Raw genomic sequence first — 141,998 nt, 5'->3', positions numbered from 1 at the left:
GGGGGGAGGGAGAGGGGGAGGGGGAGAGAGGGAGAGGGAGAGGGGGGAGAGAGGGGGGGAGGGGAGGGGGAGAGAGGGAGAGGGGGGAGGGGGAGAGAGAGAGGGGGGAGGGGGAGAGAGAGAGGGGGGAGGGGGGAGAGAGAGGGGGAGGGGGAGAGAGAGGGGGAGGGGGAGAGAGAGGGGGGAGAGGGAGAGAGGGGGGAGGGGGGAGAGAGAGGGGGGAGAGAGAGGGAGAGGGGGGAGAGAGGGGGAGGGGAGAGAGGGGGGAGAGAGAGGGGGAGGGGGAGAGAGAGGGAGAGGGGGGAGAGAGGGGGAGGGGAGAGAGGGGGGAGAGAGAGGGGGAGGGGAGAGAGAGGGAGAGGGGGGAGAGAGGGGGAGGGGAGAGAGAGGGAGAGGGGGGAGAGAGGGGGAGGGGAGAGAGAGGGGGAGGGGGAGAGAGAGGGAGAGGGGGAGAGAGGGGAGGGGAGAGGGGGGGAGGGGGAAGGGAGAGGGGAGGGGGAGAGAGAGGGAGAGAGAACAAGCCAGGGAGTGAGCTTTTGTTGGGGAACAAAAAAATTCAAGGGAAAATTCCATCCAATGAAGGTCGAGGTGGGCAACATTCCAAGGTCAGGGTCAGTGATTGGTCTTCAGGTCAGTGGTCAGGCACAACCCCACACGGACAAGCCCTGGCACCTGAGACAGGGTGGGGAAGGCTCTTAACACAGCTGTGTTTGAGCGCCTCTCACACAGCCAGGGAGGTAACTCAAATGAGAATGGCTTCCCACAAGACTGGAAACAATCCAGATGCTCATTAACAGCAAAATGGATAAACAAATTGTTATGTATTCATACAATGGATACTACTCAGCAATAAAACAGGAAAGATGAATCTCAAAAACATTAGACTTGAAAGAAAGTAGTCATATATAAAATAAATGGTTCAATTAATATAAAATTCTACAATAGGCAAAACTGTAGGATGTTCCAGAAAAAGGAAAGCTAATGTTGCCAATTGTGGAAGAGAGCGAGAGCGTGGGGAGAATTTCATGGGGTGATGGAGATGTTCTCTCTCCTTTATTTTTTGTACTGGGAACTGAATTTAGGATCACTTTAGCAATAAGCTACGTTGTCAGCCCCTTTAACTCTTTATTTGAGACAGGGTCACTCTAAGCTGCATAGGACCTCACTAAGTTGCTGAGGCTAGCCTTGAATTTGCAATCTTCCTGCCTCAGCCTCCCCAGTTGCTGAGATTACAGCCATGAGCCACTGCACCCAGGGCAGATGTTCTCTCTTGATAAAGGAATCAGGAACACTGGTGCATTCACTGATTAAAATTCTTTTATATTTAACACTTAAGATCTGTGCACTTCCCTTATGTAAATGACACCTCAATAAAAATCGATAATAGCTGGGTGAGGTGATGAACACCTATATCCCAGGGATCAGAAGCCTGAGGCAGTAGGGTCAAGAGTTCAAAGCCAGCCTCAGCAATTTAGCTAGGCCCTGAGCAATTAGTGAGATCCTGCCTCAAAATAAAAAGTAAAAATGGGTGGGGGATGTGGCTCAGTGGTTGAGCACCCCTGGTTCAATATTTGATATCCTCCACCCCAAAATTAATGAACTGCTAGCCAAAATTCTCTTCTACATGTGGAAACGTAAAATAGTCTATAATAGACTGCTTGAAATTGACACTAATCAGGGATGGGATCATGGCTCAGCAGTAGAGTGCTTGCCTAGCAGATTCGAGGCCCTGGGTTCAATCCTCAGCACCACGTAAAAATAAAATAAAGGTATTGTGTCCTACTACAACAAAAGAATAAACTTTTTTTTAAAGTACTACTAATCAGATTTTTTGGGGGGGGAGGGGGTAAACAGGGATTGAACCCAGGAGTTCTTAACCATTAAGCCATATCCCCAGCATTTTCAAAATTTTTCAAAATTTTCAAAATTTTTTTGAGACAGGGTCTGGATAACTTGCTCAGTGTGGCTTAGAACTCAACATTCATCTGCCTCAGCCTCCTAAACCCCTGGGATTACTGGTTTGTGCTGCTGAGCTCACCCTACTCATCAGAATTTAAGGAAAGCAGACAAAGTATTGTTTAAAATGAAATGTTTAATCTTAAGTGCACATACAAGAGCATATGAAAGGCTGGAAATTAATTAGCTCAAGGGTCACTTGTAGATATTTGAAAAAGAACATTAAATTCCTTTATTACTTCATTTAAAAAGCATGTAAAAAACTCTCTTAGCCAGTTATATAAAGTTATCCTAAAAAAAATTTTTTTTAACCCTAGCAAACATTATATTGAATGCTTAAACTTCAAAACTACTCCCTTTAAACTTAGAAAGTAAAAAAGGATGTTGGTTATGATAAATGCTATTAGTCTGTGTTTGAGGATCTAACTAATGCAAAAACACAAGGACAAAATTGTAAAAATAACAGGAAGCAAAAAACACAATGGGCCAGGCATGATAGCACATGCCTATAATCCCAGCAACTTCTGAGTCTGAAGCAGAAGGACCACAAGTTTGAGGCAAGCCTAAACAACTTAGCAAATCCTTAAGCAAATTAGCAAGATCCTGTCTCAAAATTTAAAAAGATAAAAAGAACTGGGTGGGCTGGTGTTGTGGCTCAGTGGTAGAATGCTTGACTAGCACATGTGGGGCACTGTGTTCAATCCTCAGCACCACATACAAATAAATAAATAAAGGTATTGTTTTCATCTACAACTAAAAACATTAAAAAAAGAAAAAAAGAAAAAGAAAAAAGAACTGGGGGTGTATCTCGGTGGTAAACTGCTTCTGGATTCAATCCCCTGTACCCAAAAAAAAAAGAAAGAAAGAAAGAAAGCTTGCTGATCTCAGATAACCCAGGATTAGCCCTATAAAATATATAAACTGTTAGCACTAATAGGAAAATTCAACAGTGTTAAGGGCCAGGCTAAATGGGGAATGACCAAACAGACTCCCTTTTGCCCTGAGACTCCATGTCACATAAGAAATACTTCTCCAATGGGAACACCCCCCTTTATACCCATCAATAATTGCTTAGCATAGCATGTTTGTCAACACAAAATGGCAATTCTTAGACACCGTAAAAATTGTTCTCTCTTTGGTTCCCATTTTTCTTGGACAATGTACCCTATCAGAGATTGACTGTCTAGGTGTTAGTGACCATTCTTTAACTTGTACTCAACTAGGGTCGCTTTGATCCACTCCCCCTCTGCTTATGATTTTAGATCTCATAACATTTGTTTGTGGTTTTGAATCATAGCAACAGCTTATGATTAATATGGTTTTGGACCATAAAGGTTGTACTCAAACCCCAGGAGGGGGTTTAAGGGTATAGACTTGCAACCTGCCCCTTCTCCCACCATCTGGTGGATCTGGATGGCCAACTGGTGAATAAAATTTCCATCTCCTGCTTTAAGATCAACTGGGTGATTTATTACAATCTTGCCATAACATTTTTGGGGCCCCAGAGAGATGATCACTGCAGTCAAGGCTGTGGCTGGTGTCACACAGGAGTCCTGGATCCTCTGAAGCAGCAGAGAGAGGCGCCCTCCCTCTCTAGTTGTAGGAGCTCTCTGGTTTGCAAGGGTCTGGCCCTCCTGTGGTGACCAATTTGAGCCTGCCCGGGAAAGCTCTGGTGTGTCTCACATCTGTAAATCCAGAGACTTTGAAGAAGGATGGAACTGCATGTGTTGGGAGGTACCTCATTTGTTCTCTCCATTTGACTTGATTGTAAAGCCTTAGAGCATTTGATTATCAGGGGCTCTCCTGTGGGGGCGTTAACAAGCGCTTGACAGTATCAAGTGCTTGATTGTAATTCCCAAGGCATATTAAGTGACCTTGAGCCTGAGGGTTAGGCCTCTTGGTCAAGGCCCAAAGAACTCCACTAAATAGATGGTGATGGCGGTCTGGAGACTGGGGTCCAGTAGAGGAAGGAGAGAGTGTCTGTCTTGGGTTTTTGTCTTGTCTAGATTGTTGTTTGTTATTGTTTGTGTCCACTTTTTTTTGTGTGTTAATTTCTACCTCAGTTTGTTTCTAATGTTATTTTAACTGTTTGCCCTAGTGAGACATGTTCTTTTTATTTTGACTGGCCTGACCCATCAGGGACTAGCAGACCCAGCACCTTTGGATTTGAGTCACACTCAGTGCCTTGTTAAATTCTTGTCTTTCACCTTCCTTTTATTTGTGCCTATTGTTTTAATTGTTAGCCTTGTGGTGGGAAACCTAATCCAAACCAACCTGGAAAAAAACAGAAAGATTTTAATTGTGCTCACTAAAGCTTGCATTGAAATGTAAATGGCTGCCATCAGGTGTAGAAAGTAACAGTTAAGGTAAAAAAGAAGGGGCTGGGGATGTGGCTCAAGCAGTAGCGCATTTGCCTGGCATGTGTATGGCCCAGGTTCCATCCTCAGCACCACATACAAAAACAAAAATGTTGTGTCTGCCAAAAAACTAAAAAAAATAAATATTAAAATTCTCTCTCTCTCTCTCTCTCTCTCTTTAAAAAAAAAAAAGGTAAAAAAGAAAAGCTTTCTACAGATTGCCTTCATTTAGGAACTGGGCCAAGTGTCCAGCCCAGTAGACCATATCAGTTCCTATAGAGTGCAGATTAGAACTAGAGTTTTAGAGGATTATTATTTCTAAGATAGTAAGAGCATCATTTTGTTTAGGAAATTTGGCTTTTGTCTCTCAATCAGCCCTAGATATTCACAGAAAACTCCAAAAACTTAAAGGGTTTTGAGAATAACTTCCAACTATTGGAGGTGACCCAAAGATTTTTTTAACTGTGACAGTCCAGCTGATAAACGTTTTTCAAAATGCCAGGCTAAGATTTTGGTGGCTACCATCCAAGAGACCAAAAAAATCGGTTTAGAACAGGACCCCAACCTGAGGGGGCTCTCCCAAGGAGAAGCAGGCTCCCTTGCTGCCTTCAGAGAGGAATAAGGACCCGGCCTTTGTCTACTACATGTTGGAATGGCTCCAAAATAGGCCAGACTCCAGTTCATTTAAAGTTGAATTCTAAAGATTGATTTTATTATAAAGATTACTGTGATCTCAAATAGGGGATATGATGTATGACTCAGCCAAATTCAAGATAGCTATTACACAAACTAAATATGTTTTTAGTCTTGTTAATTTCATCTTAAATTTTCCTTGTAAACTTAAACTACTACTGTTAATGCCTTATAATAACCTAATTTGAGATATTAAGCCATCATCTTTAGATAAATAGTAAATAAAGGAGGTAAAAATAACTGTGAAGTTATAAACATTAAAGTTAAAGCCCAGTAAAACTGACTTGCTGCATGTTTAAGGTCAAGGCTTAAAGATTAAGGTTTGGGCTGGGGATGTGGCTCAAGCGGTAGCGCGCTCGCCTGGCATGCGTGCGGCCCGGGTTCGATCCTCAACACCACATACCAACAAAGATGTTGTGTCCGCCGAGAACTTAAAAAATAAATATTAAAAATTTAAAAAAAAATAAAGATTAAGGTTAAAATAAAGGAGCCTTGGGCTGGGGATGTGGCTGAAGCGGTAGTGCGCTCGCCTGGCATGTGTGCGGCCCAGGTTCGAGCCTCAGCACCACGTACAAACAAAGATGTTGTGTCCACCGAGAACTAAAAAAATAAATATTAAAAGATTCTCTCTCTCTATCTCTCTTTTAAATAAATAAATTAATTAAATTAAATAAAGGGGCCAAGGAAACCAATATTGGTTCTTGCCCTCTGACTCAGCATGAATCCAGGGAACAAGGGGAAGAGCTTTGCAACTCTGGGCCATATAACCTCCCAATCAGGGAGACCACTGGAGAAAAGGAAGCCAATCAGTGTGCATGCTACAAAAGAGAAAGGTCATTGGAAAGGGGAGACATCTTGATGCTTCTGAGGGAAACCACATGGTCAGCGAGACATCGACCTCTCCTAGCACAGATGGCACTAGCGGAACTAGAAGGCTGTTCACAAGTTCCCCAAGAGAGTCCCCCAAGGGAACTCAGCTGACTCTTAATAATAGCTAGAAACAAGGTCCATTTGACCATCTTGGTCTTAAACACCCAGAAAAAAAAAAAAAAAAAGTTAAAACCAAACACAACCATTCCTGGGCATTTAAAAGAAGAAACAATAGTTATTTTAGTGTAACTTAAGATGTGCATTTGTGTTAGCCCCTCCAAGAATAAGTAAGACTGTAGGAGAAAAAAGAGAGATTCTTAGGCAAAAGTGCCTGATAACTATCAAGAGAAACTGCCAGAATCTCAAGTTTTGAGTCAGATAAGTCCTATAGATCTTCCTATGGGGGACAACTTCTCAGTTCTTACGCCTCTTGGTGAGAGATTACTGGTATCTATCATCTTCATGATATTCACTGACATGTTCAGATGCTGCAACATTTAATCTCATTTTAGTGCTCATGTCTTTTTGTTTCTCTCATAGAAGCACCCAACTCCAAGTGACTTTACAACCTGTTCTTCCTGAGCCAGAACTTACCATGGACCCCTCGATTGACCAGAGAGGAGAGAGAGAGAATTTTTTAATATTTATTTTTTAGTTCTCGGCAGACACAACATCTTCGTTTGTATGTGGTGCTGAGGATCGAACCCGGGCCACACGCATGCCAGGCAAGCGAGCTACCGCTTGAGCCACATCCCCAGCCCCAATTGACCAGATTTCTAAAAACAGATTCCAAACTGCTTGTCCCACCACCCCCCCTCAGCTCAAAGCAGCAAGAGCAGTGGTTGTCCTTTTCCTTGTGGCGGTAGGAGGTCCCCAAAATTAGAGGGGAAATTAAAGACAGACAGTATAGATAGATAATCAGGTCAAATCACAAAATGGAGGACAGTTTGGGTCCAAAAATGTTAATCCTATTTTTCCTTTTGCTCAGATTATGTTATAAGGCCCCAGGTGCTAAAACAACGTATTTCCTTAGTCAAGTTAATATATATGCATGGCCATTACAACCCCTTACCTAATTTATCAAAGGTTTGATTATTTCTAGAAAAGGGGGAATGTTATGGGCCAGGCTATATGGGCAATTACCAAACAGACTCCATTTTGCCCTGAGACTCCATATCATATAAGAAATGATTCTCCCATGGGAACATCCCCCTCTGTACCCATCAACAATTCTTAGCATAGCATGTTTGGCAACACAAAATGGCAATTCTTAGACAATGTAAAAATTGTTCTCTTGAGAATTACAGCCTTTGGGACAGGAGTCTCCTGTGTTTCTCCTTTGCTAGCAAAGCAATAAACCTTCTTTTTCCTTTTTCTCAAAACTGTGTTCTTACTATTGGATTGGCATTGGGAACAAGGAACCAGCTTTCAGCAACGAATTTGGCACCCTAGATGGGACCTGAGAGCAGTCCCTGCTCCAGCTTTCTTGGGCAGGCCCGACTCTCCAAGGAACCCTACTTCCATGCTGAGGATGCAAGGTGGCTGGTGAAATTGCTGAGAGCCAACTGTAGGAGAGTTAGGAGAGGTGCAGGTTGCTCCACCATGGTTCACTTTGAGAAAAAGAAAACTGAACTCAGTAAAATTGTGACACCCTTGGCCATTTGCAGGATCCCTGCCCTATGTATACCTTGTCCAATCACCTGCCATCTGTCACTGTGGACCTCTGGATTGCTCTGATGCTGAATGCCCCTAACTGTCCACCCCTCACCTGATACAGAATATGGACTTTGGGTTGTTATCCCCAACTTTCCCACCCCTTTCATCAGGAAGCAGTTTGGAGATGCCATCACCTATTTTTCCATAGAAATAGACTGTAGAAATTGACAGTGGGGAGCTGTAATGGTGTCCACTTTATGCTTTGAACATAACCCTTGCTGCTCTGCCACTGCCACATTTTTTTTTTAAGAGAGAGAGAGAGAGAATTTTATTTATTTTTTAGTTTTTTCAGCGGACACAACATCTTTGTCTGTTTGTGGTGCTGAGGATAGAACCCGGGCTGCACGCATGCCAGACTAGCGCGCTACTGCTTGAGCCACATCCCCAGCCCATCTCCTGTTATTTGTAGATAAACAACTCATCAGGGTGAGTATGTGCCTAGGAGTGCTCTGTGGGTCTTTCCAAGGACAAGGGTCACTCCCCCTTCCTTGGACAGGCTTTGCTCTGAGGTAGTGGCTGGTTTCTCAAAAACTTCATGGCAAGATATAAAGATCTAAAGAAATGAGGTAGAATTTATCCATAGATAGGAAGCTTCGATATATTAAAAATATCAATTGTTGGAGGCTAAAGCAGGTGGATCTCAAGTTCAAAGCCAGCCTCAGCAACTTATCAAAGCCCTAAGCAACTTAGGGAGACCCTGTCTTAAAATAAAGATAAAAAAAAGGGCTGGGGCTCAGCAGTAGCGCACTTGCCTAGCATGTGTGAGGAACTGGGTTCAATTCTCAGCACCATGTATAAATAAACAAAATAGGGGCTGGGAATGTGGCTCAGGCGGTAGCGCGCTCGCCTGGCATGTGTGCGGCCAGGGTTAAATCCTCAGCACCACATACCAACAAAGATGTTGTGTCTGCTGAGAACTAAAAATAAATAAATAAATAAATATTAAAAATTCTCTCTCTCTCTTTTTTTTTTATATATATTTTTTAGTTCTCGGCGGACACAACATCTTTGTTGGTAAGTGGTGCTGAGGATCGAACCCGGGCCGCACGCATGCCAGGCGAGCATGCTAACGCTTGAGCCACATCCCCAGCCCCTCTCTCTCTCTCTCTCTCTTTCTGTCTCTCTCTCTCTCTCCTCTCTCACTCTCTCTTTAAAAAATAAATAAATAAATTAACAAAATAAAGGTCTATCAACAACTAAAAAATAAAAAATAAAAGAGCTAGAGATGTGGCTCAGTAGTTAAGTGCTCTGGGTTCAATCCCTGGTACCAAGAAAAAAAAATGTCAATTGTCCCCATTGTATAAAATTAATGCAATTTCAGTAGAAAAAAAATCTCATCAGGAAACTTCCAAGCTAATTCTAAATTCATAACAAAGAGTAAGTAATCAAGATTATTCAATGTAATTTGAAAAAAAAAAGATAAGGGGAATTTTCTCTACCAGATATCAGAAATTATTAAGCTTAATATTTAAAACAGGCAGAATTGAGATATATAAGAACAGATAAATAAGGATACATAGACATATGTTTTTAAAAGAACAGAACAGTGATCCCAGAGCAGATCCATGTATTTTGGGTAACTTGTATATAACCAGATGGCATTTCAGTTTCACTGGGAAACAGTACCGGATACACATAGATTGGCTGGTAGATTGGAAACAGTACTGGATACACGTAGATACACTGGCTATCCAGAAATATAGAAATTAGACCCATATTGTATGCTCAACACAGTTTCAGTTGGGCTATATATCTAATGTGAAAAGCTCAACTATAGAACTTTCAGTGAAAATAGCTTTATGACAACAGAGCAGGAAAGCAGTTTTTGTTCCATTCTTGCCTTGTTTTAGATCACCCAGCACCGGGAATGGAACCCAGAGCCTTGTACATGCTAGGCATGTGCTCTACCGTCCCCAGCCCTGGGCTATCTTTTATTCTACTTCCCCCTCTGTCTCCATTCTTCTGGAATTTACTCTGGAGATGCTTTCTTTTATGGTTACTCAAGTAACTACTACATGCAATTTTATTTGTCAAGGTCTAAAATTCATCAATACTCTTGACCCTTCTTAACCAGAATTCAACAAACTTTTTTGTAAAGGGCCAAATAGTATTTTTGGCTTTCCAGGCAACACTGCCTCTGTCACAGTCATTCAGCCCTTGCCCTTGTAGAGGGGAAAAAAGCCAGAGATGGTCTGTAAGAGAACAGTTGTAGCTGTGTTTCAATGAAGTTTTATTTCCAATAGGAGGGAGCCATATTTGGCCCATGGGCTATAGTGTGTCAACTTCTGTCCTGGACCATAAATATACTCTGTCTTCTTTCATTTCTACTTGTGATATTTTATCATATATTTAAATTATATCTTTATTTTATACAGGTATAAAATATGTATAATACACAAAATAAAATATATTACATAATGCACCTTACCACTGAGCTATAACCCTAAGCTTTTTTTTTAAACTTTTAATTTTAAAGATTTTGTTAAATTGCTAAGGCAGGCCTCAAATTTATGATTCTCCTGCTTTGACTTTCCAAATTGCTGGGATTACAGAACTGTGCCACCATTTGCAGCTATTTATATAATTTTTTTTTAGTTGTAGATAGACCTGATATCTTTATTTTTATGTGGTGCTGAAGATCAAACCCAGTGCCTCACACATGGAAGGCAAGCTCTCTACCACTGAGCTACAGCCCCAGCCCAATATATATTGAAAAAATCCACAAGAGATTTTATTAATTTGATTTGAGACTTATCTACCCATTTACTACTTTCTGCATTCAAAATTTTTTTTTCTTCATTTAAGACCACCTACCTAGAATTGTTTTCTCTCTTTTTGGTTCTGGGAATTGAACTCAAGGGCATTCAACCACTAGCCACATCCCCAGCCTGTTTTGTATTTTATTTACAGACAGGGTCTCACTGAGTTGCTTAGTGACTCGCTTTTGCTGAGGTTGGCTTTGAACTCACAATCCTCCTGCCTCAGCCTCCCAAACCTCTGGGATTATTAGCATGTGCCACTGTGCTCGGCTGAATTGCTTTATTTCTAAATAAAATCTATTCATCTTTTAGAATCTCCTTTAGTCAGGTTTTTGCCAATGGCTAACTACCATGATCCTTTTTGATTTTCTGAAAATATTTTTATCTCACCCTTGTTCTTGAAAGATTCTTTTGTTGGGTATAGGGTTCTAGCTGTCAGTTTTCCTTTCCCCTCGTAAAAGATAAAATTCCTGCCTTCTGGCTTCCACTATGGCTACTGAGAAATTAATGCCAGCTGTCAGTAGTCTATTGCTTCTTTGAAATAATTGTCCTTGTTCCTATGGTGGCTTTCAAAATACTCTCTGATTGGGTGTGGTGGTACACACCTGTACATCCCAGCGACTAAGGGGGCTGAGACAGGAGGATCACAAGTTCAAGGATGGCCTCAGAAACTTCCTAAGCCCCAATCTCAAAATAAAAAATAAGAAGTTCTGGGGATGCAGCTCAAATTTCAGTACTATGGATTATATAGCAGTGCCACACACACACAAAAGACACTCTCTGACTGTTGTTCTTCAATTTCACCAGGTTGTTTCTGGTGAAAGACAATTTATTAAGTAGCAATTTACATTTCTTTATTCTATTGAGGATTACTAATCTTATCAGTTCTGCAAAATTCTCAGCCAAGTTCTTCAAATATTGTCTCTTCTTCATTCTTCTTTTGTCTGCAACTGTTAGATACGTGAGATGTTCTTTTTTCATATATATAATTTTAAGTTGTAGTTGGACAAAATTTTAAAAATAAAATACTTATTTATTTTTATGTGGTGCTGAGGATCCAACCCAGCGCCTTGCACATGCTAGGCGAGAGTTCTACTGCTGAGCCCCAACCCCAGCCCAAGAAGTTCTTTCTTTCTTTTTTTTTTTTTTAAAGAGAGAGTGAGAGAGGGAGAAGGGGGGGGGGAGAGAGAGAGAGAGAGAGAGAGAGAGAGAGAGAGAGAGAGAGAGAGAGAGAGAGAATTTTTTTAATATTTATTTTTTAGTTCTCGGCGGACACAACATCTTTGTTTGTATGTGGTGCTGAGGATCGAACCCGGGCCACACGCATGCCAGGCGAGCGCGCTACCCCTTGAGCCACATCCCAGCCCAAGATGTTCTTTCTTATTCATCCATATCATCTGTTTTATGTTTTGTCATTATAGCTCAGTTTAATGCATCCAATCTCCTGCTGGTGGACATGTGGGTGTTCTCTTGTTTTCCACTGCTGTTTGAACTCCTGCTGCTGTGAAGTTTACTGAGCACATCTCCAGGGCCAACATGTGAGCTTTGGTAGCAATCTTCAAATTGGTGAGAATTTAATAGATGAAAAAATTTCTAAAACTTGTAATAGGAAAGGTTCTCCTTTTTTCCCCACCCTTGTCAAACTTTGCTAAATGGTATAACTTTCACTTTCCTAAACCTTGCTGGAGTGACTGTCCTTACTCAAGTACCTAAACTAGGTACAAACACCTCTGGCTTCAAATATAGGGACACCTAGGAATACTGGTGTTAAGTATTGAGAAGGTGAATGGCTCTAACGTTTATATGGCATACACTTTGGCAAATAAGGTCATTTTCATTTCTTGACTTTGAAATTTAAACTTATGTTCACCCAGGCTGGCTAATGTCCTCAGTGCTTATTTTCCTTAGGTTTTATGTAGGTTTGTATTTTTGTGGGGTTGAAGATCAAACCCAAAGCATCACAGAAGCCGGGCAAGTGCTCTACTACCGAGCTCACTCCCAGCCCTATCTTTTACATTTTATACTAGTAATATTTTGTCATCTTGTCAGCTGTTCATTGATTTGTTTTCTCTTCCTTCCTTCCTTTGGAGATTGAGCCCTGGGGTGCTCTACCACCGAACTGTGCCCAGCCCTTTTTATTTTTTACTTTGACACAGGGTCTTCCTATGTTGCCCAAATTGCCTTGAATTTGTGATCCTCGTGCCTCAGCCTCCCAAGTCACTGGGATTACAAGTATATGCCACCATGCCCAGCTCTTCATTGATTTTAATGTCTTCTACATTTTATCCAGCATTTTGATTGTTTTCTGCAGAAGAAGTGGTCCAAATAATCCATCTACTCCTAGGCTCAAAACAGGGAGGCACGCAGCATGCAAATAATAAAGAAAAATACTGATACCTGGGCTGGGGCTCAGCATCAGCGACTTGCCTGGCATGTGTGAGGCACTGGGTTTGATTCTCAGCACCACATAAATAAATGAAAATAAAGGTCTATCAACAACTAAAAAATTTTTTTTTAAATACTGATACTTTTTTAATCCTTTTTTGTATTTTTTTTATACTTTTTTAGTAATTGTTTTTTACAGGGCTGAGGACCGAACCCAGGGCCTTACACATGCTAGGCAAGCGCTCTGCCACTGGGCTAAATCCCCAACCCCTAAATACTGATACTTTTAAGTATTGACAATTTGCTAACACATCATGACAAAATGGTGACAGATGCCATGAATAAGGTGAGATCAGCCCACACCGGAAGAATATATTTCTAACACATATGACAGATTTGAAGGGTAGAAGCTAGATTTATAAAGAATTCATACATTTCAATATGAAAAAGGTGAACCATCCAAAAGAAGTAAAGGGTATGTATGGATAATTCACTGAAAGGGAAATCTTTTTTTGGTACCAGGGATTGAACTCAGGGGCACTCAACCACTGATCCACATCCCCAGCCCTATTTTGTATTTTTTTAACAGACAGGGTCTCATTGAGCTGCTAAGCACCTCACCCTTGCTGAGGCTGGCTTTGAACTGGCGATCCTCCTTCCTCAGCCTCCCCATCTGCCATGCCCAGCTGAAAAGGAAATCTGAGTGGCCAATGAGCTTAACAGTAAGATTAGGAATAGAAACATTTGTTGTCATTTTTTGGCCATTCGGCAGCTGGTTCTATTTGAGGAGGCCTCTTAGTTGGAGGGAGATTCTCTTCCCACTCACCCACGGTCACCTGGAGGCACAGGGGCCTCTGGTGTGGCTGAAGCTCAGCATCTAAGGGGCAGAGTCTTACCAGCACCCAGGGTCGGTCCCAGAAACACTAGGCACTCTACAGCGGGACAGTGTCCTCATTGCTGCTGACTTGGTGGCATGACAGCACACCTCAGAGAGCCTGGCTTTCTAGCTTTCCTGGATATTACAGATACTTTTATTAATTTCATTGCTTACATTGGACATCTACTTACATCAGAGAGATGCAAATTCAAACAACTATTAGACACCCTTTCAGGCACACAAGATAAGGAGAAATAGGAACGCTCTGACACTGCTGGAGGGAATGGAAACCAGTAGAGACATTTTGTAGAACAATTTATTAATGTCTAATAAATTGGAATGAAGATATTTTATGACCCAGAAATTCCATTTCTAGTCATGTTCTCTAAACCATAGCTCATAGAGACAAACACAAGGCTTTTCACTGTACTACTATTTATAACACACACACACACACACAAAAAAAAAAACCCTGATTTTTATGGCAGTGTGAAATGAATAATAAATTGTGGTTTATTCATTCAGTGTATAAACTAGAACAGCACGTACCAGGATTTATGGATTTCTTTCTTTCTTTCTGTTTTTGTAGTGCTGGGCATGATACATTCTGAGCAAGAATTCAACCACAAAGGTACACTCCCATTCCTGATCATTTTTCTTTTTCGGCCGAACTGAGGATTGAACCTAGGGCTAGGCAACTGCTATACCCCCAGTCCTTTTTATTTTGAGATAGAGTCTCAAAGCTAACTTGCCCAGACTGGCCTCAAACTTTCAATCCTCCTACCTTGGTCTCCTGAGTAGCTGGGATTACAGGCATGGGCCACCTCGCCCCACTCTGGATGGATAGATCTTGAAAATAGAATTTTAGGTGAAAAAGAAAACTGCAGAAGGATGTGTATACCACACTGTGTACATTTAAAGACATCACACAATACAAATGAGGACAAGGAGGACTGAGGGAACCCGAGCCAAACAGTGGATTATATCCTTGTCAACATGCTGGTTGTGATGTACCACAGAAATGACCCGCATGGTGACAAAATGGGACAAAGTGTGTTATTTCTTAGTGCCGGATGTGAAACTTCTGTTAGGTAGTAATTAGTAACGAGCAGTGAAATGCAGACAAATAACATGGCAAGGCCACAGGTTTTCTTTAAGTTAATTTTGAAGTTTTCTTCAAATTACTTTCAAGGCAAATCAGTAAATAATTTGTAGCAAATAATTTATAGAAAACTACCAGGTACACAAACCTTGAGAGTGAACACACCTCAGAGAGCCCAGTTTTCCAGCTCTCCTGGACATTATAGATGCTTTTATTAATTAACACAATCAGAAGGACCATTCAGGAACTATGACAGGAAAGATTAAGGCGGGCAGTGGTTGTGTGCTTGCCTGTTGTGTGCGAGGCACTGAGCTTAATCCTCAGCACCATGTTAAAAAAAATAAAATAAAAAAGTATTGTGTCTACCTACAACTAAAATTTTTTTTTTCAAAAAAAGAAAGACAGGGTATACTGGGGTCATCATAAAGCCAGGATTTATGCCCATAGGCTTCTCAATGTATCTCAGAAAAGAGGTTTCTTTAGTAGCACAGGTGTACTACGGTAAATTCTGACCCCAATAACCACATTAACAGAAATGACTTGTAGCTTAAGCCCCCATGAATAAGGTGGCCACCATGACATTTCCAGAGAGGACCAACTAAGGTAAAAAACTCCAGTGCCCATGTGAAGGAGGAGTTAAATACCTGATCAGCAAGGAGTACAGAAGGGGAACCCAGTTCCCAAGGAAACCGTAAGACAGCAATAAATTTGGAGACAGGACAGTTTCCTTCACTTTTCTTTGCTCAGAGAGGACCCACTGCCTCGCTTGAGAGTGCTCTCTGCTTGAGCTTTCCTTTACTTTCACTTATAATAAAGTTCTCTTGCATAGCTTTTGGTGTCTGACTTTATTTACTTATTTTTTGTTGGAACACAAGAACTAAAATTTGGAGCTTCAGTTCCTCATTCTCCTGTGGCACTTCTATAAAGCAATAAAAATCTTAATTAAAAATACCAAACAAACCAGGTGCAGTGGCACACACCTGTAATCCCAGCAGTTTGGAAGGCTGAGGCTGGAGGATCCCAAGTTCAAAGTCAGCCTCAGCAACGTAGTAAGGCCCTAAGCAATTTAGTGAGACCCTGTCTCAAAATAAAAATTAAAAAGGGCTAAGGAAGGTGTGAGCATCAACACAGAGAAAGCCAAGGACCCCAGAGATGGAGCTGAGGGCAGGAAGGACCGGGCAGGGAGGGCAGTCTGGTTAAAGGTGGGGAGAGAAGTTGGCGAGATACAGTTGACCCTTCGGATTCATCCATCCCTCTTTGCTCCTCTACTTGCTCTGAGAGCTTAAAGACAGACCCAGTCACATAAAAAATCCTGGAGAAATCATTGACAAACTCCCCTGAAATCAAACTGCTCCTGGACATCCTAGGATGTTAGAAATTAAGAAAGAGTTGAAAAACACTCTGCCTTCTGCACTGGGAAGGCAGCCTCAGCTGGGCCAAGATCGCCATCTGTAGGTGAGCTGTTTCTGCTGCTTCCCCTCGTCCCAGTTTCGAACACCCCATTCAGCCCACACAGGGCACCCAGGAAAAGACCTGCCTGTTTAAGATTACCAGTGAGTTAGCAAGAAAATTAACACCAGAATTGCTGGGGAGATATCTCAGTGATTGCTTTTGATATTTTTTTTCCTAAAAAATTATTGGGATAATGGATATGCAACATAATATTAACCATTCTCAAGCTGGGGTGGGGGTTGTAACTCAGTGGAAAAACACATGCTTAGCATATATAAAACCCTGGGTTCTATCCTCAGCACTGCCAAAAAACCCCGAAAAACCAGATAAAAAGCCATCCTAGGCCCAGTGTGGTGGCATGGCTATATTCCCAGCAGCTCTGGAGGGTGAGGCAGGAGGATCAGGAGTTCAAAGCCAGCCTCAGCAACGGTGAGGTGCAAAGCAACTCAGTGAGACCCTGTCTCTAAATAAAATATAAAACAGGGCAGGGAATGTGGCTCAGTGGTCGAGTGCCCCCAAGTTCAATCCCTGCTACCCCCCTCCCCAAAAAAGCCATCCTAACTACTCCTTTTTTTTGGGGGGGGTACCTACAGTAGTTGTCTTTTTTTATATATATTATATATACATTTTTTGGGGGGGCTGGGGATGTGGCTTAAGTGGTAGCGCGCTATCCTGGCATGCGTGCAGCCCGGGTTCGATCCTCAGCACCACATACAAAGATGTTGTGGACGCCGAAAACTAAAAAAAAATATTAAAATTCTCTCTTTTTTAAAAAAAATATACATTTTTTTTTGAGAGAGAATTTTTTTTTGTAGATGGGCAAAATACAATGTCTTTTTTTTTTTTTTTTTAATGTGGTGCTGAAAATTGAACCCGGTCTCGCCTGTGCTAGGCGAGTGCTCTATTGCTGAGCCACAATCCCAGCCCCAGTTCTTGTCTTTTTGTGACTGGATTATTTGAGTATGCATCTTCAAAGATCATATATATATACATATGTGTGTGTATTTGGCATGTGTCAGTTTGTGTGTGTGAGGAGGATACTGATAGTTGAACCCAGGGCCTCACATATGCTAGGCAAGCACTCTTCCACTGACCTATATCCCCAGCTGTTTTTATTTTGGGGGATGGGGTCTTGATTGCCTAAGCTAGCCTCAAATATGCAATCCTCCTACCTCAACCTCTCCACTCACTGGGATAAAGCACCACTATGTAGGCAGAATTCCCTTCCCTTTTAAGGCTGAATAATATTACCTTGTATGCAAATTCCACATTTTGTGTAGTCACTCATCTCTCCATGGACACCTGCATTGCTCCCCTTTCTGACTACGTGAACAGTGCAACTCTGAAAATTGGTGCACAAATGTTTTTTTTTTTTTTTTCTTTTTGGTAAGAGGGTTCACTGGGAATTAAGCCCAGGGGTGTTTTACCACTGAGCTACATCCCCAGTTCCTTTCATTTTTTACTTTGATATAGGGATTCACTGAACTGGTCAGGCTGTCCTTGAACTCATGATCCTTCTGCCTCAGCATCCCCAGTCACTGGGATTATAGGCACACCCATCATGTCTAAATCAATAATACATTTTTTTTTTTTTTGTATAGGGGATTGAACCCAGGAGCACTTAACCTCTGAGAGCCACATCCCCAGCCCCCCCACCCCTTTTTTTGAGACAGGGTCTTGCTAAGTTGCTTAGGACCTCCCTAAATTGCTAAAGCTGGATTTGAACTTGAGATCCTCCTGCCTCAGCCTTCTGAGCTGCTGGGATTACAGGTGTGTGCCACCTTGTTTGGCTTCAATAGTGTCTTAAACAAACTTGCTACTTTGAGGTTTATGGCAATGTTGCAAAGACAGCAGGTCACTGTCACACTGCAGGGGAGAAACAAGCTGTGTCTTTGGACAGTTCATTCAAAAGTTGCACTCAACTCTTACTGGTTTTAAGAAACTGGGGGGCTGGGGATGTGGCTCAAGCGGTAGTGCGCTTGCCTGGCATGCGTGCGGCCCAGGTTCGATCCTCAGCACCACATATAAACAAAGATGTTGTGTGCGCTGAAAACTAAAAAAGTAAAATAAAATATTTTTAAAAGCCTACCTTTTAAAAAAAAATTCTTAAAAAAAAAAAAAGAAACTAGGGACATGAATATAAGAATTAATCACACTGCAGAGGGCCTCAACACTATGAGACATCGTCTGGTAGTCCTTTTTCTTTTTCTTTTTTTAAAGAGAGAGTGAGAGAGGAGATAATTTTTTTTTAAAAATATTTATTTTTTAGTTCTCGGCGGACACAACATCTTTGTTGGTATGTGGTGCTGAGGATCGAACCCGGGCCGCACGCATACCAGGCGAGCGCGCTACCGCTTGAGCCACATCCCCAGCTCTCCTTTTTCTTTTTTAAAAATATTTTTTCAGTTATAGATGGACACAATATCTTTAATTTTTTTTTTTTTTATGGTGCTGAGGATCAAACCTAGTGCACCACACATGTAAGCCAAGTGCTCTACCATTGAACTACAGCCCCAGCCCCAGGGTAGTCCATTTTCAAAATATAATATTTAGCTTTAGTTGGGATATAAGATCCAATTGTAGTCATTTAAGCTATAGTCCTTCCCTTGATAAAACAGGCAGACTGCCCACCCAAGTGTGCTTGCTTGCCAGACTTTGTTTGGTTACATCCCCTTCTGCAGAAGTCAAGTTTGCCTTGCCAAGCTACTTCTGAGCAAGGGTTTGATTCCTTGTGGCGCTCAGCTATTTCAAACACTGCACACCCTAGTTCTGCCAGGACTGCTAATGTCACAGACTTTCAATGCCAAGGCCCTGCTGCTCTGGAGTACAAGGCAACTTGAGCAAGGACCCAAGTGTAGAGCAGCAGCTGCCTGAGACTAACCACAGATCCCCTTGTGGAGTCTACTTTTTTGGGAGAAGCCTGCTCCAGAAATCAGATCTACAAGGGGCCACTCCAGCAGCCCTATGGCCTACCTGCCAGACTTCTCAAAAAAGTTCTGAGGTCCCATGACAGAGGTCAGGAAATAAAATAGTAGCTAGAAAGGTATGGAAAAGCATTTCTCTTGACTTGTGTTCATTTTCCATTTTTTAATTTGCTTTTGATGATTCTGAAAGGAACTGATACTTGTTGTAAAAAAATTCAAAAACTTGGGCTGGGATTGTGGCTCAGTGGTAGAGCACTCGCCTCGCACGTGCAAGACCCTGGGTTTGATCCGCAGCATCACATTAAAAAAATAAATAATAAAATAAAGGTATTGCGTCAGACTACAACTAAAATTTTTTTTTTTTTAAATTAAAAACTATAGAAAAACAACTCTTCCCTAATACTTTCACTGAAAGCAAACCTCACTTCTGCAAGGACCTAGGGTTTCTGGTCCCACCCCTCTGAGAGGTCAGTCCCCACTACCCCTTTCCCTCTTTGTGCCCCAAGAAAGGCCTTTTTTCTTTATCATATTCCTCTCCTATGGCCTCAGGACCTTTGCACTTCCCATTCCCCTTGTAGAAAGCCTGCTCCAGCTCTGTGACACTCTTCTTAAGCCAACCATCCCCTTTCTGGTTTTTCCTTAGCATTTCACTCTCAGCTGGAATGCGCTTCTGAGAGAAGCCTTCTGATCATCAGTGCTACCTCCATGACTTTCAGGTATTACAGAAACAGTCTGTATCTCATCAACTGTCCTACTGAAGTAGTTGTCACATTTACCTGTTTACTCTCTGTCTCCTGGACCAGAGTGGCAGCTCTGGCCCACAAACACCCTAACTCAGAGAAGTCCAAGAAATGTGACCCCAAATATGCTTCTTTGGCCTGCTGGTCACTTTGAGATGAAGACAAGTTAAAGACAACAAATGCTGGTCTTCTGGTTCCAAAACTTCCTTTCTGTTTCAGAATAGAAGAATTGGATGGCCACTAATGCCCTCCAGGGAGTTTCATCAACCCTGGGAAGATTAAGCATCACAGAAGGGGAGGAAGAGAACTCTAAACCCATGCAAACTTTGTCATGAAACATCCCTCATTTTTCTAAGGTCCATTAGTCTTTGCCCCACATCATTCTCTCTCCTGAGTTGCCTCCCTAGAAGAGAGCACATAAGCTCCTAGACCTTACTGTTTGTTTGCATATTCACTCTTCTTCGTGTAATGCCCATCATAAGCCTATCTACATTTCTTCCTCTGTACCTGCCAGTCAAGTGGTTTCATAGATTCAATCATGGAACCCTCAGAGGGCAAAGGGAAGCTCTTCCCTCCCCTTTACTTGACACATAGACAAACTTCCTTCCCTACGAATACTGGCTGAATCGGAAGAATAAAATTTGGTATGGATTCATCGGTATTCATTTTAATTATTTTTGGTGCTGGGGATAAACCCAGGGGCGCTCTACCACTGCGGTACATCCCCAGGCCTTCTTATTTTTGAGACAAGGTCTCCCTAAGTGGCTGAGGTTCAGTTAGAATTTATGTTCCAGCCTAAGTCTCCCCAGCAGCTTGTATGACAGGCATGCACCACCACATCCAGTCCACCTCCATTCTAACCACTCTCAAACGTGCGGAGCCGTGAGGCACGTTCACTGCGGTGCGGATCAACCCCTGGGCCTCCTCCAAACTCACATCTTCCTAGGCAGAAACTCGGTGCCCCATAAGCACCAACTATTCCCAACTAGCCCTGGGCAGCCGCCTGGTCCTTTTTAAGGATAAACACATTACACAAGAAGCAAGTGCCCTCCAGCCTAGCTAAAAAGATACAGACGCAAACACCTAACAACCTGTGGAGGTACCAACCACACTCCAAGGCATCCGCCTGGCCGTGCGCGGCCAAAGGGACCGGCCACGCCTACCACGTGACCACGCTCGCTTGCGTGCGAGGGCGGCGGTCTCCCGCGGACTGAACCATAGAGCTAGTCAGAACCCGGGGAAGGTCCAGCTACGGCCGCGGGGGCAGGGGAGGGCGTAAATGACTACCTCCACTGTCATACGTTTTTGTATCGCGCCAGACAGAAGTCGTCTTAGTAGTTGTGGCCTTCCGTGGTTTCACGCGAATTCTTCGTGTATTTTGGAATCGTCCGTTCTTTTGCCCCTGTCAGTGGACGAGTCTAAAACACAGACACGAGGGGGGGGGGTTTGAGTCATGTAAGCTTAACAATTTGCCTGTCAAAAGACGAAACTAGCACAAGGAGAATCGTTTGTTAAGCCTAAAGTTTTCTGTGGTACTGATTTTCGAGTTACATCATATTTTCGTACAACTCTGCATATTAAAGAGATTTCCCGATTCTGCCTTCGGCGCCTCAAATTGTTCAATCTTCCCCCCGCAGCGCCGGATGGGAGAAGGAAGGGAGCGGCTGCCATTTTGGGCGAAACCATCAGCTCTCACGAATGGGATGGTTGTGGATTTCGGCGAGTGTGAGGACTGCTGGATGCAGCCGTGTTGCTTGGGATCGAGCACGTTGTCGTCACGGATGCCGCACTACTCTCGTTTCTGAACACTTTCTCGGGTAACTGCGTTCCTCTGGGCTCGACACGAGGAACCACAGCGCGGGAGCCCCTCCGCTGTAGCTTGGTTGGGCCCCTGTCGTACGCACGTGGCTGGGCCCTAGCGGGCGCGCGGGGCGGCCTGGGAGTCGGAAGCGCGGCGCGGAGCCGGGAGAGGAGCAGCGCGGGCCCATGCAGGACGCGGAGAACGTGGCGGCGCCCGAGGCGGCCGAAGAGCGGGCCGAGCCCGCGCGGCAGCAGCCGGCCGCCGAGCCGCCGCCGGAGGAAGAGCCGGCGGGGCCCGGCGCGCCCGAGGCGGCGCGGGTCGAGGACGCCGAGGAGGAGGCGGCGGCCGGGCCAGAGCCCGAGCTGAAGGCCCAGGCGGAGGAGGTGGTCCCCGGCCCGGCCGCGTCTCCGCCGCCCTCCCAGGAGCCCGCGCCGCAGGCCGAGCTTCCCGCCCCCGCGCAGGGCTCTGCCTTGGCGGAGCAGGCCAGCGACCCGCCTGCCGATGGCCCGGCTCATGCGTCGGCAGAGGATACTGGCGGACCCGAGGGCAGCGCGGCCGAGGCCGAGCCGCGCGTGGTGGAGAACGGCGAGGCGGATGAGCCCTCCTTCAGCGACCCCGAGGACTTCGTGGACGACGTGAGCGAGGAAGGTGAGGCGCGTGAGCATGGCGGAACCTTCTGGCTGGTTCCCCTGCCTGGGCACAAATCCGGTGAGGGTGTGCGCGAAATTCAGCCAGGCCGGGAAGGGTGCCCGCCTGCAGCTGCTGTCGCTGCGTGCAGCGGGTGTCCGGACCCTGCTCTCTCCTCTCCAGACGGGGGTCGGAGAGCTCTTAGGAGCTCGGTGTGTATGAGTAGTACCAGCTGGGGGGCAGAGCCTAGCAGAATGCACCCATTTCCGGGCCCAGGACCCCGGAGCTGACCAACCAGATCTGAGCCGGCCGAAACGAAGGGATAGGTGCTGCAGAACTTGGTGCAGTGTTGTTCTACTAATTTCTTAATAGAACAGTGCCAGGCAGAACCTGCCAAGTTCTCATCTTTTTTTAAGTCTATAGAGCAGACCATTACTTTTTCAGATTTAATGGCATTTAAATATTTTTAAGCGGCTCCCAGTTACTGTCATCATTGTTTTACAGTTTTTTGATATAAAAATATTTTAGCGTGGGTTGGGGATGTGGCTCAAGCGGTAGCGCGCTCACCTGGCATGCGTGCGGCCCGGGTTCGATCCTCAGCACCACATACCAACAAAGATGTTGTGTCCGCCGAGAACTAAAAAATAAATATTAAAAATTCTCTCTCTCTCTCTCTCTCTCTCCTCTCTCACTCTCTCTTTAAAAAAAAACAAAAAAATAAAAATATTTTAGCGTGAGGAGCAGAGTAAACACCATGATATAAAGACTGAGCATCTATTCTGCCACTTTTCCCTGAGGAAGTGTGTCCCTTCAGGTAAACTAGGTTACTAGGATTAATTATAACCGGACTCTTTGTCCAGACCTGTGATTTCTTTAACACACCAACCCCCCCCCCAATATTCTTATTTATTATGTGGTGTTGAGGATCAAACCCATTGCCATCAAGCGTGGGAGCTCCACCTCTAAGCTACAACTCCAGCCTCTAACACACCAGTTTTGTGTTCTAATTTTTCTTAGTTATACATGGAAACAATATCTTTATTTTGTTTATTTTATGTAGTGCTGAGGATTGAACCCAGTGCCTCACATGGGCAAGGCAAATGCTAGGCCACTGAGCCACAATCCTAGCCCTGTTTTGTTTTTTAATCTAACTTTTGTTTATAGGCTCATTTTGAACCCTTGGTTATTTATTTTGCAGTTGAGTTTAAAAAAAAAATCATTCTTTAAGACCACCACTCACAGATTGGAGGGGTGTGTGTGTGTGTGTGGGCTTGCGCCCTCTAACATCATAAGGTCAACCAGGCTGGGTAAAATCCTAGTGGGTTTTTGGGAGCCTGTATGATCCTGATGTTGCAATATGGTCCATAGGGAAGGGAGGCTGCTTGGTCCTGAGGAGCTATGTATTTTTTAGTGTATGTGTTCTTTAAAAAAAAAAAAATATATGTGTGTGTGTGTGTGTGTGTGTGTGTGTATATCTGTACATGTATATATATGTGTGTGGTATTGGTGCTATACCATTGAGCCACCCCCCTCCCCCAGTCTTAAGGCCGTAGACTGGGAAGGTAAGACCATAGAAGCGTCTCCCTTTAAAAAAAATGGATTGTTTTTAGGAGGAGTAGTGCAGAGTCTGCCTTGCCCTGTTCTTTTTCTTTTTGAGACAGGGTCTCCTAAGTTGCCCAGACTGCCCTTGAATTTGGGATCCTCCTGCTTCTGCCTCCTGGATAGCTGGAATGACAGGCCTGTGCCTCAGCTGCACCACTGTTCCACAGTCACATTTTAATCTTTTTTAAAAATTAATTTTTTTATTTATGTTTTGGTGTTGAGGATTAAACCCAGGGGTGCTCAACCACTGAGTCATATCGCCAGCCCTTTTTCACTCTATAGAGACAGGGTCTCACTAAGTCACTTGCCAAGCTGGCTTTGAACTTGGGGTCCTTCCGAGCCACTGGGATTATAGGCATGTGCCATCACACCTGGCTCATTCTTTAATTTTCATCTTCCGTTCTGGCTAAAATTTGAGCTGCCTCTAGAGTTTGGCCATACAAAAATGTGAACAAAATCTCTTTTAACTTCTAATGACATCTTCTTTGGTTCATGAAATATTATTTACCTGTATATTTGCTATTTAGTTTTGAAAATTGTTTCTTTTTTTCTGGAGCCAGATGGGGAATCCAAGAGCCAGGAGTAACCCAACAGTGATCAAGATAGGTCTCCCATTGTGTAGTTACTGCATTTATTCCCTTCCTAAATACGGGCAGATTCTTATAGACTAGTTAGATGCTTTGAGCTTGTGGGAAGGAGGCATAGTTTGTAAAAGCTGAGGTTTTTATTATAAGCCTTGTAAGTTCAGATCCGGCTTAACAGGCCTCCTAATTGTATGGTGAGCATTGCTTTAAAAATAACCCAGAGATTTTACTACAGTGTCTTTTTTTTTTTTTTTTAAATTATTGCCATTTTAGGGCTGGAGCTGTGGCTCAGTTGGTAGAGTGCTTGCCTGGCATGTGTGAGGCCCTTGATTCAATCCTCAGCACTGCATTTAAATAAATAAATAGATGAATGATAAAAGATCCATTGACAACTGAAAAATATTTTTTAAATTATTGCCATTTTTATATTTATTCTCAGTGGTCTTTTTAATTCTGTTTTGAAACCATGATTGTGCTTGGTTCCACTACAGTTTCTATAGTGAAGATTTCTGAGATTGCTGTTTCTCTGAGCTGCCTCTTTTCAGCTTTCTTCCTTTTTGACTAGTCTTCATTTTTGAAATTCAGGTGGTGGTTAGTTTTGGGCCAGGGGTTGGTGGGAGGATACTGGGAATTGAACCTGGGTCCTGTGTGTGCTCTCACTGAGCTTCACACCCCCCATCAATTACTTTAACTTTTTTTGTGGAAAATTTAAAACATATACAGAAGCTGAGAGAATTCACCTTTAGCTTTTGAGAATAGAATGGAATATTTTATGACATCTGTCACGTTTAGCATGTTGAAATTCTTTTTCTGTGGGGTTACCAGGAATTGAACTCAGGGGCATTCAACCACTACACCACATCCCCAGCCCTATTTTATATTTTTTAAATTTAGAGACAGGGTCTCATTGAGTTGCTAAGTGCCTCACTTTTGCTCAGGCTGCTTTTTGAACCTCAGCCTCCTGAGCTGCTGGGATTATAGGTGTGCACCACTGCACCTAACTAGCATGTTGAGATTGAATTAGGGTATAGTGTTCAAACAACTGGAAATATGTATAAGAAGCCATTCTTCAATAATGTTTAAGATTACCTGGTAACCTCATTTTGACTGTATTTGCTGATGTGGTTTCATGTGATGAGTATGCTTTGATAGCAGCTTTAAAAGGTATCTTTATTTTCTAGCTCTTAGTAATTTACTGCTTTCTAGGCACTCTACCTAGGTTTAGTGCTTATATAGAATGCATATTAAAAATATAGAATTTGGGCTGGGGATATAGCTCAGTGGTAGAGCCCTTGCCTTCGGTTCAATCCCTAGGACCACAAAAAATAAATTTAAAAAATATGGGATTTACTTTATTCCATCTGATACTCAGTTTTACTTCCCTTGTGCCCATCTCCAGCTGGAGGTCAGATATTTTTATTGATGCTGGAGCTTTATGGTCCAAAGGGCTCAGGACCAGAGACAAGAATCACACAAAATAACAGTTGGCAGTGCCCCAGGGTCATTGTGTGACCCACCAGTATGTGGGCTCCAGGCTGCTTTCTGGGACCTGTTTATTTCTCTCCTTGTTTTTTACACTCATTTTCTCTTCGATTTCTTTTATTCTAGCTGGCCTTTTTATGGAATGAATCAGTTCTTCAGCAGAAGTTTGAGAACTGAAGTTTTGGGGTTTAAATGCCTGTCTGCCTTAGTACTGTCTTCCAAGAGCCTATTGAGATATTGAAATAATAGGAAGTAGCATTTACTTTTACTCTCTGCCCTTGGTTCCTGGCATACAACTCTTAATAACCTTGGGATTGCCAATATATTTTTTGTATGCTATTAGGTGACTACTGGCTGGAGATTCCTGAGTAGCTTTGAGGTGAGGGTGCTGGTTGCTAGAGGAACAAACTATGTAATCGTAGGGAGAAGGGCTGAAGGTTGAGTCCATTACTAGTGGCCAGTGACTTAAATCAGTCATGCAACATAAAGTGTTTTTTGGATTCTATGAGCATGCTAGAGTGCCTGGTGGTGGGCTCTGACTGGAGAGGCAAGATAGGCTTATCGAAACAGTCCCTGGCCTGTCTCCTTTTTGGATTCCCTGGTCTAAGGCTGGATAGCTCACCTGCACAGGATAGTAGGCGCTGGTCTGGAACTGTAGGGTGGGAGGAAAGTGTGTGTTCTCCACACATTTATTTCTCTTTTTAATTATTCTCTTAGTTCACTAAAAAGATATTTCTTCCTCCCTAAATTTTCTAGTAATTTGTATTCACTAAAACAAAAGTATTGTGAATATTTCTAGCACCTCAATATTTGCATATTTGTTAAACTCTAACATGAAAAACTTACTTTACTGTCCTGCGTTGTTGACATTGTCATGGAATTTGCCCAGTTATTGCTAGAAACCTTTTGAAATCTAGGGATCTAGTATTTGGTCTTCAAGTTTTCTGCCTTGTTTGCATTTTGCATTATTAAAAAATTTTTAGGGCTGGGGATGTGGCTCAAGCGGTAGTGTGCTCACCTGGCATGCGTGCGGCCCGGGTTCGATCCTCAGCACCACATACAAACAAAGATGTTGTGTCCGCTGAAAACTGAAAAATAAATATTAAAAAAATTAAAAAAAATTATTAAAAAAAAATTTTTAAATTACTTTCAGGTCTTCATTATTGCCAGAATCAGAGGATAGATCTTGACTGTTTATAGTATGTACAGTTTTCTTGATTCTTCCATGTTTAAGCTTTTTTTTTTTTTGGTACCAGAGATTCAACACAGGGGTGCTCGACCACTGAGCCACATCCCTAGCCCTATTTTGCATTTTATTTAGAGACAGGGTCTCAAGAGTTGCTTAGTGCCTGGCTTTTTGCTGAGGCTGGCTTTAAACTCTCCATCCTCCTGTCTCAGCCTTCTGAGCTGCTGGGATTATAGACATGAGCCACCAGGACTGGCTCATGTTTAAATCTTGAAATGAACTGGGTCATGATTTCTTGTGTCATAGTAAAAGCATTTAAATTAGATCATTGATCCCCCTCCCCAAACTTGGCAGTCTTTTTAGTAAGCTAATGTATTTTTTGGTTTCAGAAAGTCGTTTGACAATTCTTTTACTCACACAGAATTACTTGGCGATGTACTCAAAGATCGTCCCCAGGAAGCAGATGGAATCGATTCGGTGATTGTAGTGGACAATGTTCCTCAGGTGGGGCCTGACCGTCTTGAGAAGCTAAAAAATGTCATCCACAAGATCTTTTCCAAGTTTGGGAAAATCACAAATGATTATTATCCTGAAGAGGATGGAAAGACAAAAGGGTAAGTCTGCACTCCTATCATTGAAATGCCATGTGTGTATTTTGGCGTCCACATGATTATAACCTGTTATGGGAACTCACCGTGAATGCATGCTGCAATAGTGGGCATTCATTTATTTAGGCCACCCCCAGTTGGAAACTCTCAGAAGCTGGATTTTGGTCCTGGGGTCATCATGGAGGTAGAATGAACAAGGTGTCTGTTGTGTTGGCTGCTGACTTGGGAAGAGTCAGAGTCTGATGAGCTTGAAATTGTCCCCCACAGTAGTAACAGGGATAAGGGTTTGGCTGATCTGGATGCTGGCAGAGTGTCAAGAAAATTTTACATGTGGAGTTTTGTGCTGATATCCTTTTATCCTCATTTTAATTTTTTTAAAGTTTTAGATGGACACAATACCTTCATTTATTTTTATGTGGTGCTGAGGATCGAACCCAGTGCCTCATGTGCCAGGCAAGTGCTCTGGCACTGAGCTACAACCCCAGCCTCTTATTCCACATTTAACATCTCTGAAATGGGGTGCTTCTTGCAATCTAGGTGAAATTGTTGCGTCTCTGCTTAATTAGCATTTATTAGTGTTACCAAAAAGAGTGGTATTTTTTTTTTAAATAACGGTAGTGCAATTGCTTTTTCTGTTCAGAAGTAGATCTTTCATGTTGATAAGTTATATTCTGATTCTTTTATGTTGTTTTTTATGGTGATAGGGCTAGAACCCAAGCCTTAAAGCACATTAGGTTAACCCTGTGCGACTGACCTAGTCCTCCATATTGGCAAATTTTAAACACTGTGATACTGTTTTCTATTATGACTTTTCCTGTTTTTTTAACACAATGTTTTACCATTATAAAAGTCCCCTGCCTGTAAAATGTGCAAGTGTGTGCCTCTCTGTTATACCCAGGAGTCAAGATTGTTGAGCTGTGCAGAGTGCCTGCCCATGGTGCACTGGGTGATGTGCTGTGTATGGTCCAGTGTCTGCTGCCAACAGTTTTGGGTAGTTTGTTTACTGCCTCCCAGTCTTGTCAGAGCTTCTCCGTTAGTCTTTCATGTAAATGCCAGCTTTTGAGAGCACAGTCATCTCATGGGAATGAGAAGATGATAAAGTTGTTTTTAAGTAAAGTTTTGAAGTTTTTAAAACTACCTAGGATAGTTTGTTTCTGGAAAAAATATCAAGTAGAGGTGGTGCTGCTGACGTTTTACATTTTGGGAAGTAGGTTGAAGGATGACTTTTTTGACCAGGAGTTGCTGTGCTACAAGTTTTCTTAAAATGAACATCCTCTGAGGTCCTTTGTAACTTTGCATTTCATACATAATAGTAGACTTTAAAAAAAATTGTAGTTGTAGATGGACAGACTGCCTTTATTTTTTTTGTGTGTGTGGTGCTGAGGATCAAACCCAGTGCCTCACGCACGCTAGGCAAGTGCTCTGCCACTGAGCTACAGCCCCAGCCTAATAGTAGACTTTTTTAACAGCTTTACTGAGATAGTTTATATCTAGTAAACCTACATCATTTTAAAGTATAAGATTTGGTAAGTTTTGACATAGCTGTACACATCTTGACATCACCAAATGTTTCCTATATTCTTATTATCTTGTCTATAGCTTATAACCCCTAAAGTAGAAACTTTGAATCCTCTAGTTAGGATTTTTTCATTCTTCTTTGGGAAACTACTTGGCCTGTCAGTTGTACTTGGTTCTTGTTTGACTGCCTAGTGTTTTTTTATTTTTTAATTTTTTTTTTGTACTGGGAATTGAATCCAGGGATGCTTTACCACTGAGCTACATCCCCAGCTCTTTTTATTTTTTCAGTTTTAAACAGGGTCTTGCTAAGTTACTGAGGGCCTCGCTAAGTTGCTGCCTTCAAACTTGTGATCTTCCTGCTTTAGTCTTCCTAGTTGCTTGTGCCACAGTGTATAACTATAAAAGAGTGCACAAACTGAAATTGCTCTCTTTCACTCTTCAGGTATATCTTCCTGGAATATGCGTCTCCTGCCCATGCTGTGGATGCTGTAAAAAACGCTGATGGTTATAAGCTCGATAAGCAGCACACATTCCGGGTTAACCTCTTCACCGATTTTGACAAGTAAGTTTAGACTTGACTGGGGGACATGGACATTGATATGTGCGAGTGTGTGAGTGGTTACCCTTCCTCAGTGGGTGGTGCTACTGCCTTTCAGACCATAGATGTCTTGTTAGTCAAACAAAATGACAGTCATGAGTCTCGGCCCCATGCTCTTGTCCAGCAGCTCCCCTAACCAGTCCTAATGCTAGCAGACACTTAATTCCTTCCCTACCTCTGGTGTGGGTTGGGAGGGGTGCAGCACTGCCTGGGCTTGCACTGTGTTCTCTAACCCTACCCAGTTGTCAGTGTGTGCTGCTCAGCAGTGTCTGTTCTCCAGGTATATGACGATCAGTGATGAATGGGATATTCCAGAGAAACAGCCTTTCAAAGACCTGGTAAGTTGTATAAAACCCATATCTAAATAGTTAAAAGGAATGCTGGATATTTTGATTTGAAGTTAGTTATTCCTTGGCAGTTAAAGATGTTCACAGAGTTTGTTCTCTCTCTAGGAGTTAGAGTTATAAATGATATTTTTTCTTTGATTAAAAGTAATGTACCAGGGGTTGGGGTTGTGGCCCAATTCTCAGCACTGCATATAAACAAATAAATAAATAAAGGTCCATCAATAACTAATAAAACATTTAAAAAAAGTAACGCACTGTTATTAAATCCCTCCTTTTTTTTTTTTTAAGGGAAACTTACGTTACTGGCTGGAAGAGGCAGAATGTAGAGATCAATACAGTGTGATTTTTGAGAGTGGAGACCGGACTTCAATATTCTGGAATGATGTGAAGGACCCTGTCTCAATTGAAGAAAGAGCGGTGTGTATTTGCAGCCCATGGGTCGGTAGTTATTTTGCGATTCCTTAACAAAGTAGAACTTTGTTTCCATTAGAAAGTAACAAAAGAGCTAGGTGCAGTGGAGTACATCGGTAATCTCAGGAGGCTCAAGAGACTGAAGCAGGAGGATCACAAATTCAAAGCCACCCTCAGCAACCTAGGGAGACACTTTCTTTAAAAAAAAAAAAAATGAAAAAAAGAGCTAGGGATGTGGCTCAGTTGTTGAGCACCCCTGAGTTCAATTCCCAGTAACAAAAAAAAAAAAAAAAGAAAAATTAACAGAAAAGCAGGTGTGGTTTTTTTTTCCTTTGAGATAACTCTTTTGAGTACAGCTTCTTTTATTCTTCCAGCTTTGAAATGAGTCCTGAGAAGTATATGGTAGATTCACTGACCCTACCTTTTTCCACAGAGATGGACAGAGACATATGTGCGTTGGTCTCCAAAGGGCACCTACCTGGCAACCTTTCATCAGAGAGGCATTGCTCTTTGGGGTGGAGAGAAATTCAAGCAAATCCAGAGATTCAGTCATCCAGGGGTTCAGCTCATTGACTTCTCACCTTGTGAAAGGTAAGCTGGTAGCCTAGTTAGCAGCCTTCTATGGTTAATTTTTTTTTGTACCTGGAATTGAACCCAGTGGTGCTTAACCACTGAGCCACATCCCTATTCCTTTTTATTTTGATAGGATCTCACTAAGTTGCTTGCTAAGTTGTGTGGCTAGCCTTGAATTTGTAATCCTCTTGCCTCAGCCTTCTGATTTGCTGGGATTAAAGGCATGAACCACCATGCCAATCTCTAGGGATAATTTTTTTGCAGGGGGCTGGGGTTTACCAGGGATTGAACTCAGGGGCGCTCAACCATTGAGCCCCATCCCTAGCCTTATTTTGTATTTTATTTAGAGTCAGGGTCTCACTGAGTTGCTTAGTGCCTTGCCGTTGCTGAGGCTGGCTTTGAACTCGAGATTCTCCTGTCTCAGCCTCCCAAGCTGCTGGGATTACAGGTGTCTGCCAATGCACTCTGCTCTAGAGATAATTTTTAAAACCTTTTTATCTTGTGGTAATTTCAAACTTAAAAGGAAAATTGTGGGAAGAATACAAAGAACTTCCATGAACTTTTTCTACTGAAATTCTTTTTTTTTTTTTTATTTTTTTTAAAGAGAGTGAGAGAGGAGAGAGAGTGAGAGAGGAGAGAGAGAGAGAGAGAGAATTTTTAATATTTATTTTTTAGTTCTCGGCGGACACAACATCTTTGTTGGTATGTGGTGCTGAGGATCGAACCCGGGCCACACGCATGCCAGGCGAGCGCGCTACCGCTTGAGCCACATCCCCAGCCCTCTACTGAAATTCTTTAGTTAGCGTTCTGTTACTATTGCTTTGTCATTTTCTCTGTGTGTGTGTGTAAAACTTTTTTTACTTGAGCTTTTTGGGAACATAGCAGTGTGTGTAGTTTAACATTATGTAGTTTCCCCTTAAATGTAGTTTCACATTATTACAGTTTTATTTTATTTTCTTGTTACTGTCTTATTTATAAATTAAACTTATCATAGATATGTGGCATAGAAAAGATAAACAAGTATATGTGGTTTGGTATGAGGCTTTAGACATAGTTGCAAACTCTGTACCTAGGCCTGGTTAAGGTGTAAATGTTGTGTATGGTAGTTGTGTCTCTGAAGACATCTTTCCCTGTCTTTTGATTTTCATATTGACTTGTTAAGACAGAATCAGATATCCTCAAAACTTTTTTTTTTTGAGAGAGAGAATTTTAATATTTATTTTTTAGTTTTTGGCGGACACAACATCTTTGTATGTGGTGCTGAGGATCGAACCCGGGCCACACGCATGCCAGGCGAGTGTGCTACTGCTTGAGCCACATCCCCAGCCCCCTAAAAACTCTTTATGTTCTGGATCAGTCTGATTACTTGAGGCATCATTTAACTTATTTAGTCTTATGGTTTTTGTAAGCTAAATTCTGGTGGATATTTCTTAAAATTGATATAATAGTTTTTATGTAGTGTATTTGGAGCACCCAATTAATTCCTAACCATTTTATTTATGTCTGGTACAAAGTAATTGATGTGTCTCATTTCAGCAGCAGTATGTTAAAACTCATAGAGACACTTAGCCTGAGACATACAGGCATACCAGGCTTTATCTACTGTGAAGCCTTTCTCAGTTCCTTCAGGCAGCTAGTTCCACCTGTATTCCTGTAACTTGCCACATTAAGTTATAATTGATTTGTTTACACATTTGTCTAGATCTGCTTGAACAGAGTCTGGGATTTCTCATTCATTATTGGTGAAATGCTTGGATGGTTAGATTCTTTGATTATATAAATTGCAGTGGGAAAAGTCTATTTTTAGTTAAGGGCTTCATCAGTTGCTGGAATTTAAGGACAGTCTGAAGGATCCAAATAGGGAATTCTATACCTGGTGGTAAAGGTGACTCAAGCTGTGATTTTTAAAATTTTTATTTATTTTAAATTTTTTTAGTTGTAAATAGACACAGTATCTTTATTTTATTTATTTGTATGTGGTGCTGAGGATCGAACCCAGTGCATCATTCTTGTGTGGCAAGCACTCTACCACTGAGCTACAACCACAACCCTCAAGCTGTCATTTTTAATTTGGCTGATTAATCTGGTGTCAGAGCCACACCAGGAAAAGATGCAGTCATTGAAAGTCCTGAAGAAACTGTTTGCCCTGCCTTTCTCAGTCTGCTTGCTTCTGCTTTTCTGCTGCACATTGTGAAGAGGGGGCAGTCTGGTTAGGAAATCTGCATTATGTGTGAACAGGGACCAGGTGTTAGGTAAATAGTCGATGTTTCCCTTTGGAGGTATACTTGATTTCCTTTGTAGGTATATTTGATTTTTGGATCCTTTGTCCATCTGTTCTGCTTAACAGTGGTAAAGATGCTGTGAGAATCGCCCACTGCTCCTTCCTCTGGGCCAACCTACTCATGCAGACTCTCATTTGGCGTGTGTGTAGTCTACCCTGTGCTGATCTTGGTGGAGACCCCATTCTTGGGGACTCTTGCAGCACCCTGGTACTGAGAGTGGATGAATGCCTCATACCTGCGCAGGCTGGCTTCTCTCCCTCCTTTGAGAATGCTTTTTGAGGGATCAGAGAGCATTCTAGGGGAACATGGTGTGTGGGAACAATGCTGATCAAGTCTTGACTGCTTGTTCTGGGTGTTCTATGCCTGTGACTTCCTATAGCTGTCTGTGCTGGAGCTCAGCCTTCAGCCCCCACCAAGGGGAATCACACTCATTGTACACCAAGTCACAACTTCACTGTCTCCTTCTCTTTCAGATACCTGGTGACTTTTAGCCCGCTTATGGACACTCAGGATGACCCTCAGGCCATAATTATCTGGGACATCCTTACTGGGCACAAAAAAAGAGGATTTCACTGTGAAAGCTCAGCCCATTGGCCTATTTTTAAGTGAGTAGATCAGAGCAGTAAACTGTGTGTAGCTGTTTCTTTTTTCATTAAGGTAGCCTGGCACTTCTTTTTTCTTCTTAGGTGGAGCCATGATGGTAAATTCTTTGCAAGAATGACGCTCGATACCCTTAGCATCTATGAAACTCCTGTGAGTGATTTTAAGGATCTCAAAGACAGACTAAGGTGTCTGTTGCTTATAGTTGTCAGTACTCTTGCTCAAGGATATAATGCTTTTCCTTAATCTGGTGTAGTGAAGGAAAGGTGGGGCTCGACACACACCGGGTGCAGGTGCTGTACTCTCCCAGTTTCTCATGTTCTGGGTGGAGCTCTTGAATGTTTTCTGCCTTGAATTGTGTGCTTTAGGCAGTGGCTTTGGAAGTGTGTGTTTCGCTTTTGGGTAGGGGGGAGGTGGTTTTGCCCTCCTTGCCTATTATCCTTGGTGCTTATACTGTTCCCCAGGTAGACTCAGTGGGTACTTGTTCCCTTTTTAAATAATTACATGTACTATTGAGACATTGGCATGATCTAACTCAATTGTAATCCTCATTGGTTTTTTTTTTTTTTTTTGGCAGTCAATGGGTCTTTTGGACAAGAAGAGTTTGAAGATTTCTGGAATAAAGTAAGTAAAAATTTCTGTTAGATTGGTATAAATGTGCTCTGGCTGCTCTAATAAAACATCATAGAGTAGGTGACTTCAACAGAACTGTATTTTTCTCAGTTCTGGAGTCTGAGATAAGGGACCTACAGATTTGGTGTTGGTGAGGGCTTCCTCAAAGGTGAATGTCTACTCCCTAACCTTGCATTGTGAAAGGGTACTAAGCTAATTCACTAGGGCCCCAGCCTAATAGTCTTGGGCTGTACCTGTGTTTGAACTGGAGACTCTTCAGGTACAGAGGCTTCAGCTTCTTACAGATGAGCATTGGATGAAAGATCTTCCCTATTGGTCCAGTGATCTGGGAAGTGGGAGTGGTTAGGCACCAGTGAACCACAGCATGTTCTCATTGTCATGGACAAGCATTTATGTTTTTATTCATCCCAATGCTCTTGCCGCTGTAAACTACCCCTAGTCCAAGGATGTTGATATATCTTACTCCTTTTGTGTTTCCATTCTTTGGTATAATTTGGGCTTATAATTAATAATGAAATCAGGACCTGGCTCCCAATAAATATAAAACACGATTTTGCACATAAAAAGATGTTCTTCAATATAGGGGAACTCACAGATTGTTTGTTAAAAATAGCCACTTTATGGGGAAATTTATAGGGTAGAGGGATTTACGCCAATTATTCAAGTTTTGACTTGGGTGCTTTCCCCTTCTGCACCTTAATTAACCTTTAAATTTCATGTAGCTAGATCCATTAGCCTAAAATTAATTTTACTTGCCTTGTAGCAGCAGTACTTGGTGGCTAAGAGTGTGGGAGTCAAGCTCCTATGTGACAATGAGTAGGATTAGTAGCATCTGTTTTTCTTACAGTCAAAATGAGTGTAACAAAGCCTCAGGGTTATAAGGACAGCTAGACTTCACACAGAGTACCTGCAACAGTCTGGAATGTGCTGTGTGTGGTGAACTAGGTATCATTAGATTAGTGTTAGCTGGTCCATATGCTAGTGTAGCTTTTACAGAGTGAGTTCTGTTCTTTCCTTTTTCAGTTTTATAATAATTTAGTTTTTGTATAACATTTTATTTTCTTTGTCCTGTAGAGACTTTTCTTGGTCTCCTGGTGGTAACATAATAGCCTTTTGGGTCCCTGAAGACAAAGACATTCCAGCCAGGGTAACCCTGATGCAGCTTCCTACCAGACAAGAGATCCGAGTTAGGAATTTGTTTAATGTTGTGGACTGCAAGCTGCATTGGCAAAAAAATGGAGATTATTTGTGTGTTAAAGTAGATAGAACTCCAAAAGGAACCCAGGTAAGTGGACATCAGAGGGAATAGGTTGTTCCTTGTCCTTGGTTGTAAACTAGTTGGTCTTTTTTTTTGGAGGATGTTAGCGGAATTTTTTATTGTTTAGATTTTGGGATTATTTTCAGCCCCACTTCATACTGAAAGTAGTTAGCTGACATACTTTAGTAAGAACTCTTTGACACAGTCTACCTGAGAAATATAACTTCTTTTCTCCATGAAATAACTTTCTGGTCTGTATTTATTGTCTTTGACATGGAAACTCTGAGGAGATGGAGGTTTTAGTGTTTTGGTTTTTTGTATCAGGGATTGAACCCAGGGATACTTAACCACTGAGCCACCTCTCTTGTCAACCCTTTTTAAATTGTATTTTGAGACAGCGTCTCATTAAATTACTTAGGGCCTTGCTAATTGCTGAGACTGGCTTTGAACTCATGATTCACCTGCCCTCAGCCTCTCAAGTTGCTGACATTACTGGCATGTGCCACTGTGCCCAGCGAGGCTTTATTCTTTTAAGCCAGTTCTGTTTTATTTTTAAATACAGAAAACATTTTCTTTACATAGTTCCATACCCAGATTTTTTATTTGTACCATTTTATTATTTGCCTTATCAAATAAATTACCTGAATTTTCCTTTTAGTGGAATTATTCACCTTCCCTTTCCATTAATTTCCCCCTTTTAATTTTATTAGTAGTTGAATAACTATTTACAACATTGTATTGCTTATTTTATTGTTTTGAGGGCAACATTTGTTTTCATGAATCATGTAATCAATATTCGAGGTAGTTCTCCTTTATTGAGACATAGAATCTTATCCTCATATAAGATAAGATTGGCTAGGCATGCCTGAGTAACTGTAATTCAGGAGAGTATCAGATTTCTAGGAAGGACAATAATGGAATTAGAAAAGAGTTCACAAAATGTCAGTAATGATAATGTCTTGGAGAAGGTTGTATATGAGATGTGAATTAGGAAAAAATAATTTCTTTGATATACAAGAAACAAATTTGATAAAACCATCTGGATTACAGGAAAGTTGAATGTAGCTTTTTTATTCATTATTACCCATATGATAGTAAAGGGGGGGGTAGTTGTAAGTTAGTTAGAATGAGGAAATATTTAGTACACATCTGGAACTTCTTTGCCTGAGAGAGTGTACTGTCTGAAAGTATAAAAGAGGATCAACAAAAGCTTGAATAAATCCATGAATGACAGACATGGTTGGGTATGAAGGCCAAGTTCAGGGCGTGCTCCTCATCTCTGAGCCTTGAAGTAGCAAAAGGTCACTATCAAAGTCATTAATTTTTTTTTTCTTAAGGTGCAGTTAACACGATACATGATAAAACTCACCTTTTAGTGGTAAGCCAGTTCAGTGGCTTTTAGTGTATTTACAAGGTCATATAGCCACCACTGTTAATTCTAGACCATTTTCTTCACTCAGAAGAGAAACTCTGTACCCATTAGCAGTTACCTTCCATATCCCTCCTCACTCAGGACATCTGGTAATCTACCTTCTGGCTCTATGGATTTTCCTATTTTGGATACTTTCCACAGTCTGTTATTCTGTGTCACATCTTTTATTTCACATCTTCACAGTTCATCCATTTTGGCATGGATGAGAATATGTAAACATCCATTCTTGTTTATGACTGAATAATACTTCATTCATGTACACTTTTGGATGTTGGCTGTGGTGAGTAGTGTAGTGCCCTGCTTTTGGACATACTGCTGCTTAAAGATCACGGTGCAGATTGTTCCACTGTATCAATGTAATTTGGTCTCTGTTAATGGACCTTAAAGGGCACTTGGGAACTTCTTTAAACAAGCCACAGTGAGTATACCCTCAGGGTAGTTAGAGTCAGCACAGGTCTCCACTGTTCTCTGCTGCATTTGTGCCAATTTATACTCGTAAGCATCAGGCACCCTTCTTCATGGGAGAATTTTAATCCCATCAGTTGTTTGGGAGTGGTTTACTAGTTGTAAGAATTCTTTTATTAAATTCTTTAAGTCTTTTTCTCCTGCTTTCAATTTCCAGAATGTCACCCCTCCCTTTTTTTTTTTTTTTAAATCAGGGTGTTGTCACAAATTTTGAAATCTTCCGAATGAGAGAGAAACAGGTACCAGTGGATGTGGTTGAGATGAAGGGTAAGCTTCATTTTATTGTCTTGTGGTGGGATGGGCCTCCTGTACTGTTTTGCTCTTGACTTCTGCAGCGTTCAGCTGACTCCCTAAGCAATTGTAAAGGGTGTACTTGCTCTGTGAACAGCAATCTCTAGACCTGAGCACGTGGAATTGCAGTGGCTTTTGTCCTTTTCAACAAAAAAACAGCCTTTTGGTTTTATAAATGCTGGTTAAAGTTGCCCCACTTTTTCCCCCCACACCTCTATGATCTGTAGCACAGGAGCCAGGAGGTATAGTTGTTTTCATACTTAGAAGAGAACGTGTGAAGAATGGGTTTTCATTCTACATTTAAGACGAATCACAAGTGGTGTCTCAGAAAATAAAAGTAGTTCTTGATCTAACAAGAGGCAAGCTTTTTTTTGTTTTTGTTTTTTGTAACCTTAAAGAATATATATGTATCTGATTTCTTGAATGAGTTTCCTTTTTACTTTTTGGTATAAAAAGGCTCACTTTACCATGGAGTTATACCTCCAGTCTTCTGTTTTTATTTTTACTTTTTTTATGTGGTGGTGCTGGGGATTAAACCTAGGGCCTTGTTTATGCGAGGCAAGCACTCTACCAATTGAGCTTATCCCCAGCCCTATTTTTAATTTTGAAACAGGGTCTCACTAAGTTTCTGAGGCTGTTCTTGAACTTGTGATATTTACAAAGCTAACTTTATTTCCCTTGCTTAAGATTTGACATTTGAGGGCTGGAGTTGTGGCTCAGTGGTAAAGCACTTGCCTTGCACGAGCAAGGCCCTGGGTTCAATCCTCAGCACCACATAAAAATAAATAAATAAAGATATTGTGTTCATCTACAACTAAAAAATATTAAAAAAAAAGATTAGACATTTGACTCATGTGTGTATCTTTGTGTGTATACTGTGGTCTCTGAGGTTGCGAGCAGCAATAGTCAAAATAAGGAATCTAACATGAATTCCCACTGTGTATGTTCCCAGTGAATAATTATCCATGTTTCACTGTTAATGAAAACCTGGCTTGTAATAGGGTTCCTTACTGTCACGAACAGTGCTGTTTTTGCCTTTATCTGGGAAATTACTATGTGTTCTGTTTTGTTGTTGTTGTTATGGAAGAAAAGGAGAAAATACAGAAATGAGAAAATGGTGAAATGTGGCCATTGTGTCAGGGCAGAAAAGTCAAAAGATTCTGCTGCAGGGGACTGGAGTTGTAGTTCAGTGGTAGATCACTTACCTTACATGCATGAGGCACTGGGTTTGAATCTCGCCACATAAAAATTAATAAATAAAGATATTGTTTCTATCTACAACTAAAAAAAAAAATGATTCTGCTGCAGGTCTAGCATTGAGTATAGGAAGGGGGTGCCCTCAGGCCCACCAGACATTGGCCAGACCCGCTGTGGGTGTGACTCTTAGGAAAGCAAGAGCTTCTGGGATGGAAGATGAGTTTCACCTAAAGCATCTCATGCAAATTAGATCAGCTTCTTGTGTCGCTTATGATGAAGTCTTGTGTTGCCCAGGGTGGCCTGGAACTCCTGGGCTCAAGTGACCTTTCTGCCTCAGCCTTAGAGTGCTGGGCTCCAGGCATGCATCACTGGGTTCAGCTAAGTCTGTTGCTTTCAGCTTCTGTAATAGTTGCCTTTTCTTGCTGTCACTTGTTCCGTGGGCCTTTTAGTAAATTTTAAGAACTTTGGGGGCTTTTAATCTGGTTGAATAGTGAAGATCTTAACTGATTAGAATGTTCTCGAAAATGATCACAAAGGATGCTAACTTTTTTATTGATTATAGAAACCATCATAGCCTTTGCCTGGGAACCTAATGGCAGCAAGTTTGCTGTGTTACATGGAGAAGCTCCACGGATATCTGTCTCTTTCTACCATGTGAAGAGCAATGGGAAGATTGAGCTCATCAGTAAGTGGCCTGGCCCATCTTGGGCCTCCTTTCCTTGACAGATGAGCGTAGGTGATAGGATTTGGTTTTTGCCAAGAGTGAGTGGTGTACTGAACTGGACACACTTCTGAGCAGGCCTGAGTTTGGTGTAAATAAGGCAGCCATGGTTCAGGTGATGTGCATTTATTAGTAAGGCTGAGAGTCTTCATGGGAGGGAACTTCATGACCACAGAGCCTAAGCTTCTGTGACCCTGGCTTTTTTTATAACTTGGGTTTTCTCAGACCCCATCTTCTTTCATTGGTCTGAGTGAAGTTATATTTTGTCCTTTTATAGCTGGGTGTTTGGGGGGGGGGGTCACTTGATTGCATACATGTGCATGTCACTTGGCCTTCGGGGTCCTTCTGACCCAAGGCCTGTCATGTCTCTGATCACCTGATGGATACCATGAGCCGGAATGATGAACATTTTCAATAAGGGCTATTTTTTGTCGAATTGCCTTCTGAAATTAAAAAAAAAAATTTACACATATATAATTTTTATATATGTATATAATGTTCTATGTATAATGTTCTACACCCAAAAAGAACTCTTGTGCTCTTTTTCTTCTTCTTTTTTTTTTTTAAAGTATAGATCGCATCTTAGATGCACCTAAATGGTGGATTTTCTAAAATTGTTTTTCAGAGATGACCAAATGGTATGATGTGTGTGTGAATTCTGTATGAGTCCGTTTTTATCAGATCTAGCCTAGAGCAGTAACGATGTATCTGGGCTGTAGAACCATGCATAGGCTCCTCATAGGCACCTCCTTTCCTTTCAGAAGTGTTCGACAAACAGCAGGCAAACACGATCTTCTGGAGCCCCCAGGGGCAGTTCGTTGTGCTGGCTGGTCTGAGGAGGTGGGTCCAGCAGTCCTGGTTTTGTATCTGCACCCTGACCCAGGTCTGTGGGTTGTAGCAGGCTCTATGTCCCTTGTCTCTTGCTTAAGAGATGAAATGCTATCGTTGAATTGTGTCACTGTCCCAAACTTGGGTGAGATCAGGCAGATTTTATGGATGGGTATGAACATCCTTCTGTGATTGAGCAAGGGACCTTCCCAGCAATCCAGTTACCCTCATGTGAAGTCCCACATCTTCTAGCATGACTGCTATTTAATTAGATAGCTGTGAGATTATCTTTTAGCAATGAGAACTTTTCAATGTCTCTTTTCCCTCACTACCCTACCATACCAGTTGAATATTTAGAAATAGTAAAGACATTTAGCATTTTACACCTCAGTTAAAAGAACATCAGTTTGTTGCTTAATTCCTTTGCTATTGCAAAGAGGAGTTGTTACTCCACTTTGGGAGGTGTGGTTAACCTTGGTGCACTTTTTTTCAGAAACAGTAGCATAATGCCCCACAACCAGCAGTGGTCAGTTGGCTTCTGGTCTCTGCATACCTGGCCCTCATGCCCCTCAGAGCAAGAAAGTGGCAATGAATATATGGAGCCTGACTGCTGTGTGTTGTCTCTGCAGTATGAATGGTGCCTTAGCATTTGTCGACACTTCGGACTGTACTGTCATGAACATTGCAGAGCACTACATGGCCTCTGACGTTGAGTGGGATCCAACTGGGCGCTATGTGGTCACTTCTGTGTCCTGGTGGAGCCATAAGGTAGGGGCTGTGAAGCCTCAGCAGGAGAACCAAACTGATTGACTGGGGACCTTAAGAAAAAAGAGCATTGTGCCTTTCCCGTCCCATCAGAGAACATTGGCATTCTTATTTTTAATTTTTTTTTTAATGTTCTTTATAGTTGTATATGGACACAATACCTTTATTTTTTGTTTATTTATATGTGGTGCTGAGGATCGAACCCAGGGCCTCAGATGTGTGAGGCAAGCACTCTACCACTGAGCCACAACCCCAGTCCCTTCTGTTCTGTCTTTGACAAAAGAGCTAAGGTTGGTGTCAGTGAAAGGAGGATTCAGGGATTGTAGAAAAGGTGGAGCCTGGCTCAGGAGCAGCATCTGGGGAGAGTCATATCCTAGGCCTGGGATTCTGGAGAAGGGTGAGATTGTGTTACTCACATGCCTTTTGGGGGAGAGTAGTATGGAGGTACATCCCAGCTGAGCAGTTTCCTCTGGAGTCTCACAAAAGATTCATAACCTGAGGACTTTTCAAGGGAGTGTTTCTCCCTGCAGGGCCAGTCTGCAAGAGTTCAAGTACATCTCCCCACCTCAAGTTCATTGTGCCAGGTCTTCCAAGAACTCCTCTTTGTATTTAATGAGTCTCTTGTTGGTGTATGAACATCTGACCTGATCGTCGCAGATGGAACCTTTGTGATCAAATGGGGTGATTCTGTTTAGTGAGGCAACAAACTGGTAGGAACACCAACTTCCCAGATCTCTCTGGGAACAGTGTCTTGAGTCACAGTCTCTGTGTTTAGATTAGAGTGCCTGGTCAAGGCCCATGTCCAGACCTGTTCAGCTGTCACCACAATAAGGCCTACTTTCACACCTACTTAAGATCCTTATAAACTGCTGGCCACTGTTCTAGATAACTCACTTAGCTAAAGAGTAATGAGGCAGTGAGGAGTCATACCAACACATGAGCTAAGGCACTGCATCCTGCATTAAGGAATGAAAAAACAATGTGGCTGGTGGTAGGTGACTTGCATTCTGGGGCAAGTTCCTTATTGCATTAGGAATAAACAGGCTTATACTTTCCTAAGTACTCTATAAGCTGTGTTCTGCAGTTCATCTGTCTCGTTTGTTCACTGTCTTGTTTACCCCTGCTGAGGGGCTCTTGTTTTTTTCCCTATTGGATCTCAGATACCCAGAATGTCATTGTGCAGCTGCCAAGGTTGCTATTATGTGCAGTGAAGGTTCCAGGGTCTTTTGTCTCCCTGCTGGAGCAGTGACTCACAGCACACACTGTGTTGTAGGTGGACAACGCTTACTGGCTGTGGACATTCCAAGGACGCCTTCTGCAGAAGAATAATAAAGATCGCTTCTGCCAGCTGCTGTGGAGACCACGGCCCCCCACACTTCTCAGCCAGGAACAGATAAAGGTGTGGGGTCTCTTGAACTTCAGTGGAAGCAGTGTGGCCCTGTTTTTTCCCCATGATTGTGGAGGTGGTGGTGGAGGGTAGAAACAGGATATTTCTGGACAGGCCTTTGAAGAGATTTAAGAACAGTGGGGACTAAATGGAAAAGAATAGTTTCAGGATTCTCAACATAAATTTTCGGGTTGTTTAAGGAAATTCCGCATTAACTGGAAGGGGTGAACAGAAATGCTAGGAGCTGTTAACAATCTGTGTGGGATTAGGAGAAACACATCTGGGATTTACATAATTGTTACATAGGTCAGTGGTATTAGACCAACACTAAAGAGAATAGAAATCCCAGGAAAAAGTCACTCAGAATGAAGTAAAAGGGAAACCATGGTGTTCCTCATTGCCCCAGGTGACTCGCTGTAAAATCGCTGAGCGTTGTTTCATGTTGGCAAATTTGAAGGCTACGTTTGTGGTTCTTGCTTTAAATGTTAAACCCTGAGTGAATTGTTTTTGTTTCAGCAAATTAAAAAGGATCTGAAAAAATACTCCAAGATCTTTGAACAGAAGGACCGTTTGAGCCAGTCGAAAGCATCAAAGGTAAGCCTCACTCTGAAAACTGAGGGGAATGCCAAAGCTGCCATGGCACTGGAGAACCAGTGTGGGTGTAGGGGAGGGTGTGCTACTGGTCTCCATGGGACAGATGGGGGCGCTGCTCCTCCCCCGGACCATTGACCTGTTCTGGGGCAAGGCAAGGGGATAGGCTAGCAGCATTGGGTTTGGTGTCCACCTTGACCCTATTGCTGGCTGCTTTTTCAAATATAGGGTCGGGGAGAGGGACAGGAAGAACACTGAGAACTGACATATTCCTTGCGGAAAGAGTTCTGTGTAAATAGAGTGGTGGGTACATCGCTCAGTAGGATGCAGGCTGCTTGTGGCAGAGAGCTTTCACTTAGGTTAAACAAAAGCACATGAAGATGAGTTCTGTTAATTCTGTGACTTTCCACTTACCTGTACTTAGGAATTGGTGGAGAGGAGGAGAACCATGATGGAAGATTTCCGGAAATACCGAAAAACGGCCCAAGAACTCTACATGAAGCAGAAAAATGAACGTCTAGAACTGAGAGGAGGTAACAAAGGTTCTGAGGGTGTCCAGCAGTGGAGAGGGCTTCCCAGCCCATGGGTGGTGCGACTCCTTAGTGCAGTGCCTCTCTCCTACGCCAGGCTGTGGCTGTAGCTTCCGCAGCTGCCGGTGAGCATCTATGGTCCAAGGGTCAGCACACTTTGTCCTCTCAGGGGTGGACACTGACGAGCTGGACAGCAACGTGGATGACTGGGAAGAGGAGACCATTGAGTTCTTTGTCACTGAGGAGGTGATTCCTCTTGGGAACCAGGAGTGACCTGAGCACTGTGTGGTAAGACTGTCCTTGCTGTTTTGTTGCCCCATGTTAGAAAATGTTGTGTGGAAGGTGGGTGGAGTGGGCCTCAGGGTCAGCCAAGACTGTGTGTGTGGAATGTGAAGAGCAAGTTCAGAGCTGCTCTAGGGACCTGACAGAACACCTGTCAGTTGGAGAAGATGTCATGAGACACCTTGGATTATGAATGAGATTGATGGGAAGAGACAGAAGTCCAGCCTGACCATCTCTGGAGGGCTTTGCTAGTGAACAGCCTCAGGGTGCCCACAGGAAGAAGAGTTGGGCACAGCAGCTGTGACTCCCTATGTCAGTCATTGTCACTTCTGAGACAGAACTGCTTAGTGGCTGTCTCTTGTCCTCACTTCATGGCTGTCTAGGGGCAGGAGTACTAAGCCACACAGTTCCTTTGTGCTTGGGTGCTTTGTGGCTACCTGCAGTGGGCCGTGGACTCAAAGGATGGTGTTTGCGCTGGGAGCTACCAAGGGGCCTGCTCGGCCGGGAGGGCAGCGGCACCTCCTGTGGTTCACCTGTCCCTTTGTTGCAGCATCACCACATCGTGCCCTGAAGCGGAGACCACCCTTTTGCAGAAAGCCTGCACAACTCTGAATCTGCACCTGTGCTCTCTCTCACTCTGGGCTGTGAACGCACCTGGGATTCTTCCATCCTGACACTTTTTTGTGCCTTTAAACCCCTGGTGTGCACAGTGGGGAGGTTTCGAGGCACTGCTTTGGTTTTTCTCATCTGGATTTGTCAACCAAGACTCGCAGCAGTGCTCCTGTCGTCTCCTCTCCTCCTGCGGTGGTGTTCCAGGGGTTCCACCTGCTGCTGAGCTGGGTTTTAGTTCAAGGACTCACTATTCTCTACGTGGGCCAGTGTTGGGTGCGTCCTGGTGACTGGCAGGGGGACAGCATACTGCCTATGTCCCACCTAGCTCAGAGGTGCCATGGCCGTGGACTCCGTGGTGCAGGTGTGGCAGGTTCTCTCAGCAGGTTGAATGTGGAAATAAAGCAACCCTGTATGAAAACGCTGTCTTTTCTCCTCTTTGCATGTAGGTAAGCGCCTTGACTCTGGTGCCTCTGTTCCCCTTCTCCCAGGACTAAGGGTCTGTAGCCAGGCCTGGAGCCCGTAGGGGAACTGGCAGTCAGTCACTCCACACATACACTTGGCTTGCAGGGATCCTGATGGCAGCTCGGAGAACTCAGCCTCCCACCCACTCTGCTGCCTTTCCGGCCATGAGTTGGTCCAGTGGGTCCAAAATAGTTTCTTCATTCTATGGGAAAAAAAAAAAGTGCATGTCATTTCTGAGAACCCTTTAGTCTTTCTGGAGTTAGAAAGTTTGTATTGAGTGCATCAGTTCAGCCACTGTGATGTCGTCACAATATTTACTTTTACTATTGAGAAGGGAGTGAACAGATCCCTGTGGCTTCAGTCATTTTCTCTGTAGTGTCTTGCCACCCATCTGTGCCTTGTGATATTGCATTCTCTCCCACCTCCTTCCCTGCATCTCACAGAGCCTGAAGTTGTGCTAAAATAGCAGGACACACGGGAGGGGCTTTCTAGGATCCACAGCCATGCAACATCTGCAAATCTAAGGCATGCTTGAGATGACAGGATAGGCTGATCTACAGGCAGGGACAGAGGCCAAGTACTGCCCTTGAGACACTCAGTTGGCCCCTGAGAGGTTGCTGCCTGGTCCCAAGCTCCTAGCTGAGTGTCCTCAGGAGTGAGGCTGTGCCCCAAGCTTATCTGGCCTGTCATGGAGGCTCCGGGGTGACTGACTGGGTTTCCCTGGGGCATGGAAGGGGCTTTGTACCTTTCCTTTCTTGTGAGACTTCCTCTCCAGGTTTCTCTAGATTCTGTTACTGTTAATAGTCCTGCCATGTCTCGCCCCTCAGCACCCATTTTTATAGTATACCTGTTCACTCTCAGTGCTTCAAACTCTAGAATGCTCTTTTCTAATTTCATGGCAATGAGAAGGCAGCACACTGTTCTATCATTAACAGGTTTTTAACAACTTTTAAAAGTTTTTTCACTGTTTTAATTTGTAATTGTTTTACATGATTTATAAATAAAAGGATTTCTGAAACACTGGTGCTGGCTCTTCTGAAGTAGAGATGGAATTCCCAGGATGACAATTTTTAGGGGAAGTTAACTGATCATCCCAGAGCCAGAGGAGGGGGTGTCCCCATTGCTTGGGGGCTGTTGGGTGGGCCTGGGCTCTTTGAAACCTTGTCTTGGTCCTGTCTCTATGAAGCAAAAAGAGTGCTTTGTTCTGTTGATCAGGCTGGGGCTTTTACTTCTAGGGCAGAGGTTGGGAGACTTAGCTTTTAAAGGGTTGCTCTCCCTCCCTCAAGGGAGGGTATCTGGATACCAAGAAGAGGAGAGGAAAATGACTAAGTGTGAACTGTGCCCTCGCATGAACCATCCAGTGGTTTTCCAAAAGCAGCACAGTGGTTTATGGAGCAGGAGGGCCTGAGAGCTCCTGGTGAGCTTAAGGGATTGATTAGCTGGGGCTCACCTCTGCCAACTGCCCAGCTCTAGTTGGGATCCTGGAGGGAGCTCAGACTTGGGCTTCACAGGCCCTGGCTTTGTGTGACTTCATCAGCACACAAGGGCACTGTCCTGTTTGTAGCGCATCTCTGACTTTGGGCTGGGTCTTCCTGCAACCCCGCTGCCTGCATGGCCTGACAAGTGCAGTCTGCTGCACTGGGTAGGTTCATAGGCAGTGCCTTCCCCAGGGACTACAGTGGAAAAGTTGAGCACAGCGTATAAGCAACGAATACGAGCTGAGCAGCCTCTAATCAGGCCCTGGATGTGCAGATGAACAATGGGAGGAGAGAGAGTCATGTGGAAAAGGGCATTTAAAGTGTGGTTATTTCCTTTAGCTGTTGCTGGTTGTCCCTTGGGTGGGAAAGCCCCAAGATGACCATGATCTGCTGCACTGAGGCAGCCACTGAGGTGGGCTACGGCTCCTGTTTCAGGGTGGGGAGAGGGGAACTCTACAAAGAGCAGGTGCAGGCCCTGTCAGGGCAGGCTCACCATAGACCAGTAAGACCCATGGACATGGGATTGCTATGGCATTAGGTGGTACACAGATAGGAAGCCTGTGCTGACTCCCAGTTACTGGCTCATGTGCGCCTGTCTTGGTCTTGGAGAGTTTCTTAAGCATCACCCCTGGGACCCAGCTGATGTCATGGGGCAGGGCGGGGCTGAGCTTAGACTGCAGCTGGCTTTGCTTCTGCCAGGATAACGGCCAGACCCTGTTCTGCAGCATGCCTTCCCACCAGGTTGCTGGCCCTTCCCCAGCCCAGGGTAGCCCAGCCTTGAGGGAGATGGAGCCCAAGGACCAGCAGCTCATGGTAAGCACCCCTCTCTCACCCTTTGTGTCCCCTACCCTCCCAGTTCTCACTTCCCTTACACTCTGAACCCACTACCCTGGGACAATCGCTTAACAGCTGTCTCATGTCCAGGGCCCCACCTCTGCTCCGCCAGAGACCTAGCGACCCCATGCCCTCCTCACCATGTCTCCAGACTCCTTACCTCCTGCCCTGTGACCTTCCCTCCCCAGGGAACTGGGACCTGGACCAGGACTCAGATGGGGGCAGGACTGTGCTCCTCAACCCCTACATAGTCCCTATCCAGACCCATCTGTTAAGTGACTTGACCTCAGCTTTTCTGACTTTGGGGGAACTAAAACCAGGGACTGGCCCCAAGTGTGGGCTGGTAAAAGAGAGACCAGTGATATTGGCCCCAGTTCATATATAGTCTAATTCCAGCCATCTTCCATTTGGGAAGTAGGTGTTTTTTTTTTGTTTTTTTTTTTTTTTTTTTGATAGACCTTTATTTTATTTATTTATTTGTGGTGCTGAGAATCGAACCCAGTGCCTCACACATGCCAGGCAAGTGCATTAGCACTGAGCCACAGCCATAGCCCAGTTATGTAGGTTCTTCTGAGTGCTCACTTTGGGCCTGGTCACACTCCATAGCTATGTGACCTTAGGCAAATACTTCCCTTCTATGTGCCTCAGTACCTTCTTCTGTTCCACAAGGGTGACATAACCATGTATTCCTCAAAGGGTTGCTGCAAGACATAAATAATTTCATGCCAGTGTTAAGTTAGGCAGGGGCTCGGGTAAGGCTCAGTAGTGGAGCCCTTGCTTTGCTTGCATGAGGCCTGGGTTCCATCACCAGCAACACACAAAAAAAAACAAAATAGAAGGGAAAAAAGTGACTCCGGAGGGCTCCTCCTGCTTCACTGAGTTTGTGTGGGACATCAAAGGAGGACAGGAGGGAGTTTGGACTGGGCAACTTGCTGTTTGAGGAAGAAGAAGGAGCAATCTTAGAGGGACTCGTGAACGCACTGCTCCTGTCCTACCCACAGGTGGCGCTTCGAATCCGTCCACTCAATGCAGCAGAGTTGGAGGAAGGAGCCACCGTCATTGCCCACAAAGTGGGGGACCAGGTGAGGTTGGGAGGCACAGAGGCACAGGGTAGCTGTGAAGCTCACCCAGCCATGCACATTTACCCGTGTAACTCATTCTCTTAACAAATGCTTATATAGTAGCTCCCACCCACGGGTCAAGTGGAGGCTGACAAGGGTCCCGCCAAGTTTGTTTTTATTAATATTGTGTATAATGTTGGGAATTTCATCCGAACGGCTGTGGTAAAGACCTCTGGTGAGACACTGGAGCAGGGCTGGGAGGCAGGAGAAACTAGGCAGAGTGGGCAGCAGGCTGGAGCCCTGAAGCAGCCAGGTGTGGCCTATTTGAGAAGCAGCCGGAGTGAGCAGAAGAGGCTGGGAGAGCAGTTTTAGTAGGCCCAGGTCTAGATCTGCAGTCAGACTCCCAAGAGATTCCCCTTCACAGCCGGCTCACTGCCATTGCTAGGGATTTCTCCTTAGAGACAGACTCAGAGCCAAGCTAACCACACTGTTAGCAAAGCTTTTGCCCTTGATTTCCACCTGCAAGAACAAATGCCAAATCTGGGGTATGTCATTGGAAAGTGGGTGGGTTTTTTCATTTGTCATTAGGAAGGTGTCTTCCATGAAGAATGAAATGTGGCTCTGGAGAGGTGGTTTATGCTGAAGCCTGAAGGACCCAGATCTTGGTGGTGGGCAATCCCTGTTGACAGCTGTCCCCTGGGGTGGGGGTACCTATCCTGATTTGGCAGGTCAGGAAGAAGACAATTGGACAGAACATCTGTGGGGTGAATGGCTGGCAAAGAGATCGGGGTGAGTCAGCACTGAAGTTGCAGAAAACTAAGCTAAAAACACAAGACTGCTGTTACATTGAGGGAGTCAAAAGTTTTGCAGGAAAGGATGCGGATTTGCTACAAAGGATGTGGGAACACTGAGTGTTACTCTACTGAAACTCATGAGGTAACAGCATAGTGCAGTCAGAGGTGCAACTGTCACCTGATAGCAGTAAGTCAGGAAGTGGTAGAGAACTGACAGAGATACCACCCCCAGCATGCTCATGGGCAGATGTGGTGGTGTAGACCCAAGATCAGTGAGAACAGTGGACATGTCAGATGCAGGGCCTGTGCTTCACACAGGCTCATAGCATCTCGCTGTGCACTGTAGATGATTCACTCTGAGAACTGAGTTCACATCACATACATTTCACCAATTCAAAGCACGCCATCCAGGGTGTTTAATTCATCCTCAGGGCTGTGTTACCAGCATCTCTATCCAGTGACAGAATGGTTTCCTCACCCCAAAAGAAGGCCCCATTCCTCTTCCCCCCTTCCTGCCACTGAAAGCCACCAGTCCACTTTCTGCCTCTATTTTATTTAAATGCAATCTTGGAGATGCAGCCCATTGCTTCTTCCATCTAGCCTGAGGTGTATGAGGGTCATCTATGTTGCAACATATGTGTGTGTGTGTGTATATATATATGTGTGTGTATATATATGTGTGTGTGTGTGTGTATAAAAAAATCAGGAATTGAACCCAGGGTTGCTTAACCACTGAGCAACATCCACATCCGTTTTTATTTTTATATTTTTTTGTGGTGCTGGGGATTGAACTCAGGGCCTTATGCATGCAAGGCAAGCACTAATTGAGCTATATCCCTAGCCCTCCTGTGTATTTTTTCAGACAGGATCTCCAGAGTTGCTTAGAGCTTCCCTAAGGTGCTAAGGCTGGCCTTGAATTTGGCAATCTTCCTGCCTCAGCCTCCTGAGCCACTGGGATTGCAGGTGTGCATCACCCACATCTGGCATGTTTTATTTTAACTTTTTATTTTAATCTTTATTTTATTTATTTATTTTTATGTGGTGCTGAGGATCAAACTCACCCTCACATGCAAGGCGAGCGCTCTACCACTGAGCCACAACCCCAGCCCTTATTTTAACTTTTTATGGTGAAGTAACTTCAGACCATTGAAAAGTTGCAGGAGCCCTACATGGCTCCCACATTCCCTGTGTCTAGATTTTCTAAATGTTAACATCTATCCATGTTTGCCTGCTCTCCTATTTCCCTGTGGTGCAGACCTTTTTTCTGGAGTCTTGGAGTAAGTGGTGGGCATTAGGGCTCTCCCCACTCAAACATTTTGGCATATGTCTCTTGAAAACAAGAACATTCTTGTAACTGACCTCAGGGCAGTGACCGAAACCAGGAAGTACATGTTGATCTAATATTATCTAATCTATAGACACTCATATTTTGCTGATTTTTCTCAATAATGTTCTTTATGATAAAAGAAAATATTTTTTTGGTCCAAGAGTCATGCAGCTGATACATATATATAAAGTTAACAGGATTCTCAGTTACTCTTTTTTTTAACCTTTATTTTATTTATTTGTTTTTATATGGTGCTGAGGATCATACCTAATGCCTCACATGTGCCAGGCAAGTGCTCTACCATTGAGCCATAACCCTAGCTGATATTTTTGAACACCCAGGACTCAGTGATTTCCCACCATCACCCCTCACAGCTCTTAACAGGTGGGCTCTATGATCATAGCCATGTTACAGAGGAAAAAACTGAAGCCTGGAAAGTTGAGGCAAAGGATCCGAGGTCTCCCTGCTGGTAAGAAATAGGAATCCAGGCTACAGGGCTCCAGAGCACACTTTATTATTATTATTTTTTTTTGTAGTTGTTGATGAACCTTTATTTTATTTATTTATATGTGGTGCTGAGGATCAACCCCAGCACCTCACATGTGCTAGGCAAGTTCTCTACCACTGAGCCACAACCCTAGGCCTCCAGAGCATTTACCCCCTTCCTGGCTCTGCTGGGTTAGGAGCTCCTAACAGAGATCCCGTCTGATTTCTCCTGCAACACAAGCCGAGCCTGCTGTGGGTCTGTTCCTGCAATCCTTGGAAGGAGAAGTAAGATACAGGAAAGAGGGTTGGCTTATATTATGGAACAAGTGCTGGCCAGAAGCCAAGAGCAGGCCTGGAGACCTGGACCCAGCCCTGCCACCAAATCCCCAACAACCTCTAGAAGGCCCTTGCCTCCCAGGACCTCTATTTCCAAAGCTGTGAACAGATGGAAGGGTCGGGCTGTGGCCAGATGGTGGGGCTCTTGGTGTTGCCCAGCAGTGTCCCCCAACTCCACGGTTGCAGGTCCCCACCAGCCAGGATGTGTTTGGCTTCTAATTGCCACTGTCTTCCTCACCTCCCAATTCCCTGGGAAAGGTTCCTTTGAACCTCTCTGTCCCCAGAGAGCCTAATACACTTTGCTTCTTAATTGCGTATTTATGTGAGGTCTTTATGTGAGGTGTGTGAGGTTGGAGACACCTGGTGGAGGTTGGGAGAGACCAGGCTCTCAGAAACAAAGCTATGGATGGAGGGTTTGGATGGTCCTTTTGTTCTCTTTCCTTTTTCTGGCTTCCCCTCCTACACCTGGCCCCAACCAGAGGCAAGAGATGAGAAGGAATGAAAATACTCAGTCACCGTGGGGTGACTACGTGTGAGGTGGTCAGCCCAGCACCCTATGGTTTATTTTTACGGAAAATCCCTTGTTCTCTTTTGTCCTCATAGTTCATAGAAGGGTTTGTCACATAGGCCTTGGCCCAGGGTGCGCACTGAGAATGCTGGCCTGTTGTGCTGAGCTGGGCTGTACCAAGCGTGGCTGGGTTGCCCTCCTCAGGCTGAGGTTGGAGGGACATCTCTGGGATGAATGTGAATGTGGCTGCAGAGCTCAGCAGACCTGGGGTTGCTGACAGTCATGCTTTGGTGGTTCAATAGCAAGAGACATCACCCCCTCAGAAAGTGAATGGGGGGGTGCTAAGGTTGGGGGTGGTTTCTCACCACACCACCAACTTGAGCACAAAAAACGTAAGCCCTTCTCGAATCCAGACCTCATCCAGGTGGGTGCCTGAGCTGGAGCCCTTCTGGTGTTCTGACCAGACCTCCACCTGTCTCGTTGTTCCCAGGTGGTTGTGCTTATGGACCCCAATGAGGATCCTGAGGACCCTCTGCGTGCACACCGGTCACGGGAGCGCACCTTCATTTTCGACACTGTTTTCGACCAGCAAGCATCACAGGTGCCCATTCATCTGCCCTCCTCCTGTCCACATTGGGCTGCAGTGCCTTTTGGGAGGGACTGGTGGCCAGGCCATCTCATCGGTCTTCTCCCCAGGTCTCCCTCAGGAACAAGGAGGGTGTGGCCAAAATACCCACCCAGGGTTCAAGAGTAGGAGGCCCTTCTGTGGACACAGGGGCCACTAGGTGCTGGCACTGCCAGGAGGCTTCTCTTTAGTTCATTCACTCACTACTTCATTCCACAAGGTGGGCTCTGTCCTGCCCCCCATTAAAATACAGTCCCTGCCCCATGTGGCACACATCCCAGCAGAAGAGGCAGATGAGGGCAAGGGGAAAATAGGCTTATTTGTGACATCGGCTGTACCAGGCCAGGCAGGAGTGGGCAGTGAGGGCCTTTCTGAGGAGAGACATTTATGCTGAGACCTGAGGGAGGAATGAGCCAGCATGGAACAGAAGGGGAGTCCAGGTGGAAGCTCTGTCATGCCCACTTCACAGGTGGGGTGCCTGTGGCTTTGTAAAGCCACATAGTGAGGCCCAGAGCTGGGCATTTGGGTCTGGTGTGAAGACCCACTCCTTCAACTTCACATCACTACCACCAGTTAAGGGACGAAACACTGTCCAATGTGTCATCTGCCCCTCCTTCTGAGTGGGACCTGGATACTCTACATTATAGAGGAAGCCAGGGTTCAGAGTATGACAGAGAGAGCCAGTCCTAAAGGCTGGTCACCTTCTGGGGTACAGGAATTGGACTCCACACCTCAGTGGAGAACTGGTGGAGTGTTTGGCCATCTTCAGCCTACCACTCTTTCTGACCTACGCTGTCTGCCCATTGGACCCCAGAGGCCAATTCCCATGGATGGCATCTCAGCAAGGATTGCAGAGCTCACCAGAGGGCCTGCTGGAAACACAGTGGCCTCATTTGACAAACCTCACAGCAACCCTGTGACACATAAGGGAACACACCCTCATTATGCAGATGAGGAAACAGATCTCTAGAAGTCAGCCACCTGCCTAAGGTCACACAGAGGGCCACAGACCCCAGATTCTGATTGTACATTTGAAGCTAAAGGGAGGCACTGCCAACTTTGGGGTCTTCCAGCCCAGGCTCAGGGGAGCTGTGACCAGTCAGTGCTACAGGTCGTATCATGAGTGGAGAACAAGGTCCAGAGTGGCCACCCAGGAGGTACAATATAAGGGGTGTCTGCTGTTTCTGTCAGGCCAGTGGGACCTGAAAAACACACCAGCCCTGGAGTGTCTCTCCTTGGACTCCCCTGTGGACAGCGTGTTCACCACCCATACAATCCTGTTGCTTGGCACTGCTGCCTTGTATCATGTTCTACCTGCCCACCATCCCAGTTTATGCCTGTAAAGATGGTCAAATACTCTTCACATACTTCCAAGTCTGTCCCTCCTTCTAGTCCTTTGTTTCTTTTTTGCTCCTCTCAATTCTCTCAGAAGCCCTGGGAAAGACTCACCTGTGTTTGGTAGTTTCATGCATTAGGCCTTCTGGTGGCAGGTCCCTGCTACCTTCTCATTTAATCCTCGTTCAGAACCAGCCTGTGAGGTCAGCACTGTCTCATACCACGAGGCTTGGCATGGTGGAGGCAGTGGCCAAAAACTACCCAGTGACAGCCTGGGGTTAGTACCCAGGCATTTCCAACACCAGGCTTCTCTCTAGTCTCTCTCCTGTGTGTTACTGTGCACGTTCAGAGAGAGCAGACATTTGTAGGTTCTGTCCCCGCCAAGCAGTCAGATGGTCAGACTTGGGCTGGACTGTCCTTTGACTAATCTTCTGTCTTCAGGAAGACGTGTACTGTGCCACCATCCAGCATTTAGTGGAAGGCGTCATTTCTGGATACAACGCAACAGTGTTTGCCTACGGCCCCTCAGGTACCAAGCAGGGCTGGTGGCAGTGGGCTCTCTTAACAGCATCAGACCCTGTGTGGGGGCACCCAGCAGCCTTTCAGCAGCTCTAGGGGTGGGTAGAATATTCTTTTTCCACAGATGAGATGCTGCTTAGGGGGGCTTGGGGAACTTCCTCAAGGTCATACAGTCACCAGGGGGGATTCTGGAATTGCACCCAAGCCTACACTTTGCTGCCCACAAGAACCCATAGACTTTCTGTAGTTACAAGTTGTGTTCAACAAGCATTTGCAAAGCTAAGTTACCTCTCATGCCTAGAAACTAGAACCACAGAGGGTTAGGGCTGGGCAGGCCCTGACCTACCACTGTTTAGACAAGGAGACAGGTCCTAAGAAGCACCTTGGTCAAAGTCATGCTGTGTGCATCTGTTCCATTCATTCATTCAATACGCATAACAAGCCCTACCATGTGCCAGGCTTTAGAAGGAAAAGAACAATCTTTTCCTCACTTTTATGTGCAGAGATGAGGGAGACATTGAAGCATCCCTGAGAGGGAGGCATCTCCTTACCTAATGCAATGTTAATTCTCTTTATTATAAAACAACGTATCAGGGGCTGGGGTTGTGGCTCAGTGATAGAGCGCTTGCCTCGCACATGCAAGGCCCTGGGTTTGATCTTCAGCACCACATACAAATAATAAATAAATAAATAATATAGTTTAAAAAAATAAAACAACATGTTAGGCCTGGAGTTGTGGCTCAGTGGCAGAGTGCTTGACTAGCATGTGTGAGGTTATGGGTTTGATTCTCAGCACTGCATATAAATTTAAAAATAAATAAATAAAGGTCTATCAACAACTAAAAAAAATATTAGAAACAAAACATGTCTGAGCCCGCTCAGGAATTCCCACCCCTCCTCAGGTGCAGGGAAGACCCATACCATGCTGGGCATGGATGCGGAGCCTGGCATCTACCTGCAGACCCTCACTGACCTCTTCCAGGCCATCGAGAAGACCCGGGACAACATGGACTATAGCGTGTCTATATCTTATCTTGAGGTGGGCCTGCCCACCTGTCCCTGTTACCCCATCTCCATTACCCCATGGACATGATGGCACCAGATTAAACAGCTGTATGTTTGAAATCCCCAGTTCTGTGTGTTGCCCCAAATGCTGGTTGGCCCATAAAAAGCCTTGGTCCTTGGGGTTGATGTTTTCCGGCAGTTCAAGCCTCCATGGTGTGTAGGTCTTTATAGTTCTTTGCACCAAAGCTACTTTGTTTCAAACTTTCTCTTCTCCCAGATTTATAATGAAGTGATCCAGGACCTTCTGAACCCATCCTCAGGGTTTCTGGACTTGAGGGAAGATTCTAAGGGCAGCATCCAGATTGCAGGCATCACAGAGGTCTCCACCTCCAATGCCCAAGAGGTGAGGATGATGGCAGCCACACACCAGAGCCCACCATCCTCTCCTGGCAAACATCCACCTGCTGAGGTGCTCAGGGCAGACATTACTGATGGATCCCACATGCTTTCCTTGGCCTGTGGTTCTGACCTGGGTCCTTCTCAACACGGTGCCCCAGCAATCACAGCATCAGAATTTGCTTAGGTCCAAATCCATTTGCCATTCTGACCCTAATGATGACTCCCTTAATGAAGGCAGGTTGCAAGTACTTCTCCAGCCCCATCCTCTCTCTCCATCTGCTGCCTCTGCTGATCCTCCCTGGGCATCATGATCAGGGTGCTCAGCTGAGGTTACTGCCTTGAGTTCCGTAGCATAGCAGATGGGTTTTTAGCACACCTGCCAACTCCAGCAAATCTGTACTGTTGCCTGGAGTTCCATGCTACAAAGTGTTGTGGAGCTGTGCTGGACTGTGTGAAGAAGGGATAGGTAGTTCACTGGTGGGGTAGAGGACAGGATGGGCAGTGGCCAGAGCCAGGATTCTGCATCTCCTGTTAACTAGTTGTTCAGAATTGCTCCCACGGGAGAGGTGCTGCCTTCCTGCTGTAAGTATCCCAGCCCTGAGGCCATCCTTTTTCTCTTTTCTGGGTGTTTCTAGAAATGGTGTGTGGCTATGCAGACAGTCCTTGACCGCCTGCCTGCTTCTGTCCTCAGATCATGCAGCTCCTCACCAGAGGAAATCGGCAGCGCACGCAGGAACCCACAGCCACCAACAAGACGTCATCCCGCTCCCACGCTGTGCTGCAGGTCACTGTGCACCAGCAGAGCCGCAGCACAGACCTGGCAGAGGAAGCGCGCCTTGGGAGGCTCTTTATGGTGGACCTGGCGGGCTCAGAAAGGGCATGCCAGGTCCATGCCCACCCTTTCAAATGTCATTATGATCACTTCCTTAGTGTCTTGTCCCCTTCCAGTTTCTGGTGGAACCTTGTCTGTCCCTGATTAGCTGTGTCTCCAGTGCCTAGTGCATCTTTCTGATGGAGAAGAAGCACATGCTAAATGTTGAGGGAAATGAGCCCAGAGATACAGGGGCTTCCTTTGCCGCAGGCTCTTCGGGGGCATGAGCCATACATGTGCTTGCCCTTGGAGAACTTGGAGCTTTTGGGATTTGCTTGTGGGCAATTTCATCCAGGGAGGTAGGTCTTTGAGAGTCAGGGTCCTCAAAGAGGCTGTGGGAGCCAGAGGTGATGGGGTCTCAGGCCTGAGCCTAAAAAGGTCCTGAGGAGCTGGGTGAAGTACAAGGAAGAGCATTTCAGCAGAGGGAACAGTGGGGACAGAGGCTCTGAGGGGACAATATATGTGACTTGTGTAAGAGGCTACAGGTCCTGCTCCAGGCACTGCAGGGCACCAGCCCAGTGCCCTCCCCAAGTTCCAGGCTCCTTTTTCCTTGCTCCTCCTGTCTAAGTGAGGGCACTAGGCTCCTTAGCTCTTGTCCAGTGGCCTGAGCATTGCTTAAGGGCAGGCTCTAGCCTAGGGCCAGGCCAGAGAAGGAGCTCATGGAGCTGTATGGGGCATCATTGTCATCAGCAAGTGACACTCCATGTCCCTCTAATTAACCAGGCACTTAATGTTCATAGTCCATGTGCCCCTCCTGATGTGGACTGAGGTGGGTAGCATTGTGCCTGTGCCATAATGTGGAGCTGTGGCTAGAGTCAATGTGACCTGGACATGAACAAAGGTGATGAGAAGTTACCCAAGCTTTGAACTTGGGAGAGTCTGGCCTGAACCGTGCCATTCTTTCTTTGACACTTCCTTTCTCACTTTGGTTTGCACTGTATGCCCTGGATGTTGGGATGGCGATCTATCACTGCCCTATATCTACCCCTTCCCTGGGTCCCCAGGTTGCTAAAGCAAAGCAGGGCCTGGCCCTGTCAGACTCTTTTAAAATGTATTAACAGAAATTGTAAGGCACAGTGGGGCCAGCAGATCAAGGAATGACTGCCATTCCAAGCTTGTCAGAGTTCCCAAGAGAAGCAGACAGAGAACAAAGGGAAGCACTGGGTGGTTTGGGAGGAAGTGGGAGCAGGACTGTAGCAGAGATTTTGATGTGGTTCCCCAGGAAGGAACAGGTGAGTAGAACCAGGACAGGCAGGCAGAGGGTTGGCCAGTCTGAACAATGCCAGGGTGCTCTGGGACCTGGGTGGGGGCATCCCTAGTTGTCTGTACCTGGCCCTGGATGACTAGGGTAGGGGGATGGTGGCCCAGAGAATGAGGGCCCATAGCAGTGGTGGTTGGGGTATGAGCTATGGATTGGTGAGTTTGCAAGTGAAAAATGAATTCTCAGGTGCGTAGTTTACTGGCTTTAGGAATTGATTAACCCTGGGAGGATGGTCCCCCCAGGGTCAACAAGGCCCCAGATGTTGAAGCATCAGAATGCAGAAAATAGAAGGCATGGTTAGTACAGACAGATCACATACAATGCTGAATGCAGTGGAGGAGAGCCCTGAGCTCTGGGCAGCAGCTAGGATGGCAGCTGTGTTCTTAGAAGGCAAAGTGGGGACCAGACTGGTCTTCCCAGAATGTGGCTCTGGGAGAGGGTACCAGTTAAAGGGTCCATGTCCTGGATTCCTGCCCTCACTTTGCTCTATATTAGCGTGTGCCTTTGGGCTTGCCACCGTCCCTCTCTGGCTTTGGTGTTTTAGTGTTTACTCAGTGGCCTAGATGTACTGTCTCTGAGGTCTGCTCTGCTCTTACAAAGAAAACCACTCACATAAGACAGCACAAGGTGTCTGAGAAATGCCCTGGTCTTTCACAGACATGTGATACAAGTGGCTGCCCTGGCTCTAGGCCATGCTGGCAGCCCAAGTCCTACCCTGCACTGGCTTCTGCTTAGTGAGAGCAACAGCTATATTTGTTGCTCTCTTGGGTACCTGCTCCATGCTGCCTTTCCATACACTATTCTGTGAAATTATCACCATCACTGTCCCTTTGAGTGAATAGGAACACAGACAGGGAGATTTGTCAGCAATAAGTAGTTTCAGTCATTCTCAAACCATGTTTTCAGGACTCCAAAATTCTGCCCTTAAAAAGAAAGCAATAGTAAATTTTTTTTTCTGATTTTAAACATAAAGGGCAAGAAATTTGGAAAATATGGATAGGCAAAAGGAGGAAAATAAAAATCCCTCCCTGCAGTGACTGTATTTTGGAGTCACTTTCTTGAGGCAGCTTGGACTTAAGAGTGTGTGTGCAGGGCTATTGCGTATGCATTGATTTGGCATGCTGCTGTGTCTAGGGGTCTGCAGATGTCTGGGCTCTGGGAACACATGGCCAACAAGTGACAGGTGGTGCCTTTGTGGAACTTGTATTCTGTGGAATATCAGGTGAAAAACACTGAACACATGAAAAGTGAATGGTTTCCAAGAAAGCTAGTGATTTGAAGTAAACAAAGAAGATGGCATTGGAAAGTATGGAAGGCTGGGGCTGTGGTCTCCTCTCAGAGAGCTGGGTGGGAGCCCTCAAAGGAGGGGGCCTGTAGGACCAGAGAGTGCCAGGGTAGGAGCAGGTCTTCCCAGGCAAAACCCCACAAACCTATTTCTAATATAAAGTGGGTTTCTCTGGACAGACGTCTCTGTTGTCTGTGTTTACCTCATCCAACAATGAGCATCTTTTGCACATGGGTCAGAGCCCAGCATCACTGGGAATGCTGTGTGCCACTCCACTGCACAATGCCAAGGGTGTCTTCCAGCCCCAAGAGCTCTCAGAGAACAACCGCACCAGGACCAGGGCTGGATGGGGGCTGTTTCACTCCCTTGCCTCCAGGCCTTTGTCCCCTCCCTGGGGATGGAGAAGTGGAGGTGGAAAGAATGAATGGGCCCAGAGCCACCTGCTCAGCCTGGCCTCTTCCTGCACAGACCCAGAACCGGGGCAAGAGGATGAAGGAGGGCGCACACATCAACCGCTCGCTGCTAGCACTGGGTAACTGCATTAACGCGCTCAGTGAGAAGGGTGGCAGCCGGGCGCAGTATGTGAACTTCCGCGATAGCAAACTCACGCGTCTGTTGAAGGTGAGTGCTCCTGGCTGGCTAGGCTGTGTGGGCCTCAGTGGGTGACCGTGTCTCTCAGGAATTAAGTCACCTGTCAGGAGTGATGCCCAGGCCTGAGAATCAGGGTCCTTCCAGGAACCTCTGAAGGCAGGAGAACACCATGAAACTACCCTGGTCACTTGTCCCCATCCACTCCCTGCCCCCAGCAAAGTCCAGCTTTATTTGCAAACCCCTGGTGACAAGGAACCTACTGCTTCCCTGTGGCTGCTAGTCCCATCCCAGATGGCTATGATGTGAGAAGATACCTCTTTTTACTGATCTGAATGCTGTCACCTTATTCTACAGCAAGGCAGGGTACCAATAAACACATAGGCAAAGCAGTAAATAAATGTCCCTATAAATTTCATCTCTTGGTCTAATTTGCTCTTATCAGAGCGGAAAAAAGACAAGGTGGGCCTGGAATGGGTCCCACTTCATCCTGCAGTCACTAGCCCCTTATTCCCAAACATCATTGGCCCTTTTCAGGATTTGGTCCAGGCAGGTCTGGTGGTGGCTGGGGGAAGGCTTTGCCCTGGCCAGAGGGGAACGGGACTCCCATCACCCCAACTCAGTGGCTTCCACCCAAGCAGGATGCCCTGGGAGGGAACAGCCGCACAGTAATGATTGCCCACATTAGCCCAGCAAGTACCAGCTTCGAGGAGTCGCGGACCACACTACTTTATGCCTACAGGGCAAAGAACATCAAGACGCGGGTAAGGTCCCTGGCTTGCTCACTCAGTCATTCCCTCTCTCACTCACTTGCTCATTCATTCATTACTCCTTTTTTGTGGTTGTTGTTTTATTTGTTCTTATTAGTTATATATGACAGTAGAATGTATTTTGACATATTATACATACATGGAGGAAAACTGCCCATTCTTCTGGTTGTACATGATGTGGAATCACATTGGTTGTGTGTTCATATATGTACATAGGAACATTCATTTACTCTTGAACTCACTCGTCCGTTTACTCACTGATTCATTCACTCTCTTGTTCATTTATTCATTCACTCATTTACTCATTCACTCATTACTTGCTCACCCACCCATTTTCTCACTCATTTGCTAACTCACTCATTCATTCATTTGCTCATTCATTCCCACATTTTACACTTATGCTCACTGCTGGGGGTGGCTGTCATGCACAGACCCTGCAGCTAGATGGCTTGGGTCTCTTTCTGCACTGCTGTCCCTGGCTAGTGACCTCTGTGCCCACTTCCATTGTCTCTGCAGTGGAGAGATGAAATAACAGCCAACCCTTGTAGAGACTTTACCTACCCACATCTGCATGCTTCCTGTGGCTGCAGCAATGAGTTACTACAAACTAGGTGACTTCGTCTCTCACAGGTCAGAGATGAAGGTGTGGACAGTTCCTTCTGAGCCCCTCTGAAGGCTCTACGGGAGGATCCTCCTCCCCCTTCAGCTTCAAGAGGCTCTGGGAGTCCTGTGGCTTATGACTGCCTCTCCCCATCTCTCTCCATTTTCACGGGGCCTCCCCTTTTTTCTTCGTTTCTCTCTTCCCTCTCTTTCTCTTCTTGGTGGTACTGAGGATCAAAACTAGGGTCTTACACATGCCAGGAAAGTGCTCTACCATTGAGCTACACCTCAAGCCCTTTTTATTTCATTTTGAGACAGAGTCTCCTTAAGTTGCCCAGGCTGGCCTCAAACTTCAATTGTTCTGCCTCAGCCTCTGAGTAGCTGGGATTATAGGTACGAACCACCACACCTGCTTCTTTTAAAAGGACAATTGGCATTGGATTTAGGATCCACCCTGATTGAGGATGTTCTCATTTTGAGGTCAATTATATCTAAAAGACCATTTTCCCAAATAAGTTCATACTCACATGTTCTGAGTTAGGCCATGGGCACCTCTATCTATGTGCTAGGCATGGCTGTAAACTCTCCCTGTAGTTTAATTTATTCCATTCTCACAGAAACTCTAGGAGGTGTATCCTATTTTATCTCCATTTTACAGACTGGACAACTGAAGCACATGTCACGTGGAACGTGACAAAAACTCAGGGTCACTCCGGGTGAACTGAGCTGCATGAAATAACCACACAGGAGACAGAGATACCTTTTTCTTTGGGGTCTTGTGATGGCTCCTTTGATCTTAAGGGTCCGCAAAAAGAGAGAGAGCAAGCTCATGCTGAACCCTTTTATTGAGGAGAAGCCATGCAAATGAAGCAAGGGGACAAGTTTCAGGGGGTTGAGTCTAGCTTTGAGATGTCTGCTGTCAGCAGGTTGACTATCACCTAGGAAGGCCACAACCAAAGGCAGAGCAAGAGAAGGGGACACACAAAGGGTATTTCCATGAAACAGTCTGTCCCAAACAGGGCAAAGGGGTAGTATTACACAGGAATAGGTGAGGGTAGCTCAATCCATGGGGCGACACACCTACATCTGAAGACGCGTCTTCAACCTTCCTGGACCAGGGGAATGTCCAGGTCACTACGAGATGTAGTGACCAGTCAAAGCTTCTCTGCTCCAGGATGGAAGGCAGAATCATTCAGAGTGGCTCCCCACATGCTGCTATGGCAAAGGTAACAGAGAATACTGAATTAAAGGAACTTCAGCAAAGAGGGCTTTCAGGTGAGGTCTTTTGGGGTGACATGAAAGCTGCCCAAGAGACAAGCACCTAAGAACTTCATCACAGAAACAGGAACCCTGCCCACTAGACACTCCTCCCCAGCTGGGCTCCCACCATTCTGCTCTCTGTCTGTGGATTTGACTGCTCTAGGGACCTCAGAGAAGTGGAATCATATAGTATTTGTCCTTTTGTGACTGGCTTATTTTGCTGAGCATAACGTCCTCAAGGCTCATCCATATGGTAGCACGGATCAGAATTTCCTTCCTTTTCAAGGCAGAGAATATTACTTTAAAGATTATAACTTAAGCATGTTTATACATCATCTCCCATGCAGTTTTGACCTAGGCCACATGTCCTTTCCACTAGGTCAAGCGCAACCTATTGAATGTCTCCTACCGCATCGCACAGTACACGGATGTCATCTCTGACCTACGCAGGGAGATCGAACACCTTAAATCAAAAATTGAGAAACAAGAGAAGAAGAAAAGCGAATCTGGCGTCCCAGATGTACAAGGTAGTATGAGTGCAGGCCTCGTGCCTTTTGCTGGCCTCAGTGGCTTTGTCCCCCTGCCAGCATCCCTGACCACCAGACCCATTCCTTCTCCTAGCCTAAGCATGTGGTACCTTGTTCACTATGAGCATCTTCATTCAAAGAGTGACTCAGTGACCCTGCCATTGGCTTTTGTCCTCACTCAGACGCTACCTAACTGGGAACCCATAACCCCAGCTTTAGTTTCTGCTCCTGTAAAATAGAATTGGATTATTTTCTGCTTTTCTCTAATTTTTCAGTTTTTCTTTCTTTTTTTTTAAGAGAGAGAGAGAGAGAGAGAGAGAGAGAGAGAGATTTTTAATATTTTAGTTTTCGGTGGACACAACATCTTTGTTTGTATGTGGTGCTATGGATCGAACCCGGGCCACATGCATGCCAGGCGAGTGCGCTACCCTTGAGCCACATCCCCAGCCCCCAGTTTTTCTTTCTTTGTTTAACATTTCTTCTCCTTTTCTCTTTGTTCTCTCAACTTTTCATTTTTCTAAACTTCTAATTCAGCTTTTTAAAAGATAATAATTTTATTTTGAATTAGTTCTTAGATTTACAAAAAAGTTGCAAAGTCAAGGCATTAAGTTTCTAACTTCCCTGATGGTTGCTTCTGATGCCTATTATGTTACTGAGGTGGAATCACTTAAAATCAACCATTTTAAGGTGAACAATCCAGTGGCTTTTAGTCCAGTCACAATTTTGTGCAGCCTCCACCTCCAAAGCACTTCCATCATTCCAAAGTGACACCCCATACCTATAAGGCAGTTTTCCATGTCCTCTGTGCTCCACAAGTCAGTTTCATTCAGTTAGTTTCCTCCTAAGTCTGGAAGCACAACATAGTTTGACATTAAGATGACAAAATTTGGGGCTGAGGTTGTGGCTCAGTGGTACAGCACTTGCCTAGCACATGTGAGACACTGGGTTCAATCAGCACCACATAAAAATAAATAAATAAAATAAAGATATTATGTCCATCTACACCTAAAAAAGTTTAAAAAATGACAAAATTTGTCAGCAAGTTAAGAACACTCAAGCATATTTTTATCAAAGCTGGGTGCAGTGGCATACATCTGTAATCCCAGCAACTCAGTAGTTTGAAGCAGGAGGATTGCAAGTTAGAGGCCAGCCTTAGCAACTTAGTGAGGCTCTGGCCAAATTAGTAAGACCCTGTCTCAAAATAAAGAAAAAGGGCTGGGAATGTAGCTCAGTGATTGAGTGCCCCTGGATTAAGATTAAATCCCTAGTACAAAAAAAAAAAAAAAAAAAAAACAACTTCTATTAAAGTCAAATTCAGTAGATATGCATGTACATACATATTCTTTGCTCTGTTAAGAAGGTATGTCTTAGGGCTGGGGTTGTGGCTCAGCGGTAGAGTACTTGCCTAGCACATGCGAGGCTCTGGGTTCGATCCTCAGCACCACATACAAATAAATAAACAAAATAAAGGTATTGGGCTGGGGATGTGGCTCAAGCGGTAGTGCGCTCACCTGGCATGCGTGCGGCCCGGGTTCGATCCTCAGCACCACATACCAACAAAGATGTTGTGTCCGCCGAGAACTAAAAAAAAAATAAATATTAAAAATTCTCAAAAAAAAAAAATAAATAAAGGTATTAAAAAAAAAGATGGTATGACATGCCAAAATTTATAAAGAACTTCTAAAATCAATAAAAAAGAGTAAATGGGGGCTGGGGATGTTGCTCAAGTGGTGGCGTGCTCTCCTAGTATGCGTTAGGCACTGGGCTCAATTCTTAGCACCACATAAAAATAAAATATAGATATTGTGTCCACCTAAAAAGCTGATAAATAAATATTAAAAAAAGAATAAGTGGCTCAGTTTTTAAAAAGGAGCAAAGCACTGTCAATTTATAGAAGAATTTATTTTTTTATTATTTATTTTAATTTGTTATATATGGCAGCAGAATGTATTACATATTACACATATAAAGCACAGTTTTTCATATCTCTGGTTGTACACAAATTAGAGTCACACCATTCATGTCTTTATACATGTACTTAGGGTAATGATGTCCATCTCATTCCACCATCTTTCCTATCCCTATGACCCCTCCCTTCCCCTCCCTCCCCTTTGCCCTATCTAGAGTTCATCTAATCCTCCCATGCCCCACCCCCCAGAAGTAGGTGGTGGTGTTTTTTTTTGTTGTTGTTTGTTTGTTTGTTTGTTTGATACTAGGGATCGAACTCAGGGGCACTCCACTACTGAGCCACATCCCCAGCCCTATTTTGTAATTTATTTAGAGAGACAAGGTCTCAGTGAGTTGCTTAGCACCTCACCACTGCTAAGGCTGGCTTTGAACTCACAATCCTCCTATTTTAGCCTCCTAAACCACTATGATTATAGGCATGCACCACCATGCCTAGCTCATAGAAGAATTCTTAGTGACAGTAAACATATGGAAAGATTCTCAAATGCACTAGAAAGCAGAGATGCAAGTTGGAAATAAGTTTCACTTCTCACTTTTCACTTCTCAGACCAGCTAAAATTAACATGTCAGGTAACATGGGCTGGGGCTATAGCTCAGTGGTAGAGCACTTGCCTACCATGTGTGAGGCACTGGGTTCAATCCTTAGCACCACCTAAAAATAAATAAATAAGATAAAAGTATTTTTCCCATCTACAACAAAAAATATTTTGTAAAAAATGCCAGGTAACTGAAATGTTTATTAAATAGATAATATAAAATAATGTAAATTTAAGTATGGAAAGATAGCCTTAAGCAGTGTTATTGGGATTGTAAAATGGGATTGGATTAACACAAGAGTGTGTGTTAATGTGTGTCTTTGGGAGCCCTGGTGAGCACAAACCTAGCAGTTAGCCCCTTCATGCCTCTCAGAGAGGACAGGCCCTCTGTGCTCAGGGAAGCTGTGACCAGCGAGCCCCAGAGTACCCATCTCAGGGCTAGAATGAGAATGCTGGGGTGGCCTCCTATGGAATGCTCTGTGCCTGTTTCGTAGGATAGGGTGAGCATCATGCAGGCAGATGGCCCCCAGACACATAGCTGGGGAGAAGCACGGGAAGGAATAGGGCCACCATCTGAGGCTATAAATGAACACCCAAAGCCAAACACAAAACCCCATTTAACTTCATAGACATGCCCATGTCACAACTGTGCAGAGGAAAGACTTGAACCATGATAACCATAGTTATTGGTGAGGAGGGGACTGGTCTGAAAGAGAAGGTGATCAGATGATCAAGAGGGTCTTTTGACTCTTGATGTATTATTTGAAATTTTAACAACAAAAATATGTTCTCATATTGCTCATGTGAATACAATCATTGCTCTGTATTTGAGGAGAATCAGTTCCAGTCCCCCTAAATATACAAGTCCTCAGATGTTCTGTCCTTTGTGTAAGATGTCATAATATTACATACAACCTACACAATCCTCCTGTATATTTTTAAAGTTTTTTCTTTTGAGATGGGATCTGGGTATGTTGTCCAGGCTAGTCTTAAACCCTAGGGCCCAAGTTATCTTCCTGCCTCAGCCTCCAAGTAGCTGGAACTACAAGTTGTGTGCCACCAAGCCCTGCTAGTAGCTACTTTTCTTTACACGTTTCTTCCCCAGCCACGTATCTGGGGGTCATCTGTCTGCATGATAGCCCACCCCACCCTCCATAATACCACATTCCATAGGAGGCATCCCAGCTTGCTCATTCCAGCTCTGAGATGGGCACTCTGGGGCTTGTGGGTCATAGCTACCCTGAGAACAGAGGATCTGTTCTGGAAAGGTGAGAATTCTGATGAAGCAGAAGAGCTGGTGAAGGGAACTCAAAGAAGGGATGCTGCAATTGACGGCAGGCTAAATTCCCAGGGCTAGTGAGACTTTGAGGGCCAGAGGGACTTGGGGGTGAGTAGAATAGGAAGTGTGATGTTGCAAAGAATTCACTAAGCTAGATAATTATCAAGAAGCTTGGGCTCTGGGACCAGTGGTCAACAGAGAGTCACACCATGATAATTTCTCTGCTGGCTCTTATTTATTAGAGTTGGTCTAAGGTGGTCTCTTGCTGATCTGAGGTCATGACAGGTTCTCCTTAGGTCCTGCTATGCTGTAGGGCACTGATGTGTGGACTCTGGAACATTACTCCATGAGCGTTATCTGGGGTACCGTGCTCCCCAAATCTTGCTGGTATGGTTGTAGTGACTTCTCTGGACACATCACGATTTATTTCATCAATTCAGACTCCTTGATATTTAGGTCACGGGGACAGGCAACAAATTACATAAATTAGAGTGCAGCTACCTACTGGGGCACAGCTACCCTGTGGGAAGACCACAGGGCCTGAATAAGGACTTGGGTTCAATCTCCAGCAACGTGAGAAAACAAAAACAAACAAAAAAAAGCCATTGATTAATTACTGGTTAACTATTTCTGAAACAGAAAGCATAAGTTTCCTCCTATTCTGTGGAGCTCACAGTCTAGAAGGAAAACAGATATGAAGTATTTATTACAAAATACCACCTAATTACAGACATGTAGAGGACTGTGATGGAGAAGCCAGGGTGTTATCAGAGCAAGGGGCAGATGCAGAGTGAGGATCTGGCAGGGTTTTGCTGAGAAAATAAGGTCTAGACTAGAATGGCTAGCCCAACCTTGCCCCTCTTTGAATTACTGAGACTCAAATGCCAAACACTTGACCAGAAACCAGATAAAGAGAGGGTTTTAATCCTTCTAAGTCATCTATCCATTTATCTATCAGAATAACCATCCATCCATCTACACATCCATGCACCCTCCTACTTACCAGTCCTTCTCCTTCTCCTTGTTTTTCTCCTCCTTCCTCCCTGCCCACTCCCTGCAGGGAATACTGGGGATTTAACCACTGATTCACATCCCCAGCCCTTTTTATTTTTTAATTTTGAGACAGAATTTTGCTAAGTTGCGTAGGGCCTCACTAAGTTGTCCAAGCTGACTTCCAATCTATAATCCTCCTATCTCAGCCTCCCAAATTACTGGGATTACAGGTGGTGCCCACTGTGCCCAGGCCCTACTCATCTTTCTACCCACACACATGTGTATTCATCCATGCAACCATCCATCCACCCACCCAGCCAGCCATCTTCCATTCATCCACACATGTATCACTCCCCTCCATGGTGGGTGAGCATGGGGTTCAACCCTGGCTCAGCCAAACTGCTCCTGGTACAGCCATCCCCCTTCCTGCCTGCAGTCACAATCACCCCCCACGACACAGAGGAGGACAGCCGCCTGCAGATGAATAAGATCCGGGCACAACTCATCGGGGCCTTCAAGGAGCAGATGGAGATGCGGCGCAGCCTGGTGGAGCTGGAGAACACCAACATCGAGCTGCACATGGACATGTCTCGCCACCTGCTGACCATCGCAGAGTGAGTGTGGCTGCCTGCTGTGTATCCTACACACCCAGCACGGTCTTTCCTGGGCAGGGGTCCCCGCCTGAGGTAGTGGGGACCACTGGTGGGAGCCCCATACATCCTCTCCTGCCTGTGTTGCCCCAGAAGGATATCAGCCAAGGTCAGTCTGCTTTGCCCATTCACCCCCTACTCTTCTGCTCCAGTGGCTAAGCAGAGCCAGGTAGGAGAAACTTCCAGACCCCTTTTTTCTCTCATAAGCTGTGATTCAGGGTCATCCCTGAGGGTTGGCAAGGATCAACACCATTTTTGGAAGAGTCCTAGAGAGCTATCAGCTTGCAGATGGTGTTGCTTCTCCTGGGCCTCAGCTCTTTCTCCCATTGCACGCTTGCTCCCTGTCCATCCCTGCTGCGGGGAGAGTGACCACATTAGAGACTGACCATGACATCCATCATTTACCCTAGGACACATTTGGGGGCAAAAGGGGCACTATTTACCATTACACTGGAACAAGAGGTATCCCCTCAACTGCCCTGGACAAACTAGGACACACAGCTACCCACTATGGGTCATTTAAAACAGCCCTGGGATTTAAACTCATTTCTTTCCTTTATCCTCTACTTCCAGTTCTACCTATATTTATTCTCCTTCCTTTCTGTTTCTTTTCTTATTTTCAATGACACAAACAGCACAAGACTTATATTAGAGGAATTCTAGATTTTAAAAACATGCTCACTGTCTTGTCCTTCTCTGGCCAGACATCTTCTGCCCTGACTTCCTTTATCCCTCTTTCTTGCATAGTTTCCATGGGATCCTCCTGTTTAGATTTAATGTGGCACCTTGCACAGAGCCCTGAGTTGTCACAGTTATCATCACAGAGCCCCAGAACCTGCAGGCTGTCATCATCCAGCTTTTTAAATTATTGTTTTAGTTGCTGATGGATCTTTATTTTATTTATTCATTTATATGTGGTGCTGAGAATTGAATTCAGGTCCTCTCACATGCTAGGCAAGAATTCTACTTTTGAGCTACAACCCCAGCCCCATTATACAGCTTTATAGTGAGGAAACTGAGGCTCAGCAGGGGCACATTTAAGGTCAAGGTGGCTGTAGGGAGTCCTGGGCAAGCAGGGAGGAAATCATATGTAGAGAAAAGATCATACAGAAGATCCAATTCTGCTCCATTTTCATGTCCACACCTGTGAGGTAGCCAGCTGGGGCCAAGAAAGGCTCTGGGACCTGAGGCACCAGGACTCCCTGCCCCTGGTGTGGCTTGCACTCTGTCCCCTCTGCCGTGCTACAGCTGGGAATGGGAGAAGACCCACCACCACGTGCCCAGGGACAAGGGTGACCCAGAGAAGGATGAGGAGCCTGCAGATGCTGATGGGGATGAGGGCGAGTCTGTGGAGCCGCACGAAGTGGTTCTGGCCAGAGAAGAAGTCGGCCTGCTTTTAGCTGAGCAGCGGAAAACTGCGGCTCTCAAGGTGAGGGAGAGAGATGCAGCATTTTCATGGTAACTGGGATGGTGCTTATGAACCAATGGATGGGTGGGCTCTTTGTGAACATCAGCTCATCCCATGGAATAAAGTCAATCACAATCATTTTAGAGATGAGAAACTGAGGTGCAGATATAAATTAAGTCAGGCATGGTGGCGCACACCTGTACTCTCAGCAATTTGGGAGACTGAGGCAGGAGGATTGAAAGTTTGAGGCTAGCAACTTAGTGAAACCCTATATCAAAATAAAAATAGAAGTGACTAGGGATGTTGCTCAGTGGTACAGCAGGAGAAAAAAAGATGTATTGAGTAAATTGAAGGAGCAGAGCTGGGACCTGACCTGGTCTGACCCAATGCCTTTGCCCCCTCCTGAGGAGTTTTGCTGCCCCAGGGAGTGAAGGGGGAGCTCAGGGCAGGAAGTCTGTGTGTGTGAAAGTGGGGTAGGAGTGGCAGTGTCTGCTTCACTGAGACTCTGCCTGCCTCGCCTTCTCTGGACACCCTGGAATGGCAAAGCTCGCTCATTCCCTTTGCAATAACCCCCATACAGAGCGAACACTTTGTAGTTTGCAGAGTGATTCCATGGGCATCTGGCTCATTCCTCCCCTGATTCTGGTCTTGGGCATGTCATGCAAGGACCAGGGGCACCATCAGAAGGAAGCCACATTCAAGTTCCTCTCCGGAGATGGAAGTCTTTTCACGTTTGAGCTGTTTATATAATAGCTGGTTATCTAATAGACTCACTTCAGGAAAATTGCTGAACTGGTGCATATTGGAGATTCCACAGAAGCATGTACTGTTGCAGCTCGTTAGTAAATGCTTGCAGGTATCTTCTCAGGCAGTGCAAAAAGTGTCTGATGACATCATGTTGTTACGAGCAGGTAGGATTGATTTCACTTAGAAGCTATGAACCAAACCAAGAACTTGATACTACCACATCTGACTGCAGCATGGGGATCATGCAATTTCATTTCAAAATTCAAAGTTGGATTTCCTCCAACTTCTAAAAAATAAGAAAAATGGCTTCTGCCTGAACCGCTAATATGCATCAACAAGAAAGCATGGCTTCAAGAACAAGCATGAATATTGATATGCAATGGAGTCTGTAAATGATAAGTCTGTCACTTGACTACTTAGTTAACAGTTAATCAAACACAAATCAATGTTTTAAGTGTCGTTAATGACAGGCCCTAGGGACCTAAAGATGAACAAGACACATTCTATGATTTATGCTCGCACCTAGTGGGAGGAGATGGCATGGCAGTTCAGTACAGCAGCACAGCAACAATGCAGGAATAGGGGCAAGTGAGGGAGGGGAGGGACTGTTAATGTAGCCTGGGAGTCAGGGAGGTCTTCAGGGAAAGAGTAATGCCCAGTAGGAGGGGAGCAGCTGGGGAGCTGGGCCAACTCCTCCAATGTGGTCCCCTGTTGATCCCAATTAAGAAGGTGGCCAGATGCAGCTCCTCAGTGCTTTGGAAACTGTCATCTGACCCATTCCTGGGGACCTTGATTCTGGGCTCACCAGGTGGCTTGGCCCACATGTTACTCTCTGGGGGCCTGGATGGAATTGTGAGGTATGATGGTTACTTTGATGCATTCCCTCAGGCTACAGGATGCAGTGATGCCATCAAACACTGGGCATTGCTCTGAAGGTGTTTTGTAGGCCTGGTTAGCATATGCACTCAGTTGACTTTAGTATATATACACACATGTGCATAGACATGTACACAACATACGTCTATATCTGTATGGGGCTTCTGTGGGTTCAGTTTCTCTGGAGAACTCTGACAGGGCTTCCAGCCCATTTCCTACAAGGGGGACAGCAGTCTATGGGCGTATAATGGAGGAGTTGGGCCTTGGCCCTTCCTGTTTCCTCTCATGTGCTGCTTGGTTTGGGAGACCCAGAACGTTTGCTGTGGACCATCCATCATACGACAGATGTAGGGGCTGCACCACAGTGTGAAAGTGGGCATCTCTGTTTCCCATGGCAACATGTGGGCACATGGTGAGTGGTGAGCCCTGGTGCTATAGCTAAAACACAACGTGTCAATAGGAAACTTGAGGTTCAGTGGGGCTGACGGATCAAGAGATGACTGCCATTAAAAAGTTTGCTACTCGTGGTTCCCAAGAAGAGGGCTTGCTGTGCCATGCAGGGCCACATGGGGGGCACCAGGGTGGGTTAAGAGGCAGGAAAAGCAACATGGCCAAGGCCTTCACTGTGGTTTCTACAGGAAGAAACAGTCAAGGAAGGCTAGTAAGGTTTAGGATTGGCTGGCTAGAAAATTTGGGCCTAGGGGCTGTCCTAGTTGTCTAGTACGAGCTCTGGGGAGATTAGGGTAGGTGGAATGTAACCCAGAGTGTGAGAGTCCCATAGAGAAAGCTCGCGGATCAGTCATTTGCCTTGTCCAGAAGTTGAGAGGGGCTGCCACTCCAGGATCAGTGAGGCCCCAGGTATCAAAGTGTCAGAATGCAGAAAGTAGAGGACAGAAAGTCTAGGGGACAGTGGCACATCCTAGAGCCTGCCACCGTGTGTCTCCTGAGCGTGATCAGTAGACCTTGGCACATAGGAATGAGCGGCCATGGCTGGCGGGGTCCCATGTCCTCCCTGAGTCCTCAGTGTCTTCCTCAGGCCGGGCTGGAGCAACGCCTGGCCCATGCCAAGCAGAAAGCCTCACAGATGGAGAAGCTGCTGCCTGAGCAAGTCACCAGTGAGGACCAGCGAGAGGTGCTGAGGCTGCTGTGCAGGGCCCACGAGCTAGAGGTGGAGAACACGGAGCTGCAGGCCAACAGCCTGTACTGGAAGAACTTGCTGTGCCAGAAGGACTTTGTGATCCAGCGCTACCACCAGCACCGGCTGCTCTGTGAGCAGGTCATCCAGGAGCAGCGGCAGCTGATGCAGGGTAGGCCACCTCTGGGACGCGCTATTCATCATGGTTGTTTTCTGGAACCATGCCTGCGGTCCAAACCCCAGCAGTCCCCAGTGGCAGCAGAGCAGAGACAGCAGGCAGCTCCTCCCTTCCCTTCTGGGAGCCTGGCCACTGCCAACTCCCTGCGTGTGCTCTCTAGAGGTCTGTGCAAAGAGATAGCGTTTGGATGGGGGTTTTACACCCACATGAGCATGCCACACGCCCTTACCTTCTTTTTCATTGACTTCTTTTTTATTGAAACTGCCCTTTAAGGGGACAATGAACCGCCTTATCTGTAGAAATGCCTGCACTTTCTTAACCATCCAATTGAGATGTTTCTTCATCTTTGTGTTCTGATACCCACCCCTGTGTCTGCTCTTGTTCACATGTTTGTGCAAGTGTGTAGCATCCTGAGTGTGTGTAGATACCATAGTCATCTTGTCCCTGCAGTCAACACTCACCAAATTGCATAATAGTTTTCCTTTGGGGAGATATTACATGATTTTCTTTATTATGAGAAAAAGGCATGAATTATAATAGCATTAATGAGTGTTCTGAAAAAGATAGCAAGTCCCCTATAACTCAACACCTTGCCTGGAAGCAGTGAAATTAATTTTGTCAGAGCTATAACTGTATTTTTTTTCCTCTTTTTTTTTTTTTTGCAGTGCTAGGGATGGTACCCACGGCCTTGTGCCTGTTAGGCAAGCACTCTACCACTGAGTTACATCCCCAACACTTTTTTATTTTTATTATTTTTTTGAGGCACAGTCTTGCTAAGTTACCCAGACTGACTTTATTTTTTTTTTATTTTTTATTTTTTAATTTTTTTTTTAAAGAGAGAGTGAGAGAGGAGAGAGAGAGAGAGAGAGAGAGAGAGAGAGAGAGAGAGAGAGAGAATTTTTTTTTTAATATTTATTTTTTAGTTCTCGGCGGACACAACATCTTTGTTGGTATGTGGTGCTGAGGATCGAACCCGGGCCGCACGCATGCTAGACGGGCGCGCTACCGCTTGAGCCACATCCCCAGCCCAGACTGACTTTAACTTGCAATCTTCCTGCCCAAGCCTCCAGTGTCACTGGAATTACAGGTGTTCAACACCACACCTGGCAATTTCCTACTTTAACTTTGTTTTTCTTCATGATACTGGAGACTGAACCCAGTGGCATTCTACCACTGAGCTACACCCCCTGCTCTTTTTTTTTTTTTCAGTTGTAGTTGGACACAATATTTTTATTTTATTCATTTATTTACTTAATGTAGTGCTAAGAATCGAACCCAGTGCCTCACACATTCTAGGCAAATGCTCTACCACCGAGACATAACTCCAGCCCCCCCTGCTCTTTTTATTTTCTCTTTTAAATTGTGAGATAGGTCTCATAAAATTTCCCAGACTGGCCTTGAACTTGAGATCCTCCTGCTTTAGCCTCCTACATAGCTGGGGTCACAGGCATGCACTGCTGCACCCTGAACATCATAATCTTTTTATGACTGAGTCATATTCCATGTGTAGATTAACCATTATGTTCACCATTCATCTGTTTATGGGAAAGGGGGTTGGGTCTGTCGTTTGGCTATTGTGAATAAAATTTGTGTTTGAGTTTTTCTTTGAGACATGTTTTTAATTCTTTTGGGTAGATCCCTAAGAGAGGTCTTTTAACTTTTTTTTTTTTTTTCTTTTTTGTGGTGCTGGGGATTGAACCCAAGGCCTTGTGCTTGCAAAGCAAGCACTCTACCAACTGAACTAAATTCCAAGCCCTGGTCCTTTAACTCTTTTTTTTTTTTTTTTTTTTTTTTAGTTGTAGATGGACACAATACTTTTTTTATTTATTCATTTTTATGTGGTGCTGAGAATCGAACCTGGTGCCTCACACAGGCTAGGCAAGCAATCTACCACTGAGCCACATCCCCAGCCCCAGGTCCTTTAATTTTTAACTTAAGTTTTATTTGTACTTTAGAATTGTTAATAATAGGGCTGCGATTGTGGCTCAGTGGTAGAGCGCTTGCCTAGCACGTGTGAGGTACTGGGTTCGAGTCTCGGCATCACATAAAAGTTAATACATAAAATAAAGGTACTCTGTCCATCTACAAATAAAAGTATTTTTAAGAATTGTTAATAACAATATTTTATGACTGAAAGGCAATATATGAACATAATAGAAAAATTTTAAACTTGGATTGGTGGTGTAGCTCAGTGGTGGAGCACTTCCTCCGCATGTAAGATCCTGGGTTCAATATCCAGCACTGCAAAGACAAGAACAATTTTTTTTTAAAGTAGACAGAAGCAAAGACAATGTAACAGAAAAGCCTCTTCTATCAGATTGGAGTGTTTGCCTTCAAATTTCCCATACAAAATACTGTCTTGTAACAAGTAGTGGACATTTTGCCTGGTTCTAGGGGTTGTCCTTCCTCATTCTAGTGTTGCTTTCCTGGCTCCCTCAGACAGTGGTATCCAGGTTCCAGAGTCTCTGGATAAGCAGTACCGGCTGTACTCCCAGGAGCAGAGCGAGGGCACACTGGACCGCCTGCTGCTGCTGCACTCAGTGATGTCTGGGCCCCTCCAGGTGAGTCCTGCTTGCCAGTCATCTCCCACCACCCCTGCCCCAGGATCAGGCCATAGTCAGCCTCTCCCATCCGTGGCACTGGGGCCTGTTTGTGCCAGGCCTATGAAACAGAAGAGAAAATTTGGAAACACCCGTAGACCAACTGCCTAGTGCCAGAGCAATAGGGTGGAGAACAGGCCGAGCCACAGGCTGGGGATTCAGGCAGGTTTCAGGATGAGGCCAGCCCTCCCTGGGCTCTGATGGACATGGCTTGGCCAGAGATAGTGGAGGAGGTCCACTCACAGGACTAGGCCACTCTGTTCTGTCTCCTAGGACCTCTCTAATCCTTAGCTATTACCAGCATTTCTGCCAGTGGCAAAGCCCAACAGGGATTCCTGAGTTTCCTTGAACAGAGGGCCTTATTGCCTTGATGACCTAGAGAAGTGTCCTCTGGGACCCGTGGCGAGATCTCAAGAGTTAGGTCTTTCTTTGCTCTGGGTGTCTTGTCAGGATGGGCTTGGTGAGCTTGCAGGGGAGAGGGCTTTGAGGTAGCCTCTGAATTGGCTATTGAGCATGAATGCTGCTGTACCTGATCTTCGCATACCATAAAGGAGGCCTGATGTCCCCAGACCATAGACCCTGGACTTAACTCTCCAGAGGAAAGAAAGAAGAAACTTCTAGACCTTAGCCGGGGTGGGCGATGCATGGCATGAGGAAGGCTCAGCCAAAGCACTCCCCACCCCACCCCCTTCCCCTGCTCAGGCTCTGGCAGTACACTGTCTGTGCTTTCCAATGGAGAGCAGGATGAGTCAGGGTGCTGGGCTGCTCTCCTGGGTCTGTGGGCTCAGTTACCTCTCGCATATCTGCTTCTGTTTGAGAAAAGCCTCTGCTCTGCCCTGCTTCCCCATCCTTTCCAGACATCTGTCTCACTTTGGTTTTTGTCTTTTGTTTTTAATAAACTTTCTCTTTTAGAGAAGTTTTGGGTTCATAACAAAGTGGAACAGAAAGCACAGAGTTCCCATCTCCCTCACCCCTACACGAACCTCCGTTACCCACACCCCACATGGCACCACAGTGGTCCATTGCTACAATCAGTGGACATGCCATCACATTATTATCACCAGAGGCACAGTTTACTGTAGAATCCATTTGTAGTGTCATGCTGTAGGTTTGGTCACTTAGAAGGCAAGTGCCTGCCATGGTATTGTCGTCCAGCAGTCTCCCTGCCATGAGCATCGTCTATGCTCCCTTGCTCATCCTTCCCTCCCCACCAGATCCTGGCAACCACCAATCTTTTGGTTGTTTGCCTCTGACTTTTTGCCTTTTCCAAAACTATATGGTTGGAGTCATACAACAGATTTTTCAGAGTGGCTGCTTTTACTTAGTAACAGGGATTTAATGTTTCCTCCATGTGTTTTCATGCTTTGATCACTTTTTTTTAAGTGTTTAAGTAACTATCCATCAATCATCTGGCTGTTCCAAAGTTTGTTTTTCCATTTGCCTGCTGAGGGACATCTTGGTTGCTTTTAAATTTTGGCAATTATGGAAAGAGTTGCTATAAATATCCATGTGCAGGTTTTGTGCAGATGTAAGTTTCTAATGCTTTTGGGTAAATCCCAAGTAGCATGATTGCTGGACCATGTGGCAAGAGTAAGTTTACTTCTGTAAGAAGCTGACAAACTGGGCTGGGGATGTAGCTCAGTGGCAGAGGACTTGCTTTGCAAGTGGAATGCCCTGGGTTTAACTTTCAGTACTACAAAAACAAAAAAAGAAAGTGATAAACTGTCCTCCAGAGTGGCCATAGAATTTTGCATTCCTTAGTAAGGACCATGAGCTCCTCTTGTTTGTGTCCTGGCCTAAGCCCCTGTTGTCTCTTAAGTGATGGGGTGACAGGAGCATCTTCTGCAATGCTTTTCTACACTCATGTCCTTTTCTGGTCTGTAACCCAACTCAGGATCCACTTTTCCTTTAGCAGTCATGTCTCCCTAATCTCCCTCAGTCTGGGATGGCTCCTTGGTCTTTCTCCTTCTCCCAGGTCTGACACTTGAAGACTGTTCCTCCATTACTTTGCAGAATGTCCCTGTTCTGTGTTGGCCTGGTGTTTTTCCATGAGTAGATTGATTGAGCTAATTCTCATGATGATGCATTTTGGCAAGAATGCCACAGCAGCAAAGTCTCTTTTGAGTTCCTGCTTTCAATTCTTTTGGTATAGACCCAGAACTGGAATTTCCAGGTCACATAATAAATGTGTTTAACTCTTTGCAGGCCTATAGACTTTTAGGGTTTCTCACATAGGTGTCTCCTTGCATACCACTGTTGCTCAGGGTCGAAGTGGTGGGATGGTCCCTGGGGATTTGATATGGGAGATCTCCTTGGTGGGGGCAGGAGTTAAGGAGTCCACTGACTGTGTTAAGTGTTAAGTAACTATCCATCAATCATCTGGCTGTTCCAAAGTTTGTTTTCCATTTGCCTGCTGAGGGACATCTTGGTTGCTTTTAAATTTTGGCAATTATGAAAAGAGTTGCTATAAATACCCATGTGCAGGTTTTGTGCAGATGACTGGCCTCCCATTGCATGGCAGTGGCAGGGAGGACCTGGACCTTCCCATGTCCCTCAGAAACCCTCTGCTTGATAACATGGTTTTCTCACATCCCCGCCTGCCTCACTCAGCAACTGTCTGGTCCCAGGATGGCTCCATTCTGCATATCTCACCCATGCCGGAGGAGCCCAGCCGAGACCAGCCTGAGGACAGGAAAGACTTCCCGTGGGGCCCCCAAGTTGAGCTGCCCTCAATGCCACTGGAGAGAGACAGGTAGGTGAGATCTAGCCTGGTGGAGACCAAGGCTATGAATCCCAGGCTCTTGTTTGGCAGGTGGCCTGAGGCTGATTTCAGAGCCAGTGCTTCCTCTTTCCTGGAGTATCCAACTTCTGTTGCTTGAGAGATCCTTATAAGAATAACAAATTGCCCTAGGAGGTGACCACTGAATGGCGTAGCTATTAGGTTAAACATTTAAATAAAATAAATAAAAATATCAGGACACTTTACCCCTAGATACAGTAGTGTACAGTTCCCTCTAAAACCACAGTGTAAATAATTATTCTCAACAAAATTAGTGATGCTTTTGAACATCATTTCATATCTTGCCTGTTGTCAGATTTCTCCAAATTTTACCCCAAACGCCTCTGCAGCTGGTTTATTCAAACCAGGAGGCTGTGAAGTTCCAATAGAAAGCCCAGGTCTACCTTTGTTACCTTTGGGCAATGAAAATCCCAGGGCTCCAGGCAGAGGTGGCCTGGTTCCTTCAGTATATGGGCATATGCAAGCATGTTGGTGTGGCAGTGTGCGCTCTGCATGTGCACGTTTGTGCATTTGTGAGTGCATGAAGTTGTTTGAGTTCACAAGCTTCATATGCACACAAGTGTACACACACATTCATCCATGTGAACACACACATGTGTTTGTGTGCAAATGTTAGTGTGCCTGTGTACATGGGCACATGTGTGTCTGTAGGTGGTGTGTGCATGTTTTGGGGAACAGTAAGAGGACAATCCCTCTCTTTCCCATCTTGATGATCATGGCTGACACTCTATAACAAAAGCAGGTTAACAGGAGACACGCATAACCAATTTATTTATTTATTTATTTATGTAGTGGTATTGGAGACTGAACCTAAAGCCTCAAGCAAGAGCTCTACCACTGAGCTATACTTTTCAGTCCTTTTTTTAAGTTAAATTTTTATTCTTTTTTTTTAGTTGTAGATGGACACAATATCTTTATTTATTCATTTTTTATGTGTTGCTAAGGATCAAACCCAGTGCCTCACACATGCAAGGCAAGCACTCTGCCACTGAGCCACAACCCCAGCCCCTTATTTTTTATTTTTTAATGGTAATTTTTATTGATACATTATAATTATATATAATAATGGGATTCATTTTTACTTACTTGTACAAGCACACAGCATAATTTAATCCCCTCCCCATCCCTTTCAGAATTTTAAGTCACCCAGACTAGCCTTGAACTTACAATTCTCCTGCCTAAGCCTCCCATGTCACTGGGATTATAGGTGTGTTCCACTGTGCCCAGCCAGCATAACAAATTTACTTGATCATCGTCTTATGTAATACAAGAGGCTTCAGAATGAAGACCCAAAGACCCAGGGTGAACTCCCCATTTTTATGCTCAGGTCTGAGCATAAAATTGGAAGTTTTTTTGGAAAAGAAGTGTGTGAGTTGATGGTAGTGAACTTAGGGGTGGCCCAGCCAGGCCTGTCTGTGCAGGCTCTTCGGGCCACTCTGCAGCATTCCTTCTGTAATAAGGGCCTGATGATCTGCCGTTAAGCCAGGCAGGTCAGAAGAATTTCTTTATTGCGGGAGTGTTGGTGGGGCTAGGGGAGTTAGAGTAGCATTCTTATGTTTCATGGCTGCTTTGGGGACCCATCTTGGAGAAGAATAATTCTGGTCTCTATGGCTTGCCTTGAGGGAAGAATGGTGGCAGAAGACGGGAAGGCCCTGTGTTTGATGCTGGACCTGAAGCAGTCTCAGGTCCAGCATAAAGTATCATTTTTTTTATCCCCAATGTGTGTCACGTGTGCACACATGTGCCTGTATCTGTGTCATGAAGGTGCATTGGGTTCGTGTGCACATGTGTATGTATGTGTATGCAAACACAGTGCCCTGGGCCCCAGTCCAAGCTACACACCTCTCTACTCCCCTGTGTCCTGCTGTCTTCCTGAGCTTAGCCCACACCTGGCATGAACTTGGTCCTTGGCCCATTGAATAAGCTCTGAGAACAGCTCAGAGGCAGTGCTCCTCTAGATCTGGTGAGTGAGAGGAGGGGCTTCCCCTCCCTTCCCCAGAGCCAGACCTGGGAGCAGCCAGGACTGGGGTGAGTCTGGGCTGAGCTTCCTCTGAGCTGTGCATAGGAGCACAGTTAAGTGTCCAATGTGCACAGGAGTGAGTGTGCAGCTGGAATGCCAGCTGTGTTGGAAGTCAGGCCCTGCCAGCCCTGAACCTCACCTTTCACACCAGGAAGCCACCAGGAACCTCAGAGCCCCGGGGTTCATTTGTGGGTGTGGTCGATATCTCCTTGGCTAAGTGAATAAAATCAATCTCTAACCTTCTCCCTCACTGGAAGTCCACTGGCCCAAAGTCCCAAACTTTCTGGCTACAAGTTTGGTAGCCAGGCCTACCAGGAGCCAGCTTATCAGAGTGACCAAGACCTCCCTGTCACTAACGACAAGGGAGTGGTCTATGAAGGTCTGTGCAGGATCAGGAGGGGCCCAGCAGGCAGATATCTTCACTGTGCCTCACCTGTCCTGAGGTGGGTGGGTCTTCTGCTCACCTGCTCACTCTTTTATTGTCCTAACCGCTTGCCCATTGGGTGGTGTGTCCTTGGACAGAGTGTGGGACAGGGCCTAGTCTGCCAAGGACGGTGCGCGCCTGGTCCTAGGGATAGGCATGGCTACAGTAGGTGACCAGTGTATAATGTCAGGTGAATGAGCTCAGCTTGGCCTCTACCAGAGAAGCCTGGCCACAGCCACCGCTGTGCCCTGGTGCATGACACCACCACTCTGTCCCCATGTGTGGGCCACAGCCTTGCGGCCAGAGAAGAAGCCAAGGCTCAGGCTCAGGCTGGTCCCTGGATGTATCAGAGGGCACAATGGTCCTACTTGTGCCTCCACTTCATCCACAGTGATGGTAACAAGTCATCAAAAGCCACACCATTGAAAAAGCCAGGAAAGCAAGACTGTCTCCTCCCTCCGCCGTCCCTCCGAGTGCTGCTGACTCCTCCCATCCACGAGGTTGGTGTGCGGTGCTCAGCGGGGCCTGGACTGTGCAGAGGCTCCCCACTCCCCAGCAGACCCTCACACCCTCAACCAGAGCTGCACAGGGCCAGGGGCGAATGGGTGGGGCATCCAGAGGGAGGGCCATCCATCCTCCTGCAACCATCAGGATGGTAGCCTGCACAACACTAGAGGTTAGCCTGTGACAGTGTCCTGAGGCTGCTTCAGGTCCAGCATCAAACACAGGGCTACATCCTCTGAAGGCTGAGAGTCCAAGGTAAGTGTCTGGTAGGCCATGCTCCCGCCCAGGCCCCGGAGGAGGAGCCTTCCTGCCTGGTGGCTCCTGGCGGTTCCTGGCTGCAGCCACATAGCCCCATCTCCCCAACGTCTTCCTGTGGCTCTGCCTTTCCCTTCCTGTAAGGACTGCAGTCCCTGGATTACAGCCCATCCTGAATCCAGGATGCCCTCCTCTAGAGAGCCTTAACTAAGAACACCCGCAGAGATCCTAGTTCTGCATAAGGTCCCCCCAGGTCCTGAGCAGATGTGAACTGGGGGCATCCTGTCACCCTAGTGCTGGCTGCTCCCACTTGGCGATGAGGCCATCTTTCTCCTCAGCTTACAAAGTAAGAAAATGAGACACAGGTACTGGAAGTAACTGGCTCTGTCCCCCTGTGGCTGGCTGTGGTGGCTCTGCAGGATCTTCCTTTGCTCATAGTAGGTTGGGGTGATCACACCTACCCCCTGGGGTGCTTGAAAGGATTACAAGAATGAAGGAGTTAAAAGCATCAACGTGCTCCTGTGTCCTCCCAACTTGCTTTTTAGCTTTCCTGGCGTGTGGGCACTTTGGGGCTCAGGAACCAGCCAGATCTGGGCTCAAATTGCACTGTATCCTTTGCTAGCTTTGTGACCTCAGACAAGTTACTGTACGACTCTGTGCTGTTTCTTCACCTATAAAATGGTGAACGTAAGGGTCTTATTGTGGTGCTAAGTTCAAGAAAAAGCAGTCTAACAACTCAGGGAGCAGTGCCTCTCCTTTCCCTGTGTGTCTCATGAGGAAGGCTGACCGGGCCCACTCCTCGCCCACCCCTTGCCCTGACATACTTGGTGCCTCCTCGTTCTCACTGCCCTCTGATTCCTATTTTTGAGCCTCTCTCTATATGGCTTGAATTTTCTTTCTTCTCTCCCATTTTCTCTGCTTCTCTTTATTGTGTAGACCAGCCTAACTTTGCTCCCAGAAAGCAACAAGTCTCCTCTTTCTCTAGGGGTTGGGGAGGGGCGGACAGTAAGAGACAGAATGGCAAATATAAGACTCTTGCAGGAGGTGGGCTTGGTGAAGGAGAATCCCTGCAAGTCAGTGATTTTGGTCTTTTCCCATGAGCAATTATGTAAAAGCTATTAGTGTTCGTTATGACTACGAACAGAATGAATGAGCAGGCTCCGACACATCCCACTGCTGCCCGCTATGGTGAGGACGCCCCATCCCCTGACACCACGGGGCGCTGCAGGGCTGCTCTGCAGTGCAGAAATGCTGGGGAACTCCTGCCTGGGGAACTCTTGGTCAGTGACCCTGGGAGCCCCTCACTGTGGTGGCAGGACCCCACACCTGAGTGCCAGTCTTACTCCGGGATGTCCCACACATTCAGCACAATCACCAGAGTGGCACTGTCTGGTCACACACCCTCCTTAACCATGTTACTCCCCAGTATCTTTCCCCCTTATAAACTACCTACCTGGAGTCATTGTCTCCAGGTCTGCTCTGGGATAGTAGTGACACTTGGGGACAACAGTCCCATCTAGGGCCTCTGACCACTCTGTGGGTATTGCCTTCCTACAGAAGCCGAGCTCCCTGAATATGAAGAGCCTGCTGTCCAAGGTGTACCCCCCAGCTGGGTTGGAGCTGGGCACCCTGTGGCCAGCAAGGGAGGCTGGCAGCCTAGCCCTGACCACCCAGGTGCTCAAGGAGATGGCCCTGGGCACCAAAAACATTGCCCTCATTGCAGCCAGCCGACGTTCCAAAGCACAGGATTGGGAGGGCAACAGCAGGCGCTCCTCCCGCCACCTCCTAGAGGAGGCAACCCTGGATTCCAGAGACCTCAAGCCCAGCACCACCCCTGACCCCACCCTGGCAGATAGGAGCTGGCCCCATGCCAGCCCACGCAGGGACCATTCCATGGACAGGAAGTCCAGGAGGAAACGCTCACCCTCGCTTACCTGGAGCGTGCATTCGGTAGGTGCTAGGGCACTGGAGGAAGACAGGAGGGCAGGTCAGGGACACTGAGTCATGGCGGACACGGGAGGCCCCAGTTCCTCACCTGTCCCTCACCAGTTTCAAGCTCATATGTGATCTTGAACCACATGTGTCCATGTTCCATTTGAGAGAGAGGTTGAGACTTATTACCAGGAACTGGCTCAGGTGATCATGGAGGCTGGAAAGTCCCCAAATATGTAGGCTGAGTCAGCAGCTGGAGGCCCCAGAGAGTCAGTCTCAATACAAGGCTAAGGGTGGGAAAAAGTCAGTGGCCCAGCTGGAGGAACTATCTCTTATTTGGAGAAGGGCCTGCCTTGTGTTCTGCTGAGGTCTTCACGTGATCAGAGGTGGCCCACCACATTAGGAGGGCCATCTGCTTTTCTCATCCAGATGTTACACTCACCCAGAAGCACTCTTCCAGACACCCCCAGAATAATGTTTAGCCAAGTATCTGAGCACTCCATGGCCCAGACAGGTTGACGCACATAACTGACCACTGCCCTGGGTTTAGACGAAAATTCCCACTGCTAGAGGACTTTATAAGGGAAAAGGGGGACTCACTGTTAGAAAAGGGTCATTTATTCATTCAGTGGGGACTGAGGAGATTAGTAGGAATTCTGCACATTTTGTACCTAGAGGCTCACAACAGTCTGTCACCTGGTAGCTGTTTAATCAGTGCTCCCCTAGCCATGCTGTCCCTTCAGCACCCATTCCTCACTCCACACCACACCTGTTGTGTGACCTTTCCTGCAGGAGAAACTTCAGCCCCACTCTGTGGAGCACCTGGTGGACAGCCAGCTGCCCCCAGCGCACCTTCAGCAGTCAAAGTCGCCAGGAAAGAGCTTTCTCCCTGCTGTCCCCGTGGCCTCCAAGATAAAACCCAGCCTCAGTTTCCACACAGGTACGGCATCCAAGGCAGAAAACAGCATGTCAGTTTTTTCTGTATCCTATGACACTGTCCCTCCTTCCATATGAGCACCTTAGAAAGTACGATAGGCTGCCCTGGGATCAGCTGTCCCAGTGAGCTGGGGCCACCGGCTTCCTGAAGATGGGGCCGTGGGCTCGCCTTGAGCCTGCCGACTCTCCTGATGGCGATTGAGATTGGGTGTAGTCCCCAACTCTATGCGCCTGTGCTCCTGTCCTAAAGGCCAGTTAGTGAGGCCAGAGGGTGGCTCTTTGGGTGTTATGATAAAAACAGTAACTTTATTTTGCTACGTAGATAAAAATTATACATGAGAAGAACCATTTATGAACCCTACCACCCAGAAGTAGTCACCAAGAATAGTATCCTGTCTCTGCCATTGATGTGAATAGCCCCTCCCTTACAGGAAGTCAGTGACCTGCAGCAGAGGTCAAGACCAAGTATTTGAGAATACAGTACAAGTTTGGGGGTACCATGACCCATGACCAATGGCCTAGTTCTATATTTTTGTTTACTGATTTATTTTTGCAGCATTAGAGATTGAACCCAAGGGGGCTCTACCATGAGGTGTATCCCCAGCCCTTTTTGATTTTTGATTCAGGATCTTGCTAAGGTTGGAGACTGGTCTTGAACTTGTGATCCTCCTACCTCAGCTTCCCAAGTCACTGGAACCATAAGTGTGCCCTACTGTGCCCAGCTAGTTCTGTATTTTAAAAAATGCTACATTTTGCTGGGGGCAGCGGTGCATGCCTGAGGCAGGAAGATGGCAAGTTTGAGACAGAAGAGACTGTCTCAAAATAAAAAATAAGAAGGGTTGAGGATGTGGTTCAAAGTGTCAACCCACAGAAGATTGTAAGGAAGCAGAGCAAGCTCCTCCTCACCAAGGGGCTGGGAGCACCAGCTGACCCAGGGGTTACATGATGGTGCCCATTTACTGAGCACACACTGCACCAGGCACTATGCTATGAACCCTGCAGGGTGCATCTTTATCCTCATAATAGTCCTGTGAGGTAAGGAATGGCCCCCTCCATGTTATATGATGAGTAAACTGAGGCACAGAGATGTTGAGGAGTTTGCTCAAGTCCACACAGCTGGGAGTGGCAGAGTTGGGACTTGAAACCAGGTGAACTGGCTCCAGATTCCTAGTTCATGACCACAGTTCCATGTCCTTTTGTTTTTACTTTATAAAGGTGTGGTCTCTGGATCAGAGGGTGTGCACATTTGGGGGGTTATGGATGGTATTTCAAGGACCATGGAAACAGACATTGCCAGGTTTACTGTCCACCTTGCCACAGACATGCAGCTTGGCACTTCAGAAGTGTTTGATCCTGATGACAAAATTGACAGAATGAAGTCATCAGCAGTGTGCGCGTGTGTGTGTGTGTGTGTGTGTGTGTGTGTGTATTTTTTTTTTTTTTTTTTGGTATCAGGGATTAAATTCAAAGGCACTTAACTATGAGCCACACCATCAGTTCCTCCCTTTTAAAAATATTTTTAGTATTTATTTTAGAAGAGGATGGAAAGGGGCTGGGGATGTGGCTCAAGCGGTAGCAGGCTCGCCTGGCATGCGTGCAGCCCAGGTTTGATCCTCAGCATCACATACAAACAAAGATGTTGTGTCCGCCGAAAGCTAAAAAATAAATATTAAAATTTTTTAAAAAATAAAAGAGGATGGAAAGAAAATATTTTAAGTGACACAATGAACTTAATCCATGGAAAAAGTATATATAGTTGATATTAGAATATACATATCTTTGGGATTTTTAAATTCTTTTTAGTCATGTATCACAGTAGAATCTATTTTGATATGTTTATACAAGCATGAAATGTATCGATATTCTAATTAGGATTCCAGTTCTTAGGGATGTACATAATGGTGAGATTCACTGTGGTGTATTCATATAGGTACATAAGAAAGTTATGTCCAATTTGTTCCTCTGTTTCTCCTACTCCTATCCCTCTTCCTTCCAGTCATTCCCCTTTATCTAATACACTGAACTTGTATTCTTCCTCTACACATTTTTATATACAACTAATTGTTTCTGTAAAAAACAGGTAATGAGGGCTGGGATTGTGGCTTAGCAGTAGAGCACTCATCTAGCAGAGGCAGGACCCAGGTTCAATCCTCAGCACCACATAAAAATAAAGGCATTGTGTTGTGTCCATCTATACCTAAAAAAAAAAAATATTTAAAAAAACAGGTAATGAATTATATATAAAACTGATACCAAATTGTGGGGAAAAAACTATCAGGCTATTTTTTTCCCCAGCTTTAGGTGAGTCAAAGATTTTAATAGAAACCACCATGTCACATGCTCATGTGACTTTGGGCATGAGCGGGAGCAGAATGAGCATATTCAGAGGATGCTTTCCTGTTTCCATTATGTAAGCTATGCATAGTGAAGAATAGGACCGGGAGAAGCCAAGTCCTCTTCATTCTCACCTTCTATGAGCCCAAACTCTCCCATCATGTATCTGTATGTCTATGTCAGACCCCCAATTCAAGCAAAATGCAGATTGTTAAATCCATAACCAAACCACCAAAGAAAGCAGACTGAATTTATACAGAATTGTTTCCCTGATGAGTTTAGATATCTGTTTTTCATGTTTCTTAACATATTTTTCATACCTGGGCTCGTGGATGCAACTTAGGAACCAAGTTCACCTTTTTATTTTTTATTTTGAGACAAGGTCTTGCCAAGTTGCTTAGGGTTTCATTAAGTTGCTGAGGTTGGCTTGAACTTGAGATCCTCCTGCCTCTGCCTCCTGAGCCTCTGGGATTACAGGCATGAGCCACCATGCCCAGCTTGTAGTACCATTTTTTCCCCCAAAACTTGAAACACTTTTAAAAACAAAATGTTCTTTATGGGATTTTCTGTTTTCAGGAGTAGCCCCCTTCCCATTATGTGCTCTTAAAACAATGAAAAGTCACAGAGAACACAGAGTGGCCTAGAGTGGGAGCTGGGAGTCAGGGATGGGGCTGGCCTTCCCCAACACTCCCAGCTGACAGGCAGTACACAGTGCGAGGCTCCAGTCACGCCAGGGGGTGTCCATGATAGCCCCTTTCTGGATCAGGGACTTAGAAATGCCTGTGCAATTATGTGTAACGGCTCAGCCTGGTGCAGCACAGTAAGTACCACATAGACATGCCCCCTAGCACTGCTGACCCAGAAGAGTCCCCTACTCTGCCCACAGGAGGTGAGTGGGTATTCATATCTCCTCTAGAAATGAGCCTGTGGGGATGTGTTTGTATGTGATCAAAAATTACACTTTCTTTCCCCAACAGTCTATTGTGAAATTTCTAAACATAGACAGAAGCTGAGAGAATAATTACAACAATCTCCATGTACCCACCACCCAACTTGTTTCTTCTCTCTATATACTTTTGTTTGTTTGTTGTTTGATTTCCTGGGGATGTCTCAAGAAAACCCAAGATCGTGCCATTTTATTTCATTTCAAGAGCTCCCTGACAATAGAGCTTTCCGTGTGGTAGATAGAAGAACAAAGAGCAGTTCCCTAAGATCATCTCATGCTATCTGCGTACAAAAGAAGACCAGCTTTGCAGATAAGCAAGAGTAGTCTGCACTGGCCCTCTGAGTGGGCAGGAAGGGGCTGCTTCTCCAGGATCAGGCCGAATTCCTGCTGTCCTCCCCAGGAAGTGGCTCGATGTCCTGCTCAGTGGTGCCAACACAGTCTCTGTGGGGCCAGGGTTCTCAGCTCTACAGCTGATAGGGTTCTGTGATCAAAAAGTTAACGCATATTAGAGCTGGATGGTCCTTCAAGATCTGTAGCCCAGCTGGTTCAGGTGGGTAAACTGAGGCCCGGAGAGTAGAAGTGACATCTCTAGGGTCACATCAGGTATTGATGGCATGGTTAAGATTGGTGCCCAGTGCCGCTCTCTCCACCTGGCTGCCATGCTTCAAGAAAGAATGTACTTGTGTTTTCAGGTGTACAGAAAGGGCTGGCAGGAGGTGGGGCAGACCAGGTATCCCTTCTTGGCAGGGGCCAGACAGCTCTTCACTGCACACAGGTCCCCTGGGGACCTGGAAGATCACAGATGTACAGTGTTTGCAGAAGGCTGGGCTCCCAGATAGCACCTTGGCCCAATGAGTTTCGAGAGCTGAGTGAGACAAGGAGGAAGAGTGTAGAACAACTCAACTTGGGCTTGGACACTCAGGGGGCTTCTCTGTAGGGTGATGTTGGGCAGAGACCTGAGGAAGTGGGAACCCAACTGGATGGAAGGGAGAGATGCCCTTCTCTCCCCACAGCCCACCCCCTGGCTTCCTTTTCTATTTGAGTATGTGCAATAAACCCATCGAGTCCTCTTCGTTACCATGTAACCACCAGCCAAGAGCAAGAGGGGATGGAGAAGGAAACACAGTTGCTGATGGGAAGAGACAAGAACAAAAAGCTGGGCTGGGGAGACTTCTTGAAGGACAGAGTGCAGGAGTTCACATAGAAAAACAAACCCTGGGGGAGTCCCAAGGAGGGGTTAGGCACAGAGCCTGACATGGGGTGAGTTCTTGGTATGTGTTGTCCATTCTTCAGTTTGGTTTCCAGGAATCACTGGGTAGTGCTAATAATGATATCGTCCTGTCTTTGTTCAGATGAGAACACACTCCACGTGCCTGAAGTCAGCTTCACCTTCCCCAGCGCCATGTGGCAGAGCAGCACAGGCCCAAGCAGGCCACCCCTCCTGCCCAGGGACATCCGAGGTCAGTGTCTGCTTCCTCCCCACCATCCAGTCCTGTAGCTCCCACCCCACTGGCTACCAGGGTTCTCCTGTCCTCTCCACAGGGAGAAGTAAGGGCAGGAAGGTCACTGTGCACAACTCAGTCCACTCTTGCCATACCGCCTCTGTGTAGGCCCTATAATTGTCCTTGTTTGCAGGACCCTGATGTTCACAGAAGATAGAGACTTGACTGAAGGTCACTAGGGAGTGAGAGGAGAACCAGCATTTGAACTTGGGCTTTTTGTCTGCAATTGCTCAGCTTGTTCTGCTGGTAGAGAAGAGACAGCAGGATCTGGCTTGGCCCCAGCAGCTCTCCCATCCCTGATGCTGTACTTCACTTGCCTCTCACACATTTGCCCAGCTTCAAATGAACTGTAGGCCATAGCCCCAGGTCGGCCAGGAAGGCTGGAGGAAGGCTGATTGCAGGGGAGGGTTACAGTTGGGCTGAAAAGGGGAAGGTTTGGCAGCACCTCTGATGGGGCGCAGGGGCTGGAGTTGGAGAGCCACATCAGGTGAATCAGCATGTGGCAGTAAGCTGGGGTGTGCACTCAGGACAGAAAGAGATGGGATTCTCAGGGTACAGTCCTGGTGATGTGGAGCTAGACATCTGGAGGTTGGAGAGATACCTGGGAAGGACGTAGGTACCTGGTTGGTAGGTGGGAGTCTAGCTAAGCCTATTTCCTATGCACTGTGTATAGACCCATCCAATTCTTTTAAAGAACTTTTATTATTTCTTGTAACTTCAGACATGTACAAATAATTGCTTAATTTTTAATGTAGAACTGCCCTTCCCAGTAGAAGTATGAGGTGAGCCACATATATAATTGCAAATGTTCTCATAGGTACAGGTGAAACCAATAATGTGTTTTATTTACCTCAATGTATAATCAATGTAAAAGTAATAATGAGAAAGTTCACATTCTTTATTTTGGCACTAAGTCCTCTGAAGTCCATGTGAGTTTTGCACGTACAGCACATCTCAATTTTGCATTTTGGGTGCTAAGTAGCTGCATGTGGCCAGTGGCTGCTATATTGAAGAGCACAGTCCAGAACATTACCAGAGCACACCACCTGGTTCTTGGGCCCCTTCTGGAAGACAAGAAGCTCTCTCTGGTGTCATTGACACCATTTTGTCACCCCCTGAATCACCTTGCAACCAGACCATCAGGAAGGATAGGTTCAATTATCAGTGGGCTTACGGACCACCTGGGACCATCTGGGCCCATGCAGGAGGTTCTTTCTTCTGTTTGATCTTAGTACCTGCTGCGGTACCTTTAACCCATTCCTCGTGTCACTGATTAAGAACTTATCATTATTATGCCATTCTTTTAAGGATTCTTGGTTCTCAATGGTGTTTAGCAGTGGGACCAGAACTCCTAAGCCAGAGCATGCTGAGTTTTAACAGTGTGTCTCTAAATGTGAGGGATGGAGAAGGGTCCATAAACATCACCTTTCCTAATTGCATCTGGCCAGAGCTGTTGAGTGCATCCACATGTGGAGACTGTGGCTCTGGGAGGGTCCTGAGAGTACTGGAGGAGCCAAGACCACAGCAGATATGGAGGGTTCGGGAGAAAGTCCCAGAGGGCTCAGGGGTGGATCTGCCTGGGGAGTGGGGAAGGGCCCTGTGGGTCGAGCTGCCTGGGGAAGTAGCTTAGGTCATGGTGAGGCACCACACCAGCAGGTGCCCAGGCTCTTACAGAAGCAGAGAAGAGGGGCCATTCCATATAGTGGGCCCCCCAACTTGGGGTGCTTGCTTTACTTGAGTTTGCCTGGACCACAAACTGAAGTCTCCCCATTCACCCAGGGTCTACAGAGAGTGGAGGGCCACACCACAGCCCGCTGCCCCCCAGCAACCCCCGGAAGCTCCGGGATGGCAGTGCCAATAGGCCAAGAAGACCCAAATAGATGGTGGAGCCAGAGCCTCACACAGGGAGGCCAGAGGAGCTTGGCCTTAACCTAAAATTGGATTGGAGAAAAGAGGGCCCTTGCTGAACACTTTGGGGACAGCCCTTACTCTAGATTCAGGGGCCATCTCACCTTCCAAACGAGGGCTGCCTGTGGAGTACCAGGGCCCTGACTGTGGACCCTTCCCAGAGGTCCCTGGCCTTTCTTGGGTGGCCACAGTTGCAGATGCTGTTCCTGGGACCACGCCACATCCTGTTGTTGTCTCTGGGAGTACCTGTGTCTCGGAGCACTCTGGTCACTGCACACCACTCAGCCCAGGATGAAGAGGATGCCCAAGCAGCCACTGGTAGGTCATGGGGAAGAATCTGTCCCCATCCCCACAAACTTCAGCCAATCTGCAGAGTGGACCTGGTCTCTCCCAGGTGTGCAGACTATCAGAAGCACGATAACTTAGAGGAAAGCTGTACCCCAAACCCTCATAAATGGGAACCTATATTAAGGTGAAGGCCTAAGGGGTTTATGAGTTTTAGTAATTTTTTCATCAGAAAAGCACACAAAAAGCTTGAGCGCCATCCTATGGATACACGGTTGTGGCATCCTCTGATCATGTTTGGCACTTGCTTTCTCAAATCCACACCTTCACCCCTCGCACTCTGGGACTCCTGTGTGGAGGCTGTGGGGGTCAGAGCCACCTCCCTGTTGGTGGGAGCCACTTCTTGTTGGCCAGCTTCCTTAAGCTAGGAGGTGAGCAGGACCAAGACGGGAGCAGAGATGAGCTCTGTGGACTTTGGCATCAGCACCTCAGGGACAGGAGGTATGGGTGGCATTCTGGCCTCTTGGCCCAAGTAGGATGCCCATATCGCTGTGTAGACTCCATAGCTGGTGGTGCAGGCTGGCCTCCCCGTCATGACACCCTCTGTCAATGAAGACAGGCTTGGGACTTGCACAAAGCCAGGCTGCCCTTCTGGAACTTCTCTGCAACCTCTGGGGCACATCAACACCCACCCCTTCACTCAGAGGGAGGCACCATGCCTGGAGTATAGGATTTCGATTTTTCTACCTGGTCCCAGACCTCTGAGCTGAAGCTGGCCTGGGTCTCATGGCCCTTTGGCCTGGTGGCCCTGATACTGACACTAAGTACCTCCTGAGATGTGGTGTGAAATGACTTCAAGAAAGTCATGGACAAATATTTTTATCTTAAGGATATTTATCATAATGTGTATTAGAAAAATATGTAACTGGCCCATAAGACATTTGAGTCCATTAATCATGTCTAAACTTAAAGAGTGATTTGCTTCAAAGGAAAAAAAGGATCTACCCTCTAACTGACCAGGTGGTACTGGGGCAAAGCGGCGATCATGAGTGTGATCTGCAGTGTCTGAGGAGCAGGACACACGGCCTCCCCTGGGTCTCAGAGGCTGAGTTTGGCTGCCACAGAAAACCCCCAACAGTGACTTAGACAAGGTGGGGCTTATTTGCAGGGAAAAGCAGGGAGGTGGCATTGTGTCAAGCTGTTCTGTGAGGTCATCGGAACCACGGAGGAGGAAGCCCAGGGCTCAGGGTCACTTGTAGAGCTACAGCCAGCACATCCACATCCCAGGCCAAGGAGGAAAGGCCACCTGCCAACCTCTGCCTCTGCCTCGCTGGCCAACACAGTGCACTCAAGGCCCTCCCTTCTTCAAGGCCTTCTGGGAATTGTAGCTGGGTTCATTGCCCTAATATAACCATGTTTCCATGATTAGGAAGGAAAAATGGACACTGGGTTTTCACCCAGCAGTCTATAACACCCTCCCCAGGGTGCAGATAGCAAAGTTGAGGCCCAAAGAGGGATCCAGTATTCCGAAGTGATTGTTGGCTCATGCTACTAAAAATGGAGGATGCCCTTGGCTCAGCTTCGGGGGCCCCTCCCACGCTGCCTCCTTGCCCTTCCATTCTCAGCCCAGCCTCCAGCCTGGCCCCTAGCAGAGCCTGGGGGTGACTGCAGGACCTTCCACGGCCCCTGGGCACCTGCCGCCAGTACTCAGGCACCCTCAGCTGCTTGTCCCTCAAGTGGGGTCCCTTCCCACCCCTGCTGGTGCTCCTCCTTCCACGGCCCAGTTGGCCTGCAGGCTCTGTTCTGCCACAGATGACCCTCCCTGCCTGGGCTTCTGCAGGGGCCTGACCTTGCCTGATGGGGGTTGCAGTCATGTCTCCTGGGAGGATTCCAGGGTGGTTGAAGGGATGCGCGGGTACACAGTGCGAGAACAGGGTTGGCTATGGCACAGGCATTCGCTGTGCCTCAGCTGTGGCAACTGTCATTGCACATTTGTCGCCTCGTCAACCATCTGTCTCTGGAGTAGTCAATCTTGTGCTTTCTCAAAGCTTAGACCTTGACTGGGGGATGGGATAGCCCCCTCTCAGGCAGGTACACAGTGGCCACTCAGGAGATGCCCAGGACATGTGAACTGCGAGAAACTGGCACACTTCGGGCTGTGTGCCCAGGGAGAGGATGGTCTGAGGCTCCTGGTGGCTGCACAGGGTGTGGAGTGGCAGGCCCAAGACAGCTCTTATTTAAAAGCAGTAATTGTACCATTTGGCTCATAAAGCACTTTCTCATCCATCAGCTAATCCGAGTCTCATTTAGCAGCCCCCCGCCACCCAGGCCTGTGGGGAAGGAGGAGCAAATTTTCTTTTACAAGTGAGAAGCTAAGGCTCAGATGGGTTTGAGACTTGCTCAAGGCAAAGGAAGCAGGATCCAGTGAGGATGAGCCATGCCTCCGCCCCTCTGAGAGCAGAACCCCGTGCTCCCCGGTCCCTGTCTCCTTCCCTCTCTCCTAAGGCCACCAAGCAATGCAGCATGAGAGCTGCTGTGCAAGCTCTCCCCCCCCCCCAGCAGACTGTGGCAGGAGACACCCCAGATGTCACCCAGACATGGCCCCAGCGTGTCTCAGGGCAGTGCGAACTAGTTGGCACTGAGCCAGCAGGCAATGTCTGTGCTTTTCTGATTCTAGGAAAACTGTGAAAACACAGTGAAGTTCACATGTGCTCATCACGTGTGTCCCCACCAGGATGGAGGTGGAGAGCATGTGCCCTCGGGAGCTCTGCTCTGACTCCGTCTCCGCAGGGCAGTGCCGGTTCCTCCCCTCCCCATCACATGGAAAGGCCCCCATTCTCTGCTCCTGTAAGAGCCTTCACATCCTGAGGGTTCATGGCTGTTCTCTTTTGTAGCTATGTGACACTGCTGATTAAATGTCATGATCTGCTTCTCTGGTCTCTTGCTGATGCCCTTTGGGTTGTTTCCAGATAGGCTGAAGCCATGGAGCCGCTGTGAGGCCCATAGTTGGGCGCACGCAAACCCTTTCCACACTGTGTATTGGGTTGGAGCTCCAGGAGTGGAGTTGCTGGGTGACCAGATGATCGCTGGTCTGCTCTTAGGACTACATGCTGTGGGATGGCTGCCTTGCAGCCCTGGGTGGGACTCTGCTCTGGCCTTCCCCAGTCAGGACCTGGGTGTCTGCTCTTAGTGGGCAGTGGCCCCATGTGATCTTCACCCTGCTAGGGCCTGGCAGGCTGTGGAAAACACCTAATATCCAGGACCCAAGTGGGGCCTTTATGAAGTCTCCCTGGAATTCTCTTTAGGGCATTTTCCCATGACCTCTTGACCCCTGAGACTCTGACCCTTGCCCTTTCTTTGTGTCCCTTGGCCATGGCAGAGGGATGAGAAACTGCCACAGATCTGATTACTCACTGGGCTGAGACCATAGGCTCTTTCTCACTTCCAGCCGGATTCAGGAACTCCGTTCTGCAAATGTGGCAGCTAACATTGACCTAAGGATGTCTATTATGGCCACAGCATGGAGGGAGTGAGGTGGTGTGTGCCCCAGTGAAGCAGTGTGATATGGAGGCTTCAGAGTCAAATAGTTCAGGTGTGATATGAACTTCAGAATCAAATAACCTAAGACACATTCCAGCTCACATCTCCTTCCTGGGCCTCCATCTGCAAGATGGAGCCTGTTATCCCCAGTAGAAAAAGTATAAGAGAGATTCTCCTTAGAGTACTCATCATGCAATGAGGCATGAATCCAGGATTTCCAATTGGCAACCTCAATTTCCCTCTGTGCAAAAGAAGTAGCAGGCCTTCCACTCTATGGAGTAATTTTTTTTCCTAATTTGTTTTCCTTCCTTTCTTTGTGCTGCTGGGGATGGAACCCAGAGCCTCACACATGCTCAGCAAGCACTTTAGCACCTAACACAACCAGCCCTGATGAGCAATTTTTAAGCATACAAATATAATTTTTAAAAAACAAGAACATGAGCCAGGGTGGGTGGTAGATGTCTGTAATCCCAGCCATTGGGAGGCTAAGGCAGGAGGGTCACATGTTTGAGACCAGCATGGACAATTTAGCAAGACCCTCAAAATAAAAATTTAAAAAAGCTGGGGGTGTAGCTCAGTAGTCGAGCGCCCTGGGTTCAATCTCTGGTACTGAAAACAAATAAACTATAAGACCTCCTGCAAAGACAGCTGGAGGCTCCTGTACCATGACAGGTCTGGGGAGGGCAGCCAAAGCTGTGAGAGGGCCAGAGTTTCTGCTTGCCCCCCAAGAACTCACAGCAGTGGGTACATCCTGCCCCACAGCAGAGATCCGCACCAGCCATTTCCAGGAACCGGGGAACTCCACTGAACAGGATTCCTCATGCAACTGAGATGGATAGACACCTCCCAGGGATGGATAGACCTGGGAAGAAATCCCATCTTCTACCCCAGTGTCCTTTCCCACCAGTCTCAAGAGTAGGAAAATAGGAGGATGTCCTTTGTGTGGTCATTGGGGTCCTGGGGCTGCCCTCACAAATGACTGCAGTCTGGGTGGCCTAGAAGAGAGATTGATTCTCTCACATTCTGAGGTCCAGGTGTTGGCCAGGCAGGCTCCCTCTGAAGGTGGCAGAGAGGGTCTGCTCAGGTCCTCTCCAGCCTCTGGTGGCTCTTTGGCTGGTGGCAGCATCTTCCTGTGAGCATGTCTGACTCATCACATGGCTGTTTATTTATTTACTTATTTATTGTCATCATTTAGTGCTGGGAATTAAACCCAGGACCTTGCACATGCTAGGCAAGCACTCCACTCAGCTGTGCCCTCGGCCCACATGGACATCAGTCATATTAGAGCAGGGTCCACCCTCCTCTGGTATGACATCATCTTTACACCTATAGCAATCCTGTCTCCAAACATGCTTCCGTTCTAAAGTATGGGTGGTTATGGCTTTAGTACTGAATTTAGGGTTGGGAATGGGATAAACAACTCAGCCTATATCACCTGGGGAGGCAGAAAAGCCGGTAAACCCCCCCCCCCCCAGAGGCCACGTCATAAATACGTTTGCTCATAGCATACAGTGTGAGGCAGGGTTTCTGCAGAGGGAATGCTGAATCAGTTGCAGAAATGTATTGTTTTTCATTTTCATAAGTGTATACAAAGAGATTTGTCATATTTAAATTCTCATTAAAATGTCTAATAAAGTCGTTTTCTAGTATCCCTTTATTCATGCTTCTGTAAGCTATTTGTGAAGTGATTTCAAACATATGTTACATGGATCTGCTGGGTCCAAGTGGCAAATGATGTTTATGATGTTTCTGAGTTTGAAAGGTTAAGCTGAATTAAAAATTGCAAACTTGTCAGGCATTGTGGCGCAGGCTTATAATCCTAGCAGCTCGGGAGGCTGTGGCAGGAGGATCTCGAGTTCAAAGCCAGCCTCAGCAATGAGAGGCACTAAGCAACTCAGTGGGACCCTGTCTCTAAATAAAATACAAAATTGAGCTGGGGATGTGACTCAGTGGTTAAGCACCCCTGAGCTCAATCCCCAGTACCCACTCCCCCACCCCAAAAAAGCTGCAAACTTATGGGGCATGGTGGCAAACACCTGCAATCCTAGCAACCCAGGAGGCAGAGGCAGGAGGATCACAGTTCAAGGCCAGCCTGGGCAATTTAGTGAGAACTTATCTCTAAATAAAAAATTTTTAATGTCTTCCTTTCACCCATGTTACTAATACAAACAAAAACTGGGCTAGTAGCACCCATGTTCTGAGTACCTTTGTCTTTTGGCCGAACCTGTAGCATCAAATTGCCTCAACCACCCCACACACAGTCTCGAGAGTAGGAAAATAGGAGGTTGTTCTTTGTGTGGTCATTGCTGTCCTGCCCTGCCACTAGCAGCATGGATCTCACTGGGACTGCAGCCTCTTACTCAGATAGAAGCTGACATCAGCCCCATGGGCTCACACCAGGCCACTCCACTGGAAATGTCCCTGATGTTTTCTACTGTGGCTGGTCCCAGGTGTTGTTGCAAGAGAGGGATGTGTGGGAGCAGAGAGGACAGTGTGATCCAGAGAGAAGCAAGGGAAGAAAGTCATGCAGGAGAGGTAGACAGCACTCATGGGGTTTCCTGGAGAGGAGAGGTCGGAAGTCTGGGTGGCCAGTAGGCCACTGGTGGGGAATGAGCTTCCCATATTGGTGACATGGGCATCAAGTCACAAGCAGTTTGAGGACTTCTCGGTCTCCTTCTACAGAGCCAGTCATCCCTCAGAGAGGCTGAGACTCGCATCCCCCACTGGCTTATCCTTTTGATGTTTTTGCACAGATTCATGTTTCAGTCCATCCAACCTCTATAAGAAAACGTGAGATAGGCTGGCTTATAAACAGAAAGCTATTTTCTTTAGTCCAGAAGCTGGGAAATCCAAGATCTGGGATCTAGTGAGGGTCTGCTGCTGACTTGCAAAGTGTTGACTACTGACTGTGTCCTCACATAGGGAAGGAGGGTTCTCAGGGGTCCCTTTTATGAGGGCACTAGTCCACCCTCCTGACTTGGTCATCTCCCAAAGTCCACATCCTAACCTTAACCCTAACCCTAACCTTCCTAATATCATCACTTTGAGATTAGGTTTCAACATAAGGTCAGCCGACACAAACATTTCATCCATTGCAATTATTCTGTGTGAATACTTCAGTTCTTTTTTTTTAATATATTTTTTAATTGTCAATGAACCTTTATTTAATTTATTTATGAGTGGTGCTGAGAATTGAACCCAGTGCCTCACACATGCTAGGCAATTGCTCTACCACTGAGCCACAACCCCAGCTCTGTACTTTGGTTCTTGAGTACAACTTCCCCAAGCTTTCTGTCCCTCATGGTACCCTCAGCCTGTGGAAGGGGAGCTGATTTCCACCCACCATGCTCTGGGAGCTCTTCAAGCCAGGACCCAGGTCCACCCTAACTTGATCTTCCATGACCCACACAGAGCCTGGCCCCCACTTTCCTTCCTTTGGGGTTTCCTTTGCTTTCAGAGTGAAATGTAGTCCCAAGCATCTAGCCTTCTCTGGCTATTGCCAAAACCTGCAAGACATTGGAGATAGAAACACTGCAGAGATAAGACTCCACACAGGGGCGGGAAGTAATGAGTGCACAATTAATCAAGAGGGTTCGTCTGTCTGTTCTCCTGGATTTTCACATCTTGCAGGCAGTGTGGAATAATAAGGGCGGTAGGAAGCTGGGTCTGGAAACTGAGGCTGTTGCTCAGCAGCTGTGCCTTGGGCTAGTCACCCAACCTCTGTAAGTGGCTCAGCTTTGGCCACCAAGCCAAATCTTGACTATCATCCCACAATCAGATCCTCCCAAATCCCCTGTGTGTTCCTAATTCAGGAAGAATGTTTCAAAAACAGAGGTGAAATTGACAAAGTGTAATGTGGAGAGCGGATGAACCCCCAGTTATCAGCTGATCCTGTGGTATCAACAAAAAGCTAATCCTGGGAAACATTCCTTGCCAAAGCTCTGATGCTAACAGTTATCAGACATCCCGGGACAATGGGTGTCCTGGGTACAGCAGGATAATAGCAAAATGTTCTTAGCACTGCAACAGTAGGAGAGCTACAAAAAAATGTTTCTAGCTCTGTAACTTTTTAGTGCATAAAGAAGCCTCTGACAATTTACAAGCCTTAGACAATTTACAGTGCCCCTGTAGTTTAACTTCCTGATTCAGAGACCCTATGTAATGAACGTGCGGAGCTAGTTCTGGGTCTCTGTGGCACCATCAGAGTGCAGTCTCCCACCTGGCCCCAGCTTTTTGTGAAATTACCTCTGTGTCTTCTTTGTCCCTGTGTTTTTCTTCATCTCCCATTGCCCCTACTCGAGAATCCTTTGTTGATGCTGTGAGGGTTGTGGCAGTTGGCACCCAGCAAGGGGCTCAGGCACAGGGGAACTCAAACAGAAGAGATACTCCTGGAAACACATGCATTGATCCCCACATTAGTAGTAATCACTGTTAAACAAGGTAAGGAGCACATATTTGTGGGATCAGTCACTAGATGTAAAACATGGAAAATTCCAGTTCTCAGAAGAGAAACCTTTATGTGCAAGCACTTAAAGCAATGCTTAAAGATCAAGGATGCACTTTATTTATTTACTTATTTATTTGGTACCGGAGATTGAACTCAGGGGCACTCAACCACTGAGCCACATCCCCAGCCCTATTTCATATTTTATTTAGAGAAAGGGTCTCACTGAGTTGCTTAGTGCCTTGCTTTTTGCTGAGGCTGGCTTTGAACTCGTGATCCTCCTACCTCAGCCTCCAGAGCCACTGGAATTACAGGCAAGCACCAATTCACCTAGCGAGGATCCACTTTTAAAGATAAACAGCGTGTTAAATTTTTAAAAATCTGTTGATAAAAAATTGTTGTTGGTTTCCAGAGGAGGGTACTTTCAATTTGGATACCTGGGAAAAAGTTGGGGAGCAACTGTGTGCTTGCTATATTAATGAAGGTTCAGATAAAATTCCCATGTCAGCTTTTACTTTAAGATCATAATTAAAGACTGTTTAAATCCTACCCAAGAGAAATCAAGATTACTTTCCTCTACCAAGGTAACAGATTTAAAACAAACTTTAGACTGGTGTCAGATTCTAAAGTTGTCCACCCTTTGCCCGGCCTCCCTCTCTAGAGGTTCAGGGATAAGCTCAGTTAAACCATTACCCTTACAATATGAGAAAGAATTAAGGGCTGGTGTTGTGGCTCAGTGGTAGAGCACTTGCCTAGCTTGTGTGAGGCACTGGATTCGATCCTCAGCACCACATAAAAACATATAAGTAAAATAAAGATATTGTGTCCATCTACAACTTACTTTGTTACTGTAATTCTTAAAAAACTTTTTTTTAGTTATAGACAGACACAATACCTTTATTTTATTTATTTTTAAGTGGTGTTGAGGATTGAACCCAGGGCCTCACATGTGCTAGGCAAGTGCTCTACTACTGAGCCACGACCCCACACTGCTACTGTGATTTTTAATGTATCTTCTGCGTCCTCTACTGTGGGTGCCTAATCAAAAATTTCAAGCCAGCGGCTCAGGAGGCAGAGGCAGGAGGATCATGAGTTCAAAGCCAGCCTCAGCAAAAGCCAGCCTCAACAATGGTGAGGCCCTAAGCAACTCAGTGAGACTCTGTCTCTAAATAAAATACAAAATACGCTGGGGATGTGGTGCAGTGGTCAAGTGCCCCTGAATTCAGTCCCCAGTACCCCCCACCCACTGCAAAATGTCAACTGTTTCCCCATTGTTGCGTTTGTCTCCATTTTAGTTGAGCTTACCAGAGTCTAGACAGGCTGAGGAAGACACCAGGCTTTCAAATTTTCCCTGTCATTAAAAGGCATGATCCTAATAATCCTGGACAAATACTACACGTATACGAGCCTATCCCTTTTAAAACCTTCAAGGACTTAAAAGCAGCTTCTAGCTCATTTTGGGCCAATTTTTCCATTTGTTATTAGCTTGCTTGAAAATATCTCTAATGAGGCTCCGACTCTAAATGATTGGCAAGCTCTGGCTAAGGCATGTTTGAATCCAGGAGATTATCTCATGTGGAAGTCAGGGTGGAAGCCGATAGAGACCAAGTAACTTGAAATCAAACACATGCTGTAAATGTGACTGTGGAAATGTTAACAGGAACTGGAGCTTTTCAAAATGTACAAAATCACCTAAGTTATACATTACAATCTTATTCGCAAATAAATATATATGCAATAAAAGCATGGAGAAGTTTACCAACTAAAGGAGAAAAAAACAACAGACATCAGTAAAATAAGATAGGGGCCTGATGAGCTCTATGCTGATTCCGTGGCTCACTCGTTTCAGGCTACAAGTAAAATTATTGCAGATCCTGATGCTGGAAATATTCTGGTAAAACAATTGGCATTTGAAAATGCGAATAAGACTTGCCAAGATGCACTGCACCCTTATCAAAATAAGGGTACAGTGAGTGATTTTATTTATGTGCAAACATTGGGCCATCATATATTCAAGGGGCAGCTTTTGCCACAGCCTTAAAAGAGGTTTTTCATCAAAAAAAAAAAAAAAAAAACAAAACAGATAAGTTCAAGGGACTTGTGTTTCAATTGCGGCAAGTCTGGGCATTATGCCAGTGATTGCAAACAGCGCTCCTTTCCTGTAATGGGTTAGTGGAAGGCAGGGCTCTCCCCAGCTACAGGAGAAATGCCCTCAGTGTCAGCGAGGTTATCACTGGATAAAAGAAGGTAGATCAGCCTGGTGTGGTGGCACAAGCCTGTAATCCCAGTGGCTCGGGAGACTGAGGAAGGAGGATTGTGAGTTCAAAGCCAGCCTCAGCAAAAGCAAGGCACTAAGAAACTCAGTGAGACTCTGTCTCAAAATAAAATATAAAGTAGGGCTGGGTGTGGCTCAGTAGTCGAGTGCCCCTGAATTCAATCCTGGTACCCCCCTCCCCCCACCAAAAAAAGGTGGATCAAATACGGATATACGTGTACATCCTTTAGTTCCTCCACAGGGAAACTGTTGAGGGGGCCAGCCTCACCCCCAACAAACCTTGGGGGCACTGATACCATGGCAACCAGTCAGAGGCCTCTACTGTGCCACCCTGGAAGCACAGGACTGGACCTCTGTCCTACCTCCAGATTCATAATGACCTCAGAGATGGGTCATATTGACCTCAGGCTATTCCTACAGGAGTATATAGTCTCTTGCCACAAAGTGTTATGGGACTTATTTTGGGAAGAAGTAGTTTAACCACGAAAGGATTTCAAGTATTACCAGGAGTCATAGATCCTGACTATCAAGGGGAAATTAAGGTCAAGGCTCAAACAATACTATTGTTCAAATTCTTCCTGAGACTAGGATAGCACAAATTGTTCTTTTACCCTACAAGTTAACCAGTAAAATTATTTCCCCTGAACCTAGAAAAGAAAGAAATTTTGGCTCCCCTGTTCGGGTGTACTGGTCACAACTGATTAAACAGGAGCGTCCAGAACTTAGACTGAAATGGAATGAGAAGTTGTGCTCCATTTGTGTACAATGAGTTGAAATGCATTCTGCTATCATGTATAACTAATTAGAACAAATTAAAAAAATTAAAATAGAAAATCTTTTCAAAGTGTGGTAGATACCCAGGCTGGTGTCTCTGAAAATTGCCCTGCAACATTGGCCAAAGGCTTGGCCTCTAGATATGGCCTCTGCCGACAAGTTTCCCTGCCCCAACAAAGTGCTCAACATCTTAAATGGGAGGACTCTGAAGGTAAAACCGGAAGCTTCATGTTCTTGATCATCTTCCTGTTAATCTTCGGGAGAGAGAGATATTAGCTGAGATGAGTGTCCTATTGTTCAGTTCCAACTCAGTGGTCACCTCTCAAATGTTAAATCAAGGTTTTGATTCTACTAAAGGATGAGGTAAAATGCAGCAAGGCATCCAGAAAACAGCAGCTAGGATCACCTGGCTTTCTGATGACCCTGTTGGGTCCATCAATGGTCCCTAATGGGAGAGAAGCTCCCAAGCAGCTCATCTATTAATACAAGAAGAGCTTCAGGCTGATCATATTGAACTTACTTTTAGTCCTTGGAATACTCTTGTTTTTGTGATTAAAAAATGTATATATATGGAAGATGGATGCTACTACAGGACCTTAGAGAAGGTAACAGAACCATGGAAATTATGGGTCCTCTACCACTGGACTACCATCACCTACTGCCATTCCTTTATCTGGTCATTTATTTATACTGGATCGAAAAAATTGTTTTTTCACAGTACCTTTGCACCCGGAGGATTATACACATTTTGCTTTTAGTGTCCCTACAGTCAATTTTAAAGAGTCAAATGTTATTGCTAAAAAGTATTACCACAGGGATCGTCTAACAGCTCTACCTTGTGCTAACATTTTATAGATCAAGCTGTTTCCTTCATTTGTATAAAATATCCTAATGAGTATATGATCCATTACATGGATGATATCTTAATAGCTCAGGCAGAATTGCTTGTGCTCCAAGAAATCTTTATGGACTTGCACACTTCTTTGATCATTCCAGAACAGTTTCAAAAGACTGATCCATTTCAATATCTTGGAAGTCCGAAGTGCGCACAGTTCAACCCCAGCAGCTTCAAATTAGAATAGACACCTTATGGACTCTCAATGACTTCCGAAAACTTCCGGGTGACTTTAAAATTGACTACATCAGAGTGGAGGCCTGATTGTTCAATATCCTTAAAGGAGATCCATCTCCGTCTTCTCCTTGGCAACTTACTCCAGAAGCTAAAGCTGTGTTGACTTGTGTAAATCTGCTTTTCAAGTAGCCCAACTTACTAGGGTTGATCTAAATAGATCTACTCAGGACTGGGGTTGTGGTTTAGTGGTAGACCGCTCACCTAGCACGTATGAGGCACTGGGTTTGATCCTCAGCACCACATTAAATAAATAAATAAAGGTATGCATCATCTACAACTAAAAAAATTTTTTTTTAAGAGAGAGAGAGAGAGAGAGAGAGAGAGAGAGAGAATTTTTAATATTTATTTTTTAGTTCTCGGCAGACACAACATCTTTGTTGGTATGTGGTGCTGAGGATCGAACCCGGGTCGCACGCATGCCAGGCGAGCGCGCTACCGCTTGAGCCACATCCCCAGCCCCTAAAAAAAAATTTTTTAAGTAAATAGATCTTATCGAGTACTATTTTTTTTTCCTACTACTCATACCCCTATAGGAGTTCTTTGGCAAGAAACAGGAATTATAGAATGGCTTCATCTCCACATTTTTTTTTCCTAAATCCTTAATGCCATTTCATGATTTAGTTGCTCAATTAATTGCAAAAGCTCCATATCAAGTGCAGTAGCAGCTCTTAGGGCCGGAGCCGTCTTTTATTGTCGTTCCTTTTATTACTGCGCAAAACAAGATTGGTTTTGGCAAAATTCCACAAGCAGGCAGATTGCACTTGCTAATTTTTCTGGCCAAGTAGATAGTCATTACCCTGCTGATAAAGTTTTACAGTTTGCTTCTATGACTACTTTGGTTTTCCCTAAAATTGTTTGTACTAAACCAATTTCTCAGGCTTGAATGGTTTTTACTGATGGGTCCAGCTCAGGGATGGCTGGATTTTATTTATTTATTTATTTATTTATATTTTTTTAAAGAGAGAATTTTAATATTTTTTTTTTTTTTTTTTAGTTATCGGCGGACACAACATCTTTGTTTTGTATGTGGTGCTGGGGATCCAACCCGGGCCGCACGCATGCCAGGCGAGCGCGCTACCGCTTGAGCCACATCCCCAGCCCGGCTGGATTTTATAACAAAAAAGAGTCTGACAATTTTCTCCTCTGCACAACGTGCTGAAATACAAGCTATAATTTTTGCCCTACAACACTTTTCATCAGAATCTATTGATATTTACAGTGACAGTGCTTATGTAGTAGGGGCAACTCAAGAAATTGAAACAGCCACTATTGGGCATATTAACTCTGAGGAATTATTTCAGCTTTTTACAAAATACTATGCAACAATGATGTTATCCATTTTTTTGGGGGGGAGTAGGTTACCAGGGATTGAACTCAGGGGACACTCAACCACTGAGCCACATCCCCAGCCCTATTTTGTATTTTATTTAGAGACAGAATCTCACTGAGTTGCTTAGCACCTCACCGTTGCTGAGGCTGGCTTTGAACTCATGATCTTCCTGCCTCAGCCTCCCAAGTTACTGGGATTACAGGTATACACCACCACATCCACGTTATCCATGTTTAATTGGTCATATTCAAGCTCATTCAGGTCTTTCAGGACCTTTAGTAGAAGATAACAATGTTATAGATCATCTTGTTACATCAATAAAATGTGTGTCACCTTATTCCCTTGCTCAAGCATTGGGTGTCCTCTATCACCAAAGTGCTTCTAGTTTGCACAAAGAATTTCATCTCACTAGGGAACAGGATCAGACCATATTTAACAATGCCCTCAATGTGTTATTCATCTCCTGGTCTGATCAACCGGAGTAAATCCTCGGAGCCTAAAACTAAATCATATTTGACAGATGGATGTTACCCAGGTACAAGGGTTTGGAAGAAAACAATGGGTACAGGTGTCTATTGACACCTATTTTTATTTTATTTTTGCTACAGCACAAACTGGAGAAAGTGTAAACATGCTATGAGGGATCGTCTGACCGCTTTTGCTGTCATGGCCAAAGCTCAGGAATTAAAAACTGATAATGGTCCAGCTTATGCCAGTTCTTCTTTTCAACGCTTTTATGTTTCTTATCAAATTATTCATAAGACAAAAATCCTATACAGTGCTCAAGAATGAGCAATAGTAAAATGAGCTAGTAAAATGTTAAAAATTCAATTTTAAGAACAAAAAGTGGGAGAGAGGCATTATCCATATCTGCAGAATCGATTGTATCATATGCTTGTTTTACTTCAAATTTCTTTTTGGGGTGTGTGTGTGGGGAGGAGAGAATACAGGGAATTGAACTCAGGGGCACTTGACCACTAAGTCACATCCCCAGCCCTATTTTGTATTTTATTTATAGACAGGGTCTCACTGAGTTGCTTAGAGCCTTGCTTTGAACTCATGATCCTCCTGCCTCAGCCTCCTGAGCCACTGGGATTACAAGCGTGTACCACTGCGCCTGGCTTAAATTTTGTTTTCTTTCCTTTTTTTTAATCTTTTAAAATTTTGTTTTAATTAGTTGTACTGACAGTAGAATGCATTTTGACATCTTGTACACGAATGGAGCACAATTTCTCATTCCTCTGGCTGAACATGGTACAGAGTCACTCCAGTTGTGTAATCATACACTTATGTAGGGTAATAATGATTGTCTCATTCTATTGTCCTTCCCATCCCCACATCCCCACTCCTCCCCTCACTCCCCTCTATACAAACAAAGTTCCTTCATTCTTTCCTACCCCACCACCCCCATCAGAGAAAACATTTAGCTTTTGATTTTTGGGGGATTGGCTTATTTAACTTAGCATGCCATTCTCTTGTTCCATCTATTTACCTGCAAATGCCATAATTTCATTCTTCTTTAAGGCTGAGTAATATTCCATTGTGTATATGTACCACATTTTTTTTATCCATTCATTGGGTTAAAGGGCGTCTAGGTTGGTTATAGTTTAGTTATTGTGATTAGCTGCTATAAACATTGATGTGGCTTCATCACTGTAGTATGCTGATTTTAAGTCCTTTGAGTATAAACTGAGGAGTGAGACAGCTAGGTCAAATGGTGGTTCCATTCCAAGTTTTCTGAGGAATCTCCATACTGCTTTCCATAGTGGTCGCACCAATTTGCAGTCCCAAAGCAGTGTATGCTGGCTTAAATTTCTTAAACTGTGATGAGGAGGGTCACACTGCAGCTGAGAGCTATCAAGTCTCTAGTTTGTTCAGCAGGAATGGTATGGCAGATAGATTTACAGTCAGGATCATGGAATGAGCCAGATCCAGTAATGATGTAGGGAAGAGGTTATGCTTTTATTTTTCCAGAAGGTGCTGAGAAGCAGATTTGGATACCTGAGAGAGCAGTGCATCATCAACATGGATCTAATAGCCAGACTGGACCCCCAGTTCAAAAGATTGAGGATCGCTCCAGAAACAGTGGTACTACAACAACAGCCGCCTCCAAAATCTCAGAAGAAAAGAAAAAACCGAGAGAAATAAGTAACCAGCAGAAGGCACTCTAAGTGCAAATCCCCCAACTTGGGATCAGATGGAGAAGTTGATGATTGGGCTGGGGTTGTGGCTCCGTGGTGGAGCACTCGCCTAGCTTGTGCGAGGCCCTGGGTTGGATCCTCAGCAAAAATAAAAAGTAAATAAACAAAATAAAGGTATTGGGTCCACCAACAACTAAAAAAGAAATTCTTAAAAAAAAAAAAAGTTGATCGAAGCTCAAAATGTGGTTGAGAGTCAAGGGACCCCTATGACACCAGCTACTGTGTTTATGGCAATGTTGGCCATTGTAGGTTGTCAAGTATGTAGGGTGACAGGAGGAACTTATTGGACATATTTTTCAGATCTTGCTGTAATTAATTCCACTACTTGGGCTGGAGGATCTCTCCTAGTGTTTACAAATTATTCTGCCGTGATGGGGGTGTCAATCTGATTTTCATATCATTCCCTATCATTACTTTCATTGTACTTATTCTGGATATAGTGTTGAGACTCCTATTTGTCTATTTATAAAAAAAAAAAAATGGAGTGCTTACAAGTGTCCCAGGAATATAAGATATCCTACAGTGGTACTCGTGTTGCCATGGTTTCCTGTCCTTGGGATTTAAAAAAATATGTACAAATTATTATCAAAACAGATTTTCTTAATTCTGGTTATGAGGATTCTGTCAAATACCCTCCATTTCCTTATTGCCCTAATTCCACCACTTCAAACCTGGGACTTTTCCTCATTGGCTAGATTGTACTAATTTAGTTCTTGTAAGACATGATATTTCCCAGTCTGAGTCATATGTCCTAAACTGGTCTCATAAGTTTGATTTAGCACATCCTCATAATGAACTTACAGCTCCTGGAGGCTTTGCTAGTAATATCTTGACTATACGATCAGGAGGCATTCAGAAGGATTTATGGCATCTAGCTGCTGCTTTAGATTTTGTTAACTCTAGTCAATTGCTTACAGATCTAACCGGTGATTGTATCGCTAACTCATGTTATGGTTTGCAGGTGCGTGTCCAGACTCCTGTTATTAACGGGAAATACTAATATCACAAAAAATGGAGAGTAATTGACATTTTGTACAGTGTACTAACTATAATCTCAGTAACTGTGTGACTAGACATAACAAAGATCAAGATATTTTGGCTTTATACCAGTCTTCCTTCCTTATGCTTCTCACTAGCAAATATAAAAGACTGATGTCAAGATGCAGGGCTACAGGTTCTTTAAGAACTTCATAATCAACTGATTGGCTCATGGAATGAAGTGGGACTTAGTCTTTGGTATTGTTATTTTAATTACCGTGATTGCTTCTGCAAACACTGCCTCTGTTTCTCTGGCACAGGATATCAATCAGCTTGTTTTGTCAACATTTGGCACAAAATACTTCAAGAGCCCAGTATGGTGGCTTATGCCTGTAATCCCAGTGGTTTGGGAGGCTGAGGCAGAAGGATCTTGAGTTCAAAGCCAGCTTCAGCAATGGCAAGGCACTGTACCAAAAAAAAAAAAAAAAAAAAAAAAAAAAAAAAAAAAAAAACCAACAACAACAACAACAACAAAACAACCCTCAAAGATCAGGAGGCTATTGATGATAAACTTAAAGCTAAGTTAAATCTTTTAGAAGCTGCTATAATGAGTTTAAATGATCAGATTCAAAGTCTTAAGGTCAGACAACAATTACAATGTCATATTGTTTATTGATTCATACATCTGTAATCCTGCTGCTCAGGAGGCTGAGGCAGGAGGGTTGCAAGTTCAAAGCCAGCCTCAGCAATTTAGCAAAGCTTTAAGCAACTCAGCAGGACTCTGTCTCTAAATAAAATATAAAAAGAACTAGGGATATGGCTCAGGGGTTGAGTGTCCCTGGGTTCAATCCCCAGGGGCAAAAAAATTAAAAAATAAAAATAAAAAGCAAGGAGATATGGAGAGCTGATGAGCCCCCAGTCATCAGCTAAAAGCCAAGCCTGGGGAACATTGCTTGCCAAAGGTGAGGATGTTATCAGCCTTGACTCTCAGCTCTGATGCTAACAGTTATCAGGCATCCCAGGACAATGAGTGTCCTGGGTTCAGCAGGATAATAGCAAAATGTTCTTAGCACTGCAACAGTAGGAGAGCTACAAAAAAATGTTTCTAGCTCTGTAAATTTTTAGTGCATAAAGAAGCCTTTGACAACTTACAAGCCTTGGACAATTTACAGTGCCCCTGTAGTTTAACTTCCTGATTCAGAGACCCTATGTAATAAACGTGCGGAGCTAGTTCTGGGTCTCTGTGGCACCATCAGAGTGCAGTCTCCCACCTGGCCCCAGCTTTTTGTGAAATCACCTCTGTGTCTTCTTTGTCTCTGTTTTTCTTCATCTCCCATCACCCCTACTAGAGAATCCTTTGTTGATGCTGTGCAGGTCACGGCAGTATAATCCACCATTTTAATAGTGAATAGCTCTGTGGCATTTAGTCCATTCACAATGTTGTACAACCCTCATCTCTGAAGGCTCCAAAACATTTTTGTCACCCCAAAAGGGGACCTTACACTCATTACACAGTTGTTCCCCCTTGCTCCTTCCCCCAGCAAAGGGACTTTCTGTCCCAGTTCTAGTTCCTAATTTCTGAGTCCCTCAATCCCTTACTCATCAAATTGCCTTCTATGCCTTTTTTCAAACTCTAACAAGGCTTTTGCTACTGTGAAGCCACCATCTCAGGGGGGAGTTTAGGAATTGCCAGCTTAAGTAAAAGCATTAATTGAGAACCTCTGAAAGCAGGCACTCTGGATCCATGATTTCATCTAATCTTCATTATGAGGCACTTCTCAGTAACTAGAAAAATCTCAGCTGGGGGAAATGACATTTTTAAAGATTTTTAAATACAGATACAATTTGCATAAGACAAAATGCATCCTCTGAGTGTACAGCCTTATGGGTCTCCACAAAAACATGTGGCCACACAGCCACCGAGGCCACGACCATCAAGACATAGAACCCTCTAACATTTCTTCCCTTCCTAGTCACCCCCTCCCCAACGCCAATCCCTAGAAGGCACCTGTCTACAGTTTTGCCTTTTCCAGAATATCCTTTGTATGGACTCAGTATGCAACATTTTGAGACAGACTTCTTTTGCCCTTTATAATACACTTGAAATTCGTCTACACTGTTGCACATATTGACAGTTTGTTTCTTCTTTTTTTTTTTTTAATAGAGAGAGTGAGAGAGAGAGAATTTTTTTTTTTAATATTTATTTTTTAGTTCTCGGCGGACACAACATCTTTGTTGGTATGTGGTGCTGAGGATCGAACCCGGGCCGCACGCATGCCAGGCGAGCGCGCTACCGCTTGAGCCACATCCCCAGCCCGACAGTTTGTTTCTTAATATCACGGAGTAACACTCCATTGCATCGATGTATCACTGTTAATTTACCAGGTTCAGGATATTTGGGCTGACTCCAGTTTGGAGCACCTGGGAACAAAGCCATGAAAACATTCACACACAGGTTTTGTGGTAATATGAATTCCATTTTCTTAGGCAAATATCTAGGAGTGGGTTTCTGGGTTGTCAGAAAGGTGTGTACTTGTATCAGGGACTGCCCCATTCTCTTCCAAAGAGGTCACACCACTTTGCATTTTCTAGCAGCTGGAGTGCACACCTTCTTCTTTTTAGATATACATGACAGTAGAGTGTACACACATGGAGGATAACTCATTCTAATCAGGATTCCATTCTTGAGGTTGTACATGATGTGGAGTTTCACTGGTGTGAAAAAAAAAGTGTTTGAATGTGACGCTAAGAATGATGCCCTGCGCGCTCGCTGCGCTGAGCACTTTATATGCACGCATTGTCTCTTTTGACTCTCACAAGCTCCCTTTAAGATCGTGTCGCTCTCCAAATTTTAATGAATTTGGAGACAGCCTCAGAGAGGTTAAGCCATTTTCCCAAGGCGCACAGCAAGTCCAAAGTCCCAGCTGGTGAGCTTCACAAGTTCGGCGGCCGGTAGACGGCGGGAGACTCCTGGAGGTGGGTTAACCGGGTGGCACCTCGCCGCAATGCCAGCAGGGGTCCGAGTTCAGGCCGTGGAACCGTCCGGGTCCCGCCCCCGCCGCAGGAGGATCAAGGCTGAGGATTGGCGGCGGGGGGGTGTGAGGGGGTGGAGCTCCCGCTCTTCGGTGGGCGGGGCTGATCGCTGGCGGTAAATACCGCGCCACATGGCACGGAATAGCGGGGGCGGTGTGCGGAGAGCGCAAGCGCATTGAGAGGGGGCGCTCACTGTCTCTGCGGCTCCGCCGGCGAATTCTCGCGAGAAGATGTTGGGGGCGGGACCTCGGCGCCGGGGGCGGGGCCGTGCCTGGAGAGGGTCCGCTAGTCGCGCGGCCGCGGCGGCGGAGGCTGGCGAGGTGAGGAAAGGGGCGCCCGGACGAGGTGAGGAAAGGAGCGCGGGGCTAGGGCGTGGGACGGACCGTGCGGCACTCGGTCCTCAGGCGGGGACGGGCCGGGGTCCCGCGAGAGGGGCGCGCTGTGGCCGGTTGAGGGTGCTCCCCGCCCGGCCTTGGCAGGTCCGGTGCGGCCCGGGTTCGAGTCCCTGCACCGGCTCGCTGTGTGACCTTGGCCTGGCGATCACCCTCTCTGAGCCCTCTGCTTGCGGGGTCCTGGCCCGCAGGATGCGCGGAGAAAGCGTGTGGCCGCCTGTTCCCCTTACCCCTCTGCGGGCCACCTCTCCTCCGGCGACCGAGCTCCTGGCCCTGCCGGCGTTAGCAGTTTTGTTCTTTGGCTGCCTGAGCATCTGCGAGCAGAATCAATAATTGTTGAGGGATGACAAAGGTGCTGCAGTGTCCCGCGGAACCCGTCCCCAGGAGCCCTGGCGGTGGTTAGTGTGCGTTGCCCCGCGGGCAGAGACTGTGCACCCACCCAAGCCCCCGGGTCCACACCTGCCCCCCAGTGTGCGGGCGGCTTTCTGCTCCAACTCCGCTTCCCTTCGCTGCGTCAGGCCAGCAGAGCGCAGACCCCAGCTCCAGGCGGAGGTGGCAGAGCATCACCTAAGTGACCCTTTGCTCCAGTCGGAGCCCCCCTGCCTCTTCAGGGGGGGGAAGCCTTGCATGAGCCGCTCACAGGAGGACCTATCTTCTCTTCGGGCTCTTGGCCCAAAGGCATGGCTGGCAAGCCCCTGGCCCGCACAGGGGTTCCGTCTGGCAGGGCGCACAACAAACTGTAGTGTTTTCACAATTATTAAATTATTTATTTTATAATCCGACACTGGAGGGATGAATAAGAATGTGAAGTCCCGGCGTCTGTCTGCGGGTGCCCTGCATTGTCACCAGTGCTCTGGGTATCTGGGAGCAGCTTTCTGGGCCTTCCCTGCCCCCACGGCAGGACCCGGCTTAGCCTGGGTCAGCCCTTCTCTGGGAGCATCATGTGTTGGGAATGTGAGTCAGCGCTGGTGTCTGGGTGGAAGGAGAGAAAACAAGGATAATTTGGAAATTGCCATGTGAAATCCCCTTTTTGTGGGTTTGAAGTGTGTCTGTCTGGGATGGCAAGGGGCTTGCACATGAGTCCATAGGACTTTGTGCTGAGGCTTGCAGGCTGGCAGGGTCGGCTCACCCGATGCACCCCAGCTCCATCAAACCTCCAGTCACGTGCAGGACAGCAAGTTGGGCTGGATAGTGCACATCCAAGGGCCTTGCCCTGGGCTGGCTGCTCCATGGTCAGCCTGGAGCTAATGCAGGGTGGCTGGTGCTACAAGCCACACGTTGGCAGAGCGAGGGAAGAGGGAGCCGCTCAGCTTAGTTGTTGAGTTGAAGTTTTCCACAGTGGAGCCGGCCTTGGGGGATGAGTTTGGGGAAGACTCTGGTGGAGTCAGTATGCAACATTTTGAGACAGACTTCTTTTACCCCTCATAATATGTTTGAAATTCGTCTTCACTGTGCACATATTGACAGTTTGTTTCTTAATATCACAGAGTAGCAGCAGAGCGGTGGAAGTGGAGATACCTGGGAGTTGCTCCTCCTGGAATGGGGATTGGGTGGAAGGATGCGTTTATGATTGGGAAGGACCTGGAAAGCCAAGCTGGGGAGTTTGAGTTTCATGCCCTTGGAGAGGAGCAGTTGAGGTCTGGGTGGAAGATGGTTGGATCTGTATTCCAGACAGGCTAGTCATACTAGTGGAAATAGGAAGTGGATTTAGGGCCTGGGGAGATGCAGACTGTTGGGTAGGCTTACAGGGGGAGGGGGTGTTGAAGACAGTGGCTGAGAGAATGGGGGGCGGCAAGAAGCTAGAGACTCACCTGGGTGGTGGTCTTGTGGGCTGCGGGGAGAGGCAGAGAGAAGGCAGAGGTAGCTGGATGTCTTGAATGGGCGCTGAGGGCATCATTGGCACCTTTGATGAGGAATTGCTGGAGCAGGGTGGGAGCAGGAGGGGGGAAGACGTAGCCCACTGCGGGGCTGCCTGTGGCCAGGCAGGTCACTGTCACTCTGCACAAGTATCAAGGCTGGTGGGTGATTCTCTTCTAGAGAGGCCCAGGGCTGAAGGTGCTATAGGTAGAAAAGAGACTGCTTATTGATAATTCTGAAACAAATGCAGCTAATCTCTAATTTTAAAATCTTTAGTTTCAAGTTTCAGATTCTTTCTCTTCAGAAAGTAGCTGTAAGCTTCACACCCAGTTGGTGGCTCTAGTCAGGGCTGGTGCCTGGAGATAACTGACCTTCTAACATAATGCTTCCTGCTGTTAACCAAGGAGGTGGTTTCTGTAACTATTTAGAAACTTTAAAAGTATTTCAGACAAGAATGGGAAACACCAGGCACCACTGAGAATGGGCGGGGGTGGGGGGCAGGTGCACTGCTATTCAGAACACAAGAGGATGCCACAAGAAAGCTCCAGAACTCGACCAGTGGGTCTTTCCCTCCAGGCAGGAGGATGGCTAAGTCTTTGGGGAATCTGAGAAGCCCAAGAGAAAAGACGTAAAAATATTAATAAAGGGAGACCCTGGCAAGAAGGCCTGGCTGGATCACTTACTAACAGAGTTCAAAATTAATAACCCTCTCCTAGTGTTCAAAACACCCAGGTTCTTTTACCCCCATCCCTGAAGTGTGCACAGCTAACCAAGGACACCAAAGAAGCACCCTGATGTGGGAGCCCGGGTGGGACACTCGCCTGGGAGCAGCAACCAGTGTGCAGGAAGGAGACCCCGGAAGCAGACGCCCCTGCTCTGCAGTGAAGAGGAGAGAAGATATTACAGACATGGAACAAGGATGGAAAGTTTTACCAAAAAAGGAATGTTCAGAGATCCAAAAAGAGAACCCTTGGATATAGAGAGTGACCGTGGAAATAAGAAACCCAGTTTGCAAGTAAAAAATAAAGTTAAGAAACTCTCAGAAAGTAGAACAGATGGCAATCACAAGGCTCTGGGTTCAATTACCAGCACCACAAAAATAAAATAAAATAAAAGTAGCACAGAAAAGCAGTGAGATGGAAAAAAATGAGAGAAAAAAAGAAGAAAATCAAAGAATTAGTTCAGGAGATCGACAGCTGAATATTAAGAGTTTCAGCAAGAAAGAACTGAGAAAAGAGCATGAAATCATTCACAGAATAACTTCTGGAACCCACATACTTGCCCAGCACCAAGGATGAGAGCTCAGGTAGCCCTGGTGTGCAGAGCTCCATCCCCACCAAGCCTGGGCAAGAGGATCTGGGGGTGAGGGATGCTGTATCAGGCAGAGACTAGTGGAAGTTTGGCATGCAAGGGATTCATCTGAAAGTGACGCTGTCAGCTCCAGAATTTAAGTGATGAGTGAGGTGGAGAAAGATCTCTGAGGCCCGCTCCAAGGCACCCTGTTGTAGGTTCATAGAACACGGGAACACAGAATCTGTGGTAACTTCTAGCAAAAAATAAATAAAAACAGACCATAGACAGGTCCCCACTCACCAAGAAGCAGCATGGCTTTGGACTCCACAGGAGCCTTGGACACTAGAAGATCAAAGAGCCTTGCTTTCAAAATTCTGAAGGAAAACATTGTCAACCGTGAGGGGCAGGAGGGTAGAATTGACATCTCCAAGAACTTCCCCAAATTTGCCACCTCTGAACTTTAAGGAGGTGACTGGCCAACATGCCATCCCGGAACAAGCTGGTGCACCAGAGAGAGATGGGGGTGGGGAGATAGCTGGCTGCAGGCAGGGTGGGGCCTGGTGCCTGGCAGCTCCCTGGGAGTTGAGGTCCCTGCCCTGAGCCGATCACAAAGCTCCTTGAAGGGACTTTTTTTGGAAGAAGGAGATGATGAAATTAACAGGACACCCGATGTGCTGGGACATCTGCAGAGGAGATTTAAACCTTGGCAGAGTTGGGCTGGATTAGTGATAAGTGCACGGAAAACAAAGCAAAGAAAAACACAAGACTGTTATTAGTTCCCAGGAAAATAAACCATTGTGCGGGCAAAGAAAAATAATTACGGTGTCCAGGATGAGCTGTGAATAGTCTCTCCACACTGGTGACAGTGTGGGTAAACACTCACTGCTACTCTAATCGGAATGATATTCCTGTGTGGGGACCAGGTGGGGAGGGGATAGCAGGCGTGTAAAGGGTCAAGGGCGGGGGAAGGGAGCTCCATTCTCAGCCTGCCCTGGTGGGAGTTCAGTCCCCAAACAGAACAGCTAAGCGGTAGCTCTGAGGCACGTGGTGAGCAGGAGTCACACACTAAGATCAGCAGATTAGCAGGTGAGGGTGGGGGAAGGAGGGAAGGCCTGCTGTGCTTCCTAGTTGGGGACAGTTTAACCCCTTGATGGATGTGCAGGTACAACACTGTACAAAGGCTCTCCAAGCAGCACCCTGCTTTGGTGGAGCGAGAGACCAGTGCCGCCTGTGTTGTGCACAGGCCCCTCTTAGCAGGCAGAATTTACTTGTTCTCATTTCCTCTTTATTATTGTCCTTGTTCTCTGTATCCTGTCTCCAGTTCATGGACACTTGTCAGAGTCTTGGTGCTTTTTTTTTTTAAGCCATTTTTGTTTCTTTTAATGTTTGTAAAGGGATTTTTAAATTGGAACCACAGGTAGAGGGCTAATGAGCCCTCTTCACCTGCCACTGGTTTCAGAAATGAGCAGGGTCCGTGGTGTCTGTTTTTATTAGCACAACACCTCCTTGTGTCCTCAAGGCACTTCCCAGAGCCTTGAGGACACAGCTGTGACAAGCAGGAAGAGAACTCCCTCCTGAAGTTTCTGTTTTGTGCAGGTGGTGACAGTAAGCAGACAGATGTGACTAGGACCCAAGTGGGAATGATGCTGTGGAGAAGCAGGAGCTGGGCTACGGGGTGGGGCTGGGAGCTGCCTCCTTGAGAAGCCTGGGGAAGGTCTCACCAGGATGAGCTTTGGGATAGCTTGGGCGCCCTCCAGCACAGGGATGGTCCGTGCAGAGGCTGCAGTAGAAGCCTGCCCTACTAAGCAGCTTGACTGGAGTCAGCAAGGAAGACAGGGGTAGGAGGTGAGATTACTGGGTTGCTAGTCAGAGCCGCTGGAAGGGCTGTAAGTGGGAAACTAGGGGATACCAATGATTGCAGGATTTTTTTCCTTTCTTTCTTTTGAACCTGGGATTGAACCCAGAGGTGCTTAACCACTGAGCAACATCCCCAGCCCTTTTTAGTTAGTATTTTAAGACAGGGTCTCACTAAGTTGCTTAGGGCCTCATTAAGTTGCTGAGACTGGCTTTGAACTCATGATTCTCCTCCTCAACCTCTTGAGGGACTGGCATTATAGGCATGCACCACCATGCCCAGATGATTGCAGGATTTTGAGCATAGATTTTGAGCTGACACAATCTGCTTTTACCAGGATAGCCTTGGCTCCCTGGTTGATCACAGGGCAGGAGGGCAGAGAAGGGAGAGGGTTCGGAGGCTAATGCAGCGGCTTGAGGGCTGACGGTGGCTCAGACCATGGCGAGCATGTGGGCAGTTGTGGGCTGAGAGAGGGTGGGGTCTGGGTAGATTTTGCAAATAAATCCCCCAAGCAGGTTTTTAAGTTTATCAATGATGAAGTATATTATTATTTTCCTTTGAAATCATGTCTTTGAATTGACTTAACTCTTGTAAATGAGTTATCTTTTGGATCATGCAAGAGTATTTGAATATTGTGTGGAACAAGATACAGTAGACCCGATCCCTGTCTTCTGAGAACTTGAAGTCGGGTTTGGGAATCAGGCTGGTAGAAAGGTGCTAAAATCCCATCCACTTGTAAGATGGCAACTGAGAACGTGGTGATCAGGAAAGAAAGAGCTCATGTGGTCTGATAGCCCAGGTGCCCAGGCCCAGCTCTAGGAGGATGTCTTTATTTCAAAGGCCAGATCTGCACCCCATTTTCATTCAGGTCTTCCAGGACATAAATTAATGTTCTGTTCTCATCAGTGTGACCCTTTATTACTTATTTTTATCTGTATATCCTGTCAGATTTAGTTTGCAGGGTTAACTAAACACAATGAAGTAATTTTATAAGCAAATAAACCATCATCATGGCAAGATCTGGCTTAATGCAGCCCACAGTGTAAATTGCAGAGCTGGGCAGCTCGGGGTATGCCCAGTGTGCCTGTTGACCCCAGTAACAGAAACTTCCCACAGCAGTAGAGCTGCAGGGGATTATTTGTCTTATATAATGTTTGTTAAGCTGTAAGAGCAGTAAGTACTTTCTGATCTTTTTGCCAGTAGCATAAATAAATAAAATCTGAAACATTCTTGGACTTCTCAATGAAGGTCATGTCACTTGATTTTAGAGCTTGGCTGTTTGGACACGAAGGAGCTAATTCTCTCAGAAATAAAGGTAATAAAGAGCCAAATGTTTAATAAAACCCCACCAATTCTGCATCAATTATACCACAGAGGCCAGTTGAGCACAGCAGTTGGAACAATTGTCTCTCAGACCAGTGGCCAGAGCTCAGGTGCCAGCTTGCTTGCTATCTCTGCAGATTTGGGCAAGCTAAAGCTTTTCTTTCTTTCTTTTTATGTGCAAACTTCTTAGAACAAAAATTTTATTTATGTATTTTTGCAGTGCTGGGATGGAACCAAGGGCCTTGTGCATGCCAGGCAAGCACTCTGCCACTGAGTGAAACTCAGATACAAGTGACATGCCAGGCAGGCTGCTTGCCAAGTCAGGACTCAGTCTCTGACTCTCCCTTTTCTCCCAGCCCCTAAGTGTTCACGTGAAAACTTCTGCACCAATCATCTTGTAGAAGTCTGTGAGAGCTGGACCATGGACCACTGCATTCTTTTTTGAGGGGGTGGGTATTGGGGATTGAACTCAGGAGCAGTCGGCCAAATAGTCCCCAGCCCTATTTTGTATTTTATTTAGAGACAGAGTCTCACTGAGTTGCTTAGAGACTCTTTGTTGCTGAGGCTGGCTTTGAACTTGCTATCCTCCTGCCTCAATCTCCCAAGCTGCTGGGATTACAGGCGTTAGCCACTGTACCCAGTGACTACTGCATTCTTGTTGAGAACTTTCAGCCTCTGGAGATCAACTTCATGAGACCACTGGCTTTTGTTGTTGTTTTTTACTGGGAATTGAACCCAGGGGTGCTTTACTACTGAGCTATATCCCCAATCCTTTTTTTTTTTTTTTTAAGAGAGAGAGAGAGAATTTTTTAATATTTATTTTTTAGTTCTCTGTGGACACAACATCTTTGTATGTGGTGCTGAGGATCGAACCCGGGCCGCACGCATGCCAGGCGAGCGCGCTACCGCTTGAGCCACATCCCCAGCCCTCCTCAATCCTTTTTACTTTTTATTTTGATACAAGGTCTTGCTAAGTGACTTGGGGCTTTGCTAAGTTTCTGGGTCTGGCCTTGAACTTGCCATCTTCCTTTCTCAGCCTGCTGAATCTCTGGGATGGCAGGCATGTTCCACCATACCTGGTGTCCATGACTTGTTAAAAATTTTAACTTTAAGTGAAATGTATTAAGATAACATTTACACACACACACACACACACACACACACACAAAATTGCATTTGTAAGCGTTCCACTAAATGGATGCGGAAGCATTGAGCCATGGAGCCGTTCTGCAGGCAGCAAGGTGGGCTCCTTCCTGCCAGCTTTCTGTGCTCCTTTGCAGTCCGAGGAGACTGCTCTTACTTCTCTCCAGCTTCCCTTAGGTGGAATCATACAGCGTGCGCTCGTGTCTGGCAATCGTTTTCCAGCATGTCTGTGAGATCTGTCTGGTGCGTGTGAATCACTGGCCATTCCTTTTTATGCCGGTGGTGTTCATGGGATGAGGACCCCACAGTTTGTTTATTTACTCTCTCACTGACGGCGATCAGGGTGGTTTTCTGTTTTTAACTATTTTGAATAAAGCCACCATGAACGTTCTCATACAGATCTTTGTGTGGACAGGTGCTTGTTTCTCCTGAGCACCTAGAAGTGGAAGAGCAGACTGTATGTCTGCCTTTACTGCAGACCGCCAGGCTCTCTCCTGTGGGCCCTGGACCATCTGCGCCCACACTGGCCCCACCTGTCTGGCATCCTCACCAGCAGCCGGCCGTCTGCTTCATCTGGGCTACTTCAGTGGTGGGAGGCGGGTATCTCCCCGGTGGCTAATGATGACGAGCACTTTCCTCCGTGTATTTTGAATATTTGAACATCTTTTGTGAAATGTCTGTTCCAATTTTTTTTTGCCATTTTTTAAATTGGATTGTTTGTGTTCTTAATTTAGATCTAAGAGGTTTTTGTGAGTTCTGAATATAAATCCTGCATTATGTGTATATTGAGAATATTTTCTCCCAGCTTATGGTCTGGCTTTAGGTTTTCTTTCTATCTTTTCTTTTTTGTCACTGGGAATTGAGCCCAGAGATACTTTACCACTGAGCCACATAAGCAGCCCATTTTATATTTTCTTTTCAGACAGGGTCTCATAAGTTGCTAAGGACCTTGCTAAGTTGCTGAGGCTGGCCTGGAACTTGCGATCTTCCTGCCTCAACCTCCTGAGTCACTGGGGTTATAGCATGCACCATTGTAACCAGTTCTGGTCAGTTTTCTTAATGGTGAAATTTAAAGAGCCTGAGTTAAGCTGGATACTGTGGTGCATACCTGTAGTCCCAGCAGCTTGGGAGGCTGAGGCAAGAGGATTGCAAATTTGAGGTCAGCCTCAGCAATTTAGGGAGGCCCTGTTTAAAAAAAAAAAAAAAAAGTCAAAAGGCCTAGGGATGGCCTGGCTCGGTGGTGTACACCTGTAATACCAGAGGCTTGGGAGGCTAAGCCAGGAGGATCCCAAGTTCAAAGCCAGCCTCAGCAAAAGTGAGGTGCTAAGCAACTCAGTGGGACCCTGTCTCTAAATAAAATAAAATAGGACTGGGGCTGTGGCTCGGGTGGAATGCCCCTGAGTTCATTCCCTGGTACCAAAAAAAAAAAAAAAAAAAAAAGGAAAGGCCTAGTGATGTAGCTTAGTGGTAGAGTGCCCCTGGGCTCAATCCCAGTGCTAAAAAAAAAACCAAACACCTGAGTTCACCAAAACTTTCTCATGGTTTGTGCTTTTGGCATCAGTATCAGTCAGCTTTTCATTGTTGCAATAAATACCTGAGAAAACTATTTAGAGGAAGAAGGATTCATCTGGGCTCCCAGCCTCAGTTTTCAGTCTGGGTTGGCTGCTCCATTGCTCTGGGCCTGAAGTGAGGCCCCACATCCTGGCGGAAGGACATGTTGAGGAAAGCTGCCTGGTGCATCTGCCCGGAAGCAGAGACAGAGAAAGGGTGGAGCTCAAGAAATACTCTTCCAGGCCACACCCCCAGTGACCTACTTCTGCCAACGAGGCCCACCTCCCATAATTTCCACCACCTCCCATAATGCCATGAAATTAGGAATCCATCAGTGCCTGGACTGGGGGGCCAGAGCCCTCGAGATCTAGTCACTTCCCCGAAGTCCCAGCTCGGAACGTTGCTGCATTGAGGACCAAGCCTTTAGCATGAGCCTTTTGAGGACTTGCCTGATCTTACCCTCTGGAGTTTTTATAGCTTGGCGTTGTGTTTAGGGCACTGGTCCATTGTGAATAAATTTCGTGTATGGGGCGAAGTTCAGGGTTGAGTTTCATTTTTTCCCCCATGCAGATATCCAGTTGCTTCAGAGCCATTTGTTGAAAATACTCTGAATTCACGATCCTCCTGTCTCAGCCTCCGGAGCCGCTGGGATCACAGGTGTGCGCCACCGCGCCCGGTGCTAAAGCTGGCTTTGAACTTGCAACCCTCTTGTCTCACCCTCCTGAGCTGCTGGGATTACACACATGTGCCACCATGCCCAACTGTTTTCCTTGTTGAAATGCATTGACACCTCTGTTGAAAATAAGTTCTCCACATAGGTGGGGTCTCTTTCTGGACTTGGCGTTTGTGGACGTGTCTTCCACATAGCTTACTGTGCCCTTAGCACTGCTTTGCTACTTGCCAACTTTACCATCGGTCTTGAAATGAGCTACTTTAACTTCTTCAATTCTGTGCTTCCTTTTCACTTGTTTTGGCTATTCTGGGTCTTCTATATTTCCTAGTAAATTGAAAAATTAGCTTTTCAGTTTCTCCAGAAAGCCTGCTGGGATTTTGATGGAGACTGCCATGCTTCTAGAGCCCAGCACTTAGGGGAAAAGACTTCTTTATGTCAAGGCTGCTAATGCACATGTTTGACACAGCTCTTCACTCGTTTAGAATCTGACTGTCTCCATGCAGCATTGTGGATGTCAGTGTGGGACCCCTACCGTTTCATAACTGAGTAGTCATTAGCAATCTAAGATTTGTATGCCACACTTCAACAGTCAGTCAGTTTGATTGGTCTTTAAATGAATTCCTAGCATTGGTATAGAATATCTTTTATGCATCTTGCAGAATTTCCCAACAGCTGAAAAAGGCACTTGATTTTGTTTATATCTCCTTGTCACGCTTTTTGAAAGTCTCAGTATTAAAAAAAAAAAAAAAAAGTTCTGGCCTTAATACAATAAAGTTAGTGGCAGCTTTATTCAAAAAGAAGGAAATTGGGCTGGGGATGTGGCTCAAGCGGTAGCGCGCTCGCCTGGCATGCGTGCGGCCCGGGTTCGATCCTCAGCACCACTTACAAACAAAGATGTTGTGTCCGCCGAAAACTGAAAAATAAATATTTAAAAAAATTCTCTCTTTCTCTCTCTCTCTCCCTCTTTAAAAAAAAAAAAAAAGAAGAAGAAGGAAATTACCCCAAAGTCCATTATTGGGAAAAAGGTTAACAGTGGTATATTCATACTGTGAATACTACTCAGCAATAAGAAAAGGAAATTTTTACTGACACTGACCTGGATGGATTTCAGAAGTGTTATGCTAAGTGGAAAAAGCCATACACAGTGGCCTGTCCTCTGTGGCTCCATTTATATTCTGGAAAACAGCTTGGCATTATCTGGAGCTGGGTGACCAGGCAGGGGATGAGGGAACTCTTGGGAGTATCGGAAATGTTCTGTGTTTTAATTGTAGGGCATGTTTGCCAAACCTCGCCCAACTGTACCTTTAACAAGAAGAGGGGATTTTATTGTGCATAAGTCATACCTCCATAAACCTGGCTGAAAAAAAGAAAAAGATCAGAGGTGCCAGAGTGACTCAGTCAGGAAGGAATGGGCTTCCCACAAACCTGGCTGAGACGCTGGGTAGCTACATGGGAAAAATTGACTTGTGGGCCGTCCCCTGGAATACCTGTCAGACAGGCTGAATGTCTCTGTGTTTCTGACATCCTTGCCACGTGCCGAGTGTGTTGGCTTCCTTTGCTTAACACTGACTGGTTTTCACTGACTGGATCACTTCTGTTTACTCTCTGCAGTGAACACGCACCTGCAAAAACCCCTGACTAAATGGCAAAGCAAATGCTAGTATTGGGCTTCTCCAGAGAATTAGAACCAGTCAGATGTGAGGGCTGGTGTGTGAAGAGATGGATTTAAAGAATCGTCTCACACACGATTGTGGAGGCTGAGATCCAGACCAGGAGAGCAGTGATATAAATTCCAGTCTGAAGGTGTTACTGAACTTGGGTTCTTGGATCCAGACTGCAGAAACGAACAGTGGACCTAAGGAGACTTTAAACACAGCTAAGGCTTTATTAAGGACATCTGCCTGAGCTAGAAGGAAACAGCACAGGAGGACAGAGACCCCAGGCTGACCCAAGCAGGAGCAAAGGTACAGAGCTTTTATGGCATCTGCTGGGTGGGCAGGACCTGGTCTCTTGATGTAGCCACAGGTGGAGGTGGGCCTGTCCCACCTGTGCTGTTCTTCATCATACCTCCTCAGGCCTCGAGTGTCTGGTCACTGATCACTACCTGGGTGTGTGTGTATCACTGTGCTAGCAAGGTCCAGGTGACTGTGGTTACTCCAGTGACTGCTCTATGTCCCTTAACGCCTGGAGTGGCCCTGATCATCTGGGAGAGTCTCTATACTGTTATTTTCTGAGTAGTGCAGACCCTGCTTTGTCTGGGTTCAGCTGGGGTCTCTGCTGACCACATAGTCTCGGAGGGCTGGGATGACTTTCCCAGCCTTGCATCTCTTGGCATGCTATGTCGCTCCTGTGACTTTAGAGATGGTTGCCTTTTAACTACTGATTTTCTAGTATGGCTGTTGGGCCATGAGGCCAAGAGTTGCCTTAGCTTTTTATTTCCCTTGATAATCCTAAGGGTCCTGTTTTTCATGGGGTTCCCTGACTGTCAAAGGCTGGAGGAGACTGTGTCCCCTCCTACAGCCAGCCAGGCTCAGAGAGCAAAGTGTCTTTTGCCCAGCCTTTGGCACTGTTTGAGCCCCGTGTGGGTTGCCTGAGGCTCACTCATGTTGGGGAGGGCTTACTGCTTTGTCAGCCAGCTGATGCACGCGTTCAACTCATCCAGAAACACAGACACAGGCAGAATAACATCTGACCAATTGGGTGGGCACTCAGTGCCGTCGCATGTTACCTGATCTCTTGGTACCATAGCCATTGGCTCTGCTTTAAAAATGTGGGAAATGTCTCATTAAGGTCTTTTTTTGCAATTGAAACAGGGTCTTGCTAAGTTGCCTAGGGTCTCACTAAATTGCTGAGGCTGGCCTTGAGCTTGCAATCCTCCTGCCTCAGCCTCCCAAGCCTCTGGAATTACAGGTGTGCACCACCACGCCCGGCCTTACTGAGGTCTTAAGGTGAATCTGGTGCGGCTCTTGCCCTGCTCAAGATGATGGGTGGACTGGATGAAAGGCAGTTGAGGCCACTGCTGCCCACCACCAGTGGCTCCTTCTGCCCCCAGCTTTTGCCCACTGTTGGTGTGAAGCCTTGTTGAGACTGGTTGGGCCCCAGCATAGGTTCCTGCCTTCTAAGCTCCCAAGTCTACCCATGGCATTGTGCCTTATGTGTCATGTGCGAGAACAGAAGTGACCTAACAGCCCACTCCAAGCTAGAGGACAACTCGTCTGCCCAGCAGCTGTTTGGGTTTAAACCCTGTGCTGTTGTCATAGCATGTAGGGGACAGGAGTCCCTCCCAGAGCTCTCTGGCTAGAGCGTCTGAGCGAGCCTCTGCTCTCTGAGTCTCCCTGGGGAGGCAGAGGCCAGGCCTCTCCCTTTGATGCCTCGGCCCGCTCCTGCCGCAGGACACGAGGGCTTTGTGTTGACTGATTTTGAAATACTGGGAGATCTGCCTTTGGAAATAGTGCCCTTATTTTATTTTTTTTTAATGGAAAGGGCTTTCTGAGGTCAGTGCAGTTCCTATTTCTGAGGCAGTTGGATCGTGACCTTGGTATTCAGCCCACCTGCGCCCACATGGTTGCCATGTCTCTCTGTCACCAGGCAGTGAAGTGCTACCTGGTCTTCAGGCTGGAGCTGTGTGGCCCCAGGGCCAGAAGTTTCCAGATGCCCGAACTGCTTGGGGCTGGGGTGTGGCTCAGTAAGTACGAGAGCACTTGGCCTAGTGTGCAAGGCCCCGGGTTCCATTCCCAGCCCTGCAAAATAAATAGATAAATAAAGAGAGTGACGCTTGGCGATCTTGTTGGTAGCCCTTTTTCCTCCTTTGCTCTTGCTCCTTGCAGTTCTAAGAACCGCAGCGCTGCACGAGTTTTAAAGTAACAGAGTTCCCTCTTTGAAGGACTCTGCCCGAGAGCTGCCATGTCCTCAGCGGGCTTGTTGCCACAACTGCTGTTTATGTGGCTTGTCTGAGGTTAGTAATGACAACACGAGGCCTTCCCTTGATGTTAAAAATGAATCGTGGCCTCTCAGACCCATCGGTGACTCCCTCTGTAGCCAGAATTGAAGGCTTGTCCCCATGATGTGAAAGGCCTGGGAGGGACCGCGCCCAAGCAAGTCTGGTCACACATGGACTCAGAGCCACAGGGCCTTGGACCAGTCACAGAGTTGAGTGGTGGACACCCAGGGCTTTGGTTGTCTGAAGTGATCTCAGGGAGCACCACTATATATTTTTAAAAACTTAAATGTTTGTTTAATAGCTGACTGCAGGGAAGTCAGTCGGCGATTTCGGGCAGGTCACGGGAGCAAGGGTGAGTTGTGGCCTCAGCAGCAGGCCCGGTTTCAGCCTGCACTGGAGTCATGTAGTGGACTTCACACCCACACAGCCAGAAACACACTGGCCTGCGTTTTGCTGTATTTCTTTAACAGCACCCAAGAGCCCTGTTATAGCTCCTGTTCTTTCTTTTTTTCTTCCCCTAATTTTCTTTTATCGTGGAGTTGAGCACATTCCCTTGCACAGCCATCCAACACCCATCTCCAGAATCTTCTCATCTTGCAAAACTAATGCTCCCTGAATCACTAACTCCACATCCTTCCCTCCCCCTTCTAGACTCTGTCTCTACCTATTTGTCTGCTCTGACTACTTCATAGAAATAGAATCATATGATGTGTGTCCCTTTGTATCTCTTATTTTCCTTGGCATAATGTCCTCCAAAGTTCATGCATATTGTAACATGTGTCAGAATTTCCTTCCTTTTTAAGATTTGAGTAATATTCCGTTGTATGCAGAGACCACGGTTTGTTTACTCATTTATCCATGAATGGGCACTTGGGTTGCATCCTTGTTATTTTAGCCTTTGTGATCATGTTGCTGTGAACACAGGGTACAAATAACTCCTCAAGATCCTGCTTCCAACTCTTCTGGGTATATTCTCAGGAGTGGAATGACTGGGTCATAGGTTAATGCTGTTTTAATTTTTTGAGGACCCTCCATACTGTCCTCCATGGGACTGCACTGTCTCGCATCCCACCAGCAGAACATGTGGGCTCAGTGTCTCCACGTCCCAGTAATTGCTGTTTTCAGATTTTTGATAGTTGCCACCCTAATAGGTATGAGGTGGTATGTTGTGTTTGTTATTTGTTTTTGTTTTGTTTTGCAGTACTAGTACCAGGGCCTCCAACATGCTAAGCAAATGCTCTACCTTTGAGCTACACCCTTAGCCTTTAAAAAATAAAAAATAAAAATGTTTATTTTTTTTTAAGAGAGAGAGAGAGAGAGAATTTTAATATTTATTTTTTAGTTTTCGGCGGACATAACATCTTTGTTGGTATGTGGTGCTGAGGATCGAACCCGGGCCGCACGCATGCCAGGCGAGCGTGCTACTGCTTGAGCCACATCCCCAGCCCTAAAAATGTTTTTTGAGACAGGACCTTCCTAAGTTGCGCAGGCTGGCCTTGACCTTGTGATCCTCTGCCTCAGCCTCCTAAGTTGCAGGGATTACAGGTATGCCCTATCACTCCTGGCTCTCATTGTGGGTTTTTTTTTTTTTTTTAAAGAGAGAGAAGAGAGAATTGTTTTTTTAATATTTATTTTTCAGTTTTCTGTGGACACAACATCTTTATTTTATTTTATGTGGTGCTGAGGATCAAACCCAGCGCCCGGCACATGCCAGGCAAGTGCGTTACCGATTGAGCCACATCCCCAGCCCTCTCATTGTGGTTTTGATTTGCATTTCCCTGATGACTAGTGATTTTGAGCACCTTTTCATGTGCTTATTGGACATTTGTATATTGTCTTTAGAGAAATGTCTATTTAAGACTTTTGCCCTTTTTAAAATTGGAGTGTTGTTGGGTTTATGAGTTCTTTATATATTTCAGATGTTAATCCCTTATCAGATATATCATTTGCAAATATTTTTCCCATTCTGTGCTTTTTTATCCTATTGGTATTATTATCTTTTGTTGTACAAAAGTTTTTAATTTTATGAAGTCCAATTTGTTTATATTTTGTTTTGTTGTAACTCCTTAATTTTTTATGCATAGTTGTTTGGCCAGTCCAAAATAAACCTGGTCCCTTACATTTTCAAGAGTTTTTAAATTACAGATTCACTTTCTTCCATGAGAATAGGGCTGTTTCTTTGGGGAGTTTGTGGTTTTCAAGGACCAGTCCATTTCATCTAAGCTGCTGGGTTGTGAGCATGTAGTTGTCCACCCTTGTCACCCTCTCTACCTGCAGGCTCCGTGTCATCTTATTCCTGGTTATTCCTGGTGACCGTTTCTATCACGGTCAGTCTTACCAGAGGCTTATCAATTTTGATTTTTTGTTGTTGATTTTTCTGTGTTTACCTGTTTCCAGATTCGTTGATTTCTGCTCTTGCCCTTGTTCTTCCCGCTTGCTCTGGTTTACCTTGCTCTGGGTTTATCTTGCTCTTCCTTCCCAGCTTCTCGAGGTGGAGCTGGGTTATTGATCTGCAGTCTCCGTCTTTGCTTCTGCTCTTGGCACTGCTCCACCTGCAACCCTTGGAGCTCGACACGTTGCCTTGGCATTTTCATTCAGTCCTGTGTGTGTTTTACGATTTCCTTTGAGGCTTCTTCAACCAGAGGATTATTTAGAAGGGGGTCCTTTAATTTCCAAGTGTGGAGACTTTCCAATTATCTTTTCGGTTATGGATTTCTAGGTTTATTCCTTTACAGCCAAAGGATTCTGTATGATTTCAGTTCTTTTAAGTTCATTCAGGTTCCATCTGCTATGGTGATGTTTTGGGATGCTTCGGGGGTGGGGGGGCATTCTGTGCCTGTCAGTTGGATCCTACTGATTGCTGGTGTCATATCCGTGTGGATTTCCTGTCTAGTAGTTCACTCAGCAAGAGTGGAGTGTTGAAGTCTCCCACTAGAATTGTAGATTTGTCTATAGATCCCTTAGCTCTGTCAGTTTTGCTTTGTGTGTTTTGAAGCCCTGTTGTTTGGTGCATACACATTTATTGTGTCTTCCTGGTGGGTCAAACTTTCTGTCATTGTGTAATGTTTGTCTTTAATAACATTTTTCCTTCTGAAGTTTACTTTATCTGATACTAACATAGCCACTCCTGCTTTCTTTTTATTTATGTTGCATGACTAATGTTTTCCATCCCCAGTGAAGAGGAGTAAAGAAAGCGGAGTGCCAGCCACCCCACCTCCACCCCTCTCACTCCGCCCACTGATGCTGGTGGGGGTCAGAGTGGGTGGAGCTCAGCTCCCCACCAGGCCCCCACAGTGGCAATGCAAGGAGGAATCAGAGTGCAGCTGTCCTGCCTCGCATCATCTCCTTCCCACCCTTTGATGCCAAGTGGAGTTGAGGCCCAGCTCCGCAGCAGGATCACACTGGCACTGTGCTGGGGGGCAGAGCACCTCCTGCTCCCCTGGGTGGAGACAGGATCAGCTCCCTGCTTGGCCCCGCCAACACCAGCTGGTGCCCACTAGGGGGTCAGGGATGTGGCACCTGCTTTTGTGGGGCTGGAAGATCAGTCCCAGGGTGGCCCTGATGAACTCTGGGGGTAGGTGCAGTTTCTCCTTGGTCTTTGGCTCGCATAGAACTGTTGTTACCCAAAAGATGTTTCTGTCGTTAGTCCACCGTGGACACTCCTGGCCTCAGTTGTGGGACTGCTGCCCTTCTTCCTCAGGGATCCTCCCCCTGACCCAGGCTTACCATATGACCCTGAGATCCCACACTCAGGAATCCACATGAAAGAAGTGGATTCTCTGCCCTTTCCACATCAAGGAGGCCCTGACTCTGGTGGGTTTATTTGGTCCACATCTGCTTGGCAGGTTTTTTGGTTTTTGTTTTTAGATGAAGTTATCTTTAGACTTTTTTTTTTTTTTTTTTTTTTTGGTGCCTAGGATTGAACCCAGGTGTGCTTAACCACTGAGCCACATCCCCAGACCTTTTAATATTTTTTATTTAGGGACAGGGTCTCACTGAGTTTCTTAGGGTCTCCAAGTTGCTGAGGCTGGCTTCGAACTCAGGATCCCCCTGTCTCAGCCTCCCAAGCCACTGGGCTCACAGGCGTGTGCTACCGTGCCTGGCCATCTTTAGCATTTTTATCAACTTAGCTACAGCCTCCTGGTGACTGACTTCCGATTCCCCCTCCCCCTCTTCTTTTTCAAGCCTTCTCTTCACAAGGATCAGCGTCTGTGATCTGGTTTCTTTAGACCATCCTCTTTTTCAGTTGTTGCTGCTCTCCTCCCTTGTCATACTTATTTGTTTGGCCCTGGTGGGTGGCATTGGCCATAGTCACACAAAGAAGTTGGAGTGACTGATGAGGCCCCTAAAGGAATCTGAATGTGGGATGGAGGTGGGGTGGGAGGGAGGACAGAGGGTGGGCCTTCTGGGTGGGAGAGAAAGATCTCACTGGATCTCAGCCTCTAACCCTGTGTTTCTGGTCTCTCCAGGTTTGTCCATTAGCGCCATGCCCCATGTCTCCATGAAGCTGAAGTGAGGGGTCCAGCTGCGGGCCCAGCCCTGGCCAGGGCAGCATGAACAAGCCCCGGCTCTTCCGGCTGTGGCTGGTGCTGGGTTCCGTCCTCATGATCCTGCTCATCATCGTGTACTGGGACAACGTGGGCACTGCCCACTTCTACCTGCATACATCTTTGTCCAGGCCACATACCCTGGAATCCCTGCCCACCCCCGGACAGCGGGAGGAGAAGGAGTTTGCATCTGATGTGGATGAGTTTTTGGATAAGCTCTTAAGTTCCAGCTCGAAGCAGAATGACCTTTCCAGGAAAAAGACGGAGCAGCCCTTGCTGGCCTCTGGCAAGCCGGCGTTGAGCCACCTGGAGGAGAGCATTCGGGGCTACGACTGGTCCCCCCATGACGCCCAGCAGAGCGCTGACCAGGGCCAGCAGCAGGCCGAGAGGAGGAGTGTGCTGCGGGACTTCTGCGCCAACTCCAGCCTGGCCTTCCCCACCAAGGAGCGCTCCTTCGATGACATCCCCAACTATGAGCTGAACCACCTCATCGTGGACGACCGCCATGGGGTCATCTACTGCTACGTGCCCAAGGTGGCCTGCACCAACTGGAAGCGCGTGATGATCGTGCTGAGCGAGAGCCTGCTGGACGGCGGCGCGCCCTACCGCGACCCGCTGGACATCCCGCGCGAACACGTGCACAACTCCAGCACCCACCTGACCTTCAACAAGTTCTGGCGCCGCTACGGCAAGTTCTCCCGCCACCTCATGAAGATCAAGCTGAAGAAGTACACCAAGTTCCTGTTCGTGCGCGACCCCTTCGTGCGCCTCATCTCGGCCTTCCGCAGCAAGTTCGAGCTGGAGAACGACGAGTTCTACCGCAAGTTCGCGGTGCCCATGCTGAGGCTGTACGCCAACCACACCAGCCTGCCCGCCTCGGTCAGCGAGGCCTTCAGCGCCGGCCTCAAGGTGTCCTTCGCCAACTTCATCCAGTACCTGCTGGACCCCCACACCGAGAAGCTGGCTCCCTTCAACGAGCACTGGCGGCAGGTGTACCGCCTGTGCCACCCGTGCCAGATAGACTACGACTTCGTGGGGAAGCTGGAGACCCTGGACGAGGATGCCGCCCAGCTCCTGAGGCTCCTCAAGGTGGACACGCGGCTCCACTTCCCCCCGAGTTACCGGAACAGAACTGCCAGCAGCTGGGAGGAGGACTGGTTTGCCAAGATCCCTCTGGCCTGGAGGCAGCAGCTCTACAAACTCTACGAGGCCGACTTTGTGCTCTTCGGCTACCCCAAGCCCGAAAACCTGCTCAGAGACTGAGCCCCTGCCTGAACGTGCGCTCCTTCAGCTCCTTCAAACTGAGCAAGGGTCGCGGGGCGTCTCCTGAGGACAGGGCTGTCCTGGGTTTTCCTCCCAGTTTGATGCAGTCGGAAATGCCACGCGCTCCCCTGGGGAGACCTCCGGGGGAATCTGGGCCGCAGCACACACACTCCAGTTTTTTTTTAAATAACCCATGGTTTTGCAATCGGGACTTATTGTTTACTCCACAGCCTGTATTCATTGAGCACTGTTAATACTGTTTTGTAAGATTAATATATTTCAGATATTTAATATGAAAGTGGGAGGAAGCTGGAGTAAAGCGTGGCACCTGCGCTCTCACTAATCTCGTGGTTTTTCAGATCTGGAAACACATGCATGCAAAGTGGGGCCTGGTGGTCAAGGGGCTCCAGACCTACACACTGCGGTGGAGGAGGGAGGCATCTTAAGCGTCTTCAGTGGAGATAAGGCACCTAAACTTGAAGTTGGGCTGTTTAAGTCAGGTTTTTGTTACTATAACAAAATCCCCAAAGCAGAGTAATTTCATAAATAAAAGAGGTTTGTTGCCTCACAGTTTGTAGGTTCAAGGGCCTGGTGCTGGCATCAGCTTGGCTCTGGTGAGGATCTAGGGCAGGTGGCAGTGACGGGACTGTGTGTGAGAGGGAGAGATTGTATCAGCAAACTGGAGGCCAGAGCCCAACAGGATCACAGCCTCATCTGAGGTTTCACCCACTCAACCTAAGGACCTCCCTCACCTAGACCTACCTGACCAAACCCAACACATGGACCCCGGTCATCACACCCACTCCCATACTCTAGCACAGGCCTTGCCTGTTTTTGTAGAAGGGCAGCAGACAAATCGGTCCAGGGTGAAAGCCTTTTACTAAGTGATGTGTTTGAGCAGCCAGATCTTTCAGGCTTTCTGTTGAGAGGGGTCATGGGTAAACCATCTTCGGGTCAGAGTCACAGAGGAAAGCCCTTCTCACTGCAGCCCTCCCTTTAACCCAAGTTCAGTCGTGGCTGTCAGGATTTGCAGCCAGCAGGGATGGTGTGCACTGGAGGTTGTCCCTGGGACATGTTTTCTGTGGTGTCCAGCATTACTGAGGAGAGCTCAGGTGCCACCATCTTGCAGCCTGGGAGCTTTAGCTCCAGTGCTGTTCACCCTCAAGGACATGCCTGACTTTGAATGTGCAGGTCTGAAGGACCCAGCTGGGTGGGAGCCCCAGAGGCTGAACGAGGAGGCTTGTTCAGCATCTGGCTCACGCTCCTGGGCAGTTTTAGCTTGCAACCCGCAACACAGGCATCTGGGTCTGTGCTGCAGCAGCACATTGGTCTTTTCCTTCCATCTATGGATTGGTCATTGCCTCCCAGTCCCTGGAGAGCTGGCACTGCTCAGTGGGGCACCATCTGCATCTGCCTAGGCCCAGAGGGACGGAATCCTTGGAGGTTGTGGCTGCTGGGTGCCCTCAGCTCTGCCTCCACAGTCACCCAGCTTCCTTTAGAAGCATCTTTTCTTTTTAAACAGCAGCAGATGTGTCGAGGAGTCCAGTGCTAGGCAACTTCTGAGTAGCCCCATGTCGGCACCTGCTGGGTACCCTGCTCACCACAGAGTTGTCTCTGGTGCCTGGTAAGCAGGACACCATGCCTATGGACGAGTCAGCCGCTAACTGTGCCTTCAAGCCCTCTGGTGAGGTGGGAATCTTCTGCTGCCAAGCCAAAAGTGGATCCCCTTTGGGGACAGTGCACAGAGGAGCGCAAGGCTTCCTGCAGAAGGCGCACTTGGGCCAGACCTGTCAGAGGGTGAGGTTTTGACTCTTGAGGTGGAGTGCAGAGCATCAGGAAATGTGGGGCTTATCAGGGGAGTAGAGAGGGTGGCGCAAGCTCTACAGTTAAGTATGGACCACACGTTGCCTCATCTCTGCTCTGACACCCGCATATCCTTGGCATATTTCTCTAGGGAGGAAAGAGGTGGAGCCAGCCACGGTGGGTGGTGCACACCTGTAACCCCAGTGACACAGGAGGCTAAGGCAGGAAGATCACAAGTTTGAGGCCAGCCTCAGCAACTGGGATTTAGCTCAGAAGTAAAGAGCCCCCAGGTTCAATCCTTTGTGCCACAAAAAGAAAAGAAAAAAGAAACAGGATGTGGGTCCAGTTTTGACTCCAGGGCCTGTCACATGGCCACCACCCTGCCAGGATGGGATGGGGTCACAGGTGCTCTAGAGGACAGGTGGTCCAGTGTGACGTCTGCTTCTTGACCGTCAGGCCAGGAGCCGAGGTTTCATTGGTAGACGGCTGCCACAAATATTGATGTTTTGGACAGAAGAAGTTGGGTGCTTTGGGAAGGCCAGTGCTGTGTGAGTAAGGGGAGTGAAGGCGGAGGGGGGCCTGAGAGGCAGGGAGGTAGGTCAAGAGGCCACTGCAGCTGCCCACAGAGAGGGTACTGGACCCAGCGGAACTGACCGATGGGCAAAGGTGCAGCCTGAGGTCACCAGCCTGCAAACCCTGGAGACGGGAGCACAGAGCCTGCGAGAGGGGCAGCACCTTTTCCTCTCTGTCGGTGAGGAACAGGGCAGGAGGATCCAGAGCTACCTCGTTCACTGCTTCCCGTGTTCTGGGGTGCCAGCAGGTGCATAGGAGGTCCTCAGGCCTGCTACTCTACCCTCTGGTGTGGGAGAGGCAAAGGCAGGTGGCCCTGGAGAGTGTGGCAGGGACCGTCGGCTCTTTTCTTACAATTGTTTTCATTTGATAAAATTCACAACACATAAAATCCAGTATTTCGACTATTTTTAAGCACATTCACTTGTGCTGCCCACAGACTCATATTCCCAGCCTAATGACTGTCCCCGTTCAACACTGCCTCCCTCGGCCCCCACCCCCAGGCCCTGGCTCCCACCATCTCCGTCCTGTCTACAGGGCTTTGACAATTTTAGGGATTTCAGAGAGGTGGACTCCTACAGTGTTTGTCCTTTTGTGACTGACTGATTTCACTTTCCATCATGTCCTCAAAGTTCATTGTGTTGTAGCACATGTCAGAATGTCTTTCCTTCTTGAAGCCAAATAACAAAATGCTCTGTTGTGTGATGGATCACATTTATTATCATTTTTCACAGTATGGGGATTGAACCCAGGAGCTCGTACATGCCAGGTGAGTGCTCTACACTGAGCTACATCCCAGGCTACTTTATTTTTATTTTGAGACAGAGTCTTGCTAAGTTGCCCAGGCTGACCTTGAACTTAGGATCCTCCTGCCTTGTCCTCTGGAGTAGCTGGAATTACCACTATGCCCAGATAATGACCACATTTTGATCATCCACTTATCTGTTTGATCTTGGGTTGTGTTCATCTTTTGTGAATAATGCAGCTATGAACAGGGGTGTGCAAATATCTGAGTCCCTGCTTTGGATTCTTCTGGGTCTATAGGAGTGGAATTTCCAGGTCCTAACTGACCTGCTAACTTTTTATAAACTGAGTCATTGTGGGAAACACAAAGAATGTGTTCAATTGGACTGACTGGTATGTTTGTATTGCAAATTACATGTCACAGTTTTAGGGTGAGTTGAGAACATTCTGGGGGAAAAAACAAGATTATATTTGTGCCAGTTTCAAATCTCCTTTATTTTGTATTCAATACATTGTGAATTTCACCAGAGTCAAAAAATTTGAGTAGCCAACATTATGGAAACGAATCCCAATGTTAAAGTATATCATGAGGATCCTGCATCTGAGAGCCCCTGGTCCCTATTTCTGTCCAAGTCATCTCACCGAAATGGTTCATTTAGAGGATGTTTAGACAGATGTCAGAATGTCTGGAGCTGTTTGCTCATTGAGGAAGGACCCAACCCTCCTTCCTTTCTGCCTTCTGGGTTCTCCGTGTAGTTCTACCACAGGTCGGTGTTCCTGAACACCTGGGGTGTTTGCAGGGATATGAAAGGGGTTCCAGAACGAACACTAGCCCCGTCTACATACTCATACCCAGATTTCACACCCAGAACCATAGTAGGAGCTTCCACCTGGGCTAGGGCCAACTCAGGATTTGATGGCAGAGAAGGACCCCCTGGGCCATAGGAGACAGGCTTGGGAAGAGTGGGCCCCGCCTGGCCCCAGTGTGGAGCCTGTGAGTTCACCCAGGGCAGAACTCATTTCCCCTGATTGTCTGCCTTTCCTCTGACCCATGGTATATGGTATGCAGAAATTTGACTTTTTTTTTTTTCTTCTGCAAAGATAAGAGAAACGACGATTTTAAAGAATTAATCCTGTGCAACTAGATAATTTAACCAAACAATCCAAATACTTAGAATTTACTTAGGATTCTTCCCACCCCACCCCCGCTCACTCTGGGGGATGGAACCCTGGGCCTTGCACACTTGGTAAGTGCTCTGCCACTGAGCTGCGCCCGTGTAGACGGCTTCACCACAGCCACAGGCCTGGTCCTCAGTGCCATGTCATGGTGTACAGAATCCTCTCAGGTGGGTTATCATGGGGGTGCTGGGCCTGTTGACAGGGAAGGGACTGTCCTGGATGGGGCCTGCACCCACTGTGCACTCGTCACCTGACCTTGGGTGCTGGTTCCCACCTCCCCCAGCACTTGAGCTGGGTGTGTGCAGGGCGCGCGCATGGCCTCCGTTCCTCTTTCCACTTAAAATGCCTTGTGCCAGTGGCTTCTAAGGAGCACAGAGGTGGCCTTCACTGTCCTTTCACCGCTTATTTGAGAAGTGTTTTCAACTCTTTGAAGAATTTGAGTTTGGTTTCTCGCCCCATGACTCAATAGAGAGCAAGAACTGGATTCCCTTTCTCTTCCCAGTGAGGGGCACTGAGCAGGCAGCTTGTCAAGGGGAGCTTTCCCCCAGCCCCGCCGCTCAACCCCATGCCAGAGAGACGAAGGTGATAATCGCAGCTGCCAGGCCTGCAGGGAGCCTGAGCCCATGTAGGTGTGCGGGTGCAGTCTCAGGGGTTTTCTGTGTGGAGTCTACGCTCTCAGACACAATGCACCTCCTATTTGGCCGGCATGTTGCCATGTGTGGATCTCGCTCCCATCTGGAGCTGTGCCCGGTGGCTGTGCCCACTCAACTGCTTATGAATGAAGGAAGGAAAAACGAAGCCATTGAGCCTCACTCCAACCCCCTGAGCTCTGAGGGCCGCATCACTGCCCCACATATTTATTAGGTGTCCAAGGCCCCGGGAGGCGCAGGTATAGGCCCTGAGGTCATAGGGCTTGGAGCCCATTCTCTCTGACTTCCTGCACTTTCTAAGCACAACATTCCTGGGGGGAAATGAACTGTTTCATCTCGGCTTCAGCATGTGTCTTTATTAGCTTCCTGCATTGTCTTCCTCTTGCCTCCTCCCTGAGGGTGTGGGAATTGTGACATTTTCTGCTCACTTTGGGCAAACCCTCAAAGGAGGGACACCCGTGTGCCTTGGGAGCTGGAAGAGCAGCCAAGCTGGAGGAGGAGGGTGCCTCTCAATCCAGCTGCATGGGCTGCAGGGATTGGGAATGCAGGCAGGGGGTCTGCCAGGCTGCCCACCAAGCCCTGGTCCCCAGAGGGAGCTGAGGGGTGGATGGGAACAGCTCCCTGGGCTGGAAACTGCACTTTCTCCCATGTGAAGCCAAGCAGAATGAATGTGTGTGGTTTTGTTGGTGGGCCATCTGGTGTACACTGCATTGCCAGGGCTCTCCCGAGCTGCCCTGGACCCTTTCCCTAGAGGTGAGCCACCTCGGACGCACTTTTGGGAGGACCTCACTCTGGAGCAGGGGTTCCAGCCCCTGGCTGAGTGGTTTCCTGCAGCAGGACTTTTGGGGACACACTGACATTCCCAGAGCCTTCCCTTGAAGTTATTTGAAAAAAGGCTCTTTCCTGGTGGGGTTCTTTCTGCATTGTGATGCTCCTGGCAGGGCACTGGGGACAGTCTGTTCTCATCAGTGTCCCCGCCCTGAAGAATAACAGACTCCCAAATTTCACGCAGTCTACAGAACTGATCCCACCCTGGGATGCACCCCAGGCCGGGGCAGCTCCCAAACCAGTTATCCAGGGATAATTATTGCTCACTTATTTTTAAACCACATACCAAATCCACACTCCAAAAACCCCAAAATATAATAAAGTAAAATTTACATAGCATAGACAAAATTAAATCTAATGGTATTTAAATGTTTCTTCTGAAAGGGAAAATTGGAGTCGCTACTTGGAGGAGGTGTCTGCTGTTCTCTGCCTAGACACATACCTCCGGCTGGTCCAGGAGTCCATCTCTTCCTCCCCCGCCCAGCCTGAGAGAACTGAGCAGGGCTGTCCCCACCCCAGGAGGGAGGTGAACATACCTGAGCAGTTAGTTGCTCACTGTGCAGGGTGAGGCTCATAACCAACAGGGACCAGCGTCCTTTGCTGGGGAATCTGGGAACTGTGCTGCTGGTGGGACAAAAAGTTCAGAGAACTTGTGGTCATCTGTGTCCTTCCTAGAACAGCCAACCTGAGACCAAGACCAACAGAAGACCAAGGGCCCAGGACCCTCCAGATGATTCAAGCTCTAAAGTAGATCTACCTGCACTTTTCAAGTGTGGCGGCCAATTAGTTTCTAAAGCTAATTTGAGTTGGATCTGTGGCGTTCAACATACAGGATCCTGACTCACACAGTATTGAATTAATATGTTGATATTTGATGAACTGTGATTGAAGACATTCCATGAATGGAGAAGCCACATGACCTTTGGTGGATGTAGGTTAGTGTTCCTGTGGGTGCCAGTAACTTCTTAGCATTATGAAATGTTATAAATGTTTCCTGAACGCTGCTGAAATGCTCACTTATTTATAAAGCACATGCCAAATCCATGGGGCAAAGATTCCCTCTGAGGTTTCCAGTTCAAACTAGCAAAAAGACTAATTGAAGAATGTGGGAGCTTTTCCCCCTTGGAATTATTTCTTGGTCCATCGTGGAGAGGGAGGCTAGTGAAAAATGACACCTGGCTGGAAGGCATCGCCACATTTGTCCTTGGGTGCTACAGATCCATGTGGATGTCATTCCCAGGCCTGCCTGCATGATTCACGGTGGCCAGCCGGTGGCCATCTGGAGAGCATTTGTTCAGGGATGGGGCCACCACGCTTGTCTGACAAGGGTCTGTTGTGACTCTGACAGTGATGAATGAACACAGTCCATCTTACTTCCTTTTGCTCTTTGCTTGTTTTCGGTTCTGGGATTTGGGGTGCTGGCTGGGAGCTGGCTAACTGGTAGGACTCAGTGCATGTGCAGGCGATTGGAGAAGCTGATTGGGAAGCCACAGCTCAGGTCTTTGGGTGAAGTTTTTCCTGAACTTGGAGTTAGAGGATCTAAATTCTCCCTGCACTTTGGGGGACCGCACTCACATGGACAAGCTGAAGCTGGTGTTGGAACCCCACTGGGCTTTAGAGAGAAGGGTCCTCACAGGGAGATGCGGCAGGTCAGGTGCCCAGCCCGAGGGCTCTGTGAACTGATTTATGAGTTGACTTTCTTTATTCATAGTTATCTTCTTTTTGGATGGGCATTCTTTGTCATGCCGATTGAAAGGTTTTTGTATACTCAAAACAAAAGTGCTCAGGTCTAGGGACTGGGGATGTGGCTCAGCGGTAGCGCGCTCGCCTGGCATGCGTGCGGCCCGGGTTCGATCCTCAGCACCACATACCAACAAAGATGTTGTGTCCGCCGAGAACTAAAAAATAAATATTAAAAATTAAAAAAAAAAAAAAAAAAAGTGCTCAGGTCTATCTGACAGAATGAGCTGTTTGAAGGATGGCCGGAAACTGATATAATTCTGTCTCCTCCTGGATTTGTCTGGGGCTGGGAGAGCCAGCAGTATTTCTTGTGCCTTCATTTCTGCAGTCATGTGAAATGACTACCTTATGAGCAGTAGTAAGCCCTTTTGCCTGGGAGCACTTTGAAATCCTTGGGTGGAAAACCTGAGGTTTGCTCTTTTCTCCTTCACTTAGCATCTGAGTGTGGATGCTTAGTGGAGACATAATTGTGCCTTTCTGGGACAACATTCTTCTTATAAGGTTTCAAGAGGTTCAAAGAGCTGGGTGCAGTGGTGTATGCCTATAATCCCAGCAACTGGGGAGGCTGAGGCAGGAGGATCTCAAGTCCAAGGCCAGCCTCAGCAACTTAGTGAGACCCTGTCTCAAAGTAAAAAATGAAAAGGGGCTGGGGATATGGCTCAGTGATAAAGTACTTCTGGGTTCAATCATCAGTACTAAAAAAAAAAAAAAAAAAAAAAATGGAGAGAGAGAGAGAAGTTCAAAGTGTGGTTGTGCTCAGTAAGTCCTAGACCTTCAGCAGAGGCTAACGCAACTGGTCTGGAGAATTTCCACAGGGCTTGAGGATGCACAGAGCAAGAGAGAGAGTGTAGAACCTAATTTAGTGCATAATGTCAGGGCCAGCCTTCGGATGCAGAAAGCAGGACCTCTCTGGGATCCAGCTTGCCCACCCTGTGTGGCCCACACCCCGCTGTCCACCCCACAAGGCCCTGGAAGCCACATCCAGAGAGAGGGCCAAGATACTGGGCAGTGACTCACAGCCTCTGGTCTTCTTCCCCAAAACCAGAGTTCAGCTTTTGGAGTAAGGGCCTTGAAAATGCTTTTGTACTCAGTAAAATCATGCTAGGAATAAAATTGCTGTGTTTTGTCATTAGATGGCAGGTCATCCTGTTTAAAAGAATGGACTTCTCACAAGAGTAAAAAAAAAAAAATGATAACCTGGGGCTGAGGGTATAGCTCAGTGGTAAAGTGCTTGCCTGGCATGCGTGAGGCCCTGGGTTCAAATCCCAGAACTACCAAAAAGTAAAAGAATGCTGACCTTGTAAGTACATCTTCTTAGATGAATTGGGTTGGTAGTGATGGTGGTTCCGATTGGTGATGAGTCCAGTTCTTTTTAAAACTGTGGTAAAACACACATCACATAGAATTACCATCTTAACAATTTGTAAGTACACAGCTCAGTGGTCTGAAGCCCATTCATCACCAGCCTTCACCACCCTGCTCCTCCAGTACTTCCTCATCTTCTCAAACTGAAACTCTGTCCCCACTAATCACTAACTCCCCATCCCTCCCCAGCCCCTGGTTCCCACCGTTCTACTTCCCATCTCTAGGAACCTGATGCTCCAAGACCTCAGATCTAGAATCTCACAGCATTTGTCTTTTCGAATTCGACTTATTTCGTTGAGCATGTCTTCAAGGCTCATCAATGTCACAGCAGGTGTTGGAATTCTCTTCCTTTTCAAGATTGAATAACATTCTATGGTGTTTATCCATTCGTCCATTGGTAGACACTTAGGGGGTCTCCACTCTTGGGAGACTAATTAGTTATTGGGACTAATGCTGCCACAAACATGGACCTGCAAATATCTCTTGAGTTCCTGCTTTGATTCTTTTGGGTACAAACCCAGCAGTGGAATTGCAGATCATATGATAGTTCTGTGCTTAATTTTTTGAAAGGTTGAATGTTAGTTCTATGTGTTGGTCCAAATACTCAGGATGACAGGAGAGTAGTACTCAGTAGGCACTCCACAGCTGAATCTGTGTCTTTAAACCCATGACAGCTACACTAAGACAGAGTAGCTGCAATCTTCCCGCTGGCTGTGACCAGCCACTGAAGTCTCTGTCCCTGGCAGTAGGTGAGTGCAGCGCCATCCTCACACCCCAACCTCACACCCCAACCAGGTTCCCGTCTGCAGGGCCCAACAGCAGCTGTACGCCTTTGCCATCAATTGCAAATGGTGGATCTTCTGATTGAAGGAAAGCCACTCCTCAGTGGACGTTGATGCAAGGACCCATCCTGGGTGACCCCTGGCTGGGGCACCTGGCACCTCGGCAATCTCTTGGAAACTGGAGTGGTTCCTGATGAAGAAGGGCACTCGTCTATGCTGTGTAAACTCAAGTGAGACAACACAATGCACAAAAGCATTGTCCTCCACAACCCAGCATGGTGAATGGATCTTGCCCTGAATGCACTGTCCCCCAGGTCAGGGCTTCCACTTGGCCCCATGGCTTCTACACACCCTGGCTCTTCATGCAAGGTCTGCCTCTGTGCAGGGCCAAGTGGTGGGAAAGCTGGGAAGTCCTCACCCTGACGCATCTCAGTGGATCTTCTTGGAAGAGGGAGGATGTGAAGGACAGGAAATCCTGAAATGACAAATGACAAATGCAGGGAGGTAGGACTGCAGGGAGAGCGCCGAGCTGTCCACCTGCCCTCCTGGGCTCACCAAGGTTCACCTCCTTGCCATCAGCTACCGCAGGCTAGAAGAGCTACTTGGACCCTGAGAGACAGTATTAGGCTCAGAGAGCTGCCTAAATGAGCAGCCCTCAGCAGCAATTCTGGAACGGGCCTGTGCACCAAGGCAAGAAGCAATAAGAGTTCTAGGGAGATCACTGGGTGGGGAGTTTGTGAAAGGGTAGGCATAAAGCCGAAACCCTGACTTCTCAAATCCCAGACCTCTGTGTGTGCCCTCCCAGGGAAAGCAAGAAATTCTTCAAGACTATTCAGGTCATCCAGGTTTCTCCCTAGGAAAATTTGAGTGGAAACTCTGGTTTTGATAAAAACGACCTTTGTTTCAAAGCAGTTTGCAAAAATTGGGGGCTTAAAAAGCAATATGGATGAAATGTTTGCCATTTTAGTTGGTTTCCTTCCAAAGTATTTTGCTTCCAGTAGGTTTCCAGAGAATTTGGGTTTTGAAACTTGGGCCATGAAATTGCAAAGTAGATTTTGCAGCGTCAGGTTTCAAAGTAGGCTGGCGTTGAAAGTGGTCCGGGTTTCTGAAAGGTTTGGTTGGAAAAAAATGTTTTGATTCTAAAATATTCCAGAAACATCTCCCAAAGCCCAGAGCTCCTATGGTGCCGTGGGAAGGGAGCTGT

The 141,998-nt window shown here is 46.2% G+C and overlaps 3 protein-coding genes across 4 annotated transcripts; all 3 read left to right on the top strand.

Annotated features, from left to right (window-relative positions):
- The first annotated feature begins 21,768 nt into the window (after window positions 1–21,768).
- Eif3b (eukaryotic translation initiation factor 3 subunit B) lies at window positions 21,769–46,419 on the top strand. The gene is made up of 19 exons (XM_026405668.2): window positions 21,769–22,280; window positions 27,535–27,727; window positions 29,682–29,801; window positions 30,118–30,175; window positions 30,473–30,601; window positions 31,029–31,186; window positions 33,924–34,055; window positions 34,137–34,203; window positions 34,628–34,674; window positions 35,758–35,968; window positions 38,033–38,105; window positions 39,889–40,011; window positions 40,809–40,887; window positions 41,505–41,643; window positions 42,914–43,039; window positions 43,544–43,621; window positions 44,043–44,151; window positions 44,318–44,436; window positions 44,981–46,419. The coding sequence occupies exons 1-18, from the start codon at window positions 21,818–21,820 to the stop codon at window positions 44,419–44,421; spliced, it is 2,409 nt and encodes an 802-aa protein (XP_026261453.1). The 5' UTR covers window positions 21,769–21,817; the 3' UTR covers window positions 44,422–44,436; window positions 44,981–46,419.
- Window positions 46,420–47,708: 1,289 nt separating this feature from the next.
- Window positions 47,709–91,276, top strand: Kif19 (kinesin family member 19). The gene is made up of 20 exons (XM_077802852.1): window positions 47,709–47,795; window positions 48,818–48,898; window positions 52,819–52,929; window positions 54,730–54,817; window positions 55,710–55,846; window positions 56,090–56,215; window positions 56,903–57,097; window positions 60,097–60,249; window positions 60,858–60,980; window positions 63,226–63,373; window positions 68,586–68,763; window positions 70,048–70,228; window positions 72,867–73,137; window positions 75,583–75,704; window positions 78,371–78,495; window positions 81,379–81,487; window positions 83,304–83,696; window positions 84,474–84,618; window positions 89,247–89,354; window positions 91,176–91,276. The coding sequence occupies exons 1-20, from the start codon at window positions 47,709–47,711 to the stop codon at window positions 91,274–91,276; spliced, it is 2,982 nt and encodes a 993-aa protein (XP_077658978.1).
- A 20,273-nt stretch (window positions 91,277–111,549) lies between these two features.
- Window positions 111,550–132,264, top strand: Chst12 (carbohydrate sulfotransferase 12). Of its 2 annotated transcripts, none has more exons than XM_026405679.2 (2): window positions 111,550–111,616; window positions 129,793–132,264. In XM_026405679.2, exon 2 carries the CDS (start codon window positions 129,877–129,879, stop codon window positions 131,131–131,133), a length of 1,257 nt encoding a protein of 418 aa, XP_026261464.2. In that variant the 5' UTR covers window positions 111,550–111,616; window positions 129,793–129,876; the 3' UTR covers window positions 131,134–132,264. The 2 variants fall into 2 exon arrangements, with proteins under 2 accessions (XP_026261464.2, XP_026261463.2); XM_026405678.2 differs by having other exon boundaries at window positions 111,558–111,641.
- Window positions 132,265–141,998: the final 9,734 nt, after the last annotated feature.

The sequence above is a fragment of the Urocitellus parryii genome, chromosome 9, assembly GCF_045843805.1.
Source record: "Urocitellus parryii isolate mUroPar1 chromosome 9, mUroPar1.hap1, whole genome shotgun sequence".
In the NCBI taxonomy this organism is placed as follows: domain Eukaryota; kingdom Metazoa; phylum Chordata; class Mammalia; order Rodentia; family Sciuridae; genus Urocitellus; species Urocitellus parryii.
The sequence above is the reverse complement of the archived record's forward strand: the minus strand, read 5'-3'. Positions and strand labels throughout refer to the sequence as shown.

Bases quoted from the DNA above. Each gene is read 5' to 3' on its own strand.
- Eif3b (XM_026405668.2), top strand. From the start codon at position 21,818: ATGCAGGACGCGGAGAACGTGGCGGCGCCCGAGGCGGCCGAAGAGCGG. The intron at 22,281-27,534 runs GTGAGGCGCGTG...TTACTCACACAG, and splicing joins GGACGACGTGAGCGAGGAAG to AATTACTTGGCGATGTACTC. The intron at 34,675-35,757 runs GTAAGTAAAAAT...TTTGTCCTGTAG, and splicing joins TTGAAGATTTCTGGAATAAA to AGACTTTTCTTGGTCTCCTG.
- Kif19 (XM_077802852.1), top strand. From the start codon at position 47,709: ATGCCTTCCCACCAGGTTGCTGGCCCTTCCCCAGCCCAGGGTAGCCCA. The intron at 47,796-48,817 runs GTAAGCACCCCT...TCCTACCCACAG, and splicing joins CCAAGGACCAGCAGCTCATG to GTGGCGCTTCGAATCCGTCC. The intron at 60,250-60,857 runs GTGAGTGCTCCT...CCACCCAAGCAG, and splicing joins AACTCACGCGTCTGTTGAAG to GATGCCCTGGGAGGGAACAG.
- Chst12 (XM_026405679.2), top strand. From the start codon at position 129,877: ATGAACAAGCCCCGGCTCTTCCGGCTGTGGCTGGTGCTGGGTTCCGTC.